At 51.5% G+C, this 130740-nt stretch overlaps 6 protein-coding genes and 1 long non-coding RNA gene across 22 annotated transcripts in view; 3 read left to right on the top strand and 4 right to left on the bottom strand.

The window, feature by feature from the left end:
• Positions 1–3362: 3362 nt before the first annotated feature.
• LOC139185852 (uncharacterized) lies at positions 3363–22489 on the bottom strand. Of its 2 annotated transcripts, none has more exons than XR_011569431.1 (2): positions 21853–22489; positions 3363–4475 (listed from the first exon to the last, which is right to left on the bottom strand). It is a non-coding gene; the product is annotated as an uncharacterized lncRNA (long non-coding RNA). The 2 variants fall into 2 exon arrangements; XR_011569432.1 differs by lacking the exon at positions 21853–22489 and adding an exon at positions 7509–8948.
• Positions 22490–31859: 9370 nt separating this feature from the next.
• Positions 31860–37687, bottom strand: NAIF1 (nuclear apoptosis inducing factor 1). 2 transcript variants are annotated; one of them, XR_002181824.2, is made up of 3 exons: positions 36134–37687; positions 32492–34181; positions 31860–32407 (listed from the first exon to the last, which is right to left on the bottom strand). XR_002181824.2 is itself a non-coding variant. In XM_019970913.2 (2 exons), the coding sequence occupies exons 1-2, from the start codon at positions 36642–36644 to the stop codon at positions 33709–33711; spliced, it is 984 nt and encodes a 327-aa protein (XP_019826472.1). In that variant the 5' UTR covers positions 36645–37687; the 3' UTR covers positions 31860–33708. The 2 variants fall into 2 exon arrangements, 1 of the variants encoding a protein (XP_019826472.1); XM_019970913.2 differs by having other exon boundaries at positions 31860–34181.
• A 42-nt stretch (positions 37688–37729) lies between these two features.
• On the top strand, positions 37730–74223 carry SLC25A25 (solute carrier family 25 member 25). Of its 7 annotated transcripts, none has more exons than XM_019970907.2 (11): positions 37733–38089; positions 66409–66535; positions 66625–66712; positions 67396–67431; positions 67704–67815; positions 69038–69196; positions 70424–70576; positions 70923–71030; positions 71130–71297; positions 71884–72034; positions 72137–74223. In XM_019970907.2, the coding sequence occupies exons 1-11, from the start codon at positions 37835–37837 to the stop codon at positions 72319–72321; spliced, it is 1542 nt and encodes a 513-aa protein (XP_019826466.1). In that variant the 5' UTR covers positions 37733–37834; the 3' UTR covers positions 72322–74223. The 7 variants fall into 7 exon arrangements, with proteins under 7 accessions (XP_070655422.1, XP_019826466.1, XP_019826467.1 ...); XM_070799319.1 differs by lacking the exon at positions 37733–38089 and adding an exon at positions 56718–57234; XM_019970909.2 differs by lacking the exon at positions 37733–38089 and adding an exon at positions 63047–64051.
• A 9604-nt stretch (positions 74224–83827) lies between these two features.
• PTGES2 (prostaglandin E synthase 2) lies at positions 83828–89546 on the bottom strand. Its single transcript, XM_019970914.2, has 7 exons — positions 89085–89546; positions 87589–87786; positions 86849–86907; positions 86333–86482; positions 85867–86067; positions 85460–85577; positions 83828–84466 (listed from the first exon to the last, which is right to left on the bottom strand). Exons 1-7 carry the CDS (start codon positions 89529–89531, stop codon positions 84344–84346), a joined length of 1296 nt encoding a protein of 431 aa, XP_019826473.2. The 5' UTR covers positions 89532–89546; the 3' UTR covers positions 83828–84343.
• Positions 89547–107029: 17483 nt separating this feature from the next.
• Positions 107030–111215, top strand: LCN2 (lipocalin 2). 2 transcript variants are annotated; one of them, XM_019969758.2, is made up of 7 exons: positions 107030–107320; positions 107854–107990; positions 109402–109481; positions 109687–109806; positions 110033–110134; positions 110873–110902; positions 111070–111215. In XM_019969758.2, the coding sequence occupies exons 1-6, from the start codon at positions 107183–107185 to the stop codon at positions 110893–110895; spliced, it is 600 nt and encodes a 199-aa protein (XP_019825317.1). In that variant the 5' UTR covers positions 107030–107182; the 3' UTR covers positions 110896–110902; positions 111070–111215. The 2 variants fall into 2 exon arrangements, with proteins under 2 accessions (XP_019825317.1, XP_019825316.1); XM_019969757.2 differs by having other exon boundaries at positions 107031–107320; positions 111029–111215.
• Positions 111216–115121: 3906 nt separating this feature from the next.
• Positions 115122–118589, top strand: BBLN (bublin coiled coil protein). The gene is made up of 2 exons (XM_019970921.2): positions 115122–115321; positions 118110–118589. The coding sequence occupies exons 1-2, from the start codon at positions 115243–115245 to the stop codon at positions 118280–118282; spliced, it is 252 nt and encodes an 83-aa protein (XP_019826480.1). The 5' UTR covers positions 115122–115242; the 3' UTR covers positions 118283–118589.
• A 968-nt stretch (positions 118590–119557) lies between these two features.
• CIZ1 (CDKN1A interacting zinc finger protein 1) overlaps positions 119558–130740 on the bottom strand; it is an 18078-nt gene continuing 6895 nt past the window's right edge. For 3 of the 7 annotated variants that reach the window (XM_019970916.2, XM_070799322.1, XM_019970915.2), the window contains exons 6-17: positions 129814–129907; positions 129498–129630; positions 128411–129003; positions 128029–128150; positions 126974–127171; positions 126100–126224; positions 123570–123657; positions 122961–123074; positions 122614–122763; positions 120589–120658; positions 120268–120389; positions 119558–119902 (exon numbers count right to left, since the gene is read on the bottom strand). In XM_019970916.2, coding sequence (XP_019826475.2) covers positions 119687–119902; positions 120268–120389; positions 120589–120658; positions 122614–122763; positions 122961–123074; positions 123570–123657; positions 126100–126224; positions 126974–127171; positions 128029–128150; positions 128411–129003; positions 129498–129630; positions 129814–129907 — 2025 coding nt within the window. In that variant the 3' untranslated portion in view covers positions 119558–119686. The remainder of the gene's footprint in view (positions 119903–120267; positions 120390–120588; positions 120659–122613; positions 122764–122960; positions 123075–123569; positions 123658–126099; positions 126225–126973; positions 127172–128028; positions 128151–128410; positions 129004–129497; positions 129631–129813; positions 129908–130740) is intronic. The other 4 variants (XM_070799325.1, XM_070799323.1, XM_070799324.1 and 1 more) reach the window with 4 other exon arrangements.

The following is a 130740-nucleotide window of genomic DNA, read 5'->3' on the forward strand; positions in this document are numbered from 1 at the left end:
CTTTGCACCATAACAAGGAGTAGCTCCCACTCACTGCAACTAGAGAAAGCCCTCACAGAGCAATGAAGACTCATCACAACCAAAAATAAATAAACAGGAGAGACTTCCCCCGTGGTCCAGTGTTAAGACTCCGTATTCCCAATATGGGGGGCACGGGTCTGATCTCTGGCCAGGGAACTAATATCCCATATGCCGCACGGCTTGAACAAAAAATAAAATAATAACATTTTTTTTTTAAGTGGAAGAGAAGGAACAAATCATCTTTACAGAAGAATTCCAACTAATTTACTATACTCTTCCAGGAGATGAAGTTTAATTCCCCAGTCCTTGAGTATAGGCTCCCTTTAGTGACTCACTTCCAAAGAATACAGAGGAGGAAATGGTAGCCTTACAGTGGAGAAATCTATCAGCCTCCACCTTAACCACGAGAATCAAGAGGCGAAGGTTTATCTCCTAGGTGATGTCATGTGGGTATCAGGCACCCACTAATATAACGTAACGGGGAGGGCTCTGCATCCACTTCCGTCGTTTCCTACTCCCAAATCCGAAATCCCAACGTGATCAAAGGGGAAGACACCAAACTCGAATCGAGAGACATTCTACGAAATACTTGGCCAGATCTCCTCAAAACTCCAGGTCATGAAAAGCAAGGAATGACACAATAGGTGGAGCAGGAGAAGTCGAGCAGACGCGCCAAAATGCAAGGCAGCGTTCTGGATGGGCTCCTGGAACAGGACGTCGGTGTGAACTGGAGCGAAATGTGAGTAAAGGCTGGAATTTCCTTCATAGCAACGCGCCAACGTTGTTTCCTCTTGACAAACACTACGTGGTAAATTTAGGATGTTAACATTAGGGGAATCCGGGTGAGGGCTTTACAGAAACTCTCTGTATTATCTTGGCAATTTTTCTGTAAATCGAATATTATTTCAAACAATTATTTATTTATTTATTGAGCTGTGCCAGGTCTTAGGTCTTACGGTTTATGGGCTCTTTAGTTGCCATGTATGGGATCCAGTTCCCTAGGACCACAAGTCAAAGCTGGGCCCCCTGCATTGGGAGCTAGGAGTCTTAGCCACTAGACCACCAGGGAAGTCCCTATTCCAAAAAATTTTAAGGGTATTAACAAAATGGGAATTCTCTGGCAGTTCAGTGATTCGGACGCTGTGCTCTTTCTGCTGAGGGCCTGGGTTCAATCCCTGGTCAGGGAACTAGATCTTACATGCCGCAATTAAGAGTTCGAGTGCCACAACAGAGGCCCAGAGCAGCCAAATAAATGAATAAATATTAGAAAAAAAATACACACACAGAGCCCTGGCACACAGTAGAGGGATGTGTGAATGAATGAATGAACCAAGTGGAGTAAGGATGAGGAACACTGGGTTTGGAGTCGGCAGACCCGCTTGCATTCTCTTCTCAGCCTTACCCTTCAGGAGCTGTGTGACCTTGGGTGAGTGACGTCCCCTCTCTGAGCCTCAGTTTGCCCACCTGGGTCTCTCAGAGAGCTGCTGGGAGTGTCCTGCACACAGGGGCAGGCCTGGTGTGCAGGAGGGCATGGAGAGCAGCCTCCACGTGCTTCTTGACCTTGGCGAGTCTGGTGCTGCCGTTCAGATACACATGGATGCATGCGGCAGTTTGCCGGCAATTCCTGGGGCTCTGTGACCCTGAGTTCATCCTCGAACAGCCCCACCCTAGAAGATGGGCCCTGACCCTGGAAGGATGAGGCGGTGGGGGGAAGCGGCGGGGGCACCAGGTTAGAAGACTGTGTTCCTGATGGACGGACCGGACCACGCCGGACAGGCTGGGCCTCCCTCAGTGGAGAGTTCAAGTTCTAGAATGTGCAGCATCAGCGCTTCCTTCCTCCGGGTGGCCGGTAGCATCCGGGGGCAGCAGGAGGGCTTTGCCCTGATATTGCTGTGGCCGAGGTGCTCGGATGGGACACTGTGAGGAACGTGGACAGTCACCCTGGGGAGCTGAAGGGGTAGATGGTCCTGAGGTCATGCACTCAGAGCCATAGCCAGAGGAGGACTGAGTCCTGGCTAAGAAGAACGTGGGCAGAAGTGACCTAGCATCATTTCCTGACCTGACCCATGAAAAAATCTCGCCCTTCATCCTCTGCCCTCTCTTTCCCCATCTGCCAGCTGGGAGTCTGTGCCCAGGGCCACCTGAGAAGCCACGTGTGAACACGCAGAGCCCCCTCATGCAGCCGGATCCCAGGCTGCTCTGTGAAACAAAGCCCTTCTGACCCACCCCTCCCTGCTGGGGACTGAACTTCACAAGACGAAGAAATTAACTCCCAATCTGTTCAACACTGAGATTTCAAGTGTTGTTGGCTATTGAAACCGGTGTACTTGGTTTTTCTACCAGGCTCATTTTAGGCAAATCTGTTTAAAATTTTTATCTTTTTTTCCCCCACCAGTTTACCAAACTAAGACAGTTATGTCGTAAAATGTTCAAACAGGACAGAAATAATGAGTGATGGTCTTCCGTGCACCCTCCCTGCTTTTGCAATGAAAGAGAAAACCACTATTAATAGTTTGGATAAATTCCCCTAGATTTTTTGGCTAGGCCATGACAGCATATTTTTAGACAAAAAGTATCACACCATACACATTGTTCTGCAAGATTTCTTTTCATTTAGCAGCATACCGTGGATATCTTTCCATGTTTGGACACAGGAATCCATTTCATTTTTTAAACATTGGTCTAGTATTTCATGGTGGCTTCCCTGGTCGCTCAGATGGTAAAGCATCTGCCTGCAGTGCGGGAGACCTGGGTTCAATCCCTGGGTTGGGAAGATCCCCTGGAGAAGGAAATGGCAACCCACTCCAGTACTCTTGCCTGGCGTCCATGTACTCAGTACTCAGTCCATGGCGTCACAAAGAGTCGGACACGACTGAATGACTTCACTTTCTAGTATTCCACAGCGGTGCAGTGATAAAGAATCTGCCTGCAATGCAGGAGATGCAGGAGACTCTGATTCGATCCTTGGGTCGGGAAGATCCCCTGGAGTAAGAAATGGCAACCCTCTCTGGTATTCCTGTCTGGAAAATTCCACGGACAGAGGAACCTGGCAGGCTAAACAGTCCACGGGGTCACAAAGAGTCAGATACTACTGAGAGACTGCGCACACAGCATTCCATAGGCTTCCCTGGTGGCTCAGTAGCAAAGAATCCACCTGGAAATAGGAGACTCAGGTTGGATCCTGGGGTCCAGAAGATCCCCTGGAGAAGGAAATAGCAACCCCCTCCATTATTCTTGCTTGGAGAATCCCATGGACAGAGCAGCCTGGCGGGCTGCAGTCTATGGAGTCGTAAAAGAGTCGGACAGGACTTAATGACCAAACAACCACAGCATTCCATAACAAGTGTACATGAAAACGGATTTAATAGTACCAGTTATTTACTGCTGTATAACAGTAACTGCTGCTGTAAAACAAGCTACCCCAAAACTCAGCAGCTTAGAGAAATAAACATTTAGAGACTTCCTTGGCAGTCCAGGGGTTAAGAATCTGCACTTTGACTGCAGGAGGTGTGAGTTCCATCCCTGGTCAGGGGAACTAGGATCTTACATGCGTTGAGTGCTTTCGTGCAGCCAAAGAAAAGACAAACACCAACTATCTTAGAGGTCCTGGGGGTCAGGAATCTGGGAGTGGCTCAACTGGATTGTTCTGGCTCTGGGTCACTCAGCAGTCAGGCTGCAGCGGCTGGAGAATCGGTTTCCAGGTTCACTTCTGTGATTGCTGCTGGCATCCGTTCCTTGCTGGCTTTGACCGGACATTTCAGTTCCTTGGCCTCCCCACAGGCCGTCTCAGTGTCCCCAGGATGTGACAGTTGCTTGTCCCGGAGACAGCCCCGGGTGGAGGCCACAGTCTTTCACAACCTCACCTCACAAGTGGTTACATGGGGACTTCCCTAGTGGTCTAGTGGTTTAGACTTTGCTTCCCAATGGAAGGGGTGAGAGTCTGATCCCTGGTTAGGGAGCTGAGACCCCACAGGCCTCACGACCAAAAAAAAAAAAACAAAAAAACATGAAACAGAAGAAATATTGTAACAAATTAAATAAATGCTTTAAATGGTACACACACACACACACACACAAAACTTCAAAAAAAATAAAGAAGTGGTTATCATACTGCAAGGGTGGGCCACTCTGTCACTGTCACGCAGAGCGTCTCTCGTACATGTTGGGGGGGGGCTTCCCAAGGAGGAATCCCAGGGATCCAGGCACACTGGGGCTACGTGGGAGACGGGTCGTGGAGATTTGCCCTTCTCTTCATCCCAAATCCTGCTGCCGTGAGCCTCTTTACTTGTTTCTCTCCATCAGAGAAGATCCCCTGGGCAATTTACATGCATCAACTCACGTGGTTCTCCCCACACTGCAGTGAGGCAGACACAGTCCTTGTGCCCACTTCACAGATGAAGGATTCGATGATCCTGGTGGTCCCTCAGTTCAGTCCTGTGAGGATTCCCAGCACCCTAGGGAACAGAGGAGTCTTGGGATAAGGTTCCTAGGTGGGCTTTTCTTTTGTCTGTGCCGGATCTTAGTTGTGGCATTAGGGATGTTTGATCTTTGTTGTGGCATGCAAACTCTTAGTTGCGGCATATAGGATCTAGTTCCCTGACTGGGGATCAAACCCAGGCCCCCTGCATTGTGAGCAAAGAGTCTTAGCCATTGGACTACCAGGGCAGTCCCTAGATGGGCTCTTTTGATGGGAAAAGAGGGTCAAGGGAGCGGAGCAGTGAAGATGACTGAGAACCACAGTAACATCAGTCTCACCCCTCAACCTGCTGTAGGTAAGTGACAGGTGGGGCAAGGCTGCCACCCCTCCCCATCATACAGATGAGGAAACCGATGCTCAGAGAGGCGGAGACTTGCCTCCGGCTGCACAGCTGGTCAGTGACAGGCTCAAGGGTCACACCCGTGTCCCCTGACTCCTCAACCCTCCTCCCAGATCCCCAACCAGGTGGAGTGCACCGCACAGAAGGTGCATTAACTCCTGCAGTCTCCAAAGGAGACCCACGAGGTCAGTTTTACTCTCCCTCCCATTTGGCAGAAGAGGAGAACGTGGCTCTGAGACACAAGGTGTGAAAATGCTGCAAAGGCCACAGGCAGGCCATGGTCACATGCAGACTGGGGGCTGCTGGGAGCTCTGCAGAGGGCCAGAGGAGAGAGGAAGAGGAGGCAGGGCTTCACCTGAGGGATTAGCTCCTGAGTCATTGCTATTGACAATTCATATCTTTGAGGTGGAACCGGAAACAGGATGTAGATTTCCCTTTAGGGGGCAGGTGCCCCAAATGGCCGTGTACCATCAGATACACAGAAACGCCATGTGAGAGCAGTGCTGCTGAGCATTAGAGTGCAGGTTCTAGAGTCAGACGGGCTCCCTGCTGGCTGTGTGACTGCAGATGCCTGGCTTGACCTCTCTGGGCCTTTGTTCAGAGGACCAGTGAGACACTCAGAAAATAGTGCCAAGGGCTCTTTTCAGTGTTGGGAGGTGGGAGCAATTTTTTGCCAAAAGAGGAAGCAAAGCTGAAGGACTGCTTGGCCGTTGTTATCCCCCTCCCCATTGTGCTGACCACCGCCCAGTGCCCCAGGGACCTTGAACAAGCCCTTTCATACATGCTAAGTTGCTTCAGTCACGTCCGACTCTTTGCAACCCATGGACTGTAGAGCACCGGGCTCCTCTGTCCATGGACACTTTTGCCTAAAAACAGTGAGCTCGCTGCACAAGTACAGCTTCCAGACAAGCCCCTGGGCCCCGCCACACTGGTGCCCCCAGGCTCCTCCTGTGGGGTTGCCCAGTCCTGAGGTCGCCCTGCTGCTGACCCAGAACTCCCTGCTGTGTTCCTGTGACAAGTCTGTTGAGCCCCTCCAGGTACCGGGCCTGGCCCTGCCTTCCCAGAGTCCACCTCCTAGGGCCCCACCTGGGCCCCAGAAATGTTGCCTCCACTTGGGAACTGCAATCCAAGCTCTCAGTGGTGTCCTGATTTCCAGGTAACAGTAAGGGAGAGACAAGTTTCTGGAGAAGGACACTGGACTGGCAGCTAAAGGCCCAGGCTAGGCCCAACTTGACCTTTTATCAGGCTGTGTAATTTTGAGCAAATCTCTGTTTCTCTCTGGGCCTTACAACTGAAGGGACCGTAGATGGTCCCTCTCTCTTTCCAACTAATCAAAATAGAGGTAATACTCAGGAGCCAGTCACCCCTAGTTTTTTTTTAATTGACGTATAGTCGATTTACAGCGTTGTGTTAGTTTCAGATGTAAAGTGATTCAGTTTTATAATATACATATATATATACTTTTTCAGATTCTTTTCCATTATAGGTTATTACAAGATATTGAATGTAATTCCCTGTGCTGTACAATAGGTCCTCCTTGTTTGTCTATTTCAGTGTGTATGCATTAATCCCAAACTCGTAATTTATCCCCCCTCTCCCCTCCTTTCCCCTTTGGTAACCATAAGTTTGTTTTCTGTATCTGTGAGTCTCTTTCTGTTTTGGAAATAAGTTCATTTGTATCTCTTTTTTTTTTTTTTTCAGATTCCACATATAAGCGATATCATATTGATCTTTCTGTGTCTGGCTGGCTTACTTCACTCAGCGTGATCGTCTCTAGGCATCGATTCACATTTTAACATCTTTAAAATCAAGATGCGTATTTTTACAGTCAGCAGTGCACCTGGCGGGTATAACTGGCAGTGCTTATTTCCCCACGGTGCATAAGTAATGGTGCGTGTTATAGTTGGTGATGTCTTAGATTCACTGAAGTGTGGCATTATTTTGGCAAAATAACAATTATTTTAAATTAAAAAAGAGCTAATTGGAGCAGCTGCTGTTTATTGCACTCCTACTGTAGATCAAGCACTGGGCTTCCTGCCCACGTGCTGACTTAGTATTACAATTCCGGAATATTACCAAATTTGTTAGATGAAGAATTCAGGGCTCAGAGAGGCTAAGTGACTTCCTTAATGTCACCCAGCCAGGAAGTGATCAATACAAGATATATATATTGTTCAATCACTAAGTCATGTTCGACTCGTTGCAATCCCATGGACAGCAGCACGCTAGATTTCCCTCCCCTTCACTATTTCCTGGAGCTTGCTCAAACTCATGTCCATTAAGTCGGTAATGCCATCCAACCATCTCATCCTCTGTCGTCCCCTTCTCCTCCTGTCCTCAGTCTTTCCCAGCATCATATGAATCACTGTGTTGTACACCCAATGAACACAATATTGAAAACCAGCTATACTTCAGTTTTTAAGCATGTGAATAAATGGGCGTCTTAGAATTGATGCAATACAGTGCAGGTATGGGAAACAAAACCAACTCAACACGAAAAGGAAGATAACAACATGCGTTGGTTTCCTGTCTGTCCCTCCCCGTCTCCCCATGCCACCCCCTCCCCCGGAAGCAACCACTTTTGAGTCTTTGGGTTTATTTTTTTTTCTAGCACTTACGTGTTTCATGCTTCTAAGCAATAAGCACATACTGCTATCTTTTGATACATACCTTCCAGCCATTCTTTCCTCCCTGCTCTGTTTACCTGTCTTCTGTATGCTCTCTACCCACTACCTGTTGTGAGAAGGGAGGATTTTGCTTTCCTGCATCACCCCACCCCCATTTCCTGTACTCCATCTTCTACTGCGGAAGTACCGTCGCGGTTTGGTGTTAAATCACTAGTCACACTTAAGATTTACACACTTTTTTGTGCAACTCACTGAATACTGAAAACTCAATTTAAAAATCACTGTTCAGTGTTTACGTGATTTTTCTTCTGCAAATATTATTCATAGCTAAGCATTGTTTTTTTTCTGTTTTCCTGAAGCTAATACTTACTTTTTATTGAGCTATAATTGATGAACAATAAAATGCACATATTTAAAAGGTACAAGTACCAGACTTCCCTGGCGATCCAATGGCTAAGACTACACGTTTCCAGTGCAGAGGGTGTGGGTTCGATCCCTGGTCAGGGAACTGAGATTCCACATGCCCTGTGGCCACACACACACACACAAAAGGCATAAAAAGTACACGTTTCAGTATGTGACCACCAGTGATTTCATCACCACAATCCAGATAGTGCCCAGATCCGTTACTCCATGAGTCCCTCACGTCCCTTTGTAATCCTGATCTCCCTACCCTCCCTGACATCCACCCCTCTTCTGTCACTGTAGTCTGCATTTTCTGGGACTTAAACAGATTCACGCAGTGTGGACGCTTTTTGTCTGGCTTCTGTCACTCAGCATCATTATTTTGAGATTCATCCATATTGTTGCTGTGAATGTCAGTGAGTCACTCCTTTTTTTTTTTGGCTGAGCAGACTCTTCATTCGTGGGCTCAGTTGCCCCATGGCACATGGGATCTTAGTTCTCTGACCAGGGAGCCAACTTGTGACCCCTGCATTGAAAGGAAGATTCTTAACCCCTGGACCACCAGGGAAGTCCCCGATTCACTCCTTTTTATTGCCAAGTATTGTGGTATGGATGACCACACGGTCACTTGAGCCGTTTTTGCCTATTGTGAGTAAAGCTGCTGTGAACATCCTGCAAAAGACTTTGGTGCTAAGTCACTTCAGTCGTGTCCAACTCTTTGAGACCCCATGGTCTGTAGCCCGCCAGGCTCCTCTGCCCATGAGATTCTCCAGGCAAGAATACTGGAGTGGGTTACCATCTCCTTCTCCAGGGGATCTTCTTAACCCAGGGATCGAACCTGGGTCTCTTAGGTCTCCTGCATCAGCAGGCAGGTTCTTTACCATAGTGTCACCTGGGAAGCCCAAGACTTTAGGAGGACATAAGTGTGATGCTTTTGAACTGTGGTGTGGAGAAGACTCTTGAGGGTCCCTTGGACTGCAAGGAGATCCAACCAGTCCATCCTGAAGGAGATCAGTCCTTCGGGTTCATTGGAAGGACTGATGAAGCTGAAGCTCCAATACTTTGGCCACCTGATGTGAAGAGCTGACTCGTTTGAAAAGACCCTGATGCTGGGAAAGATTGAGGGTAGGAGGAGAAGGGGACGACAGAGGATGAGACGGTTGGATGGCATCACTGACTCAGTGGACATGAGTTTGAGTAAACTCCGGGAATTGGTGTTGGACAGGGAGGCCTGGCGTGCTCCATAGTGTCGCAACGAGTCGGACACGACTGAGTGACTGAAGTTTTCATTCCTTTGGGGTAAATATCTAAGAGTGGATTTGCGGGTGCTGCTGTCTATGGGGTCGCACAGAGTCAGACACGACTGAATCGACTTAGCAGCAGCAGAAGCAGTAAATATAGGTTTAATTTTATGAGAGCTTAAAAATTCTTTTCTAAAGTGGTTTTTCCATTTTACAATTCTACCAGCAGGATAGGAGAGTTCCAGTCATTCCCTCACCAACCCTTGGGATTATTGGCCTTTTTTAAATTTAGCCATTCCAGTGGGCAGGCAGGGGTATCTCATTGTGGTTTTAATTTGTACTTTCCTTACAAATAATGATGCTGAGTATCTTTTTATATGTTTATTGGCTATGCACGTATATTCTTTACTGAAGTAATTTTTCAAATATTTTGCCCACTTTTAAGTTGAGCTGATTGTCTTATTACTGAGCTGTAGACATTGTACATTCTGGATACAAGTCCTTTTCAGGGGTATGTATTGCAAATATTTTTATCGTAATCTGCGGCTTACTTCTTGATTCTCTTAGTGACAATTTTGAAGGGCAAAGATTTAAACATTTGACTCTAATTCATCAAGTTTTTCTCATATAATTTGTGCCTTTCGTATCTTTTCCAAAAAAAACAATGGCTTAAAAAGTCTCTTTACTCTAGTTTTAGGAGGGAGATAAATTGGGGGCTTTTTTTTTTTCTTCTTCTTCTTCACTGTGTGACATGTGGGATCTTAGTTCCCCAACCAGGGGCAGAACACACACCCCTGCACTGGAAGGGCAGAATCTTAACCACCAGACTTCGAGGGAAGTCCCAGACATGTATGACTAATCCATCACTTTACCAAGGATGGATTAGCTCCTTTTCTTCAATGGGAAATTCCCTCCCACCCTGCTCTGCATCCACTTTCGCCACAAGAGGTCAGACAGGCATGGTGGAAGGGGCAAACAGAGTTCCTTTTCACACACACCTGGCTCCAACCGCTCACAGGCCTGCAGCCTTAGGGAAGTCATTCAATTTCCTTGGGCCCCTCTTTCCAAACCTGGGAAGTCAGGGCAACATCTTGACCTCAGGGGCAGGGGGCAAGGTCAGACAAGCTGTCACGGGACTTGCGGCTCTGCAGGTGAGCCTGTGAGTGGCCCCCTGGGCAGCTGGTGGCAGACTTTTGGCCACCTAGGGCCTTTTGTCAGGGGTCAGATGAGGCTCTCACACCCTCACTGCAGTGGGAGGGAGACTGGCGCCAGAAAAGCAAGGGGAGCCAGAATCACACAGCCGGCCCAGGTGGGGTTAGCGCTGCCGACTTTGGTTTCTAAGCTCGGTCCACACCCCGAGCTGCCTCTGGGATAGCCACGCTGGTAGAACTGGCCACGGCTTCTCCCTGGGGTAGTGGAAGAGACTGCTCCCCTCCAGGACAGGACACTCCTGAGGCCTCGCTCCTATCTCACCATCCCCACCCCTCCAGCCTGGGACTCCCAGGGCTACGCCTGACTGTGGGTTTATAGCGCCACCTACAGGACACACAGAGAACGACATGCCACAAGTCACCCAGCCCCGATTCCCGAAACTGGGCTGGGAAGGCGCAGGTGGACAGCGCGCCCCCTTGTGGCCTCCTAGAGCTCTGCGCCCTACGCGGGTCTCCAGCACTATCAAGTAAAACAGGACACACACACACACTTCCTTAACACTTCAGTTCAGTTCAGTCGCTCAGTCGTGTCCGACTCTTTGCGACCCCATGAATCGCAGCACGTCAGGCCTCCCTGTCCATCACCAACTCCCAGAGTTCACCCAGACTCAAGTCCATCGAGTCAGTGATGCCATCCAGCCATCTCATCCTCTGTCGTCCCCTTCTCCTCCTGCCCCCAATCCCTCCCAGCATCAGAGTCTTTTCCAATGAGTCAACTCTTCGCATGAAGTGGCCAAAGTACTGGAGTTTCAGCTTTAGCATCATTCCTTCCAAAGAACACCCAGGGCTGATCTCCTTCAGAATGGACTTGTTGCATCTCCTTGCAGTCCAAGGGACTCTCAAGAGCCTTCTCCAACACCACAGTTCAAAAGCATCAATTCTTCGGCACTCAGCCTTCTTCACAGTCCAACTCTCACATCCATACATGACCGCAGGAAAAACCATAGCCTTGACTAGATGGACCTTTGTTGGCAAAGTAATGTCTCTGCTTTTCAATATGCTATCTAGGTTGGTCATAACTTTCCTTCCAAGGAGTAAGCATCTTTTAATTTCATGGCTGCAGTCACCATCTGCAGTGATTTTGGAGCCCAGAAAAATAAAGTCTGACACTGTTTCCACTGTTTCCCCATCTATTTGCCATGAAGTGATGGGACCGGATGCCATGATCTTCATTTTCTGAATGTTGAGCTTTAAGCCAACCTTTTCACTTTCCACTTTCACTTTCATCAAGAGGCTTTTTAGTTCCTCTTCACTTTCTGCCATAAGGGTGGTGTCATCTGCATAGCTGAGGTTATTGAGATTTCTCCCAGCAATCTTGAATCCAGCTTGTGTTTCTTCCAGTCCAGCGTTTCTCATGATGTACTCTGCATAGAAGTTAAATAAGCAGGGTGACAATATACAGCCTTGACGAACTCCTTTTCCTATTTGGAACCAGTCTGTTGTTCCATGTCCAGTTCTAACTGTTGCTTCCTGACCTGCATACAGATTTCTCAAGAGGCAGATCAGGTGGTCTGCTATTCCCATCTCTTTCAGAATTTTCCACAGTTGATTGTGATCCACACAGTCAAAGGCTTTGGCATAGTCAATAAAGCAGAAATAGATGTTTTTCTGGAACTCCCTTGCTTTTTCCATGATCCAGCGGATGTTGGCAATTTGATCTCTGGTTCCTCTGGCTTTTCTAAAACCAGCTTTGAACATCTGGAAGTTCATGGTTCATGTATTGCTGAAGCCTGGCTTGGAGAATTTTGAGCATTACTTTACTAGCATGTGAGATGAGTGTAATTGTGCGGTAGTTTGAGCATTCTTTGGCATCGCCTTTCTTTGGGATTGGAATGAAAACTGACCTTTTCCAGTCCTGTGGTCACTGCTGAGTTTTCCAAATTTGCTGGCATATTGAGTGCAGCACTTTCACAGCATCATCTTTCAGGACTTGAAACCACTCAACTGGAATTCCATCACCTCCATTAGCTTTGTTCGTAGTGATGCTTTCTAAGGCCCACTGGACTTCACATTCCAGGATGTCTGGCTCTAGGTCAGTGATCACACCATCGTGATTATCTGGGTCGTGAAGATCTTTTTTTGTACAGTTCTTTGTATTCTTGCCACCTCTTCTTAATATCTTCTGCTTCTGTTAGGTCCATACCATTTCTGTCCTTTATTGAGCCCATCTTTGCATGAAATGTTCCCTTGGTATCTCTAATTTTCTTGAAGAGATCTCTAGTCTTTCCCATTCTGTTGTCTTCCTCTATTTCTTTGCATTGATCACTGAGGAAGGCTTTCCTATCTCTTCTTGCCATTCTTTGGAACTCTGCATTCAGATGCTTATATTTTTCCTGGAATGCAAAAGTAGGAAGTCAAGAAACACCTGGAGTAACAGGCAATACGGAATGAATACGTAATGAATACGGAATGGAATACGTAATGGAATACGGAATGAAGCAGGGCAAAGACTAATAGAGTTTTGCCAAGAAAATGCACTGGTCATAGCAAACACCCTCTTTCAACAACACAAGAGAAGACTACACATGGACATCACCAGATGGTCAACACCGAAATCAGATTGATTATGTTCTTTGCAGCCAAAGATGGAGAAGCTCTATACAGTCAGCAAAAACAAGACCAGGAGCTGACTGTGGCTCAGATCATGAACTCCTTATTACCAAATTCAGACTTAAATTAAAGAAAGTAGGGAAAATCACTAGACCATTCAGGTATGACCTAACTCAAATCCCTTATGATTATACAGTGGAAGCGAGAAATAGATTTAAGGGCCTAGATCTGATAGATAGAGTGCCTGTTGAACTATGGAACGAGGTTTGTGACATTGTACAGGCAACAGGGATCAAGACCATCCCCACGGAAAAGAAATGCAAAATGGCTGTCTGGGGAGGCCTTACAAATAGCTGTGAAAAGGAGAAGTGAAAAGCAAAGGAGCAAAGGAAAGATATAAGCATCCTTAACACTTAGAAATTGTATTATTGCTATGCTTATTGAGCGCACTCTTTTAAACAGACATTTTAATCATATACCACTACGTGCACACATAAAAAGGAAACTATGATCACAATAATTTCGTGAAGATATTCCTGAAACGTTTTCACATGCAGAATCTTTTTTTTTTTAACTTCATGTTATTTATTTCTTTTTCTTTGAAGTATGGGCTTCCCAGGTGGCGAGGAGAATCCGCCTGCCGATGCAGGGCACATGAGACACGAGTTCAATCCCTGGGTTGGGAAGAGTCCCTGGAGGAGTATAGTTGATTTAGACTCTGATTCTTGCTTTTTTTTTTTTTTAATATATTTGGCCCTGTTAGGTCTTAGTTGCAGCACGTGGGATCTTTAGTTGCAGTATGTGGGATCTAGTTCCCTGACCAGGGATAGAACCCAGGTGCTCTGCATCAGGAGTGCAAAGTTTTAACCACTGGATCCCTAGGAAAGTCTTGGAATCTGACTTTTCTATGTCGCTTTTTCACTGGGAGTCACTGAGGTCTGTGCTGTCCCAGGTAATATTGTCCTATATCATCAAGAGCTTGGGTAAAGTAGCTTTTCTTCAGAGTATGCCAGTCCTGAGGCTTCTCTGCTGGCTCAGTGGTAATGAATCTGCCTGCCAATGCAGAAGACGTGGGTTCAGTCCCTGGGTCAGGCAGATCTCCTGGAGAAGGAAAGGGCAGCCCACTCCAATATTCTTGCCTGGGAAATCCCATGGACACAGGAGCCTGGCGGGCTGCAGTCCATTAGGTTGCAAAGAGCCGGACACCACATAGTGACTAGGCAACAACGATGCCCCTGCTGTCTTGGGGGTGTCCCTCCAAGCTGGAAGTTTTAATGCAAACCGGCAGGTACTGGGGAATATGTCACAGCTGCTGTCCAGTCACTGCAGTTATAATATATGTCCTGACTTCAGAGATGTTAAAATGTGAGGTGCAAACACATCTTAGAATGGATGGCATAGGGTGTTAACACTACTTGTTCAACAAAGCTGCTGGGGGTGCCTAGTCCCTGCCAAGCCTGTGTAAAGGGCAGGAGACACAGTCCCCAACAAGACTGTCTTGTCCCTGCTCTCAGGGAGAGACACCAAACAAGTGGAGGCAGACATCAAACAAATCATCACAGATAGCATTGTTTAATGACCACGGCTGTGTGACGGGGTCAGTAGCAGGAGTGATTGTGTCTGGGATCAGGGCAGTCTGACCCTGAAAAAATGGCATCTGAGCCCTGATGAATGAGTAGGACTGAGCTGGGGAGACAGGCACAGACTTACAAGGCAAGAGCGTGTGTAAAGGCCCTGGGGTGGGCGGTAGGAGTGTGGGGGCTACAGTGTAACTGCATTGTGATGACGAGGCGGGAGAGGCAGGACCTGGAGAAGAGGGAAGGGGCAGATCATGAGGGCCCTTTTCGAAAGCAAATCGAGGAGCCACTGCAGGGTTCTACTTGGAAACAGAAACTGAGGTATGTGAATGAACAATGCGGCAGCACAGACGGACCTGGAGATGATCATCCCAAGTGAAGGAAGCCAGACCACGGCAAACACCAGATGACAGTGCTTATACGCGGAATCTTGAGAAATGTTCCAAAGGAACTTATTTCCAAGTAGAGGGAGACTCACAGATGCAGAAAATAAACTAATGGAACCAAAGGAGAAGAGGGGAAAGGGATAAATCAGGAGTTTGGAATTAAAATATACTCACTACTATATACAAAACATATAACCAACCAAGACCTACTATACAGCACAGGGAACTCTACTCGATATCTCGTAATGACCTATATGGGAAAGTAATACTATCTGTATATACATGAATCACTTTGCTGTACACCTGAAACACAGCACTGTAGATCAACTATAGGTCAATAAAAATGTTTAAGAAGAAATTGAGGTATAGAGAGGCAAAATAACACGCCAAGTCACAGAAAGTGATGGAGAGAGAGATGGAACTCAAGCTTGGAAGATTCCAATACCCACGCTTTCAGCCCTCTCTGGTGGGGCCAGAATGGGACTGAGTACCTGATCCACGCGTTCACTGCCCAACTCAGGAGACTGGGGCCTCGGTAGGGGAACAGGCTTGGGCCAAGTGACACAGAAGGACAGGGGCTGATCTACCGCCCAGGTCTTCAGGCTGCCAACTCCCTTCTGCCCGGCTCCAGCAGGTCCTGGCTGGCCTTGGCCAAAGCCCCACCTCCCTGTGTCCCGGGGAAGCTACTGGTATTTGGAGCAAAGGGTTGTCCTTTCTTAGGTCCCAGGTAGCTGTGTCAGCCAAATGTCCCTTGTTCCCGGTCTGAACTGGTGGTGGCTTGTTAGAACCTGGCCAGGTCAGGCTCAGGGTGGACCCAGACTCCTGACGCAGTCAGGTGAGACCTGCATAGGACTTTCCTCCAGCCTCCCTGCTGGGGGCCGGTCAAATCAGCCTCACTGACCTCCCGGCCCCTCTGAGCCTTTCACTTGGGGGTCTGAGCACACAGCAGAGTACCAAGATCCCAGCTCAGCCAGCCAGGCATGTCTGCAACTCACTCCTGTCAGCACAACCCCGGGACCAAAGATCCCAGGACAGACAACTTACTGCTATTGCTTATTCCTTTTTCAGGAAAAAAAAAATCCTAGAAGAGAACTCGCTGAGTCAAAGGAATCCGCCTTTAAAGATTTTGATGAACGATCAGCAAAATCGTCCTCCTAGGATTTTGCCCCAATTTCTCCTCCATCTAAGAGTATCTGGAGTGTCCCCCTGACTCCCCATCACCAATGACACCCGAGGACCCTCTTTTTCATTTTTGTCAGTCAGATGGGCCAGCATTGCTTTCTGCTGTTTGAATTTGCACTGTTGGTCATTAAGGAGAGGTTCTCAGACTCCAAGTGTATGCAAGTCATCCAAGGCATTTGTTACAAAAATGAAAAGGCATGCACAGACTTGGAGAAAATAATTACAAAAATACAGCTGAGGGCTTCCCTGATGGCTCAGTGGTAAAGAATCTGCCTGCCAATGCAGGACATACAGGTTTGATCCCTGGTCCAGGAAGATCCCACACGCCTCAGAGCAACTAAACCCATGTACCACAGCAATTGAGCCTGTGCTCCAGGGTCTGGGAACCACAACCACTGAAGCCAGTGCACCCTAGAGAGCTGTGCTCTGCAAGAAGAGAAGCCACGGCCATGAGAAGCCCATGCACCGCAACTAGAGAGCAGCCCGTGCCTGCCACAACCAGAGATAAAACCACACAGCAACAGAGACCCAGCACAGCCAAAAATAAGTGAATAAATTTATGCTTTAAAAATATAGCTGACAAAGGACTTGTACTTAGATATATGTAGAATTTATTGATAAGAAGACAATTTAAGTAGAATAGACACCTCATCAAAGAAAATCTACAGATGACAAATAACCACACCATTAGTCTTAGGGAAATGCAAATTAAAACCACAGTGAGGTCCTACTTCCCACCTATTAGAATGCTTAAAATGAAAACCCCACCAAATATTGACAAGACTGTGGAGCCACCAGAGATCTCATGCACCGTTCGTGGTAATGTAAAATGGTGCAATCACTTTGAAAAACAGTTTGGCAGGTTCTTAAAATGTTGAGCATACACCAGCCATATAATCTAGTCATCCACTCCTAGATATTTATTGAATGCAAGCTTCCCTGGTAGCTCAGCTGGTAAAGAATCCACCTGCAATGCAGGAGACCCTGGTTTGATTCTCGGGTCGGGAAGATCCCCTGGAGAAGGGATAGGCTACCCATTCCAGTATTCTTGGGCTTCCCCTGTAGCTCAGATGGTAAAGAATCCACCCTCAATGAGGGAGACCTGGGTTTGATCCCTGGTTTGGGAAGATCCCCTGGAGCAGGGCATGGCAATCCACTCCAGTATTATTGCCCGGAGAATCCCCATGGACAGAGGTGCCTGGCGGGCTACAGTCCACAAGGTCGCAAAGAATCAGACATGACTGAGTGACAAAGCACAGCACAAACTTTGATAACCACCAAGACTGATACACCAGGACAACACAAGGTTCACAGCAGCTAGATCTGTCAAAGCTAAATATTGAAACAACGGAAGTATCCATCATCGTGTGATTAAATAAACAGGAACTTCCCTGGTGGTCCAGTCGTTAAGATTCTGCACTTCCAGTGCAGGGGGCTTGGACGCGATCCCTGATCAGGGAACTAAGATCCCGCATGCTGCACGGCATGGGCGAAAAAGAACGAACAGATAAACAAATTATAATGTATCCTACTTAGCAATAAAAAGTGAACCACTGATAAACACATCAACATGGGTGCGTCTCAAAATAATTGGGCTGAGTGAAAAAAAAAAAGCCAGACCAAGGAAGCTTACATGCTGTATGATTTCATTCAGATTAAATTCTGGAAAATGCAAACTCATCTATAGTGAGAAAAAAGAGACCTGTGATTGCCTGGGGAGAGGAGGGAGGGATGATTATAAAGAGGCACCAAGAAACTAAGTGAAGATTTTCAAGACAATCTTCCCCATCTTAATTGTGGTGATGGTTTCACAGATATACATGTGTACTCGTCAAATTGTTAAATATATGGAGTTATTATAGTCGACTATACATCAATAAAGCTGTACGCTATACAGACAATTGGGCCCCCCTACACCCACCTAATGATCATAACTTCCCCATGTAGGGTCCAGGAACCTGCATTTTAAACAGATCTCAGACAATTTCAGGGCTTCCTGGGTACCTCAGCTGGTAAAGAATCCGCCTGCAATGCAGGAGACCGCGGTTCGATTTCTGGGTCTGGAAGTTTCCCTGGAGAAAGGATAGGCTACCCACTCCAGTATTCTTGGACTTCCCTGGTGGCTCAGATGGTAAAGAATGCGCCTGCAATGTGGAAGACCTGGGTTTGATCCCTGGGTTTGGAAGGTCCCTTGGAGGAGAGTGTGGCAACCAACTCCAGTATTCTTGCCTGGAGAATCCCCGTGGACAGAGGAGCCTTGCGGGCTACAGTCCATGGGTTTGCAAAGAGTCGGACACGACTGATCAACTAAGCACAACACAGGCAATTTCAATGCACATCAGACTTTGAGAAGCACTGTTGTAGTAAAATCCTTCAGCTCCCTATACCCCATGTCACCAAGACCTCTCCTGATAGAAGGAGTGGTTTAAGCAGGGCCTCCTATCTGAGGAGTTGTGGCATACCGGGGAGGGCATCACGACTCGCTGCACTGGCCATTTTACAGATAAGGAGACTGACACCTTGAGAAACAAATGACATCTTATACCAAGGTCTCCTGGTTACAAGCAGCAGAAATCACCCAAGTTAGTTATGTCAGAAAGTGGAGGGGCTGTGAAACTATGGGGTTCTATAGGTAGTGGGGAAGGGGAACTATGTTGGGTGGTCAGGCTGGGAACCTTATGGAAACGTGGTCATTTCCACTGGACTCTCTCAGCCCTGCCTCCCCTCCCGTGTTCCCTCCTTCCTCTTTTGAGCAATCTTTTTTCATTTGTTTGTTTGTTTTTCCTTTAATTTTTTTGGCTATACCATGCAGCATGCTGGATCTTACTTCCCTGCCCAGGAATTAAGCCCATGGCCCCTGCAACAGAAGCTCGGAGCCCTAACCCCTGGCCAGCCAGGGACGTCTCTGAACAAACTTTCCTACTTCCTGGAATGTGAGGTGGAAGAAGGTTCACACAGCCACAAAGACAGAGCAGGTCCCTGGATCCCAATTCCATATTTTGGGGAAAGAGAACCAGTGACTCAGTTTGGACCACGTTTGCCCTCCTGGCCCATCAGCTGTGGCCAGATGGGCAGACTCATGTGGTTGGAACGTACAGGGAAGAGGGTGGGAAGTGGCGAGGGGCAGAGGCCACCCGTGTTCTCTGCCTTGAGGTTTAGTCAGAATCACATGGGAGCTTGTAGAAAACCCACACCCACAACCCAACATCGCCAGTATCTGTTTCAGTTGCTCTGAGGCGGGGCTCAAAAATGTACATTAACCGCTAAAGCTAAATCTTCTCAGAGTACAGCATGAGAAACAGCTAGTCTAGGCCAGCACGCTGAAGATACTTTGACCTGGAATCTGAACAGTAGACCCTTAGGGTTGGTTGGAAACAGTATTTGGACTCTTCCAGCTGCTAATGGCAAAGTGAAAGTGGAAGTATTAGTTGCTCAGTCGAGTCTGATTCTTTGTGACCCCATGGACTGTAGCCTGCCAGGCTCCTCTGTCCATGGGATTCTCCAGGCAAGAATACTGGAGTGGGTTGGAGTCCCTTCTCCAGGGGACTTTCCCGACCCAGGGATTGAACCTGGGTCTCCCACCTTCCAGGAAGATTCTTTACCAACTGAGCCACCAGGAAAGTCACACTGATGGCAAACACCTGCTTAAAATGACAGACGCAAAACTGCAGATTTGCAGATGTTGCAGCTGGTTCATCCAGAAGGGTGGATCTAGCTTCAGAAATTGCTGGATTTGGACTTCCCTGTTGGTTCAGCAGTTAAGAACCTGCTCTGTAAAGCAGGGGATGCAGTTCATTCGGTCCTTGGTCAGCCCGCCTACCGCAACTAAGACCCGATGCAGCCAAATGAATAAATAAATAATTTTTAAAAAACCATTAAAAAGAAGGAAATTGCTGGATTCAAGTACTCAAAGTGTTAGTCGCTCAGTCGTGTCCAACTCTTTGGGATCCCATGGATTGTAGCCTGCCAGGCTCCTCTGTCCATGGGATTCCCCAGGCAAGAAAACTGGAGTGGGTAGCCATTCGTTTCTCCAGGGGACTTTCCCAAACCACGGATCGAACCCGAGTCTCTTCCACTGCAGGCAGATTCTTTACTGTCTGAGCCACTAGGGAAGCCCAGACCCCAGCTGAAATCTTTCTCCACCCTCTGCTTAGACTTTCCTGCATTGGTTTCATTATTAGGCAGACTGAAGTGACTTAGCAGCAGCAGCAGCAGCAGCAGCAGGTGACCTTCTCAGAGCCTCAGGTAAGTTTTCATCCCGCCAGCTTAGACATATCAATGGCAAGAGCAAAAGTCCCAGGGCAGACTCTCATTGGTCCAGTTGAGTCACATGCTCACCCTTAACCAGTTACTATGGAGAGAGGAATGTTGTACTCCTCAAGGACCAGCCCTGGGCCACATCCTTACCAGTACAGCCAGAATTGGGATCTCTGCCTCAAACTGCAAGGACTGAGAGTGGAGGAATGGTTCCTCAAAGGAAAACCAGAGTGCCACAGCCAGGAGGAGCCCTGGGTGCTGAGCGGAACCTAAAAACAGCCAGAGGTGGGACTTCCCTGGTGATCCAGGGGTTAAGAATCCGCCCTGCAATACAGGGGATGCGAGTTCCATCCCTGGTTGGGGAACTAAGATCCCACATGCCATGGAGCAACTAAGTCTGTGTGTAGGAACTACTGATAGCCCACAACTAGATAGCCCACACGCCACAACTGGAGAGTCCATGCCCCGCAACAAAAGATCCCACGTGCTGCAACTGTGACCCAATGCAGCCAAATAAATAAATAACAAACCATCCAGAGGAGATCATGGAGGTCTTTTGGCTCAACCTCCCACCTGGACAGGACCATGTTGGAGGGTTGCCTGAAGACCATGGTGTTGCCAGCCTCAACCCCAGTGGGTATCCCCTTCTGTGGCCTGTCCCTGCTTGTGCTAGGTTCCTAACAGGCAGGGGGCATGCGAGTACCATTACCACATATGTCCAGACTGACTCACCTTGGAGCCAAATGAAGAGCCCAGCCCAGATCCTCCCAGTGAGTCAGGCCCAGCCTGGGCAAAGGAAGGGTGTCCAGGAGGGGCCCCTTCCTAGGAACCATTCCAGTTAGGCCAGCCAACACCCATCATAGGGATGGCGAGACTGAGGCACAGAGAATGAGGGATCTGGGGCCCAGGCCTCCTACCTACCAACCTCTGCCTTCCTCTGGCTCCTCCTGAGTGGTACAGACTGGCCCCCAGAGGGTGACATACAGCTTGCAAGCTGACTTCCATGACTCTAGGCAATGGGTGCATTTGGTTTGCCTTGTACAGAGTTTACAAATATTTAGTACTCGAAATATTTCAACTAGGAAATTTTTATTAAAAGCCCCAGATTTCTGGCTGCTTTTGTAAAAAAAAAAAAAAAAAAAGGACTATTGGGCAGGTGGGCCCACATTCCTGCCTGTCAGGATTGCCTGAAGCCTACAGTTAGGCCTCTATCTGACCTCCTGCAGATGCAGGCAGGAACTTGTTATCTGACCCAAGGGCTTCTTAACTGAGTGGCTGTAGACCTCAGCATCAGCAGAATCCTTGGAGAATGTGCTGTCAGGGGGCGGGGGTGGGGGCCTCAGGTGGGCCCCCTCCTCTCTTCATACCCCTTACCTTTTACAGGCCAGGTCCTGTGCAGAGCCCCCGTGCCCAGACAGCCCTCCCATCACTCACCTACTCTGTGTATCTTCCATCAGCTCTCAGCAAGAGGGGTGGCATAGCAGAGGAAACCCTGCAGCCCAGTGGGGAGTGTGACCTGCCCCAACATCATAGCACTCAGGTGGGGCAGGGCCACTCCAGGTGGGATTCCTGACTCACCTGTCACAGGTCCAGGGTCCAGGCCACAGGTCCAGAAGGTGACTCATGCTCAGCCTCTCACGGGAGGCTGACTCATAAGGAGGAGACTGTGTAGCCAGACACGCCTGCGATAGACTCCCAGCTCCGCCACTTACAAACGATGTGCCACCAGGAGAGTCCTGGCGTTAATGCTTTTATCTCCTGAGTGGGGGAAACGCAAGACATCTGACAGGAATGACGTTGACGTTCAGGCAACCGAGACCGAAATGAAAAGTGGATTAAAGAGACATCCAGGGATTGTGCTATGCTCTAGACAAGGAAGTATAAGACAGATGGTATTGCTGGAGGACCGTTGTTCTTTTTTATTTTCATTCTTTGGCCACACCCAGTGGCTTGCGGAATCTTAGTTCCCAGAACAGGGAGTGAACTCGGGCCACAGCAGTGAAAGTGTCAAGTCCTGACTGTTGCAGAAAGGGGAACCCCTTAAGGGCCCAAGAGAGGGCTCCTGTCTAACACTCGGAAATGAATTATCTGAGGAGATACACATGCCGACAAAGCAGGAGACTGTTGGGAGAGCACCTGGGCGGACAGCAGCCGGGTAAGGGAACCAGGAGAACTGCTCTGCCACGTGGCTCACAGTCTCGGGTATCATGGTGATGAGATTCGTTTCTGGGTTGTCTTTGGCCCATCATTCTGACGCAGAGTCCTTCCTAGGGGCGCACACATTGCTCAGCCAAGATGGATGCCAGTGAGAAGGATTCTGGGAGGCAGTTGGACACGCGGTGTCTCCTTTTGACCTTTCCTGAATTCTTCTGGTTGGCGGTGGCTTATTAGTTCCATGTTCCTTACTAGGACCTCAAGTCATAAAATAACTCACACCAATGGTTACTATGGTGCGTGGTCAGGTTGGGTGGTTTCAGTCAGTATGCTTCCCTTAACATGATCACTGGACCACCAGGGAATTCCCAGGACAGTGGTCCTTAACCAGAGGTTTTAAGAACACCTCCCACCCCAGGGACACTGGTGATATCTGGATACATTTCTGATTGTCACAACTGGAGGCGGATATGCTGCTGGTATACAGTGTTCAGAGATGAAGATGCTACTAAACATCTTACAGTACATGGGACAGCCCTCCATAACATGGAAAGATCCAGTCTAAAATGACAATTGTGTTGAGGTTGAGAAACCCTTCTATAGCTGGACCCAAACATTTATTTATGTTGTTAATTTTTACTGGGGTACAGTTGCTTTACAATGTCATGTTGATTTCTGCTATTCAGCAAAGTGAATCACATATATATATCTCCCCTTTAGATTTCCTTCCCATGTAGGTCACCACAGAGCACTGAATAGCGGTCCCTGAACTATACAGTAGTTTCTCATTAGTTGTCTATTTTAATTTATTTATTTGGCCACAACGGGTCTTAGTTGTGGCATGTGGGATCTAGTTCCCTGACCAGGAAACTAACCCAGGCCCCCTGCATTGGGAACGCAGAGTCTCAGCTACTGGACCACCAGGGAAGTCCCAGTTGTCTATTTCATACATCAGATTAGATCAGATCAGTCGCTCAGTCGTGTCTGACTCTTTGCGACTCCATGAATCGCAGCACGCCAGGCCTCCCTGTCCATCAAACTCACGTCCATGAGTCAGTGATGCCATCCAGCCATCTCACCCTCTGTCGTCCCCTTCTCCTCCTGCCCCCAGTCCCTCCCAGCATCAGAGTCTTTTCCAATGAGTCAACTCTTCACATGAGGTGGCCAAAGTATTGGAGTTTCAGCTTTAGCATCATTCCTTCCAAAGAAATGCCAGGGCTGATCTCCTTCAGAATGGACTGGTTGGATCTCCTTGTAGTCCAAGGGACTCTCAAGAGTCTTCTCCAACACCACAGTTCAAAACCATCAATTCTTCAGCACTCAGCCTTCTTCACAGTCCAACTCTCACATCCATACATGACCACAGGAAAAACCATAGCCTTGACTAGATGAACCTTTGTTGGCAAAGTAATGTCTCTGCTTTTCAATATGCTATCTAGGTTGGTCATAACTTTCCTTCCAAGGAGTAAGCGTCTTTTAATTTCATGGCTGCAGTCACCATCTGCAGTGATTTTGGATCCCAAAAAAATAAAGTCTGACACTGTTTCCACTGTTTCCCCATCTATTTCCCATGAAGTGATGGGACTGGATGCCATGATCTTCATTTTCTGAATGTTGAGCTTTAAGCCAACTTTTTCACTTTCCACTTTCACTTTCATCAAGAGGCCTTTTAGTTCCTCTTCACTTTCTGCCATAAGGGTGGTGCCATCTGCATATCTGAGGTTATTGATATTTCTCCCGGCAATCTTGATTCCAGCTTGTGTTTCTTCCAGTCCAGCGTTTCTCATGATGTACTCTGCATAGAAGTTAAATAAGCAGGGTGACAATATACAGCCTTGACGTACTCCTTTTCCTATTTGGAACCAGTCTGTTGTTCCATGTCCAGTTCTAACTGTTGCTTCCTGACCTGCATACAAATTTCTCAAGAGGCAGATCAGGTGGTCTGGTATTCCCACCTCTTTCAGAATTTTCCATAGTTGATTGTGATCCACACAGTCAAAGGCTTTGGCATAGTCCATAAAGCAGAAGTAGATGTTTTCTGGAACTCTCTTGCTTTTTCCAGGATCCAGTGGATGTTGGCAATTTGATCTCTGGTTCCTCTGCCTTTTCTATAGTAGAGTGTATATATATGGGCTTCCCAGGTGGCTCAGCAGTAAAGAATTCGCCTGCCAATGCAAGAGATGTGGGCTTGATCCCTGGGCTGGGAAGATTCCCTTGGAGGAGGAAATGGCAGCCCACTCCAGTGTTCTTGCCTGGAAAACTCCGTGGAGAGAGGAGCCTGGAGGGCTGCAGTCCACGGGGTCACAAAGACTGAGCACACAGTGTGGATGTGTCAATCCTGACCTCCTAACTCACCTTACCCTCGTTCCCCACCTCAGGATCCATACGTTTCTTCTTTACATCTGTGTCTCTATTTCTAGCAGGACCCGAACTATGAAAACTGAAATTTTCATATGAAACTTTCAAATGAAAAATTGAAAAAAAATTTTTTTTCAAAAGAGGGGAGGAATGAATTGGGAGATTGGGACTGACATATAGACACTGCTATGTGTACAATAGGTGACTAATAAGAGCCTATTGTACAGCACAGGGAACTCTACTCACTGCTCTGCAATGACCTACATGGGGAAAGAATCTAAGGAAGAGTGGTGGCGGTGGTTTAGTCTCTAAATCGGGTCTGACTCCTGCCACCCAATGGACTGTAGCCTGCCAGGCTCCTCTGTCCATAGGATTTACCAGGCAAGAATACTGAAGTGGGTTGCCATTTCCTTCTCCACGGGATCTTCCCAACCCAGGGATCAAGCCCACATCTCTTGCATTGGCAGGCGAATTCTTTACTGCTGAGCCACCTGGGAAGCCCATATATATATATACACTCTACTATAGAAAAGGCAGAGGAACCAGAGATCAAATTGTCAACATCCACTGGATAACTGAAAAGCAAGAGAGTTCCAGAAAAACATCTACTTCTGCTTTATTGACTATGCCAAAGCCTTTGACTGTGTGGATCACAATAAACTGTGGAAAATTCTGAAAGAGGTGGGAATACCAGACCACCTGATCTGCCTCTTGAGAAATTTGTATGCAGGTCAGGAAGCAACAGTTAGAACTGGACATGGAACAACAGACTGGTTCCAAATAGGAAAAGGAGTACGTCAAGGCTGTATATTGTCACTACAGGAAGATTCTTTATCAACTGAGCTACCAGTAATGATCTACATGGAGAAAGAATCTAAAGACTGATTATATGTATATGTATAGCTGATCCATTTTGTTGTACAGCAGAAACTAACGTAACATTGTAAATCAACTATCAGTTCAGTTCAGTCGCTCAGTCGTGTCCGACTCTTTGTAACCCCATGAATCGCAGCATGCCAGGCCTCCCTGTCCATCACCATGAGTCGGTGATGCCATCCAGCCATCTTATCCTCTGTCGTCCCCTTCTCCTCCTGCTCCCCATCCGTCCCAGCATCAGAGTCTTTTCCAATGAGTCAACTCTTCACATGAGATGGCCAAAGTACTGGAGTTTCAGCTTTAGCACCACTCCTTCCACTATACCACAATAAAAATTCATTTTAAAAATAAAATTTTAAAACAAGTGCAATCATAGCACAGTTTGAGGGAAGAAACACAGGGCGTGACCAAAGAAGGCTCCCTGGAGGAAGTGACACCCAAGCTGAATGTGAAGGATGACTAGGAATTGGGAAAGGGATGAGCAAGAAAGTTGTTCTGAGCAAAAGAACAGCGAAGATAAAGGTTTGGAGGGCTGAAAGAGCCTGGAATTTTTAAGGAAGTTAACTTTCTCTCCCTGACCCCTGGTTTTATTGAGATACAAATGACCAGGAAGTAAACGTTCAGTGTGGCTGGAATGTAGTTCAGGGTAGGAAGCAGCATCAGCTCAGGTCTGTAGGTTACATTCAGAAGCTTAAACTTCACTTTAAGAGTTAAGGAAAGTCATTGAAGGGGTGGAACAGGGAGGAGCCTGGCTAGATTTACTGCAAAATACCATCCCCTGAAGGGTCTGGAGGCAGGGAGGCCAGTGAAGAGGCTGCTTTGGGTAATCCAGGTGAGAGAGAAGGTGGGGTTGGTTGACAGGAGAGAGAGATGTTGCTGTTCAGTTGCACAGTCGTGTCGACTCTGTGACCCCATGGACTGCAGCTCGCCAGGCTTCCCTGTCCATCAACTCCAGGAGCTTGCTCAAACTCATGTCCATCGAGTCAGTGATGCCATCCAACCATCTCACCCTCTGTCATCCCCTTCTCCTCCTGTCTTCAATCTTTCCCAGCATCAGGTCTTTTCTAAGGAGTCAGTTCTTCCATCAGGTGGCCCAAGTATTGGAGTTTCAGCTTCAGCATCAGTCCTTCCAATGAATATTCAGGACTGATCTCCTTTCGAATGGACTGGTTGCATCTCCTTGCAGTCCAAGGGACTCTCAAGAGTCTTCTCCAACACCACAGTTCAAAACCATCAATTCTTTGGTGCTCAGCTTTCTTGATAGTCCAACTCTCACATCCATAAATGACCACTGGAAAAACCATAGCTTTGACTAGATGGACCTTTGTCAGCAAAGTACTGTCTCTGCTTTTTAGTATGCTGTCTAGGTTGGTGATAGTTTTTCTTCCAATGAGCAAGTTACTTTTAATTTCATGGCTACAATCACCATCTGCAGTGATTTTGGAGCCCAAGAAAATAAAGTCTGTCACTGTTTCTATTGTTTCCCCATCTATTTGCCATGAAGTAATGGGACCAGAGTACATCATGAGAAATGCTGGACTGGAAGAAACACAAGCTGGAATCAAGATTGCCGGGAGAAATATCAATCACCTCAGATATGCAGATGACACCACCCTTATGGCAGAAAGTGAAGAGGAACTGAAAAGCCTCTTGATGAGGGTGAAAGTGGAAAGTGAGAAGGTTGGCTTGAAGCTCAACATTCAGAAAACGAAGATCATGGCATCTGGTCCCATCACTTCATGGGAAATAGATGGGGAAACAGTGTCAGACTTTATTTTTGGGGGTGTTCTGGGTGTTCTTTGGAAGGAATGATGCTAAAGCTGAAACTCCAGTACTTTGGCCACCTCATGCGAAGAGTTGACTCACTGGAGAAGACTCTGATGCTGGGAGGGATTGGGGGCAGGAGGAGAAGGGGACGACAGAGGATGAGATGGCTGGATGGCATCACTGACTCAATGGATGTGAGTTTGAGTGAACTCTGGGAGTTGGTGATGGACAGGGAGGCCTGGCATGCTGCGATTCATGGGGTCGCAAAGAGTCGGACACGACTGAGCGACTGAACTGAACTGAACTGAATGGGACCAGATGTCATGATCTTAGTTTTCTGAACATTGACTTTGAAGCCAACTTTTTCACTCTCCTTCACTTTCATCAAGAGACTCTTTAGTTCTCCACTTTCTGCCATAAGGGTGGTATCATCTGTGTACCTGAGGTTACTGATATTTCTCCCGGCATCTTGATTCCAACTTGTGCTTCATCCAGCCTATCATTTTGCATGATGTACTCTGCATATATGTCAAATATGAGCATTAGCTTGTTAACTTTTGATACCAATCTCATTAGAGAAGGATTTTTTTTAATTTGGCTGTACCATGAGGCATGTGGGATCTTTTAATTTGATAGCTTACATTTATTAATTTGATAACATAATTAATACCCCAATATACACATACCTTTATATAATTGCCATTGATAAAAAATTTCATTCCACAGATTCAAATACACAAGAATGAGAACTTTTTTCTAAGTTTTTGGAAACTCAGTTTGTTTTTCTTTTACCTGGGAACTTTTTAATTTTTTTATTGGAATATAATTGCTTTACAGTGTTGTGTTAGTTTCTGCTGTACAACAAAGCTAATCAGCTATATGTATACACATATCCCCTCTCTCTTGAACCTCCCTGCCACCCCCAGTGTGTGGGATCTTAGTTCCCCACCCAGGGATGGAACCCTGAGCCCCTGCATTGGAAGCATGGAGTCCTAACCACTCTATCACCAGGGAAGTCCCAAGGATTTTTAGATGAGGAAGCCAAGGCTTGGAGAAAGTAAATGACCTCATGCCAGGGCTCACAGCCAGTAAGACGCAGGCTGACTCCAAAGACCTGAGACAAACTTAAGAGGAGTCCAGCTCCTGGCCACAAACCAACGTGTGATCTTCCAGGCACAACTGTAGGCCATTTCGAAAGCTTTGTATGGCAGACCTTACATGCTCTTAGGCAAAGTTGCATTCCCAGCCTAGGTGCTTCCATTCAGAGGCCTCCGATGCTTCTGCCAAATGTGGCCTTCTTATCGGGAGGAGTGGGGAGACGTTTTGCTCTGACTCAGCACTTTCGCACTCCTGGCCTTCCTGCTCTCGTTCCCCCAACATACACACAAGTCCGTGAAGCAGGGGCTTCTCTCAACAGTGAAATGATTCCCACCTGCACCTCATCTGCCCCTGCCCGGCCCTGTGCTGTGGCAAAAACGTGACCCTGGAAGAGCTGTCACTTTCCCTTCTTGCTTACGTCATCACGGCCAGTGATCAAAGCCGTGTCTGTTCCTCTCATTTGGGCGGGTTGTCTACTGTGACTCATGGCATTTCAGCTCTTTTTTGTGTGTGCTTTGGGTTTGTTTTTTTTTTTGGCTGCACTGTATGGCTTGTGGGATCTTAGTTCTCCAACCAGGGATTGAACCTGAGTCCTTGGCTGTGAAAGCACAGAGTCCTAAGCACTAGACCGCCAGGGGATTCCCACACCTCCATCAAAGCACTGTGTGCAGCTCTTCCCCACCCTGGCCTTGGTTCCCATCCCCCACTCTCCCCTCAATCCTTCCTACTCTTTGCTCCTTGTACATCTTTTCTGATCTTACTCAAGCCACTTTTTTTACTTTTTTGATGTAGATAATTTTGTTTTTATGTTTACTGAACATGTTACAGTATTGCTTCTATGTTTTGGTGTTTTGGCTGTGAGGCACACGGGATCTTAGCACCCCAACCAGGCTAAACCTCAGTTCAGTCACTACGTCATGTCAGACTCTCTGCAACCCCATGGAGGGCAGCACGCCAGGCTTCCCTGTCCTTCACCATCTCCCAGAGCTTGCTCAAACTCAGGTCCATTGAATCGGTGATGCCATTCAACCATCTCATCCTCTGTCGCCCCCTCTCCTACCTTCAATCTTTCCCAGCATCAGGGTCTGTTGAAGGCGCAGTCTTGACCCCTGGACCGTGTGTGAAGTCCTTGAGTTGTTGAGCTCAGTTACTCAGTCATGTCTGACTCTTTGGGACCCTATGGACTATAGCTCACCAGGCTCCTCTGTCCATGGGATTTTACAGGCAAGAATACTGGAGTGGGTTGCCATGCCCTCCTCCAGGGGATCTTCCTGACCCAGAGATGGAACCCACATCTCCTGCATTGGTAGGTGGACTCTTTACCACTGAGCCACCTGGGAAGGTCCAGAAGTCCATCAAGCCATCAAGCTCCCATTGTGATCTCAAGAAAAGATGCACAAGTTAGCTGGAATATCAGACTTGTGATACTAATAATGGCAGCAGCCAGTATTTACTGGCACACGCTATGTCCATCCCAGGAACACACCAGGGACGTGTACATACATGATGTCATGAAATGAGTTAATACGCACAGGGCTTAGAACAGGGTCTAGATATGGTCAGTGCTCAATAAATGTACAATATCTGGTAACACCCCAGTCAAGTAGGGATTATTATTCATCATAATCATTTTAGAACTGAGAAGACTGAGGCTCAGAAAACTTCAGAGACCCAGTGAATAAGGGGTGGAGGTGATCTCAAGCCCAAACCTGCCGAGTCCCAGGGACTTTCCACATGGAAGCACTGCCTCTCCGGATCTGCTGTGCAATTTCTATTGAACAGGAAACATCGGGGTAAGATATAGCTCACAAAGAGAATCTTTATGAGAGACTTCTATCAGAATGATTTAAAATGTAAAAGGTTTTGGGACTTCCTTGTGCTTCAGTGGTTAAGACTTCCAGCTTGCATGGCAGGGAGTGTGGGTTCAATCCCTGGTTGGGGAACTAAGATCCGGCATGCGGCAGGGTCAAAAAAAAAAAAGTTAAAAGTTTCAATACTTGAAGTAGTAAGCTTCAGTGGCTTGGAAGATGTCACTTTCACAAAACTCCACGTTTCAGGGAACGTTTCCAAATGAATCACCCTCATATATGTGACCGTTCTTCACCAGCACCATCAAGGTGCAGTGGGTTTTTTTTTTATTTCATTTTTAGGCCATGCCATGTAACACGCAGGATCTTAGTTCCCCAGCCAGGGAATAAACCCGGGCCCCCTGCACTGGGAGCGTGGAGTCTTAAACCACTGGACCACCAGGGGAGTCCCAAGGTGCAGTGGGTTTAATTCTGTTAAAACCACCCTTTTTCCTATTACAAGAATAAGTTCAAAGCCTACAAAGAATAGAAGTCACTGTGTTCCCTTTCAAGTGCCAGGAAGAACAACACAAGTTGCCCCCTGGGCCTCTCACCTGACCTAAAAACTCAAGATCAGGCTCAAATCATCTCTAAGTGATTTCACATCTCACCAGCAGCCAGATCAGAGCAGTAAAAGTTAAAGAACAGCAGTTAAGGATTATAGGCTACCCCAGTGTATAAGGCAGCTGTGTGGCTTTAGGCAAATTGTTTAACCTCTCTGATACTCAGTGGCCTCATCTGTAAACTGAAAACAGCATTACTACCTAGTTCATGGGGCTGTTGCAAGAAGTCTATAAAGTAATGCTTACAAGACCTGGGCTCCATAACTTGCCAGGTTTTATTCTCACTAAATACTGGAGAGAGTGGTAACTGTGCTCAGAAAGGCTGGGCTCCCTCCAGAATGAGGGCCACTCTCAAGTGAGAATTACTGCTTAGCAGGACTTCTCAACTGTTCAGCAGAAACTCCTGAGAACCAGTCCTTCCTGGGACATTATCTTGATTCCAGCTGAATTTAGAATTCATAGACTGAATTCTTCCAGTCTATGTATGAGCCACAGTTCTTCAGAAAAGATGAGAATACCCAAAGAACTTGTTTATAATGCGTATTCTTAGAGCTCTCCCTCCAGGAGTCTCGTCTAGGTTTGACGTGGGGCCAGGGATTGGTTATATTTAACAAACACTCCCAAGTAATTCTCATCCAGAGTCTGAGACATTGCTGTAAACCAGGGATAGGCAGGCAGGCTTTTCTGGAAAGAGCCAGAGAGTAAATATCTTTGGCTTGTGGGCCAGATATCTGTCACAACCACTCAACTCTGCTGTTGTAGCAGCAAAACAGCCAGACATTAAGGAAATGAAGGGATGTGGCTGTGTTCCAGTAAAACCTGATTTACAAAGACACGTGGGGGGCCAGATTTGACCCGTGAGCCCCTGCTCTCTGCCAGCCCCTATCTCCTCTACATATAACTAATGAAGACACAGATATGTCTTTTTTTTTAAGTGATATTTCTTTAATTTAAAATTATGACCTGGAAAGACCCAGTCACTCAAAGCGATCCAAACTTCCTCTTTATACCCAATTGGAACAGACACAATATTGGCTCAGATTGCCAACCCCAGAGAAAAACCAAACCACGCTGCAAACCCCTCAGGAATTTCCCGAACTTCCTAAGTTCAGGGGCCATCAGGCTCCACGAATGGAGGACGCCCAAGTGGCCAGAGGCTGCTGCTTTTCAGTCACTGAGAAGAGTTTTCCTTCGCTCTGTAGCTGGCACCTCCCTCGTCCCCCATTGTGAGGATGATGCTAAAAGAGTCACCTCCCAACTGTCCTCGGAGGCATCTTCCCGTAACTGCCACAGTGGAGCTGGGTGATTCTGGACGTACCAGAAGGGCAGCACCTTCTTTGTTTAGCTGAGATCTGGAGCCTTGAGTTGTAACCAGTGGTCAACGTGTGGCCAAGGCCTCCTCGGCAGCAAAATGGCCAACTTGGGAGAGGACCGGGGAAGGTGCAAGGGTCTCAGTAACTGATGGCGATTCTGTAAATGAAACAAGACAGATGCCAGCTGGGTAAAGTCCTTACAAATGGGGAGAAAGCGTCAAGACAGAACAGGGAATACCACCTCCTCCAGCACTCCGAGGTCGGTTGGCTCTCCTTCGAGCACAGACATCCGAGGTCCCACTTCTTGGGTCAGTTTCAGTTCTCCCACCGCAGACGTTCAGGGCCAATTAGGCCTTCGGATTCACCCAACCAGTCAGTGAGGCTCTCGTGAGAACACGTGGCACAGAGAACTGTGAGAAGGCAGTCCAGGGCGTGATGCGATGGAGGCTGTTTTCTGCACCAAGTTTTGGAACTGCTCGATCAATAGAGGGGAAAGGAGGAAGGGCGTGGCCAGAGCTGCCCTCGGAGGCCCCGGAGGCCTTCCCAGAGGGGTTCGTGTACCATAAATACCACTGGCTCGCAGCAAAGCCTTCTTTACAGAAGCCGTGGCCTCAGTGGCCACTGCAAGTGGGGGCAACGAGTAACATTTACAGCACCCAAAGCCTGATGCTTGACCTGAGTCAAAAGCGTCGGGACAAACCACCAAAGGGCTGCCCGGGGAACGCAGTGGAAGACCAGATGGAAGTCAGGCTGGTCCCCACCACACACAGCATTCCTGAGCCAGGCCGGTTGCAGCCTGGGTATACTGCAGGGGCAGTCCAGAGCACTAACACGGTGTGCCCGGGTGCGGTGGGGGTAGAGGGGAGTGCACGGCCCTAACCAGAGTCCCCTGAGAACTGAGACACAGTGAGCAGGAGAAAAGGGTGGGCTTCCTCCTCAAGCCCACTGGGTCACTCTGCCTCCCAAGGGAGGAAGAAGATATTGTGCTACTGCCAGCACCACTGACGTTATTTTACTCCAAAGGATGGCACCTCTGTGGGGGGTGGGTATTTCAGCGCCGGCCCCCAGCTGTGACATGTACCCACCCACCCCCAACCCCCTGCAGTGAGAGCCCTCCTCATGGTGGTCCTAGTCTGAATCTGGGTCATGTCATAAGCCCTGGCTTATGACAACATGGGTCCCCTCACCAGCATCTGACCCCCACCCAATCCAGTCTTCAGGTTCTTAGCAGGACAGCTCAAGGGGTGGGGTGGGTAACAAGAGTTTTGGGTCCCAGGAACCCAACAAATTCTTCTTCCCAGTCTCCTTCACCTCCCAGAAACTGTGGACCCCTAAATGTCTGTCAAACTGGGAGCCGTTCAGGTGGTCGGGCCTAGCCTAAGGCCAACCACACAAGCCGCTTACAAGACCTCCACGGTGTCATCCGTTCACAGCAGAAGGCTGGCCTGACCCCTGTTCTCATTGGATGATGCTGTCTGGCTGCCCGTTCTGGGCCACCTGTCCAGGCTCCGAGGCGGTGGCGGGGTTGGGCATGTTGCTCTGGAGGTAGCGGCGGAAATCTTTGATCATGGGCCGGAGGACCTGGATGAGGACGCTCAGGGCCGCCTGGGTGCCCTCCATGGCCTGAGCCTGGCGCTCCTGGGCACAAGCCTGCACCTCCTGGGAGCGACGGATCATCTGTAGCAGGTCGTTCTGCTGCTCCAGGTGCTGGGCGATCTCCTTCACATGCAGGTTGGTGACCCGCTGCTCCTGGATCAGCTTGGCTGAGTTGAGGGCTATGCGGCTCTTGAGCGCCTGCGGCTTGACCGAGGTATCAGCGTGCTGGGCCATCATCTCCACGGGGGCCTCGGCCGGCAGGGGCGGGGGGGCCTCAGCTGTGCAGTACTCTACCACTCCCTCCTCCAGCGTGTGATAGGTGGTCTCTGTGGGGACTGTGGGGAAGAAAGAGCAAATCAGTGGCAGGTCACTTTCTAGAAAGAGCGAGGCTGGCCGTATGGGGTAGGGGGGAGGCCAGTAAGCCTTGTTCTGGAGAATTCAGCCTCCCCTGGCTTTATAGCCTTTTATTTATAAATCTGGGGCTTCCTGGGTGGCGCTAGTGGTAAAGAACCTGCCCACCAATGCAGGAGGTGTAAGAGACGCGGGCTCGATCCCTGGGTCAGGAAGATCCCCTGGAGAAGGGCATAGCAACCCACTGCAGTATTCTTGCCTGGAGAATCCCATGGACAGAGAAGCCTGGTGGGCTACAGTCTATGGGTTGCACAGAGTCAGCCATGACTGAAGCGACTTAGCACACATGTATAAATCTAGACTCTAAAGGATTTAGAATCTTAATCTACTTAATAACCAAAGGGTCAGCCCCAGATCAGGCAAAAGCAAAGATGCTAACAGTTAAGACCAGCACCTACTATGTGCTAGGCACGGATGGTGCTAACCCTTTGCCCTCCTTAGCTCCATGAACCCTCATAATGACACCAAGAGGCAGATATTGTCACCTTCATTTTCAGAGATGATAAGACAGACGCAGACACCATGGTATGACTTGCCTGAGGTCACACAGCTTATTCAGCAGGTATAGGAAGCCAGGTGTCCCCCAGTACTAGTGCCCAAGGTGTTCACAGTCACCCCACTGGGCTGCTTCTGGCAAATAAAAGCAGGGCTACATGCTCCTGGAAGTACCAGCACACAGAAGGCATCCTGGGTGAGGGTTTGCAACTCCACTGGTCCTGTCTCCTTCAGTGCTTTCTTGATTTCCATGTCTTTTATGGCCAAGCAGAAAAGGAGGCAGGAGTGGGAGGGCAGCAGTTAAAGTGCCCAATAAGTGCCTCCCTGTCTCCTTGATCACCTTAATCAATGGAATGCCTAAAGGTCCTTCCTCTTACAGAACAGCAGCTGATTTAGACCAGTGTTTCCCATCTCCATATCCTTGAGAAATATGACACTGCTGGGGTATGGCACGCACACACACACACACACGCACACACACACACACCCAATTCTCCGAAGTCCGGTTGAGAAACCACTGATTGATTCTGTTCCCAGCCCATCACAAAGACCACTTAACAGTCATTGGTGCAAACCTTATCTGAACTAAAAAGTCCAACCAACTAGTTTCATTGTCATTCCTAGCTTGAGAACGTTTGAAGGCACTCTGGCTGGGCTGTTTGGGCCTCCAAGCATGTCGGAAAGATCAGTTCTTCCCCACCCTTTAATGCCCAAATCAACTGTGTCCCACCCCCGCCAGGAAGTCCCCTTTCTCTTCTGAGTCCTTAGGTGATCCCGACTGACAGTGGAGTTATTCATATATGTGTCCCTCTATCTGTCCTTGGAGAATATAACCGGCCTATCTCTTAAGACACCTTGGGAGTCCCAGCGCTGAGCCCAGGGTTTGGCCCAGAATTGCACTAATGGTTGATGAGTGAATGGAGGGGTAGGTTAACACCAGGAACTGGGAGGTTCCTCAGCAGTGCCTGATGAATGTTCACACTGAAAACCACAATGTCTTTGTCCAGAGTCAATGTCCACCTGCCTATTCATTCAGTAAATACCTCCTGACTGCCTACTAGGCGCCAGGCTCTGGGATAAGTCCTGTGGGGATATAAACATGGTCTCTGTCTTCAAGGACCAAACAGTTCAGTCACGGATGCAAATGGTGGCAAAACAGTGGAGGGCAAGCCAGCCCCTCCGAAGTCCAGACTGCGTGCTGAGGAAGTCTCAGAGAGAAAACAAGATCACTTCTGTCTGGGGAGCCCTTGGAAGGCCTCCTGGTTGTCCAAGACTCCCATCTGACCTTTGACCCTTGGCAGCCAACCTTCCCTGGGCTGCCCTAGCTCTTGCTGGCCCTTCCCATTTAGGAACGCCGGACTGGGTGGGAGAGGTCACTCACTCTGTGTCAGGGTGACTGTGGCGGCGGCTGCAGTGGCTGTGGGTCCAAGGGCCACGGGGTGGATCTCTGCGGTACTGGGCAAGCTGATAATGGTGGCCTCACCCAGCAGGTTGCAGATGCGTTGTTGCATGGGGGTGAGCAGTACAGGGGCCACAGCGGGGCCACCGGCGCCACTGCCACCGCCTGTCCCGGGCCCACCTGCTCCATCTTCCTCAGTGGGCCCTGGGGCCTCGCCACCCTCTACGGCCGCCCGGACCTGGGCAACCTTGCGACGGACCTCGGTCTTGAGGTCGGACCACTTCTTCTTGACCTCGGGCAGCTCCCGGCGGCAGGTGGCCACGGCATTGACCCTTCTCAGAATGCCGTGCCACGCCGCACTCTTGGCAGCCAGAGGGACGCCGGCGTTGAAGTGGTTCACCAGCAGGTGCTTCTTCAGTTCCAGCTCCTCCACGATGATCTCCACCTCACGCTCAGAGAAGTTCATCTTCCTTTTCTTGGCGGGAACGGCCATGGCCTCTCCCCACCCGGCTTTTTAAAGAAACTATAATCCCCTAAACTGCCCCAATTCGCCTTCTGTCTTCCTTAGCCTCGCTACTCACCCACTCCCCCTACAGGGGATAGGCTGGGCTGGTCCAAGGCCAAGTACCAGGCCTTTGGTAACCCCCCTCGCTACGCAAAGTGCGTAGGGCCCAGCCCCGACCTGCCCAGCCGCTGCCAGCCAGCTGCGTAATGGCTTCCTGAATCTGCCTCTTCCGCCGGGGTGTGCGGAGATCCGCCCACTTCCCCTCTTCCCGCCTTCCAGAGCTTCTCTAGGGAGACCTGCCCTCCCGGTTGGTCGCGGTTCAGACATCACATCGATCACTGGTTCTTTCTACCTGTCGCTCAGCTAAAGGGCACGCCTACTTACTGGAATTCGCCTGATCATTGGTCTAAAGGTGTGTCTGTCGCTACAGAGCGCCCCACCCAATCTAGCCTTTACTCACCCCTATTGGAAAGTCGTCCTGTCGTTCAATCACATGATTACGACTTTTACGCCGTTAAATTCAGCTATTTTATTGGTGAGTTAGGGAGTTAGATGACCAAAACCCGGTTTCCTTGAGGATCCTTTGTGCTTTCGGCCTTAAGCCGTTGACCAGTTAACTTTTTATTCTACCCAGGGCGCAAACTTTGCCTTGGCAACCGCAGATCACAATCGCTCCTCAAGCAAATCCTATTTCCCATTGGAGATGATGATCTCTCCGTACACGACGGCTCCTCGCGTCTTTAAGATTCCGCGGATAAACAGCGTTGCTCAATGGAAGTAGGACACGGGGCTTTCCGCCTGCCAATCACAGGACTCCTGCCTATCGCAGCGTGATTTCTTCTCGCCGGCCCGACTCAGCCAATCCCCGCCTCCCGCCATTTGAATCGGCCTCAGGTTGAGCCGGGATTGCCCCGCCCTCTCCATTGATCCGGGTAGCCTAGGGCTGCGTGGGCAGTCCTCGGGGTGGCTCCGCCCCCCCGGTGGCCCTTCTGGCCTGTGATTGGCAGGCGTCGTGCCCGGGGGCGTGGCCATCCAGGCGGCGCGCAGCGGGGCGTAGCTCCCGGAAGCTGCCCATCCCGCCTGCTTGCCGGCAACGCAGAGCCCGCGCTAGACGACCGAGAACCCCGGCGTGTCGTCCGCGCTCTCCCCGCCGGCCCGCCGCCCCAGCCTCACGCCCGATGGTGAGCAGTGTGTTGTGCCGCTGCGTGGCCTCCCCGCCGCCAGACCCCGCCGCCTCCGCCTCGTCGTCCGCCTCATCGCCGGCGTCTGTGGACCCGTGCGGCGGCGCCGTCTGCGGGGGCCCGGACCACCGGCTGCGCCTCTGGAGCCTCTTCCAGACTCTTGACGTCAACCGCGACGGCGGGCTGTGTGTCAACGACTTGGCCGTGGGACTTCGGCGCCTGGGACTACACCGCACCGAGGGCGAGCTTCGGGTAGGCAACGCGCAGCCCTCCGCGCGGGCGGGGTAGGGACCCCTCTTCGCGCCCCAGCACCTCCGGGAGGTCCAGGTGACAGAAGCCAGGTGCGACCGGCTTCTCTGGCAGCCCTTTGGAGCTTGGCAGGCTTGGTGGAGGCCTCTCGGGCTGGCTGAGACCCCCTGGATGACAGACTTGGACACCCCCATTTATGCCCTAGTGGGAGTAGAGCTCCTTCTTGGCCTCCGTAGGCGCTTGGGCTGGGGACAGGGGTGCGGGGATAGGCCAGGTGGGTACCCTTTGGATATTCTGATGGCCGAAAATCCCCTTTCTGCCGGGGCTTTCCCCAAAGTAGAAGGCCAGGTCTCCAGAGTCTGCTGTATGTCACCTTCTGACCTCAAGACTTAAGCTTTGATGTTCCCTTCTACCCATCATTAATGGTTTTATCCATCCTCTTCCAGTGGCCCCACGTTTCCATGCCAGCGGTGGACCCTGATCGGGTTCCTCTCAGAAACATGTGGGAGTTGGAAAAAATGGGAACTGGGGTTTCAGGCAGATCCTGCCATGTGGGTGGTAAGAACTGACAGTTCTGGGTGAGGCTCAATCCCAGTTGACATGCTTATCCAGAAAATGGGACCAAGATCTCTTACAAGCTTGCAGATTAGAGTGAAAGAATCCAGGAGAAATTTTTTTCCTAAAAGTGAAAGCCTGGCCCACCTAGGAGGAGACTTTGTTACTCTTGTTCTGGAGTGGCCGCCTGGCCAAGGGGGAAGGAGGGACAGAGATGTGCTGTCCTTTCTGTATGAAACCCTCAAGCAGAGGCTGTTTCTTCCTCTTCTGTCTCTCATGGTATGTTTTCCTATCTGACTTTGTAGCTGTAGCTGCCCTTTTCCAAGTGTTTTGTTTATTGTGGCTTAGCCTGATTTATAACCTGGAGGAAGACCACTTTACCTAGCAACCTGTTTCTCTTGTAAGTTAGTTCCTTTGGTCCATTTGTACATACCGCAATTAGAGAATCTCATAGCTAAGTGTGAAAAAAGTTTTTGGTAAAACGCCAGTGAATTTAAGCAATTTGTTTTTCAGATAGGTGTACATAAAGTTTTAAACTCATGTCCAGAGTATCTTGGCTCAACATCCAAGCTGTTTCACCTACTTAGGATCAGCCTAGGGAGACCAAGGGTAATACTGTGCAAGATAGAATCATTGGGTTAAGTCCAACAGGCTTAGAAGCAAGAATTTTTTTAAAGTCTTTTCAAGTGGAGTGTTACACAGAACTGAGCTGAATATTTTCTAATCCATAACTGATGAATAAATCACTTGGAAAGATGAGATGGCTGAACTCAGAGGGTCTATGACTTATGGGCTCAGGGAGGTGTGGGCCTAGGTAAGCCTTTCTGCTTCTGTGAACCTAGCCACCAGGTTACATGGAGGGCCTTGGGCTGCAGGAGTGTATTCAATGTTTACACCTCAACTGGAGTCAGTGTTTTTATGATTCGTGGCACATCTGACATGGATCCAAATCTATTTTTTTTTTGGGGGGGGGGTAGTAAATGTAAATTTTAAGGGCAAACAAGGAGAAAGTGATCATTTTCTTTCCAGTGTTGAAACTTTTTTGATTAACCAAAAGGAGCCTAACCCATTGGAGTCACACTGGCTCTACAATCTCTAACTTAGGGAGTAAGTTTCCTTTCAGTGTATGGCTTTTCGTATGGACTGACTACTTCTACCAACTCTTTCAGCTGATGAATGTGAAATTATACAGCTTTGCGAGATTGGGAATGATTCATTTTACTCGTTTATTACCTGTGGAAGAGCACGGGCTAGTCCTGCAAGCGAATGGTTTTAAGTAGGAGAGAGAGAACCTGCCTTCTTGTGAATAGCTGGGCCACAGGAAGACACCCTGCCTCACGAATCCCCTTACCACTTCCTGCTGCAATAGTTATCAGTATTAGCTACAGAGAGAAAAAGTGGTGCTGCAGTTTTGCAGAAGTAGCAAAGGCAGGAGAGAATTGGTGGTGGCAGGGGGGATACCCTTCAGTTCAAAATGGGTTGCCTGCCGCGGGAATAGGCACTGACAAACACAACATCCAACTCTGGCAGCTGCCCCATATAACCCACAGGACCAGTCTGAGGTGGCGTGGGTTTGCACAGGACTCAGCCGTGAGGGTTTATCAGTGGGCGGCCAGTGAACCCAGGCCTTGTGACTACACAGAGCCTCCCACTAGCTTACCACCACTGGATTGAGCTTTCTTTAGAAATGAGCCAGCAGTTTTTGGCATCTCCCTTGGTTTCAGAAGAAATTGGAACAGTCGAGGAAAATTTACTTAAATGGCAGTGGGCCAGAGACACCAGTGACAGCCATCTAGAGAAATTTTCTTTGTAAAGGGCATGTGAGCAGGAAGCCTGTCCCGGGACAAAAGAAGGGAAGAGTTTATTAAAGACAGAAAGAAGATGACAACCACAGTAGCAGCTTTGGGAGATGAGGCTCTGGCGAGAGCTAATTATAGCATTGCCTATTTAAGGCATTTTCATGTGACCAAACAAAATCTCTGTCTGAAAACAAATTTAAAACATAGGCTGGAACTCAGGCAGCCAATTAGGGAAAGAACCCAAGCTGGGTGACGTGTCAGCTGTTGTTCCTCTAGCTGAGGCTTGAGAGACTCTCCTCAGCAGCTGGTGTTTGATACAAGTGAGGATTCTGGATGATGGTATGGTCAAGTTTGCTGACTCAAGAGACTTGGTGTGCTCCATCTAGTTTGAACCTCACAAGCTGGACTTGGGGGAGAACTTGAAGAATGATCCTTTTATTTGGCTTACAGGATCTTTATTTGGCACCTGGGATCTTAGTTCCCCGACCAGAAATCGAACCCTTATCCCCTGCATTGCAAGGCAGATTCTGAACCACTGGATCACCAGGGGAGTCCCCATCTTTTTAGAACCACATCTTTTATCCCCAAAATAGGTTTCAGGATTATTCAGAGATTATCCTATCAAACATGAGAGCTTACCCTGTCCTAATTCTCTCCTTGACCTGAGCAGTGTATAGGAAGCAATCTCTGTTGACCTGGAATAATGTCAAGTTGGCATGCTTGATCATATGCTACTGTTGGACTCTATGCCTTTTCAGTGTCTGGCCATTTGTGGGACAGGTATTTGCCTAAATAGTCACACTTAGGTAAGAAACTCTACAGAACAAAGACCCTTTTCCCTGGAAAGGGCGGAGACATAACTTGGTATAATAGAATGACACATTAGAAAAATGCCATTCGCAGACTAGATTGACTTTACATATTTAACTGATTATGTTATATTGTAAAATTGGTTCCTGGGTTGGAGGAATTATCATCAACTCAGCTAGAAGATTTTTGTTTTTAATTAGTTGATATCTGGAAAGGTGGAGCCCAGTACCCTGATCCTTAGACCAAGTATTAAATAAGAACATACCAGAGTGGGCCTGACCTGGAGCTTCAGTGGGTGAATTCCTTTGATGTTCAAAGAGCCATCAATTGTTGAAGCCTCACAGAAACCACAGGGGAATGAGGGAAACAAATATTTTGCTAGTATTCGTTTCTAGTCCAGCTGAGTACATAGCCGCAGGATGAATTCAGTGAATAAAACTGCACTCCCAGGGGACTAGTCTCATTAAATCTGAGCTGACTTTTCATTTTTAACCATTTCTTCTTTCACTAATGTGAATTTGGCAGAGCCAAAGAATTTAGTCTTCGACGGTCACTGGCCATCGTAGGCCAGCCTCCCACCCAGCATTTCCTCCTGTGACATCCTCCTTTGCAGAGGACCATCCAGCCCTTTCCTTTGTGGACTGAGTTGGGGTCCGTCTGAGTTCATTCTCAGATCAGACTGAAGTCTGTCTCCTTGAGTCTATTACCCATTTGCCCCAGGTGTACCTTCAGGAACAACCTAGAAACAGGATCTAAGGGTCCTTGGAAACAGCTGTCTTACCGGAAGGCAGCTGTCTAACCGGAAGGCAGCTGTCTTCCTGTAATCTCTGCTGCTGCTCGGTAGTTTTGCCCTTCTCACGTGTCCACACTTCCCTGCACCCTTCTCTGAGGCAGTGTGCCCTGGAATTAAGACTACAGATTTTCCTTGGAAGTCCAAAACAGGGAAAGCAGTGGAGACGGAAAATAGACTAGTGGTTGCCTGGGCCGGGGAGTGGAGGGCAATGGAGAGCTAGGACGGTGATAACTAATAATAAGTCTGGCATTTCTTTTGAGGGGTGGGGTGGCTAGGGTTCTTTGTGAGGTGATGAAAGTGGCCTAAAACTGATGATGATTGCAAATATCCCTGAATATACTAAAAGCCACTGAACTATACACTCAAATGGGTGATTTCCTTGGTATGCAAATAATATCTCAATCAAACTTTTGAATAACCCAGCACAGGTTTTACAGTGTAAACCTGGGTTCAGGTATTGTCCTAGCTGCTTTCGAGCTCTGTGACCTTGAGCAAGTTACTCGACCTCTCCAGGCTGAGTAGGAGGTTCAGTCTCCTTATCCTGGTGGGAGGAATACCTAGTTCAGTGGGCTTGTTGTGGGATTGAATTAAAAGAAGTTCATAAAGAACCTGCGACAGTGTTCAACCCAAAATGACCTTTTCCCAGGGAGTCTTTGAAAATAAGATGCCCAGAGTTGGGGGTAATCATCTACATTTTTTTCTTAGGTAACTGAGGTGAAAAGTGAACTCGAAAGAAGGAGAAAGCCTAGGGGATGTGGTTGTAAAGGGTGTCGGTAATAAAGGGTGTGCAGCACAGTCTCCTGCCAGCTGATGGGGCTGCAGAAAACCTGGGCCCTACAGCCTTTGCTAAATCCCTTCAGTCGTGTCTGACTCTGTGCGACCCCATAGACGGCAGCCCACCAGGCTCCCCCGTCCATGGGATTCTCCAGGCAAGAACACTGGAGTGGGTTGCCATTTCCTTCTCCAGTGCATGAAAGTGAAAAGTGAAAGTGAAGTCACTCAGTCGGGTCCGACTCTTAGCGACCCCATGGACTTCAGCCCACCAGGTTCCTCGGTCCATGGGATTTTCCAGGCAAGAGTACTGGAGTGGGGTGCCATTGCCTTCTCCAAAGATTGAAACAGAAAAAAGAGAAAGAGAAAGAAACCCTGTTAGCAGGAGATTTCCAAAAAGCGGTCGTGTTACTCTACACACAATGATGTCTTCGGCCCAGATGTTTCCCAGGGTGGACGTGGGCCCCCGTGAGCACCGCTCTTGTCAGCCTCTTGTGCTTTCACGAGTAGAGCTTAACACCTTTGGAGGTGGTCTCACTAACCTCATTAGTTTGTAGAAGTGGGACTGAGGTTCCGAGGTCGGGCTGGTTGAAGGCAGAGTCAGTGGCAGAACCCAGGATATTTGTTCTCAGCCCAATTTAGCTCAGCTTATACGGCCTCTGTCCTTCCATGGCTGGCGGTACTTAAGTAGCCCTTAACACTTTGCAGCCTTTATTTTTGCAGTTTGTGACAGGCGCGTATCTGTGCCCTGACACCAGCTGAGTGTCTTAAGACCTCCCCCCAGGGTGTTCAGGAAGCAATAGGTCCGTTCTGGACTCTAAAAGACTCAACAGAGCATCTAAAAAAAGAAGCCATTCACTTAAGATGCACCTTCCTTTAAAGTAAATGAATAACAAAGGTAGGACGGAAGGTGCTTATCCGCTTTAAACTCCAGGCCCGGAAGCCTGAAAAGGAGGTGACTAACGGCTCACGGGCTTACGTTCTCAGAGTCCGAGTTGGGGGCGGGGGTGTTGCCCGGTGGCTCTCCCTGTTCCTGCTGCTGGTCCCACGCTCCAGCCACGCCTGGCCTCCTGCCTCCTTTCTCGCAGCCCTCCCTCCTCCTGGGCTGGAGTCTTCTTGCCAAATACAAGGAAAAACCACCTCCATTGTGTGAGAAAACTTGCAAAAGAAAAAAGAATTTGGAAATGCCAGTGGTAAATAAAGAGCAGGGGATGGTTTGGATTACCCAGAAGGGGCACAGTGTCGCCTCCTTGTCTTTAGTCCCATGCAGCTGAAGAGTCCTGCTGTTAACCCAGCCCACTACCGTGCCCGCCTTCACCATCCTCACCTGGCCTTTTTACCATCCCTCCTGTTGCTTCTAGTTCATGGCCTTGGATTGAGTTTGAACCCCTGGGATGTTAGAAATGGAAAGGCTTTGAGGTTTGTCCAGGTCAGAGACGTTAAATAACTTGTCCAGGGTCTTACTGAAACACCTTATGCGGTCATGTAGGGCCTCTTCTATGGGAGAGATTACATCCCCATAGAAGCCTTTAGTGATACATTTATGGACATGGTTAACTTTTTTCCTTTCTTCCTTTACATCTTGGGTGTTTTTTTTTTTTGGCTAGAGGCTTTTCTTTAAGCCTATATAAGCAATATAAAATAGGATCTGGTAAATGGTTCTGTAGCTAAAAACTTCCTTTTCTGAATTGTTTCTAAAGTGCTGACTTGATATAAACCAGTCATTCTTACATGGAGGTCTCCCATCTGCCCTTCACACCCTGAGCAGCTCTGATGTGTATTTGCTGAAGAAAGCAGCCGTCCATCCGGTGGGTTTCACACCCTTTGTGTGAGCTCCTCTCTCTGAGGTCCTCCCCCAGGACTGAGGAAGAGACTGGTGACAGCTACATTCACACTCAGGACTTCCAGGTAGCGCTAGTGGTGAAGAACCCACCTACCAAGGCAGGAGACATAAGAGATGCAGGCTCAGTCCCTGTGTCGGGAAGACTGCCTGGAGGAGGGCATGGCAACCTACTCCAGTATTCTTGCCTGGAGAATCCCATGGACAGAGGAGCCTGGTGGGTTCCAAAGAGTCCAAAGGGTCGCAAAGAGTTGGACACAACTGAAGCGATTTAGCACAAACGCACGTGCATTCACACTCATTCAGATGATATCAGTTTTAGAGGGCGATTCTGGAATCAGCTTTAAGAAACTGCAAACATCTACTGTTGCTTTAATAATCTGCTGGCTTGCCATTTCACGTGGGAGCGAAGAAGGACTAGGAAAGTGTGGCTTCCACGAGTAAGCTGAACATGTGCCCGTGGTTTGGCTCCTGCTGGTCAATTTGGAGAAATTTCTGATCACTTTAGGTGACTTAGGGTGTTTATATGGCCAGCCTTAATACCATATTCTCCCCACCACCACCACCCCATCCCACCCCCCTTTATACTTGACATCTATGGAATCTGAAAGGAGAATCAGGCTCCTATCAGAGCAGAAAAAGACAAAAAATTATGCTGTGTTTCTATTCTGTCTCTTGTTTCTCCAGCTCTTTAATTTACATTCTATGTCGCAAAACCCTACACTTAAAATCAGGTTCATGTTGCACACCCCTGACTTTCTTTTAGAGAAAAGAAAAAGACATCTTTGTTCCCAGGCATTGACCTTGAACTTAGGACCTCAGCGGAGACTGGCTTTTCACCAGGAGTAAATAAGCGTCCAAAAAACTATTTCCTCTGTGGGGCACTTGTCTTTCCCACAGTCACAGGAGTCCGCTTCAGGGAGTTTTGGCCAAAGCTAGATTTTCTGGTTTTACCTCCTAAGATGGAAACAGACGAGGGGGTTTCACCTTCTTCATTACTGTAGTTTTGTCACCTTCAGCGCCAAAGGAGGCCAGTGCCTGGCTCCTCTTCGTCATCTGATTGGGGGCTGAGTCGAGGGCAGGAAGCTGTTTAACAGTCCTGCCTGACGTCCTAAGACCCTTTCTGCCATGGGACAGCATGGGACAACACCCGCGATCTAAGCATTTAAATTCTCCAGTTAACTCATGTCAGAGAAGGATAAGTCACCTGCCACAGTGGTGCCTTTGAAACAGCAAATCGTTACTACCAGTGTATAAAGAGAGCCTTCACAGTCTTTTGCTCCTGCACCATTCAAAAGGATATATAAAAAAAGATGTACCTCATTGCATATTAAGTTGGCATCTAAAAATTTTTGTCCTAAGTTTGGTAGCTGCAGAGGATATAATTTCTGTATATCTGGTTTAAGTGTTTTAGTTTGTGGGTTTCAGTTTTGGTCAAAACCTTAGAGTTTTTTTACAGATTTGACCCATTCATGTCTTCAGTTCAGTTTAGTCAGTCGCTCGGTCGTGTCTGACTCTTTGCAACCCCATGAATCACAGCACGCCAGGCCTCCCTGTCCATCACCAACTCCCAGAGTTCACTCAAACTCACGTCCATCGAGTTGGTGATGCCATCCAGCCATCCCATCCTCTGTGGTCCCCTTCTCCTCCTGCCCCCAATCCCTCCCAGCATCAGAGTCTTTTCCAGTGAGTCAACTCTTCGCATGAGGTGGCCAAAGTACTGGAGTTTCAGCTTTAGCATCATTCCTTCCAATGAACACCCAGGACTGATCTCCTTTAGGATGGACTGGTGGGATCTCCTTGCAGTCCAATGGACTCTCAAGAGTCTTCTCCAACACCACAGTTCAAAAGCATCAATTCTTCAGCGCTCAGCTTTCTTCACAGTCCAACTCTCACATCCATACATGACCACTGGAAAAACCATAGCCTTGACTAGATGGACCTTTGTTGGCAAAGTAATGTCTCTGCTTTTCAATATGCTATCTAGGTTGGTCATAACTTTTCTTCCAAGGAGTAAGCATCTTTTAATTTCATGGCTGCAGTCACCATCTGCAGTGATTTTGGAGCCCCCAAAAATAAAGTCTGACACTGTTTCCACTGTTTCCCCATCCATTTCCCATGAAGTGATGGGACCAGATGCCATGATCTTTGTTTTCTGAATGTTGAGCTTTAAGCCAACTTTTTCACTCTCGTCTTTCACTTTCATCAAGAGGCTTTTTAGTTCCTCTTCACTTTCTGCCATAAGGGTGGTGTCATCTGCATGTCTGAGGTTATTGATATTTCTCCCGGCAATCTTGATTCCAGCTTGTGCTTCTTCCAGTCCAGCGTTTCTCATGATGTACCCTGCATATAAGTTAAATAAGCAGGATGACAATATACGGCCTTGACGTACTCCTTTTCCTATTTGGAACCAGTCTGTTGTTCCATGTCCAGTTCTAACTGTTGCTTCCTGACCTGCATACAGGTTTCTCAAGAGGCAGGTCAGGTGGTCTGGTATTCCCATCTCTTTCAGAATTTTCCACAGTTTATTGTGATCCACACAGTCAAAGGCTTTGGCATAGTCAATAAAGCAGAAATAGATGTTTTTCTGGAACTCTCTTGCTTTTTTGATGATCCAGCAGATGTTGGCAATTTGGTCTCTGGTTCCTCTGCCTTTTCTAAAACCAGCTTGAACATCTGGAAGTTCATGGTTCACATATTGCTGAAGTCTGGCTTGGAGAATTTTGAGCGTTACTTTACTAGCGTGTGAGATGAGTGCAATTGTGCAGTAGTTTGAGCATTCATGTGTTACCCTCCATATAACCCATTGGCCAAGGCTGTCCTCATTTTCAAATCAAATCATTTTCGCTTTCATTCAAATAAAATCTGGCTTCATTTTTTTTTTTTGGTTAAAAGTGTTAGTAGTCGTCGATTTGACTACATCTCTTCCTAATGCTAATTATAATTCTAAGATAGATGGTTTGTAGGTAGTGAAACTGGTAACCAGCAGACGAGGGGAATTACCCTGGAGTCAGTCATCAGAGAGCTCTCCGCCCTGTTATAAGACTCCCTCAGGAGCCTCCAATTGTCCTTCTGTGTGATGTCCCAGGGGCTTCTATACCCAGGGCAATTCATCAGGATACTTTAGAATGGGTTCCCATTGGGAATCCATTCCATTAGAATTTGTTGTTTTCTCTGAAAAGTATAGGAGATCCTGAGACACACTTTTATCCCTAAGTCTGTTTTCTAGATTCTTGGAAGAATGGGTTCCTTCTGCAGGTGATTACCCTCAGCTTAACCAGGCTCTGTTGATGTTTATAAATCTACAGTTGCAGGAGGGTTATACTCTCCAGTTCTTTCTCTGGATATCAGGGGTTCCCCCAAGAAAGTTAAGTGAGGTGGAGTTGTGTTATAGTGACTCTGAAAGAAACTAATGATCGACCAGATACTGGTGATGCTCTCATATAAGAAAGAGAGGTACTGCATTAACCCACAAGGAAATCAGAGGTACTAGAAAGGTTGCTTTAAAGTCAAAATATTGGCAAAGTATGCAAATTGAATATGTTTTCATTGATTGCTGCCTCAAGTGCTGGTCAAAGGAGATTTTAGGATAAATAGGCCTGTCTCCTCCTTGCCTAGTTATTATTTCTTTTCTTCTGCTGACTTTGGGTGTAATTTGTTCTTTTCTGGTAAGTAGAAACACCTCATGGATTTAAGACCATAGGATGTAGGCTTTGCCTTCTGAGTCCTACTCTGGCTACATCCCACAAGTTTTGCTGTGTTGTGGTTTCATACCATTCAAAATACCTTTTCATTTCTCCTTTGGTTTCTTCTTTGACACATAGATTATTTACAGTTACATTTCATTTCTGTTTCCCTGGTGGCTCTGTGGTAAAGAATCCACCTGCCAATGCAGGAAACACAGGCTCAATCCCTGAGTCAGGAAGATCCCCTGGAGAAGGAAAGGGCAACCCACTCCAGTATTCTTGCCTGGGAAATCCCATGGACAGAGGAGCCTGGTGGGCTACAGTCCATGGGGTCACAAAAGAGTCAGACATGGCGACTAAACAACAACACATTTCATTTCTAAACATGTAAATATTTCCCAGGTACCTTTCTATCATTGATTTCTAACTTAATTCCACTGTGGTCAAAAAAACATTTTGTACAGATTGAATCCACTTATATTTAATTTAATGAGTCTTGTTTTATGAGCCAGAATGTGTTCTGTGTGTACTTGAGAAGAATGTGCACGCTAGTCTCGTCCAGCAGAGTGTTTTATAGGCGTTAGGTCAGGTCAGTAGGTAAGCTGTAGTGTTGCTCAAGTCTTCTGTGTGCTCGCTGATTTTCTGTCTACTTGCTGTACCATTTACTGAGACGAGGGTGTTAAGACCTGACTATAATAGTGGATTTGACTCTCTTTTCCTTGCAGTTCTGTTGGGTTTTTACTTTCTGTCTTTTGAAGCTCTGTATTGTGGTCCTCGGAGAAGGCAATGGCACTCCACTCCAGTACTCTTGCCTGGAAAATCCCATGGATGGAGGAGCCTGGTAGACTGCAGTCCATGGGGTCACTAAGAGTCGGACCCGACTGAGCAACTTCACTTTCACTTTTCACTTTCATGCATTGGAGAAGGAAATGGCAACCCACTCCAGTGTTCTTGCTTGGAGAATCCCATGGACGGGGGAGCCTGGTGGGCTGACGTCTATGGAGTCACACAGAGTTGGACACGACTGAAGCGACTTAGCAGCAGCAGTAGCAATGTGGTACTAAAACATTTAGGATTGTTATGTCTATTCTTTTACTTTTAACCTACGTGTATCTTTATATTTAAAGTGTGTTTCTTATAGGCAACATCTAGCTAGATCTTGCTTTTTTGACCAGCCTGACGATCTCTACCTTTGCACTGAGATGTTTAAACCATTTATATCTACTGTTGTTGCTGATAACGGTTGAGTATAAATCTGCCATCTCACTGTTTGTTTTCTATTTGTACCACCCATTCTATGTTCCTTTCTCTTTCTGCCTTCTTTTTTGGGTCAGAGAGTATTTATAATTTCACTTTATCTCTTTTGTTAGCTTACTAGTTATAACTTTCTGTCTCTCTTTCCCCGCCACCTCTCTCTCTTCAATGGTAGCTTTTGGAATTATAGTATACATCTTTAACTTATCACAACCTATCTCAACTGATATTATACCCCTTCATAAGCAGTTTAAGATTCTGCTTTACATTTTATTTATTTGTTTATTTGTTTGTTTGGCTGTCTTGGATCTTTGTTACTGGGCGCGGGCTTTCTCTGGTTGAGGTCAGCTGGGGGCTGCCCTGTGGTTGCGCACGGGCCTCTCGCCACTGCAGTTTCTCTCGTTGCGGAGCACAGGCTCTGGGAGCTCCGGCTTCAGTAGTTTCGGTGTGTGGGCTCAGTCGTTGCGGCTCTCAGGCTCTAGAGCACAGGCTTCGTAGTTGCAGCAGCACACAGGCTTAGTTGCTCCTCTGCATGTGGGGCTTCCCACCTAGCTTGGTCGGTAAAGAATCTGCCTGCGATGCTGGAGACCTGGGTTCGGTTCCTGAGTCAGGAAGATCCCCTGGAGAAGGAAATGGCAACCCACTCCAGTATTCTTGCTTGGAAGTTCCCATGGACAGAGGAGCCTGGCAGGCTACAGTCCATAGGTCACAAGAGTCGGACACAACTTAGCGCTGTCTTTGTTTCTTTGAGCATGTGGAATCTTCCCAGACCGGGGATCAAACCTGTGTCCCCTGCGTTGGCAGGAGGATTCTTATCCACTGTACCACCACCAGGGAAGTCCTAGTTTAAGACTATTAAACATTATGCTTTCATTTCTTTCTCCCCAGCCTTTGTGCAATGGTTCTCACACATTTTTACTTCTACATATGTTATAAACCACGCAGGCTGCCTCTATGGCTTGTCTTTTTATGGGCTTCCCAGGTGATGCTAGTGGTAAAGAACCTGCCTACCGATGCAGGAGACACAGGGACATGGATTTGATCCCTGGGTCTGAAAGGTCCCCTGAAGGAGGGCATGGCAACCCGCTCCAGTATTCATGCCTGGAGAATCCCATGGACAGAGGAGCCTGGCAGGCTACAGTCCAAAGAGTCGCAAATAGTTGGACACGACTAAAGCGAAGGATGCATGTTGTAAACCCACAATACGTTGTTTTATTTTTGCTTTAAATTGTCACTTATATTTGAAAGAGATTTAAACAATAAGAAGAATTTCTTTCTACCCACACAATTACCATTTCTAGTGCTTTTCATTCTTTTCATTCCATTCTTCATCTGGTATCGTTTTCCTTCTGTCTGAAGGGCTTCTTTAACATTTCTTGTAATACACTTCTGCTGTCAGTAAATTCTTTTAAGTTTTTGTGCGTCTGGAAAGTGTTTTGCCCTCCTTCTGGATGGTATTTTTCTAGGTATAAAATTCTGGGTTAGCAGTTTCTGATGGAAATCCCCTGTCATTCTTGTTTTTGTTCTGAATGTAATGGGTGTTTTTCTCAAGGTGCTTTTTAGATTTTCCTCTTTATCACTGGTTTTCAGAAATAATTGTGATGTGCCTGAGCGTAATTTTGTTTTGTTTTGTTTTGACGTTCCTTATGCTTGAGGTTTGTTGAGGTCTTGGATCTGTAGGTTTTAATAAATTTGGATAAAACCTGGCCATTATTTATTTAAATATCTTTTATGTTCCCACCTCCATGAGTTTCAGATGGGTGGATATTAGTATATTAGCAGTTCTCCCACAGGTCACTAATGCATTTCTCTCTCTCTCTTTTTTATGGCTTTATTTTTTCTACGTGTGTTTCCTTTTGGAAAGTTTCTATTGCTGTGTCTTCAAGTTCCTTAATCTTTTCTTCTGCGTTGCCTCATCTGCTGTTAAAACCATCCAGGTGTGATTTTCATCTCAGACATTGTAATTTTCATCTAGAGTATCTGTAGTGTCTCTAACGTGCTGTTTCTTTCTTGAGCATGTGGAATACAGTTATGACTTGTAATATCCTTCTGTCCTTATTCCATCATACATATCCTTTCTGGGTCAGTTTCAATGGATTGATTTCTCATTGTGGGTCATCTTCTCTTGCTTCTTTGCATTGCTGTTAATTTTTTTATGGGATTTTTATCTTGGATATTTTTGTATTCCTATTAATATTCTTGAGCTTTATTCCAGGGTGCAGTTATTTGGAAACAGTTCGACTCCCTTGGGCCAGCTTTCTATATTGTTAGATCAACAAGAACAGCCTTTAGTCTAGGGCCAGTTTTGCCCCCGCTATGGAGGCAAACCCTTCTGAGTACCCTTCCTGAACTTACCTATGTTATGAGGTTTTCCACTCCAGCTGGTGGGAACAGGAACTGCTCTTAGCCCTGTGATGCCCTTGGCCAGTTCTTTCCCCATCCACAGGCAGTTTCCTCATACTCACATGCTCTGACTCCCAGAGGCCCTCAGCAGAGCTCCAGACCTCACTCTGCAGCTCTGTCTTCTCTGCCCTGCAAACTCCAGCTGTCCTGGCCTCCCAGCTCCTGCTCTTCAGTGTGGGGAGACTGCTGGGCTCTGCTGCGTGTCCACTCTGCACGATAGCCTGGAAACTCGGCAGGAAGCCTGGGCGATTGCAGGTCTCACTTGTTTGGAAACCTAAGGCCTCCTGTGCTTTGTTGCCCAGTGTCTTGGAAACCATTGTCTCACATTTTGTCTGTACATTAGTTGTTATAGTCGGGAGTGTGAATTGGTTCCTGTTACTCCGTCTTGGCTGGAACCTGCCCTGAGTTCATAGCTCAGTTCTGTGGTACAGAGGAGTCTATTAAAGGAAAAACCAGTTACTTACTCAATACGGGATTTATCTTTTATTTGTAGATGAGGGCCCAAAAGATCACCAGCTGCCCCAATTCACCAGATTTTCAGTGCCTTAAAAAAAAAAAAGGATTAATTTTTAGTAGTGGATCTTTATTTAGGGATTTTTACCGTAGACTGGCCCTTCTTTTGTAGTTAAACTATTTAGTTCTATGAACTCACAGTCATTTTCTAGATTAAAATAGCTAATTATGTACTAAGAGCTTTCATGTATTATTTAATGTAGCCTTCAACCAACTCCATGAAGTACAGCCCTGTTACTGTCCCCATTTTGCTCATGAGGCTGTTAAAACACAGAGAGGTAAAGTAACTTGACCCAGATCACACAGCCCGTAAGTGATAGCCAGGATTGAACCTGGGGTCTGGCTTCAAAGACTAGACATGAAATCAACACACAAAACTCCTTCTAGGTAAAGTTGTTCTGTGTATCTAGCGAGAGGGCAACTGACATGGGCTCCTGAGCTCTCAAACAAGCGTGGCAGTCTTGCTTTCACTTCTCGTGTTTTATTTTTAAATAACGGCTGTATGTATGCACACATGCTTGCCTGGTCATACATGCTCATGATCTGGTTTCACAAGATATAAGAGTGTACTCGGTGAAAATAAATCTCCCGTCTACCTTTCTCCCCTCAACCTCCCAAGTCCCCTCCATCCCCAGCCCAGACCATCTCTTCAGTTTTAGTATGTCCTTCCAGGGAGATTCTTCATGTATACAAACATAGAAGTAAGCAGCGGCATACTATCCCCTTCTTTCTGCACATTGTTCTTTTCATCTAACAAGATATTTTCAAGTCGTTCCATAATCATAGATGTAGTGCTGCCGTACTCTTTTTTTTTGGGGGGGGGGGGTGGTTTGATGTAGACCATTTTTAAAGTCTTTATTGAATCTGTTACAATATTGCTTCTGTTTTATGTTTTGGCTTTTTGGCCGTGAGGCATGTGGGATCCTAGCCCAGGGATCGAACCCACACCCCCTGCACGGGAAGGTGAAGTCTTAACCACTGGACCACCAGGGAAGTCCCTGCCTTCCTCTTTTTGAAGCTGCCTAGGGCTCCATTGTGTGGGTGTGCATTAATTTAGACCTGCTCCCCTTTTAAAGAACTTTAAAATGTTTCCATTTGTGTTCAGTCATTCAGTTGTGTGGGACTCTTTGGGACCCCATGGACCATAGGCCGCCAGGCTCCTCTGTTCATGAGGTTATCCAGGCAAGAATACTGGAGTGGGTTGCCATTTCCTTCTCCAGGGGATCTTCCTGACCCAGGGATTGAACCTGCATTCTCTTGTGTCTAACCTGTGCTATTGTAAATCAAGCTGTAAAAAATATCCTTATATTTTATCACATGTATGCATCCCATATATGTTAACATATGTATATGTGATTTCCTACATGTGTAAACATATCTGCAGGTTAATTCACTGAAAGTGGAGTTGCTGTCAGAGGGTTTGTGCTTTTGGTATGCTGGTGAAGTGAAGTGAAGTGAAGTCGCTCAGTCATGTCCGACTCTTTGTGACCCCATGGACTGTAGCCTACCAGGCTCCTCTGTCCATGGGATTTTCCAGGCAATAGTATTGGAGTAGATTGCCATTTCCTTCTCCAGGGGATCTTCCTGACCCAGGGATCGAACCCAGGTCTCCCGCAGTGTAGACAGATGCTTAACCGTCTGAACCACCAGGGAATTTTGATATGCTGGTTCAGTTCAGTTCAGTTCAGTCGCTCAGTCATGTCCAACTCTTTGCGACCCCATGAATCGCAGCACGTCAAGCCTCCCTGTCCATCACCAACTCCTGGAGTTCACTCAGACTCACTTCCATTGAGTCAGTGATGCCATCCAGCCATCTCATCCTCTGTCGTCCCCTTCTCCTCCTGCCCCCAATCCCTCCCAGCATCAGAGTCTTTTCCAATGAGTCAACTCTTCGCATGAAGTGGCCAAAGTACTGGAGTTTCAGCTTTAGCATCATTCCTTCCAAAGAACACCCAGGGCTGATCTCCTTCAGAATGGAATGGTTGCATCTCCTTGCAGTCCAAGGGACTCGCAAGAGTCTTCTCCAACACCACAGTTCAAAACCATCAATTCTTTGGCACTCAGCATTCTTCACAGTCCAACTCTCGCATCCATACATGACCACTGGAAAAACCATAGTTTGACTAGACGGACCTTTGTTGGCAAAGTAATGACTCTGTTTTTCAATATGCTATCTAGGTTGGTCATAACTTTTCTTCCAAGGAGTAAGCATCTTTTAATTTCATGGCTGCAGTCACCATCTGCAGTGATTTTGGAGCCCCAAAAAATAAAGTCTGACACTGTTTCCACTGTTTCCCCATCTATTTGCCATGAAGTGATGGGACCAGATGCCATGATCTTCATTTTCTGAATGTTGAGCTTTAAGCCAACTTTTTCACTCTACTCTTTCACTTTCATCAAGAGGCTTTTTAGTTCCTCTTCACTTTCTGCCATAAGCGTGGTGTCATCTGCATAGCTGAGGTTATTGAGATTTCTCCTGGCAATCTTGATTGCAGCTTGTGCTTCTTCCAGCCCAGGGTTTCTCATGATGTACTCTGCATAGAAGTTAAATAAGCAGGGTGACTATACAGCCTTGACATACTCCTTTTCCTATTTGGAACCAGTCTGTTGTTCCATGTCCAGTTCTAACTGTTGCTTCCTGACCTGCATATAGGTTTCTCAAGAGGCAGGTCAGGTGGTCTGGTATTCCCATCTGTTTCAGAATTTTCCACAGTTTATTGTGATCCACACATTCAAAGACTTTGGCATAGTCAATAAAGCAGAAATAGATGTTTTTCTGGAACTCTCTTGCTTTTTCCATGATCCAGTGGATGTTGGCAATTTGATCTCTGGTTCCTCTGGCTTTTCTAAAACCAGCTTTGAACATCTGGAAGTTCATGGTTCATGTATTGCTGAAGCCTGGCTTGGAGAATTTTGAGCATTACTTTACTAGCGTGTGAGATGAGTGTAATTGTGCAGTAGTTTGAGCATTCTTTGGCATTGCCTTTCTTTGGGATTGAAATGAAAACTGACCTTTTCCAGTCCTGTGGCCACTGCTGAGTTTTCCAAATTTGCTGGCATATTGAGTGCAGCACTTTCACAGCATCAGCTTTCAGGATTTGAAACCACTCAACTGGAATTCCATCACCTCCACTAGCTTTGTTCATAGTGATGATGCTTTCTAAAGCCCACTTGACTTTACATTCCAGGATGTCCGGCTCTAGGTGAGTGATTACACCATCGTGATTATCTGGGTCGTGAAGATCTTTTTTGTACAGTTCTTCTCTGTATTCTTGCCACCTCTTCTTAATATCTTCTACTTCTGTTAGGATATGCTGGTAGCAGTGACTAAATTGTCCTCCAGCGAGATTGCACTGGTTCACACTCTTATAACAGCACATCAGGATATATGTTTCTCCAACACAGTCTATTAAACTTTTTCCATGCTATGTTTATTTTTAAAATAATGGTTATGAACACCCTATCAGAGTTGCCTTTTCAAGAGATGGCGTGACACTGCAGTTTGTCTTAGTAAATGAAGAAACAAATGACCAAAGATTAATTCCCTTTTATTCATGATCGTTTACTCAGTTGAGTCCACAGCCTTCACCTATGCCTAGTCCTGGGTACGAGGGCTAGAAAGATCTGTGACTTGATCCCTGTCCCCAGGCAGCTCACCGTGTAGAGGGAGCCGCAGAGGAGAAACGACCGTGGTAGGGGGCGCGCCGTTTGTGTTCCGCACAATTGCAGAGAATGGGATAACTGAACACAGGAAGGGTTGCTGGATGTCTTAGGAAGCGTTGCCAGGATCTCTTGATCGTGTTAAACTTGAGGGGGAGTGTCATCCCGGAAGCAGCCAGTTGGAGAAGAGGAAGCCGGGCTCCTCCATGTGGATTCCGGGCCACTGGAAGCCTCTCTGGAGGTTGCCGCGGGCACCTCCCTGCAGAACTGTCGGCTGCATGCGGGAAATCGGCGGGCTGTGATTGGAGGGACGTTGCTGGTGGGGATAATGAACCCGGTAGTGTCGGCAGAGGTGATTGGCCGCGCCCTGCTGCAGTGAGAATGCAGGCTTGGATGCTGGTGCTCGCCGGTGTGATGCTGCTCCTTAGTTCAGAGAGGACAAGCTGAATGATCGGGAGCTAGAAGTTGGCTTCTGCCTCTGGAGAGGTCTGTCAGGCCGTCCGCCTTCTCTGTCTTTTCTTTCCTTTTTTTTTTTTTTTTTTTTGGCCAAAAAGCCAAACCTTTGATCACAGTCCACCTGCAAAAGTGAATTTTGATTGGAAGAAGCTCCAGCGGCTCTCTCGTGGCCAGCAACCCCCTGACGGGGCTGTCAGAGTGAGCTGCTTCGCAGGCCAGGCACGACAGCAGTGAGAAGGCAGGAAGCAGCCACGGCAGGCAGAGCTGCCAGCCCTCCCAACTTCTCAGGCTAGTCATCCAAGCAGCTGTGTAGCCAGAGACCTTCGGTGTTGTGATCACAGCCCTCAAAAGTGAGCGGTCACTGGCGGCAACGTGGGGAGTAAGCCGGAATGTTTCAGATGCTGTGGCATTTTCTGTCTAGCTTTTTCCCCAGGGCCGGGTGCCAAGGCTCCAGAGAGGGCAGCGGGAATGAAGTCAGAGGCACCCCGGCCCCGGCTCGGAGAGACCAGATGCCAAGCTTTTTGGGGAAGCAGGACGGAAGGGCTGAGGCCACGGAAAAGAGACCCACCATCTTGCTGGTGGTCGGACCTGCAGAGCAATTTCCTAAGGTAATGGCAATGTCGAGAGGACCTCCTAGGTGAGGGGCTGACCTGGAGAAAGCTGGAGAGTGGGGGAGGAAGAGAAAACTTATGAATGAATTCATGTGGTACCAGGGGCCTGGGAGAAGTGTTAGACAGTAAAGAAGCCCAACTTTAGTCCAGTTTTCCTGTGGCTGCTGCACCAGCTTGATTACCTTATGTGACCACTTCAGTGGCCATTTGAGGAAGGAAGGTGGAATGCAATGGGAGATAAACCCTAGGATGTATCACTGTGGCCCCAGAAAGCCATTTGAAAGGAAGGGACAGTTACAGGGTGTCTTAGGTATTAGCATTTTAAACAGCTCAGGGAGGACGGACTTCAAGCGGGCCACAGAGCGAACCTTCGAAGGTGAACCCAGGTGCTGGGAACTAGGGAGGACCAGCCTGTCCTGCATCCCAAAGGTCAGACCCTCTGCCTTGGTGGGCAAAGGACCCGTCTTACCGTTCCACTGGGGAGGAGGGGAGCAGGGGGGCAGAATTGAGGCTGGAGGCTCAGGGCGCAGAGGCCGGTAGTCCTCTGGAGTCCTAAGGTCTGCTGAGTGCGAGGGTCTTCCATCCATCTCACGCCGTGAGTATGGGTTATGTCATCTGATCCCCTCAAGAGCCAGGGTAAGTGGTTAGCATCCCCATTTCACAGATGAGGAAACTGAGGTGGAGAAAGGTATTTTCCCAGGATTTCAGAGAAAGTAATTTTCCCAGGATTAAACAATAAAGGAAGGGCAGGGGTGAGATTTCACTCTAGTCTACCTGGAACTTTGCCCTCTACTGCCTCGCCTTCCCTTAAGAAAGCCACGGGGACTACTCCGGTTCTGTTCAGGATTAGAACCGAAAGGCTGCTTGGCTGGATTTCTCCTTCCCGAGGTAGCAATACCGTGTTCACCTCCCAAGCCTTGGTTACTCTGAATTTTTTCTCCTTTCTCAAGGTAAAAATCAACTGGAAAAAGGGAGGAGAGTCTGCCCTATGTGCTGCACACTGCAGAGTCCAGAAAAGGCTCTGCTGGGTTGAACTGCTGCGTTTATGAAACAGATGTTCACGTCTTCTTTGCTCAGTGGGAGGGACCTTTTTTAAAAAAAAATTTATTTCTTTGCCTGCCCTGGGGCTTAGTTGCGGCATGCAGTATCTTCAGTTGAGGTATGTGGGATCTAGTTCCCTGACCAGGGATCAAACCCAGGCCTCCTACATTGGGAATATGAAGTCTTAGCCCCTGGACCATCAGGAAAGTCCCGGGAGGGACTTTTGATGACACAACTTTTGCCGTGGTTGCAGGTTAAGCAATGAGAAAAATCTTTAGTCTGTGTTCAACCACTGGCAGCGGGGGTGTGAGCGTCTGTACTGTGCCTGAGGCATGACAGGTGTCGCTGTCTACCTTTCAGTCATTTTAGAGGCACCTGGAAATGGCTGCAGGGTTATCTGTTGGAAGGAACTTTTATCTCCAGACCTGCTTGCCTACAGTCAAGGGATTATGGGATTGGCTGGCTCCTTTTTAAATTCACCTACTTTTTACTTTAATAATTAACTGCTCCATTTCCCAGACTCATAACTGGCACCCCTTGCCAATCCTCCCCCCTCTGCCTGGGCTGGCTGGCATTAGAACTCTGTTCTGAACAGCTTCTTTACTGACCTACAGAATTGGGAGCAAGGCGGGCTGGAATGTAAGACCCACACCTCTCACTGGCACTTCTCCCCAAAAGGGACATGAATCAGCTGGCTGGGGCTCGGAGGAGCCCCAAGAGGGAGGTGGATCAGCCGGTTTGATTTGAAGCAAGCAGGAAAGCACAGCTGGGCAGTGTGGACCCTTTAAAGGCAGATAACTAAGAACTGGAATAGCGGTTCAGCAGTGTGTCCTCTTCCAGCGCAGCTGCTCTTGAAGGTAGAGGGTTAGGGGTTGTGATCATTGGCCGGTGGGGCCTGGCTCGCTGTTTCTCTGCCATTTCTCTCAGGCAGAGGCTGCCGCAACTGCATGGAAACCTGGTGGAGACATTCACTTTGGTTCTCAGGCTTCTCAGTTTCCCAGCATTGCTTCTCTGTTTAATTCTCACTTCCCTCTTTTAAATATGTCTGCTAGTGAGTCAGGTTCCTGCAAGTTTTTATTCTAGGAACTGTTCCAGTTTCCACCCTTTATCTTTGTCTTCCAGTTGATCTGCAGTTGAAGAAGAAAGCCTTTAGTCTGGAGTGGGAGGTACCCCAAGCTGCATTCAAGCTTTCAAATCCTGAGGGGCCATCTCCTCAGAAGCTCAAGAGAATTTTTGCTCATTGTGTGTCTAATTGCCAAGTGCAGCTCCAGTGGAAACCGGCTCCACTGGGCTGTCATGGCAACCTGATCATCAAATGACACTGCGACCGCAGCAGCAAATGAGGCTCTGAGAGCCTTATGGGTGGGCGGGGCTAGAGTAGCCGGATGCTGGCAAGGCTCCTTCGCATATTAATATTTTGGGCTTGGTCTGAGTCATCGGAGTGGGGCGGCGGAAATGCTTTATGAACTAATGCCACACTCCCATAGATACTCTACTTGCCCTGTTCTTACTCACGGTATTCCAGCTCTTGTGGGAAGCACCTGTTTCTCTGGAATGAAACAGTAGTAGAACAAGGAAAGCCTGTGGGGTCTGCACGTTGGCAGGTCTGAAGGTGAGAAAATGCTCGGTGAGAGGAACTGCGGATTAAGGGAAATGGAATACCACTGAATTCTCAGGAATCAGGAGTGACTGTCGTCATTTCCCAGGACTAGTTGTTAGAGGAGTGGACTTTGGAAGAAAGGAGACAAAAGTGGATCTGGGTCACAAAATTAGAACAGGTAAAGAGAGCGGAGAAGACATATAGATGGCAGGAGAGGGAAGAGTGCATTATACTCAAGGATCCAGAAACACCTGGGGCTGGTGTCAAACATCAGGAACTGAACTGGTGTCAAACATCCTACTTTATGAACCTTTTTTTTTTTGGCCATGCCACGTGACATGTGGGTTTCTGTGGAGGCTCAGATGGTAAAGAATCTGCCTGAAATGCAGGAGACCCGTGTTCAGTCCCTGGGCTGGGAAGATCCCCTGGAGAACTGAATGGCAACCCACTCCAGGGTTCTTGCCTGGAGAATCCCATGGACAAAGGACAAAACCGCAGGCTGCAGTCCATGGGGTTACAAAGAATCGGACACAACGGAGCAACTACGCTTTCACTCTCGTGTGACATGTGGGATGTTAGTGCCCCAACCAGGGATTGAACCCGTGCCCCCCGCAGTGGAAGCAGAGTCCTAACCACCAAGCCGCCAGGTGCGTCCTGAGCCCTGCTTTATTCTTCCTTATTTGTATTTCCCACGTATGTGTTCAGCACTGTAACAGGTAGAGTTTCTTGTGGCTTTTTTTTTTTGTCTGTTTAAGCTAAGTCTAAAATTGCTCCCCGACACCTGCCACCTCCCATGTGAGGTCCTGCTCATTGTAATGCTCAGGGTCAGGCTGAGGAAGTGTTCTTTTGAAACCGAATTCTAAAATCTCTTTATGGCAGTGTCAGGCTTGGGTGCTGATTTACATGGCTGTTGTAACAAGAGCCAGGCCCCGGGTGAGCCTCAGCCCCGCCGCCAGCTGGCTCTGGGGCCTGAGCAAACCAGGTGGCCTCTCCTGGTCTGAGTCTTCTTGTCAGAGATTAAGAGGTCACCTCAGGGCCCCTCTGGGGCCCAGTGTCTGTCATTCCAGGAAAAGAACATTTGCCTTGGACCTCCAGGTGCCTGGAGGTCTCAACTAGGAAGTTGCCATTTCTGTGTGACAGAAGAACTCTGCATGACCTGTGCAACTCAGGGAGGGTGGATGGTTTAAATAAACAACCAAATGCCAGTGTACGTTTGTCCAGTGAAGACATTCTGTTGGATGTGAACACGGTTGCAAAACAGAAATACGTTGGAGCTCTTTTTTAAGAATAACATTGGAATAGAATTAATATAAGCGTTGTTAAGATCACATCTTGACAAGCACATGTAGAACTTTTCAGAGAACATTTCTGACCCTGGTGGTACCATTGGTCTGTAGGATGATGAGTTCTGTTATGATCAGGAAGATTCCATTCTGTTTATTGTAGAAGATAGTTGCCCTTGTTTGATGAAAATATGATAACACATTTACAGGAGATTTGGAAAATATACAACAAGGTTACATATAGATCATTCCTTATATGTTAAATATTGATTTCACTTTCATATGACTTTGTTTTCAAATCTCTTTTCAGGCTTGTAAATATGTCATAAAACTCAGTGGTACCAAAACAAAACAAAAAAAGCCCTCAGTGGTACAGTTATGTTTACCACCATTATTTGAAAAACAGTTTAGTAGAAAATGAACATCTCTAATTTAACAACTTATTCGTTCAGTCAAAATATTTGCCATTTTGTATTGGAAGGATTACAGTCATCATTGAAATGAGACACTTCAACAGATCTGTGTAATTTGTTTTCATTTCAGAAGCACACATGAATAATTTTGAAAAGGAAGATCAGCAGTTAAAGTTCAGCTTTTTTACTTATAAATGTGAACTTCCTTTAAACTAAAAGTAATAATACAGTACCTTGTTGAGGTAGGCAAAATGCCCTGAGGACTCTTTATCTGCAGACACTTGGGAAACCAAACCTAAGGTCTTCATTGAGAACAGTCATGTTTGTTACTTGGGGTCTTAGAGCCCTGCCAAGGATGATTCATTCAATCAGAAACTGCTTCTATCAGGCACCTTCCGTGATCAAGGCAAGGGCTCATTCCAGACAAGGAGGTACAATGGCCCTGCCTTCGGGGACCCCAACAGTAGAGATAAGATGTGTGTTAAAATACCCCTAAAGTAGAACATTCTGGATTGGGTGGCTTAACAGACAACTGAGTGACTTGGATTTAGGTGGAGGCTGAGGAGGCATTTGCCCAAATAATCCTGAGCTGCCTCTGAGTACACCATTGGATCCACCCAAGTGAATGGATAAAACAGCCCAAGGCCTGTTTTTACAGACTTACCCTGAGATCTCTTTAGAAGCGCGGAAACATGGGGTTAGCCAAGAAGTTCTTTCGGGTTTTGCTGTAGCCTCTCACAGGAAAGCCAAACGAACTTTTTGGCCAACCCCATAATATAAGTTCCTAAAATCTGTTTTATACTGATGTACATAAGCATCAGCATCTTGTTTTCAGAACCTTTTTCAAGTTCTTAACAAAAAGCTTTTAGTGAATTTAAGAAGTTCCTTTCACTTTTGTGGATCAACAAATGCTAAAAATCCGTTTTTAACCCATCCCAGTAGTGAGGTTTTGTCTATATTAGGAAGTGGCGCACTGTGGATGGAACAGGAGAGACGGGTTCCTTTTTCATCTCTGTGACGTGGGCTCTTCCTCTGCAGCATGAATCTGACAACTTCAGTGCGAAGGGATGAGGTGGAGGTGGCGGGGTGGCCCTTAAATAAAGATCAGATCTTGACTCTCCAGGACCTGAGATTTTTTTTTTTCTCATCCTCACCTAAAAGGGATGTTCTAGGGCAGTGTTGTTCAGTGGAACTTTCTGTGGTGATGGAAACGCTCGGTGAATACTTGTGACTGTCAAGCTATGCAACCCATGCAGAAGGAAGTGAATTTTTAATTTCATTTCATTTTGATTTATTTAAAATTGAGGACTTCCTTGGTGGTCCAGTGGTTAAGACCCCCTGCATTGGAGACAAGGGTTCCATCCCTGATTGGGTAACTTAAGATCCCCACATGTCGCAATGCAATAAATTAATGAAAATAAAAATGAAAATTTTCTGTATTGAGCAGCACGGTTCTAATCTGAAAAGCTCCAATCCACTGAACTTTGGAGTGTTCTGAGTGAACGTGGACTCTGAAAACTACTTCTGTGGGTCCTGAGTGAGGCTCAGGCTGACCCTAGATTGGTGCTGCTAAGGCGTCCCCCCAGCACAGTGACCTTAGCCTAGGATGTCCTCTTCCTGCCCACTCCCACCACCACCACGTCAGCCTCTCCACACTTGGTGGGGTCTCCAGGCCAAACCTGCAGAAGGGGTGCTCATGTGCAAGGTGGCCTGGGAAAGAAAGGTCCCTGGAGCCAGCCAGCTCAGGAGCAGCTCCAGGACAGATGAATGAGCCCCCCTACAATCCCATGGGACCCCTCCTAGCATCTCCCTACCACCCCTGACTTTCTGCCCTCACAGCTAAACTGAACCCATTCAGTGAGCCCTGATTTGATCTCTGCCTCCACTAATTTTTCTGCTGGAAATGATTTACTAAGGGGAGAAACTACGGTATTGTGTGACGCGTTTGGGGACCTTGTGGAAAAAAACAGGCCAGAGCCAGTTTGTTTGTTTGGAGGGGTTGGCAGCTGGTGGGTGAAGGTTTGTTTGGGGGGCAGGGCCAAATGCGCTGCCTGTCTCGGAAGGGTTAACCAGGGAGCGGGTGACGTCAGTCCTGATCTTCATCCCCTGGCACTGGGGCAGTGCCCGCCTCCTCGCAGGGCTGTGTGCTCATTGGCTGTTGGCTGGAAGTACAGTGAGCAGATTTTTTTTTTTCAATTAAGCCAAAGGGCAGGGCTGAGGCAGCCAATGACAGCTGTGCCCCAGCATATCTTGTGCAAGTGTGCCGGGGCCAGGCAGCATTCCCGGCGTCCACGCCGCCTGAAGCAGCTCCCGCCAGCATGCTCTGCCTGTGCCTCTATGTGCCCCTCATCGGGGAGGCCCAGACCGAATTCCAGTACTTCGAGTCCAAGGGGCTTCCTGCCGAGCTGAAGTCCATCTTCAAACTCAGCGTCTTTATCCCCTCCCAGGAGTTCTCCACCTACCGCCAGTGGAAGCAGGTCTGTACTGGGATGCAGAAGGCAGGCAGGCAGGCATTTCATCAGCGTTGACTCAGCGAAGGCCCGAGCTGGTAGAGGGTCCCATGCCTCCGACTCGCTTGATTTCCAGCCGTGCCAGTTTTTCCCCAGCAGGCGCGTGGCTGTAGCCGGCTACAGGGCTGCGTCACGGGAGAGACTGGCTCTCATGTGACTTCCAAGGGAGGCTGGAATTATAGGGGAGGCACTTGTGGAAGAGGGAAAGGAATTTTCTTGCGGAGAGTGGGTGCAGGGCAGTGCAGGGCCAGAAAGTGGGGGCACGGTCTAGCTGCTGCGGGGGTCTTTCTCTGAGCTGGGGGGCAGAGAGGGGGAGGGCAGAGGCCCCTCATTGGAGGCACAGGAGTTGGAACTGTGGCTGCAGAGGCTGGAGGTGACAGGACTGTGCTCTGGGTGAAACAGAACAACAGGCAGGGGTGAGGGGACCTTCCTAGGGGGTCTCTTTGGAGCCAGAGGCAGCAGAGATTATTACCATTTTAAATATGGGGAAACAGCTACAGCGTCTGAGAGGGTCGCCTCCTCCTACAGGGACACCCCAGCTTCGCCGGTCATCAGACCCGTCGCTGTCCCCCGGTTCTCGTGGTGGCAGTGGAGGTCAGAGAGTGTGCAGGGGGTGATGACATGCTTATCGTAGGAAGGAGACCAGACAAAGGTAGAAGCGAGGGTTTAGACTGTTTGAAACCAGCCGCATGAACATGTCCTTGGGTTGTCTGTACCCCGGCACCCACCCAACAAGGCACATGGATCACATTGGTGCCAGAGCAACGCAGATTCCAGCGAGCTTCGTTCCTCACATTCGCCTCCTCCCTAAATGACATGCAGGTTCTACTTCCACTCCTCTCATAAGCTAGGATGATTACCGTACGTAATCTGTGTCATTCTTGGTGGAGAGCAGAAATGCCTGCAGGAAGTTAACCCGAGTCCAGAGAGTTGATAGAACATGTACCAGCGTCTGTCTCACATTCCAGTCACACCCCCGAGCTGGTCTTTGGATCATGTTAAGTGACACAGTATCTGGAGAGGACCAGCTAGCCAATGATCCATCAGTTTCCAAATCCACTAGCTCAGAAGACTTGGAAACCCACAGTGGTTTGTGGATAGAGGATGTTATTTCTTACTGAGAGAACTGGGCAACACGAGGAGACTATAGCCATTTTCCTTAGGAGATTTTTCGGTCCTAGTTTTGGGGTGTTGCTGGGTTGGAGTGATTCATGTATGTTCCCCACCTTCTTGAGATTAACCTTTACAATGGCAGCAGGCTCTCCCAATGGGGAGGTGACTGGAATCCAGCAGGCCTGGCTTGAATGCCGCCTACTACTTCCCTAGCTGCATGACCTTGGATAAATTACTTAGCCCTCAGAACTTCTGTTCTGACTCTGACTCTGAAAAGTGAGGGGAATGCTAGACCCCCACCTCTTAGAGCTATTTGCAAGGATTCACCGGGTTACTCAAGGTAAAGCATTTAGCAGGACCTGGGGCACAAGCCAAGTGCTTGTGCTTTTATGGAGAACTTCCAGTTGCTGAGCATCCAGAACGGGCTGCAGTGCTTGAACCAAGCTCATCTCTAAGCGCAGGTGCAGATTTCTGGACCCTCACTGCCAAGGAAGGGGTCTCTTAAAGGCCCCTTGGGTTACCGAACTATTCCTGAGTCAAGCTGCCCTGCTTTCCAGGGCCTGGTTAATAAGGAAGCTGAGGTTGGTTACAGCATCTGGCTCCCCCGAGATCTGAGACAGTCAGCACCTTCGAGCTCAGGCCCAAAAATAGTTCCTGTGGGTCGTAGCACTTCCCCAGCCTCCACAGTTCTCTCTGACGGCGTCTCCACCAAGCAGGCATTGGCAGGGGCCAGCTCTGCCCTGTACCTTTACCCGGGTCGCCCCCAACTGTTCTTGGGCCAGTGCCACTTTTAAGGATAAAAGCGCCAGCTGCAGAGTTTCTGCTGAAATCTGGAGCTCCGGGGCCACCCTGCATGTGGGCAGAGGGCATGTGGGGCTGAGCCCTGACCCCAGGGACAGTGCCGCAGGGAGCCGAGCAGCTAACCTGGTGAAACCAGAAAGGCTCAAGCCCACCACTGTCGGCCTCTGTCTGAAGGGCTTCTCTCAGGGACTGATTTTTTTCCCTTGTCGATCGCGAGGGAAGCATGGCCGGCCCTCGGGCATCCAGGCGGTGACCCTGGGAGTAGAGGAGGGGAAGTGTCTCGGGTCACTGGGCCACCTCATGGATGAGCTGTTGTTTGCCCAAGGACGGGGCACCACAGGCGGGAGAAGCTGGTGTTTGAGCCCAGGGATGAAACCTTTCTTTTTCTTTTCTTTTCTTTTCTTTTCTAGAAAATCGTACAAGCTGGCGACAAAGACCTGGATGGGCAGCTAGACTTCGAAGAGTTCGTCCACTATCTCCAAGATCACGAGAAGAAACTGAGGCTGGTGTTCAAGAGTTTGGACAAAAAGAATGATGGTGAGCATTGTCCCGGGGCCAGCAGCTGCCCGGCAGTCCTGGGTCTCTGCACCAGGCTGGCCCCAGGTTCATGGCCTTTGTTGTTCCAGGGCGGATCGACGCCCAGGAGATCATGCAGTCCCTGCGGGACCTGGGGGTCAAGATATCTGAGCAGCAGGCAGAAAAAATCCTCAAGAGGTGAGTGCGTGCGTAACCAGTCCCTTGGTTTGCTTTAACAAAAGTGTGACGAAAGGAAGATTCTTGGACTTGCTCCACAGTGCCATTCATTGTATTAACCCTGTTTCCATGAACTTTGGCTCCTGGTGGTTGGAAGGGATGAATAAGTAACCCCTCCCAGAGACTAGCCACTCCCCAGGGTCCAGGTCAGCTCCCAGTGGAAGAATCACAAATCCCCGGGCAGGGTGCCCAACGCCAGCCACTCTCGAAGAGAAAAGACTAGTGGGGAGATTTCAGTAGGTGAAAGGCGAGCAAGGAATACTCTTCTCTGCCTGGTCGTGCAGGGAGGGGCAGGGCTCACAGGGCCGCCCTCCAGTGAGGGGAACTTCCTCTTAACTTCAAGCTCAGATGCACTGCCCCGAAAGTCAGCCCCAGGCAAATGGTGATCCTCGGGGCTGGGAACTCCCACCAGAGCAGCCCCGCAGTCGCTTCCTGTCCTCCCCACCCTCCTTAAGTCCTGGGGGGCCCAAAGCCAGCTGGCAGGCAGGTAGGGATGGCGGCCCCTGGCCCTCGCTCCCCTCACCTGCGGAGCGCCTCCTCACGCCATGCTGTGCTGTGTGCTTGCCTCACTAACCTCCGCTCAGAGCACTTATTGGTGTTGTTTTTCCTCTCTCCTCTGCATCCTCCTTTTGTCTGTCTGTCAGAATACGAATGGGCCACTTCTGGGGCCCTGTCACCTAGTAAGTATCCGTGTCACCCTGGGGACCTCTTCCTGCCTCCTTAACTTCTGTGCCTGATCAGATCGGGGTGCTCGTGGGCCATTACATCCCCATGTCTGTGCCAAGTGGGGTGTGGAGCCACCTGGCCCCTTCTCCTCCAGGGCAGGGGCACCTTCCGTGGTCTCCTGGTGGCCACGCGCCTGCCCTCGGCTCCCCTGGAGGTCGGTGGGGGTGGGTTGTGGCTGACAGATGGGGCCTGCGTCCACGTGGGTGACCGGGCATGTGTCTTACAGCATGGACAAAAATGGCACGATGACCATCGACTGGAACGAGTGGCGAGACTATCACCTCCTGCACCCCGTGGAGAACATCCCTGAGATCATCCTCTACTGGAAGCACTCCACGGTGAGTCCGTCCGCCCAGCATCAGCCCCCATCCTGCTGGGGGTTCCCGGCCTGCCGCCTCTTCCGCAGCAGGGCTGTTCACTCCTCTGCCAGCCCTCCAGGTGCTCCCTCCGTCTCCCACGTGCCAGCCAACCTAAACGGCCCCGCCCATTCCCCAAACACGGATTCCCTCTGCCAGAAAGGGTACCCTCCTGTCACCCCCGTTGCTGCCCAGTCTTCAGGGTCCACCCCTCTCGCTGAGCCCTCTGGTTTTCGCAGAGCCTCCTGGGAGGCAGTGGGAGCTGCCCAATAAAGATCAAATAGCCGAGCTGTTAAGTCTCCCCCCTCCCCCACCCCAGTTTTTATGTCATTTCCCTCTGTGGCAAAACAATGCCTCCCCACTGCCACACACATACAGCTCTTTCACCTCTGATCAGAAGCACACAGCACCCTCCGTGGTGGTGGCCCCGTTGACCCCCTGCCCGCGTGCCCCCTCCATGCACAAGCATCCCTTTCTGCTGCTCCTTGCTGAGTGCCCTCTGGTTGCAGTCCTAGCACCATCCCAGGCCACCAGCTCTAAGAGGGGAGGCCACAGGCGCCCCTCCTCCTCCATCTCCCTCAGTGCCCTCAGGGGACGCCTGGCATCTTTGTGGGGTGAAATTAAGCAGACACCCCATGGGTAGGAGCCGGCTGCCCCCCAGGCTGGGCCTGTGCCCCCCGGGCTTGGAGCAGAGCTGGCTCTGCCAGCTACCCCAGGGGAGAGGGCGCCTCTCATGCAGCACAGCCCTCTCGTGTTTGCAGAAGCCTTGCATAACTCTCTGCCGGCGCGATCCGGTTACTCTTCGGGTTTCAGAAGAATTTTTACCCCGGTTACACATCGTGTTTCAGAAGAATTTTTACCCCTGACTTGATCCTTTGAGCACAGCCAGCCTGGCAATCCTCAGCTGAAATGCCTTTGTAAGCTGTTCTTGCAGGAGCCCCTGGTGGCATCTGGACAGGCTGTCCTCCTGGTTTTGTACCCGCATTTTTCCAGCTCTGCTTTCAGACCCTAACCTCGGCCTCTCTCTTCGAGGCCACAGACGGCGCAGAGCTTTGCCACTCCGCAGAGTGGGGGTGGGGTGGGGTGTGCAGACGGCGGTGGTTGCATTTTAGACAGTGGAGGCAGTAGACCTAGCTGGCGGCCGGTAGTTCAGCCAGAAGCTTGGGGAGCCTGCTTGATTTATCGGTGTTGGCGTTCCTCACAGATCTTTGATGTGGGTGAGAATCTGACAGTCCCCGATGAGTTCACGGTGGAGGAGAGGCAGACGGGGATGTGGTGGAGGCACCTGGTGGCCGGCGGTGGGGCGGGGGCCGTATCGAGAACCTGCACGGCCCCCCTGGACAGACTCAAGGTGCTCATGCAGGTATGTGCGCAGGAAGACGGGCCCTGAGCCGCCTGTTTTCTCCTTGGGTTCTTTGGTCGGTGGCTTCCCTGCCCTTGTCTGGGGCCCTACTCTGGGCCCATACCTTTCTTAAGTCAGATTGGAGTTACTGCTCAGACCAGGGTGACATTAGATCCTGGCCCAGGTGACCTTTTGCGCATTGCTGATCTAATTTTATCTGAGGCTCTTAAGCCAGGAGTCACATTACAGGGCTGTAATGTGGGCAGCTGACCCCGGTGAGAACTGGGGTGTGGCAGGAACCTGTCGCCTTACGTACATCTTATGTAGACCACTGCATGGAGAGCTGTGCAAGCTGCTCCTTGCACCTGGCCCAGACACTAGTCCCCTGGCCGAGTGCCTGATTCCAAGTCCACAGGGCAGAGATAAGCCGAACGCACGTCAGGGGCAGGGTTGTGAAATCGACCTGCCTGAGGACACACCATTGGACTTCAGTGTCATCTGAACAGTGGCCAGTCACCCCCTTGTTCCCTGACTGGTGTTCTGGCATTTTTTAATGCCAGGAACCCTGCTCAGAAAAGGTGTCAGCCTTTCCCTGCCCTCCTTTCCCTGCCTTGGTTCAAGGCCTATGGACAGAAGAAGGTGCCAAATCAGAGAGATGGAGTGGTTTGGGCACAGGAGCTCTGGGCCTGGGACCCGATCCGGGGTCCCACCCTCCCATCTGAGTGACCATGAGCATTTCTCTTCACTCCCAGGACTTCTATTCCTCTGGAAACTAAGAGGCTCGAACCAGTTGCATTGTCAGTTTGTTTTTCTTCCCCAAATCCCCAGGAATGCTGTAGAGATGAAAGGCTGTCCTTGGATGAAATGACTAAGGCTGGGAATGCATTCAATTAATGGGAGTAGGAGAGGGGTCATGGGTAGGGGGCACGTAGATTGGCTGGTCTGATGATGGTTGAACCTTATTATGGGTTCCTGGAAGCTCCTCTGTACTTTTATGTATGCTTGAAAGTTTTTCCGTAATAAAAAGTTCAATTTTTTTTTTTAAGTAGTCCTCATGGAGGTGTAAGAGGTGTTTAGCATGGTGTTGGCATATAAACGTTGGGTGCACAGCCACATTTGACCCTCAGGGTGCTGAGTCGGTCTCAGGCACTGGAGGGCAGAGCCGTGCCTGCCGACCTCCCACCTTGGTAAAGGTCAGACGACGGCGGCTCGCTGTGGCTGCTCCCGACCTCTTGTCCTTCCCCCCAGGTCCACGCCTCCCGCAGCAACAACATGTGCATCGTGGGTGGGTTCACGCAGATGATTCGAGAAGGAGGGGCCCGATCACTCTGGCGGGGCAATGGCATCAACGTCCTCAAAATCGCCCCCGAGTCGGCCATCAAATTCATGGCCTACGAGCAGGTGAGGACCTGGCTCTCCAGGAAGAGTCGCACCTCGGCAGCTGCATCCTGAGCACCCCCTGGGACAAGGTCCCTGCCCTGCTGATCCCCTGGAACCCGGAGCCAGGCCTTGAACCTGAGGGACAGCCAGGCCAGGTGGGGGGTGGAGAGGCCTGGGTCTGACCCCTGCACTGCCCCACTAGCCTGTTCCACTGGGGGCCAGTGCCTGCCTTCTCTGGGCAGCATCGAAAGTCCCAGGGACACCAGGTCTCGGTTAAACCTGATCGGCTCCGGGAGGACGGGCGGGGCGGCAACAGGTGTGCTGGTCTCCAGCAGAGGGGTTTCAGTTTGTTGGCTCCTTATTCCAGATCAAACGTCTCATTGGGAGTGACCAGGAGACTCTGAGGATTCACGAGAGGCTCGTGGCAGGGTCCTTGGCAGGGGCCATCGCCCAGAGTAGTATCTACCCGATGGAGGTGAGGGCCATGTCAGTGCCGGGGCGGGCAGCCCGTGTTGGGGTGGGCCGGCGGACTGGGCCCTGCTCACGCTTCCATCACCCGCCCTGGGCTCTGCAGGTCCTGAAGACCCGGATGGCCCTGCGCAAGACAGGCCAGTACTCGGGCATGTTGGACTGTGCCAGGAAGATCCTGGCCCGAGAGGGCATGGCCGCCTTCTACAAAGGCTACGTCCCCAACATGCTGGGCATCATCCCCTACGCTGGCATAGACTTGGCCGTCTACGAGGTGAGGCCCTCTGGAGGACTCAGGCCCCTTGAGCGGCAGGAGAGATTCAGAAACCCCCTGCTGGCCATGTGTCATCCCTCCCCAGCCACCTCCCCCCATTGTCTCCTTCCAAATTCCTTTGTCCCTTGCAAGGGGTCTCCTGTCACACTGCCTGCCCATGGCAGCCCCCAGCTTCTGTACCCTAGGGGCTTGGCCGACAGATCTGGAGAGCGCGATGCCCTGGGGGCTCCCTGGGCCCCTGCAGGCTCCAGAGCTCAGGGGTCCAGCCCTCCGAGGAAAAGAAGGGGTTGCTGCCCCTGCTTCCCGCCACCCCTCACCCCCCGACCCCATCCTATCTGGGAATCCCCAGTGACAGCAGAAACAAAGGGCAGGCCGTTCAGGAGCGCAGCCAGCCCCCAGGGCCAGCCCAGGCCAAGTGAGTTGGGTTACTGTGGCCTTGCGGATCCCATCCATGTGACCAGGCAGCGCCTCCTATGTGGATCCGATATCTGCCCCCAACCCCGCCGGCTCTCACTGTCTCTCAGGCTTTCCCTTCCTGGGGCCTGCAGGCACTTCAGCTCATCCCCGCCCCCCTGTACCCTTGCAGACACTCAAGAATGCCTGGCTGCAGCGCTATGCAGTGAACAGTGCAGACCCTGGTGTGTTTGTGCTCCTGGCCTGTGGCACCATGTCCAGCACCTGTGGCCAGCTGGCCAGCTACCCACTGGCCCTGGTCAGGACCCGGATGCAGGCCCAAGGTAAGGCCAGTCGGCCCCCAGGGCCCCATCTCCCCTGGGGCAGGTTGGGATGTAGGGAGGAGCCGGCGAAAGGCCCCTGACAGGTGGCGTCTCTCACTGCAGCCTCCATGGAGGGTGCTCCCGAGGTCACCATGAGCAGCCTCTTCAAACAGATTCTGCGGACCGAGGGGGCCTTCGGCCTGTACCGGGGGCTGGCCCCCAACTTCATGAAGGTGATCCCGGCCGTGAGCATCAGCTACGTGGTGTACGAGAACCTGAAGATCACCCTGGGCGTGCAGTCGCGGTGACAGGCGGGGGGCCAGCCGCCCGTGCAGACTCCCTGATCCCGGGCTTCCAGCCCTGGGATGTGTAGCCATCTCATTCTGTGAATGTACCAACACTACGCTGACTGAAGCCAAGCTGTGAAAACCCTGGGGTGCGACCGCAAGTTGGGGGGACAGAGCTGGCAGGCCACCGGGTGCGTCCTGCTGACCCCGGCCGACCCGCGTGTCCATTCCAGGGAGGACCTGTGAGTGTTCCTCAGGGCCCAGGGCTCAGCAGGGCCCAGGGCTCAGCAGGACATGGGCCCGAGCGCTTGGGGGCTGAACGCTGCCCAGGGGCACCTGCGGAAGAGCAGGGCTGGGAGGCCGGCTTCATCCTCCCATCGCATCCTCGCAGCTGGACCATTGGCGTGGGCCGTCTTCTGGCCTGCTGCGCGTCTTCCCCGGGGGGCCCACCTCGCTTCCTTCCTCGCTGCTGTTTTCAATGGTAGGAGGAGGGCCCCCGGCCCTCTCCCCACACTGCTTCTCTCCCCTCAGTCAGTGGGGAAGGGTAGTTGTACCTGAAACCTGAGCCCAGATTCCCAACTGGCCGCTCTGCCGCTGGCTGGCTGGTGCAGGGAAGAGGGCTTCCAAGCTGCCCAGCAGGTGGGCACCTGGATGCACGTGTGCATGATGGGGGCCAGGCTGCCTGGCGCATGGCTTCACAGGTCCTGGACCCCAGAGAGCCTCTGCTCCCTGCCGCTGAGGGGGGGCTCGTGAGGCTCTGAGCTGGGCCCGGACTCTGTCAGGACTGGCACCAGCTCAGAACCAAGTCCCTCTGCCCCGCTGGCATGAGGGCAGTGGGGATCGTGTTGAAGCAGGAAGGGCCATGTCTGCCCTGCGTCTGCATGCCCTGGCGAGAGAAGGAAAAGGTGTTCAAGGCCTTAATAATTACGTATCATTGGAAGAAGGGTTTTGTTCAGAAAGAGAAGCTGAACAAACGTGCAGGTTCTGGTCTTCCAGAAGGAAGACAGAGAGCCGACGGCTTGGCTGACCTCATTTAAGTCTGTTTCTGATGCCCCTGGGGACTCGCGTCCAATCCCCACGGGGCCAGGTGGGACCACTTCACATTCCGCTGATGCAATGTGTCACACTGCTTGGAGCCTATTTATTTTGTATTTATTTGAACAGAGTTACGTCCTAACTATTTTTATAGATTTGTTTGATTAATAGCCTGTCATTTTCAAGTTCATTTTTTATTCATATTTATGTTCCTGGTGGATTGTACCTTCCCGGCCCCCGTGAGGTGGGGTGGGGGGAGGGACCAGGGGGCCGTGGGCGTGACCCTCGTGCCTGTCCAAAGAAATTCCTCTCTGAACTGGTGACAGAAAAAAGGCAAAGAAGGCAGAAAGGCCCTGACCGCAGAGAGACGGGCCCTTGGCAGGTCGGGGGGTGAGGGGGCCAGCACCCAGGAAGCCTTAGGAGTTGAGGGTTTGATCAGGGGGCGGGAAGAGGGAGGGAAACTCCCACTCCATTGAAGATGGAAGTCCAAATCGTTTCTTGGACTGGGGAGGGATTTCTTTATTTTCCCCCCTTTTTGAAGGATAGGGCAGTGAGGTACCTATCACTGTGAGTTTGGGTGAGGGCCGGAGGAGAAGGCCACCAGCTCCCCCCGCCATCCCCTGTGAAGCGGGCTCCCTCTGTCCTGGCCACCACCCCCCAACCCGCTCCTCCTGCTCAATAATGCTGGTCTCTGTGCAAGTGCACGGCCATATTTCCATTCACCAGAATGGCCCGATAAGGACAATTCAAATAGGATGCAAAGATCAATGCAAAAATTACTGTTATATATAAATAGAGTTATAACTGGAATTGGTGACAAAGCAAATTAAGAAAGAATTGGGAGTTGTCATTTAAAACAGCCTTCTAATAAAGTTGTTTAAGAGCTGATGAGAGAGTCATGCTTTTGCTGACCTGGGCTTGGGTGGCACGGGGCTGTCGCCACGTTAGAATATTGTGTCACTCAAGTCCCTTAGGTCGTGTCCGACTCTCTGTGACCCCAGGCTCTCTGTAGCCCGCCAGGCTCCTTTGTCCATGGGATTCTCCAGGCAGGAATACTGGAATGGGTTGGCATTTCCTTCAGGGGATCTTCCTGGACCAGGGATCAAACCCACGTCTCCTGCCCTGGCAGGTGGATTCTTTACCACTGAGCCACCAGGGAAGCCTACATGTTAGAGTGCAAATCCATTTGTCTCATCAGAGGACATGAGAAACCTTCCCCCTCCCCCTCACACAGAGCAGCTCCCCGTTCCAGGCTTCTCAAGGCACCCCCTCTTTAGAATGGATGTTTGTTCGCTTTGGGGTGCTCCGACAGGTCGCCAGTGCCCCGGAAGTTGCTGTATCCGGAGGTCCTTCCTCGGCCCTCACCTGATTCAGCCTATCCAGGGCAGAGCTGATCCCTCAATGCTGCTGGAAGCCCCTCCTAACTCCTCTTCCTCTCTCAAACTTGCTGGCTGCCCCTCTCCAGCCGCAGAGTTGGTTCCTCCCCGTCCCTCTGGGGGGCCCCCAACACTCTTTTTTGCTTTGTGGAAACGGAATGTTTGCAGCCGTACTTCCAGCACCTAAGACCGTGCCCAGTGCAAAGAAGTGTTCATTAAACAACAACACACCCCAGTCCCCCAGCAAGCCCTGGGTGCCACTGGTAGGGGTGGGGTGGAGCGGTGTACTATGAAGCAGCTTAGGGAACGTGCCAGGGGGCTCTGGCTTTCAGAGGCCGTAAGGGGGCACAAGAGTGTGCCCCGTGTGTGAAATGCATATGCCACTTGTGCTGGGCTCAACAGGGGCCACTCCACACCCCCCAAATTTATGTCCTTTGGGAACTTCAGATGTCGCTTAATTTGGAGACAGGGTTTTTACAGAAGTGTTCAAGTCAAGATGGGGTCGTCCTGGGCGAGGGTGGGCCCTAAGTCCAAAGACTGAAGAAGAAGGAAATCTGGATGTGGAGGAGCGCAGTGTGAATGAATGGCGTGATGAGTCCACATGTCAGACACCAAGGGTGTCTGAGGCGAGGGGAGAGGTAGCCACACTTTCTGCCTCAGACCCTCCAGAAGGAGCCAAACCGCCGACACCGGGGTTTCTGGCTTCTGGCCTCCTGCACTGAGAGAATTCCATTCCATTGTTTTCCGCCATCCAAGTTCAGGGTGGTTTGTTACAGCTAGGAAAGTAACACGCCATTTGCGTCACCTTGTTACCAGGGCAACGGGCATAAACCGTTTCCCAACCACTGGGTACCCCCAGCCGCCCCATCCGGGCTTCTCCTTGGGACGGTGGCCGGGTCCCACGTTCCCAGGTGCTCGGTCCCACTCACTGGGAGAGCGGCTCCTCCAGCACAGAAGTTCGCTTTGGGAGGCGGGTGACAATATTGGTCACCAAGCCAACCTTTCTGTGGTTACCGCCTTTGTTCCTAATCCCCTCCTTCCAATCTTATTAATTATTTAGTTGGCTGCCCCTGGTCTTAGTTGCAGCACGCAGGATCTTTTAGTTGCAGCATGGGAGAGCTAGTTCCCTGACCTGGAATCGAACCCAGTGCCCTTGCTTTGAGAGCACAGTCTCAGCCCCTGGACCAGGGGAGTCTCCTCCATCCAGTCTTTAATCACATGTCACCTTCTTACGGAGGCTTTCCCTGGCCATCTTACAGGGGCAGCCCTGTTCCCTCCACAGCCCAGTTCATTCACCACCCCGTTTGTTTCTCTCCCTTGTACTTCTCACGACCAACTAGAGGATCGACTTTCTCAAATGCTGTTCCCAGTACATGCCCTGCACCCACTACAGGCCTAACGAGTAGTTCGTCATTGGATAAAATCCATGCACGCATCCTGTCGTGTGGGAAGCAGAATTACATCCCCTCCCAAAGACATGCACGTCCTAATCCCCAGAACCAGTGCATTAGGTGGCAAGGCAAACAAAGGCTAATTAAGGTAACAGATGGAATTAAGTTTGCCAATCAGCTGACCTTCAAACAGGGAGAGAGAGTAGCCTGGATTATCCAGGTGGACCCAGGATCACAAGATGCTTCCTTGTGGGAGAGGAAGGTAGGGAGAGAGCCAGGGAGACTGGACAAAGGACTCAGCCGGAGCCGCTTGCTTTGAAGATGGAGGAAGGAGCCCCGAGTTAAAGATTCCTGTGGCCTCTAGAAACTGGAAAAGGCAAGGTCGAGTCTCCCAGAAAACCTCCAGAAGGAACGCTGCCTTGAGGACGACCTTGACTTCAGCCCAGTGAGACACACTCCAGACTTCCGACCTCCAGACGCGCCTTGGGAGAGCTGTTGGGAAGTTGAAACGAGACAGGAAACGGAAATGGCCGGTCCTTAAACACTTGCAGTACCCTGGCCCCATCCTGGATTCCAAACACAGAGTAATTTCCCCTAAATGCTTTTTCATTCCACTCCTCCCCTGCCTCCCCGCCCCCACCCCCTGCCCCCACTGAGGAGGCCTGGTATCTCTGGCTTTAGGGGGTGGGGTGGGAGGGTGGGGAGACCTGGCCCATGTGCTGTGCGCTTCCTTCCTGGAGCGAGACGCTTTCATCTCAGTCCCGGGAGTGCCATCGCTGAGCTGCAGCTCTGTGCACACAGGGGACCAGGGCAGCTGCCGCCATGTCCCCATTTTACAGAGGTGGAAACTAAGACCCCGGAAGGGGCCGCCATGTCCCCATTTTACAGAGGTGGAAACTAAGACCCCGGAAGGGGCAGGGGCTTGCCCAGGGCCTCCCTGGGAACAGGTGACAAGACCTTGAAGCAGATCAGAGTGACCCACTCTGGCTGTGTGCTTGGGGGTGAAGATACGGCTGGCCCCTGCCCCCACACCTGGCCTGGCAGCCTTGGACCCACACCACGACCCACCTGCGGAGAACTTCACTGAGGGGCAGGGGCTCCTTGCCTGACCTCAGGCAGGTGACAAACTGGTCCCTGGCTGCTCTCCCAGCCAGGAGGCCCCAGAGAGCTGGAGGAAAGTGAGGCAGGGCTGTGCTTGAATCCTGGCACCTGGCAGTGTGATCTTAGGCAAGTCTCATGCCTCTCTGAGCCTCAGTTTCCTCATGAGGAAGATGGGCACGGTATTTGCCTTACAGCTCAGGGCCAGGAGGAACGCCAGATTCATCCAAAGGGCAAATGTTAGGAATCCCCTGGTGGCCCAGGGGTTAGGGCTCTGCACTCTCAATTTGGAGGGCCCAGGGTTCAGTCCCTGGTCGGGAAACAAAGATCCTGCAAACCACGACTCAGCTAAAACACATATATTCTTTTTCTTTTTAAAGGGCATAGGCTGAACCAAGATTCAAAGCAGCTTTGCTGACTCGGAAGCCCCAAGCCCGGTTCTCACCTTGGTTCGCGGCCAGGCTGCCCACAGGCCCCCTCTCAGCAGTCCCAGCGGACTGGAATGTAGGGGAAGGGTGAGAGGAGCAGCAGCCTGCACGCCGGGCCCCACTGCCCAAGCATGGACCTTGGTCTCTGCTGCCCAGGGCCAGCGAGCAAGCAGGAGCGGACCAGCGAGGCCCCGTCAGAGGGGCTGGAGAGGCTGCCAGTGCTGGGTGGGAAGAAGGCCAGTGGGAGGGCAGTGATGCAGGAGGTCAGGGAGGAACCAGGAGTGAGGAGACTGAGGCCAGAGGTGGGCCAGAGGGCTGCCCCAGGCCCCCAGGCCTCTCCAAATCTCAGTTTCCATAACACAGAGGTTGGCGCCGGAGAAGGGGGATGGGGAGTACAAAGGAATGGTCTCTCTGGGCCTTTTGCCATCACCACTCCGCACGGTCCCTGTGGCCCAGGAGGAACGACTCTCTCTCCACAGCAGCTGTGAAGGCCCTGAGCTGGCTCCACCCACACCCACCAGTTTGCTGGGGGCCCCTGACTGCATCAAAGAGCCCAACCCCTGCCCTGCATTTTTTTTTTTTTTTACGTGTGTCCATTTATTGATTGCTGGGAATACAGCTTATTGAGAATACACTGACACAGAGGCAGGACTTGCCTCTGGTGCTTGGCTCCCTGTGACTGGTTCTCTTCCCTGACTATACTGTAGTTCCCTGACTGTACTGCTTATATTAGTGTCCTAATGACAGATTTTATTTTCCTAGGTTCCAAAATCACTGCAGACAGTGAGTGCAGCCAGGAAATTAATAAGACACTTCCTCCTTGGAAGAAAAGCTATGACAAATCTAGACAGCATATTCAAAAGCAGAAACATCATTTTGCTAACAAAGGTCCATATAGTCGATACTATGGTTTTTCCAGTAGTCATGCACAGATGTGAGAGTTAGACCTTAAAGAAAGCTGAGTGTCAAAAAATTAATGCTTTCCAATTGTGGTGCTGGAGAAGACTCTTGAGAGTCCCCTGGACTGCAAGGAGATCAAACCACTCAATCCTAGAGGGAATCAACTCTGAACATTCACTGGAAGGACTGATGCTGAAGCTCCAATATTTGGGCCACCTGATGCAAAGAGCCGACTCACTGGAAAAGACCCTGATGCTGGGAAAGATTGAAGGCAAAAGGAGAAGGGGGAGGCAGAGGATGAGATGGTTAGATGGCATCACCAACTCGATGGACATGAGTTTAAGCAAACTCTGGAAGATTCTAAAGGACAGAGGAGCTTGGTGTGCTGCAGGCTGTGGGGTGCAGAGTGTTGGACACAGCGACTGAGCAACAACAAAGACGGCTGTTACAAAGCGGTATCTTAAAACGGCACGTATTTATTCCCAATAGACCTAGAAGCCGGAAGTCCAAAATCTATCTCAATGGACTGAAATCTAGGTGTCCCACAGGGCTGCTTCCTTCCGGAGGCTCTCAGGGAGAATTCATCTCTTGCCTCTTCCGGCCTCTGGAGACCGGCTGCTCTCCTTGGCTTGTGACCTCCTCCTGGCGTCATTCCAGCCTCTCACTTCTGTTCTCACATCTCTTCAGTCAAAGCTCCCTCTGCCTCCATCTGATAAGCAGACTGTGATTACATTTAGGGCCCAGCTGGATAATCCAGGAAAAATCTCTCCATCTCAAAATCATTAATTTAATCACATCAACAGTCTTTTTGCCACATAAGGTAATGCTCCCAGCTTCCAGGGATTAGGTCCTGGATATATTTGGGGGTCATTATTTAGCCCACCACCCCATCCCCCCCTCCAGTATCAGCCCTGTTCTCTGTTAGACACTTCTGCCCGTCCAAATCCTTCCCATCCAACTGGTTAAATAAATTCGGCAGCAGTGGCATACAGCGGAGCAGTCACTAACTAGAAACAGTGAGGGAGAGTGCTTGCTGATCTGGAATACATTGTGATCTGAATTTTTATTTAAAAAAATATTTCTAGAGAGAGGAATATCATAATATTCTGATTAAGGTCACTGTTTCTGGGTCCTGGAAATCTAGGTTCAAATCCTTCCTGTGCTATTTACTGTGTGACACCAAGCAATTCACGTAATCTGATGCCTCAGTTTCTTCATCTGTAAAATGGGAATACTTGTACTTACCTCAGAGGGATATTGAAAGGCTGTGTAAAGTGCTTAAAACAGTGCTTGCCACAAAATAGGCCCCATTTAACTGTTGGAGGGTTTTCCCTTGTAGCTCAGTAAAGAAATCCTGCAAGGCAGGAGACCCAGGTTTGATTCCTGGGTTGGGAAGATCCCCTGGAGAAGGACATGGCAGCCCACTCCAGTATTATTGCCTGGAGAATCCCATGGACAGAGGAGCCTGGCGGGCTATAGTCTATGGGGTCACAAGAGTCAGACAAGACTGAGCAACTAAACCGCCACCAACTGTGGGATACATTTGTTGTTGTTGCTCAGTCGCTCAGTCGTGTCCAACTCTGAGACCCTATTGACTGCAACACGCCAGGCTTTCCTGTCCTTCACCATCTCCCGGAGCTTATGCAAACTCAGGTCCACTGAGTCAATGATGGCATCCAACCATCTCATCTCTGTCGTCCCCTTCTCTTCCTGACTTCAGTCCTTCCCAGCATCAGGGTCTTTTCTAATGAGTTGACCCTTCACATCATGTGGTCGAAGTATTGGAGTTTCAGCGTCAGCATCAGTCCTTCCAATGAATATTCAGGCTTGATTTCCTTTAGGAGTGACTGGTTTGATCTCCTTGCAGTCAAAGGGATTCTCACGAATCTTCTCCAACATTTATATGTTGGATACATATAAATACTTATATGTAAAATACAAATTATATGTAAAAATGTAAGATATTTTATATGTCTCTCTCTATATATATACACACACTAAATGCAGCCTACAAAAAGATAACTAGAAGGCTATTCTCCAAAAAACATGTTTTTAAGTTTTTCTTATTGTATTTGTTTTTTAAATATGTATTTATTTGGCTTTGCTGTGTTTTAGTTACAGCACACAGGATCCTCACTGTGGCACGCAGGATCTTTGAACTCTTGGTTGCAGCATGTGGGATCTAGCTCCCTGACCAGGGACTGACCTTGGGCCTCCTTAATTGGGAGTGAGGAGTCTTAGCCACTGGACCACCAAGGAAGCACCCTGAATTTTTAAATTGTTTTTAAAAATTTTAAATCTCAGTGATGGGTCTATAAATAATTGGTATCATCTTTTTGCTTCTCTGCAAGATCTGTTTATGCCCAATACACAATTATTTGTATAACAAAAATGAAATTTTAAAATTTAACCATCTAACAAAAAAAGCAACCCAGAATCCTAATCCTTAAAGCCTCTGCTGTGGCTCACTCTCCCCTGGGAGCCCTCCTGATCTGCACAGTCTCAGGACTCTCCCCTTCTTACTTCCTGGAGCTCTTGTCTGGAAACAGTAGCTCTCGGCTGTGAACTGCAGGAGCCCAGATGGAAACAGAGCTGGAGTGTGTTCTGAGAAGAAACAGTACCTCACCGGCTGCAGAAAAACACCCCTCACCCATCAACAGTGCACATCAACTTTGTGCAACCTTCCCATCCCTGATTACAACAACCTCATGAAGGGTAATTGACCTCCAAGGGCTTGCCCAAGGTCATAGAGTTCCCACCTCAAACCCACTGCTGCCACCACCGCCACAGGGCACTCGCCACGACCTGAGCTTGATCAAAATGGGGCAAGGGTCCCTGGCTTGCAGTTCTTTCCCCTGAGACGCGTGACTCTCCCTACCCACTCATCTTCAGACCCTTGCATGTTAACCCCATTTTTGTTGTGTTGTGTTAGTCGCTCAATCCTGTCTGACCCTTTGTGACCCCGTGGACTGCAGCCCATCAGGCTCCTCTGTCCATGGAATTCTCCCAGCAAGAATACTGGAGTGAGTTGCCACGCCCTTCTTCAGGGAATCTTCCCGACCCAGGGGTCAAACCCAGGTATCCTGCATTGCAGGCAGATTCTTTACCATTTGAGCTACCCAGGAAGCCCATTTTCCAGATGGGCAAGTAAGAGTCCTTGGAGAAGGAAGATGGCCCAAAGATGCGATCCCAAGATTGGCCGCAAGGTGGCAGCACCAGGCCTTGTGACCTGCTCCTCTGGGCTTTGCATCCTCTTACCGCCCTCTGGCGATTATGGGAAAAGGTGAGTGAGGCAAGGTTGTCACCTCTGGGGAGAATACTCTGACAGAAGCAGGACTCGGGGCCCCTTGCATTGGTGGCCTTGCGCTGACTGGCCATTATCCAGCCCCTGTCACAGGGAAGTCCCTGTCACAGGGAACTTCTAACTAGTGGTTCTAAAAGTCCAAGGAACTTGGACTTTTCATCAAGGTGACCATTTAGTGGAGGTGGGTGAGGTTAGGAGGTATGGACAGGCTCCTCTCTGCCTGCAGCAAGCTCACTCCTCATTGGGGTCAGGCCCCTATCCCCAGGATGGCTGCTCTGTCGTTAACCGTATCTTCCTCTGAGAAACACAAAGTCAGAAGAAAACATCTCTGCGAACAGGAGGAGAGGTGTGGCGATGAGCAGCTGGGGTCTGGCCTGCACCACGGGGTCTCCTTAACTAGGCCAGGCCTCCCGAGGAAGCCAAGGCTGGGACACCCAATCACCGGATTCAGCAGGAGGAGCAGAAAAGGTACGGAGCACAGGGTGGGGTTGTGAGACGTGAGACCCTCCCCGGGCCACAGTATCATGGATTCAAGGTGGCCGCCTTATCCCAAGCAGGTCACATCCAATGCTCCCTTTGGGGATTCTGGGATTGAGACAGAGAAAGGCCAGCCAGCCTCCTTGAACAGCTGGAAAAGTACCAAGTAACTCCGGGCGGGTGATGTGGAAAAGGCCGTCTGTGAAGAGAAGGAAAGCAGGGAGGGGAAGGCCTCCCCCAGCACATCATGCAGCTCCTGGCCTAGTTCCTGCCCTGCTGCGGGAGGCTCTATGGCCATCACAGGCCCCTTGGGGACTTAAAAGCTTATCAGTGAAGGGGGAGCAGCATCCCGGCAGCAGTGACTGGAGACCCGAACACCTGTTGGCCCCTCAGAGGCGGCTTCCACGGCTCCTCATCCCTCAGACGTGTGGTATGACGTCAGGCCTCAGCTTCCCTCCTCCCTCCCACAGGAGCACTCTGCAGACACGAAGACCCAGCCAATGTGACAGGGTGACGAGGGCAGATGCTCACAATGGGAACCAAACCAAGCAGGTGGCGGACAGCCCTGCAGAAGCTGAGGCTGCTGCCTCCCCACATGGCACTGTCTGCCTCCGGAGGGCTTAAGGTTGGTGCTGCCTTATCTGTTCAGTTCAGTCACTCAGTCTTGTCTGACTCTTTGCGACCCCATGGACTGCAGCATGCTAGGCCTCCCTGTCCATCACCAACCTTATTTGAACACGTGCTAATACAAAGACCATGAATTATTTCTATGTTTTAAAAAAAATTAAAGAAAAAGGTTAAACTCTCCTGGGTGGATCTGAGGGAGTTGGCCCGTCACTCCCCAACAGGGAGGGCACAGCACATAGTGATCAGCTCACTGGCTGTCTGTCCAGCCTCTGGAGGGCAACCTCGGCGGACCAGAGTGCCCATCATCTGCTGAAACCAGGAAAGCAGGGACCCCACAGCCCCTCCTTGTTCCCAGAGCTGCTTCTCTCTATAGACTCCTGTCCTACTGTCCATCTCGTGAAGTCCCAAGCCTGGGACTGAAGCCCTGGGTGGCCATCCATGGCCGGAAGGCCTCGGAGGGCCCCGTGTCCTCTGATCCCTGGTCTCCTGGTCTGTAGATCAGGACTGGAACAACTCCAGCCCCCGCTAAGCCGGGCATCCTTCTACACACAGACCTGTATCTTGCGGTTGAGCCGTTACAACTGTCCCTGGAGGTGGGGCCATCCTTGAGCCCCCTTGACAGAGGGGGAGGCTCGGGCTCAGAGAGGGGTGCTGCTGCCCTGCCCAGAGTCCCACAGTCAGTGGGGAGCAAAACTGGACCCATGCCCCAGGCCATCTCTGCACCTCCCTGCTGAGCATTCCGTGGCCACGAACCCAGGGATTCCAGGACACAAAGCCCACTGAGCCTCTCACCCAGGCCTGACCCTCGCTAAGCCCTGAACAAACAGTATTAACAGCCAGGGCGGCCTTCCCTAACCTGCACTGACCTCCACTACAGTGCCACCACGCGGGAAGCCGCAAACCTTTTCTTTATTGCAAATATGATATACAGTCCCAGTGTGGGGGTGGGGTACCTGGGAACAGCAGGACCCAGAGGAAGCCAAGGACAGGGTCTCCCAAAACCAAAGGGTCCCTGCTTCCCTTGCTCAGGGCAGGAGCCCGACCTGACTCCCACCACGCAGCACAGACAGGGCAGCCTCGAGAGCCCCAGAGAAGGCTGAGAGTAGGGAGGCCCAGGCGGGAGTCGGGGAGGGTCATCCCCTGGGGCTAGTGTGGAGGGAGGTAGCCTTCCATGCCCTGTGGATAGAAACCAAGTCTGGGCTTTGTCCCCCAGGGCCGCAGCAGACGTCCAGTGTTAGCGGCGAGGGGTCTGCCAGGGTGGGGTGCACAAGAGGCCGAATGATCCTGTCCCCCACTGCACAGTGTCTCAGCGTCGCCAAGTGCTGCCCCAGCGGCCCTGGTCCTTCACAGCCGGCATCTTCTGCTGTTTCTGCCCCCCGCCCCCTGGCAGGGATCACGAGGCTCAGCTCACTGGGGGGCCTCGGCGATGGCCTTCTCCACCCGCAGGTACCAGGGCTGGATGTGAGTGTGACGCATGAGGTCGTCGAAGGCCTCTAGACCCTCCATCACACGCAGCACGCCGTAGACTGCCTGGGGGTGGGTACAGAGGGGTGTCAACACCAGCCCATCACCTCCCCTCTCTGAGAGCCCCATGACTTACTCTAGGGAAACAGCAAATTAGCCAAGATGGGTGGTCAGGCTCTCTCGCCCCACGCCCTCTCGCCTTTGCCCCATGTTTTGTGAATAATCAAGATGTAATGGCCGAGATCACTTACAGCACTGCGCGTGAGCCTCACGAGGTACTCGCTGGGCCACGGGCTACTTTTGTTCTATAAGCATATGTAAGCTCCACCTGGAACGCCCCAGAGGTTGTGTTGTGTTATGTGAGCTTATGTTATGTCTGCGGCTATGGCTGCTGTGCCAGCCAGGAGAGAATAAACGTGTCTGTAGTCCCTACGGCTCCCTGAGCTTTCTTCCAGCCTCTCAGCTCGTGCCTTGTCTCCCCTGGGTTCAGCAAACAGTGCAGTGTGAACAGCAAGACAACTGGCGTCACGAACAGGATCAGCGATACAATTGGCGTAGTCAGCAGGATTAGCGAAACACCCACTAATGGGCCAGCTTTGCACGTGGGGCTTTGAATGAAGTGTGTGGGCTGGTTGCAGGTTTTGCCTGTCCTGCACCTACATCCCCTTTTCTGGGCAACAAACCACGCCCCCCCGCCCCGATTCAGAGTTTCCTTTGAGAAAATGCCCTTCCCCCACCCTCAGTTCCTGAGATTTTAGAAGAGGGGACCCCATCACCTACTCCAAGACCTGAACCTTGCAAGCCGCATATTCTACCCTGGCAGAACTGCTTCAAGGATTGGCACTGAGGTCAGGCTAACAAGACCCTGTCGCAGTACTTTTTGCTAGGTAGAAGCCTGGGGCACTCGTTTTCCTTAGGCCCTTGACAATCAGTAGAGCCAGGTGCCCCTGGGATGGAGGAGCTGTGAATGCAGGTATTGCCCACACCTGGGTTTTCCCAGCCTGGGCCCCCAAGGAGAGACCCTCCAATATGTGCACCCCCTGCCACCACCACACTCACCAGATCTGCCAGGTTCGGCTTCTGGCCCCCCATGAAGGGCCGGTCTTTGCCCACAGCTGCCACCCACTTGTTGGCAGCCTCGTAGAGATCCTCCCGCACGTCATCCCGGAGGTGGTGCCTGGGCAGGGATGGAGAAGAAGTCCATCAGGGGGATTCCGAACCCTGGCATGGGTGGGGAGCACGGGAAGGCCTGGGGACCAGCGCAGCTCTTGGGGCGGGCGAGGGGGACAGAGGAAGGTACAAGACAGGGACCCAGAACTGGACTCCAAGGCCAGCCCTGCTTCTCCTGGGGTGGGGGAGGCAATCAGGAGTTTTGGGGTTTGAGTCTCGGATGGGCTAATGCTGGGAGATGGGAAGCCCCAGGTGCACACACACGTACCCACCCACACTCACGCATGCACCATCACCTGCGTTTGAGCCGCTTGCTGATGAAGTACATGGCAGCTGCACCCATGTACTTGGCCATGGCGCCCTCCACGGTCCCGAAATTGCCCTCCTTGACAATGTAGTCAAAGGAGGCCAAGGCCTCGGCCGGCGTGCGGTACACGTTGGGGGAGATGAGGTGTACCAACCAGTCGTCCGCCCACTGCCGCCACTTCATCTCCTCCCTGCGGGCGAGGGGGACAGAGGGCAGGCCAGGTGGGCTTCCTGAGCCAGCATCTCCTCTCCTCCCTGCAGGCAAGGGGGGCAGAGGGCGGGCTTGGTGGGCTTCCTGTATGAGCGCCCAGGGTGGGGGGAGGGACAAGGGGACTCAGTCCTACCTGTGGCCCAGCCCCAGCCCTCATGGCTTACAGCATCTTGCTCAGCCTGGTCCCCTCGGAGGGGAGACCACCCCCTCCCCACATCCCCAGGGCCAGCCCCGGCCCCACTCACGTCCTGGCCTCCTTCCCCCCATACATCCGCTGGGCTTCCTTCTCATCCAGCATGAGCCAGTACTTGTTGCAGAATTCGGTCACCTCCTTGCCCTGGTCATTCACCGCCTTCATGGGTGGATAGTAGGTGATGATGTCTGCCAGGGGTTGCCTTTGGGAGACATCTAGAGTTTTACCCCGACTCCCTCTTCCTCACGGAGCCTAAGCCCTCACCTCCTCTGGATGAATAATACCTCCCTGACCTGAGTCAACCCGCAGAAGCTTCCCACTCTCTTGTGGGTGACACAGGAGATCCTGCAGCAAGAGGGATTTGGGGCAGACTCCGGAAGCACCTCCCGGACAGAGGGAGATGTGCGTAGGAGAGGAAGGGGGGATCTCAGAGTGACACCCACAACCCATTCTGGAAATCTAAGCTGCAGCCCCACCCCCACTCCCATGGAGGAGCCCAGGGGAGGCCTCCCTGAGACAGGAGAGGCCATGAGACACGGTGCCAGCCTTGGCCGCAGGGGCTCCTTACCCTGACACCAGATAGGTCTTGAGAGCGCTGATGATGACAGAGGAGTCGTTCAGTTGTTGCTGGAGAAGAGAATGGTTTAGATCAGGGCTGGGAGGGGCGGTGGGGACTGGCTGACTGGCCACTGGCCAGATCACCAGGGGCTCTTCTACAATCCTGATACCCAGACATTCTGCAGGAACTGGTCAGGGGGATCCTGGGTGTTGTGTCCCTGTCCCTGGGGGTTTTCCCTGAAAACTGATGCTCACTGAGTTCTACCTCCCCCCAGGTCGCAGTCCCCACTGTCAGGGAACCCTGTCCTGTGTAAGGGAGACCCAAGTGTGGCTAATGGACAGGAGGAGGTGGGAAGGACCCAGGGTCTGAGCCCTGCCCTCACCCACGTGACCCCCTGGGCTCTGAGGTGCTGGGTAGACTCAGAAGCTACAGACTAGGAGCTAAGTCCTACACCCCGGAGGGTACGGTTCTCTGTTGATCAATGAAGCCAAGTCAGAGAGGCTAAGTGACTGGTCCTAAGTCACACAGCCAGGGAGTGGCAGAGCCCCTCCTTGAATCCAGTCCACCCAGACTTCAGAACCCACTGAAGCTCTGTGGCACTCTGCCTCCCTTAGACTCACTGGTTTATAATCCTCAGCGGAAATTCAAAGAGCCCACATTCCTCCCGGGGCTGCAGAGCAGGGCCCGACTCAGGGGTGTTCCAGGACAACCCAGGACACTGGGGCAGGGGGCAGCTCCCCAAGGCTCACCAAACTCTCTCCTTCCTGGGCCATAACGATGGGCACCTTCCTGTAGGAGGAGAACTTGATCTCGGCCCGGCGCACAGGGTTCACCTCCACCACCTGGTAGGGCAGGGCGTGGAAGTCGAGGAAGGCGCGGACCTTGCTGCAGAACGGACACGTTTTGTACTGGTACAGCGTCAGCTGCAGGCGGCTGGACAGGGAGAGCTGGACAAGGAGCAGAGAAGGAACTTCTGAAGCCGGGTGCCCAGGCCCCACCTCCAAGCAAACCTTTCCCAGGGGAGTTTTCCAGGGTCTCTGAGAACTTCGGGAGGAATGGGGGATGGGTGGCAGGGAGGTGGGGAAGGGTCTTGCAGCAGACAGTTCAGGCTCAAGCCCATCCAGGGGGGTCTCCCGGCAGAAAGTCTGTTCTGTGTAGGAGGGATCGTCTCATCTTTGTCCAATGCTAGACAGACATCGCTCTGCTCCTTCCGGTCCCAGGGGAATGTCAGACACGGCAGGTGTGTGCCCCCAGATGCAACTGTTTCAACTCGGAAGTGCCCATCCCTACTCCCTCGACCCAAGGCATATCTGGATGAGGGGGTTAGAGCCCAGCGTTTCCGAGTGGTGGTGGTGGTCGTTCAGTCGCTCAGTCGTGTCAGACTCTTCGCGACCCCATGGATTGCAGCATGCTGGGCTTCCCAGTCCTTCACTATCTCCCAGAGTTTGCACAAACTCATGTACAAAGTCCCAACAGGAGAGGGTGGTATCTGGGCCGCTGGCCTTCATAGAGCAGGAGAGCCCCAGGTGAGCTTGCCGCATACTCACGTTTGAAAGTCACAGCTGTGGTCCCCCTGCCGCATTGTTCAGAGATGGGAGACTGAGGCTGGGCCATGGAGGTGGGTGGGCAGGGAGACACAGAGAACTCCACTCCCCATCTACCCAATCCTGTTCCCAGGGGTTCAGGAAAGAGGCGCCTGTGGATGTGTGGTGGGGGCGGGGGCTGGCACTGTGCACAAAGCATAGTAAAGGGCAGCTGGATCAGCCCCTTGCCTGGGGGGACATACCCTTGTTCCTAGTCTCAGGGCCTGGAATCTACCAGCATCAGTTTCGTAAAAATAGAACACTAATAATACTAATAAATACACAATCTCAGGATTTGGAGACAGGGGTAGGGAGGCGGAAAATGTTTGGAAAGTGATAAACCGTGCAAGAGACTTTCCCTTTTCAGTGATTTCCAAATCTTCCCATTAAAAAGTCTTAAAACACGTTTGTAAAACGACTTTAAAACAGAGGCAGTTCCAGTTAGCGGCATCATTAAGCCTCCATTTCACAGATGAGGACATTGAGGGCTGGAGGGCTTAAAACCAGGTCACTCGCTCAAGGTCAAGAGGCGACAGAGGAGGTGATTTCTGACGCCGCCGGTTCCCAGAAGTCCCGAGGTTCCGCGCTCACCCCAGGGCCCCTACCCGAGGCTCGGTCCTTACCTGTGCGACTTGCTACCCAAGCCCTTACCTCGGGCTTACCTGTGTGGCCGAGCGCTCTGCGCGGAGGTCCTGGGCGCGCAGGTGCCACCGCGCCGTGTGGTATAGTCCCAGGGCGCCACCCAGGGCCAGCGCCGCCGCCCCCAGGAGCCGTGGACCCCCCTTGCGGGCCGTAGCGGCGGGGCCCGAGCCTCCCGCTGCCCCGGTGAAGCCGGCCCGGCTCTGCGCGTGGAGTCCCAGCGCCGGCCGATCGCCCAGCCTCCAGGCCAGAGCGCGCCCGTGGGGCCACAGAGCCCGTACAGCGTGGGCCATGTTTGCTCCGCCGGCGCCGCGGAAGGGCGCGAGAAACAAAGACTGCCTTGGCTCTGGCTCCCCTTGAAGGGGCGGGGCCAGCCGGTTGCCAGGGGTGACGGTGACGCCGAGCGGGGCGGGGGCAGCCCTCGTGGGACTGAGCTTGAGTCCCCGGCGCCCAACTTTTAAAACACCCATCAAAGCCGAAGAAACACCTGAGGATGTCTGCTAACTGCCTCCGGCTTCTAGAGTGTAGACGTAACTGGTCTCGGTGGTGACCCGGAGCCGAATGCAGGAACTCAGGCATGCAGCTCGCCATGTAGCCCTCAGTTCAGTTCAGTCGCGTCCGACTCTGCAACCCCATGGACTGCGGCACGCCAGGCTTCCCTGTCCATCGCCAACTCCCGGAGTTTACTCAAACTCATCTCCATTGAGTCGGTGATGCCATCCAACCGTCTCATCCTCTGTCGTCCCCTTCTCCTCCCACCTTCAATCTTTCCCAGCATCAGGGTCTTTTCAAATTAGTCAGCTCTTCGCATCAGGGGACCAAAGTATTGGAGCTTCAGCTTCAGCATCAGTCCTTCCAATGAATATTCAGGACTGATTTCCTTTAGGATGGACTGGTTGGATCTCCTTGCAGTTCAAGGGACTCTCAAGAGTCTTCTCCAACACCATAGTTCAAAAGCATCAATTCTTCGGCGGTTAGCTTCCTTTATAGTCCAACTGTCACATCCATACGTGACTACTGGGAAAACCATAGCTTTGACTAGACGGACTTTTGTTAGCAAAGTAATGTCTCTGCTTTTTAATATGTGGCCCTTAGTGTCACCCATAACAGGCACCCAATCGAAAGAGACTGAACCTTTCACAGTATCAGGGAAAGCGTCATGGCATCCGGTCTCTGAGAGCCGCAGAAACTGCCCAGCCCGACAAGTAGTAGGTGAACTCCCTTGACTCGGGATTTCCGCACCACCCCCTCCCCCGCCTCTAGGATTTTTTTTCTGCCCTCCCGCGCCGATGCACTGTTTCTTCTGTGACCCGAACCATAAAAATTTCCATACACATGTGGGGCCTTAGAAACCCAGTGTCTCGGATTTCGCCCAGCCAGAGGTGCTGAGTCGCCGATTTGCCCAGGTCCCCAGGGGTAAGATGGGGCGGAATGGGGGGTTCCAAGCTGTCCCGCCCCTCTGTCGGGCTCTTTCACCCAAGCTGAGGGCTGGAGCCTCCACCGGCTAGGCTTCTCAGCAGGCAGCCCAGGGCTGGCCCCTCCCGGGGACCGGGAAAGGGGCGGGACTCGATGAGTGGGCGGGGCTTGAACTGCTTGTGGGCGGGGAAAGGCGGAGTTGAAGGCCGGGCTTGCACAGAGAGCTCTGCTCACTGGGTAAAGCGCTGGAGGGTCAGGGACGCGGCTCTGAGTGAGGTGGAGACCCGGGGCAGAGTCTGCCAGCGTGTGGGGGTGGGGCCGGGGGCCCCTCTACGGCGTCCCGCCCCTCCGGTCCAGCGTTCGGTCCACAGCCCCCACCTTCTGCCCCGTGTCGGCCTTTCTGTGCGACAGTCGCCGTGCTTGCTTACAAAGCATCCTGTTGCCTGCACAGCACTGCAGGGGAAAGGAAGGAGGGAGGGTCAGGAGAGAGAACTATCAGCTCCCTTCTCACCTTCTGGAGTCTCAGTTCCCCCATCTGTAAAATAAGGATAATGGTTAGTGTCTCCTGCATTGAGATGGGGAAATGAATGGGGAAATGAATGGGGAAATGAATGGGAAGAGTCTGGAAGCTTGAGAGGCCAGTGTTTTAGAGACCCCTGGCAATGACAACCCACTCCAGTACTCTTGCCTGGAAAATCCCACGGACGGAGGAGCCTGGAAGGCTGCAGTCCATGGGGTCGCTAAGAGTCAGACACGACTGAGCGACTTCCCTTTCACTTTTCACTTTCATGCATTGGAGAAGGAAATGGCAACCCACTCCATTGTTCTTGCCTGGAGAATCCCAGGGACAGGGGAGCCTGGTGGGCTGCCACAGAGTCGGACACGACTGAAGTGACTTAGCAGTAGCAGCAGCAGCATTTTTTGCCCACCTGGCAGTTTGTTCCACCTTTGCCAAATATAAGAAGGAAACCCAATAACCCAGTCCTCCACCAAAATACTTGGCAAATTCTCCCTTTGTTCTCCTGGCCAAGATTGGGCAGGACGTAAGGGCAGACCCACATCTCATGGCCCGTCTTCCAGTGCTGTCTGCCCTGGGTCCCTACACTGCCTCTTCCTTACCTCATTCCAGCCAAAAGCTTCCTCTCTGTCACTTACTTGGATGGATCCCTAAGCCCAAGTCTGAGCAAGTCCCAGGGATGGCCATACTCTTCCTTGTTGCTGTGGAACATCTGGGGACAGGTAGCCAAGACCCAGGCCTCTCATGCAGAGAAGACAGAGCCTCTGTTCAGGCAGAGCCCAGATCCTGCCAGTCCAGGAGCCCCATTCCAGGATCCAGCCTTCATGACCTCCCATTGGTGCCAGGGTCCTGCCCCAGCAGGAATCAGGGGTACCCTCAGGATGATGGCTTAGGCGATAAGGATAGCAAAGCGGAGAGATTAGAGGCTTGATCTTCCTTGATTAACACAGAAAGCCAATAAAGCTACTGTGTTCCAAGGAGTTATCCTGAAAGAAGAACAGAGAGAGAAAAAGAGAGAAAAGGAAAAAAAGAACAACACGGGGAGACCAAGCTTCGGTGAGTGAGGCCCATAACTTTATTTTCAAAAGGAACTTTTATACCTTGACTTGTACATAGAGGGAAATGAAAGATGCAAAGTCATACAGAGTCAGCCCAAACATTACATCTGTTTTGTCTTTATCGAAACCAGGATTTTTTCTACATACCTTTCCCATAAACAATGTTGTGTACATTATCTTCTGGCCTTGGAGGCCTGTGAACATTTTATGACCCTTTTTTGATAAAGGCTGCTCAGCCAGAAAACTTATTTTCCTTTGAAGTGTTTTTTCTTTATTTCTCCCAGCCTCAGAAAGTACTAAACAGAGTTACATTCTCACGGAGCAAAGGTGCAGTGGATCACAACAAAGAAAGAACCAATTAGCTCAAAGGTCTGATGTGGTTAATTCCAAGGCTGCTGCTTGTTTTTCTTACATTCCAATTATGTTAACCAATGCACTCCCAGATGCACAGTGGATAAGGGATATGGGAACTTGGCAGCAAGCACTGGCCCAATAATGAAGCCCTTTACCAGTACTATCTGTTCTCATAATTTTTCATCCCTTAAAGGACTCTATGCTCATTAGGACTTTTAGAATGTTTTGGCTTCCCATGCCAATATTAACAACAATCTTGTGTGTTAATTGCAAGAGTATGGATAAACCTGTCAGGCAAGCTAGAAAGCCAACAGAGGGGTTAAGATAGAAATATTCCTTTCATGTCCAGGAGACTTATTAACTAAACCCCTAAGTTGACTTTTTCCAGAGAAAGGTGGTCAGGGATTGCCCCCTGTTAATGTCAGAAGAGTTGGTGAAAGGCACAAAATAGTAAGACAGACAGATTTTGGTTTTGGGGTAGATGCTCGAGCAGATTCAGGGGGTCCCTTGAGTTCTGATCAGCCTTGTTCATCAGATCTCTTCCACATGACCTTGTCATGGGTGGGATCTCCCGTGGTGGCTCCCGGCACATTGGTATCTGGCCCTAGTGACCAGTCTTCTGGACGGACACATGTCCCTCTGTGGGTCTGAGACCCCACCCCTTTTTGTTTTTCTTCACCCTCTCTTCTGCAGCACCCTCCCCCAAGAGTTTGGTTCTTCAGGGTTCTGTGCTGGCTTCTCTAGGTCCCAGGCATATGGACTCGGCCACTTCTTTGCTCCCCTGGTTTCTGTTACCATCTGTGTCGTGAATGCCCAGCCTGGAGTTTCAGGGCAGTCCTATCCTGTCCCTGCTTCTGGGACAGCCAGGATGTCCCCCAGGAACCCCACCTTCATCCTGGCACAAGCACCCAACTGGCTATCTCTCCCACCTAACCATTTTCTCCTCTTCTGTTCCTGCCTCTATCATCTATCAAGGGAAAATGCAAGAGTCCTGCCAACCTCTTCACCCCCCACGACTGCCAAGCCCCTGCTCTGCCACCTCCTCTGACCCTGCCAGTTACCCTTCTCTGCCACCCCAGTGGGTTCTACCCATGTGTCCCACTGCCCCTTCATCTCCCCCAAAACCTAGGAAAGAGATGAATTTCAAAATAATTATGCTGAATGAAAGAGGCCAGGCAATAGGGTATATGTGCTGTTTGATTCCACTTTTATATACAACTAGAAAATGCCAGCTAATCTCTGGTGACAGAAAACATATTGAGGGCTGCCTGGGGGTGGTGTATGGAGTGTGTGATGAAAGGCAGGAGGGAAAGAGCATGAGGAATCTTTGGGGGGTGACGAATATGTTCACTGTCGGTGGTGGTGGTTCCATGCATGCTCAGTCGCTTCAGTCGTGTCTGATTCTTTGTGACCCATGGACTGTAGCCCACCAGGCTCCTCTGTCCATGGGATTCTCTAGGCAAGAATACTGGAGAGGGTTGCCATGCCCTCCGCAGTGGTTCCATGGGGTATTTATATATATATATCATAACTTAACAAACTGCTCAAAAACCACAATGAACGGGGTATGGCAGGAGGACTTCAGAGCTCCCAATGGCCAAAGTTGGAACAATTTGATCAACAAAATTAAGTAGTATTGGATTATAACCCAAAATATTAAATAAATATCCATGAATCCATTCTGATATAAATAAATGATTGAATTAATAAATAGAGGAGAAGAGAAAAATCCCTTGTGCAGAATTCCAAATAATTTGTGTAGACATCCTGCCCTCAAGAAGGTGGAGAAAAACTCCGCCCTCCTTAGGCGCGGGCTGTGTGGGTTGACTCCTTCCCATTAGGACGGTGTGGGAAGGGGCATGAAGGGCAGCTGCAGAAGAGAAGCCTGACACTCACCCCCAGCCAGGTGACCAAGGTCAGCATCAAAGGTGATCATGTTGATAGTATGTACACTTGATAGAATGTGATGCAAAAATGGCACTTGACCTCTCTGCTCTTCCTCCCCTAAACTCGATCTAACCATGAGGATAACACATGAGAAATCCCAGTGGAGGGACATTCAACACTACCTGAGCAGTGCTCCTCCAACCTGTCAAGGTCATCAAGACCAAGGGAAATCTGAGAGAGTGTCAGAGCAGAAAGAAACCTAAGGAGTCATAACAACTAAATGTACTATGGGATCCTGAAATAGGAAAAAGGGCATTATGAACAAACCAAGGGAAGTCTGAATAAAGCATGAACTTCAGTTAATAATGTATAATTGGTGGTTTGTTAACTGTAACAAATGTATCATATCAATATAAGAGTTTAATAATACGGAAAACTAGGTGCAGGATATATGAGAACTCTTTACAATTTTTCTGTAAACCAAACTATTTTAAAACTTTATTTTTAAAAACTTGTCAAATTGTGCACTTTGAATATACATAGTTTATATTGCTTGTCTGATATTTGTGGGAAGATCTGTTAATGATTGATTTGATTTCTGTGATGGCTATAGGGCAACTCAGATTTTCTTCTTCTTGAATCCATTTTGGTAAGTTACAATTTAGTGGGAAATTTCCCATTTCATTATCTGTAGCATTTGCCTGTTCTTTTATAATTTGTATAGAATCTATAGTTATATCCTTCTTTTATTTCTGTTTATCTGTGCCTTATATCTTTCTGTCTTGAGAAATTTTTCTAAATTTCTATGTTATTAGTCTTTTTCCTGTTTTTTGGCCATGCCGTGAGGCATGTGGAATCTTACCTCCCCAGCCAGGGATCAAACCCACACCTCCTGCAGTAGAAGTGCAGTCTTAACCAGGGAAGTCCGTTATTAGTCTTTTCCAAGAATCAAATTTTTAGCTTTGATATTCCTATTGTATCTTTATATTTTATTAACTTCTTCCCTTAACTTTACTTTCTCCTTCCTTCTGTTTTCTTTGGACTTATTACGTGGTTTCTTTCATACATTTTTATTCTGGACAATTTGCTCATGATGTTGGGGCCTTTCTAATTATTATAAAACACATCCTTAAGGCCATGAATGTTCCTTGTTTTTTGTGAGCCCAGCAGGGCATTAAGAGTCTATTTCACGCTAGATCTGGTTGTCTGGCAGTGAGGGCCCTTCACCGTGTCCAGATTGCTGTTCACCAGGTTTGCTTTTCAAATGGACCCTCCCCCAAGGTGCACACCCCAACATCCACTCGGGCCACAGGAGAACCAGGCACCCCTCCCTGCCTGCCCTTCGGAGCAGTAGCCTCATCTCAATAGCCTCCCCTTCTCTGCTCTCCAGCAGAGTCTGATCCTGTCCATCCTTGCCTTTTGACTTTTCGTGGCAGTTGTCCAACTCCAATCCACAAGCTCCAAGATCAGAAATCGGCCCTGCACCTTCTCCAGTGATTCTCCAAAATAGCCCTCACTGGGCAGGAGCTGGTGGAAACAGCCCCTTCCCCTCCCTGCCCCTGGGAGGGATAGTTCATAGATAAAAATGGGAGGGGTCTGATCGGGAAAGGGGGGACTTTAAGGTCATCTGCAGAGGAGCCTATCCTACCTCCCCTAATACAGCACACACTGGGAGGAAACACTTGGTGTGCCCCAGGGGCCTGTGAGAACTCTCAGCCATGCAGGAAAGGGAACATCGGGAGGCAGAAGGAGGCGCAGAGAGTGGCAGAAGGGCAGGGCTTCCAAGCTGCAGCCACAGGTCCACAGCACCTGCCGGTGCATCCAGGAACCCTGCCTGGACAGAGCTGAGTCCTGGAGCTCCTCAGCAGTCCAGCTGCAGCTACACAGACTAGGCTGCCAGGGCCTGAGATGAACCCAAGTCTCTTTGTGAGCAAGTCTGGGGTGTGGATGGCTCAGGACAGAGGACTGGGTTGTGGGGAAAAGAGATCTATATGGATCATGGGACTCTGATAGGCTTAAAACTACCCACCCAACCCCCCCGCCCCAGCAAAGATATTTATGTCTAAATTCCTGCAAATGTAAATGTAACTTTATTTGGAAAAAAGGCTTTGCAGATGTGACTAAGTTAAATATATATTTTTTTTATTACTACTTAAAAATTTTTATCTAGTAGGAGAAGGCAATGGCAACCCACTCCAGTATTCTTGCCTGGAAAATCCCATGGACAGAGGAGCCTGGTAGGCTGCAGTCCATGGGGTCGCTAACAGTTGGACACGACTGAGCGACTTCACTTTCACTTTTTACTTTCATGCATTGGAGAAGGAAATGGCACCCCAGTCCAATGTTCTTGCCTAGAGAATCCCAGGGACGGGGGAGCCTGGTGGGCTGCCTCTATGGGGATGCACAGAGTCGGACACGACTGAAGCGAATTAGCAGTAGCAGCAATGTCTGATTGTTACAGTTTATAAATAAAATGTGTTACTCTCTTCAAAAACAAACAAAACAAGCTATTTTTTGCTTGGTATGGCCCAGTTTTATTTGTTTGTTTTTTTGCTTTCATGCAGATTGACAATATCCTAATTCCTGATTCATAATATGATCAATTGCATTCTGTTTTCAGATTTCTAAAAGAATAAAATTATTTTCACAATTCACCAATATTTGAATAGTAGAAGACAGGTGTCCTAACCTGGTGATCAGCCTCTTCCTTCTTTCCATCTTTCCTTACTTCTTTGCTTTCTAAATAAATTGGGGTTTTCCCAGACCACCTCAATAAAGTGAATGTTGCAATTCAAAATTTTTAATTAAATGGGATTTGATATGAAAGTTTTTCAAATTATCCAGGGGGCCCTAAATGTCATCATGGTGGTGGTGGTGGTGGTGGTTTAGTTGGTAAGTCGTGTCCAACTCTTGTGACCCCATGGACTGTAGCCTGCCAGGCTGCTCTGTCCATGGGATTTCCCAGGCAAGAACACTGGAGTGGGTTGCCATTTCCTTCTCCAGGGGATCTTCCTGACCCAGGAATCAAACCCAGCTCTCCTGCACTGCAGGGAGATTCTTTACCAACTGAGCTATGAGGGAAGCCCAAATGTCATCATGAGTGGTCTCATAAGATGAGCAGAGGCCATGAGAATGAGTCGCATTCTCGCTGATTTCTCTTGGCCGTCTCCTCCTCTTTCCCTGCCTCCATTTCTGCTGCTGCTAAGTTGCTTCAGTCGTGTCCGACTCTGTGCGACCCCATAGACGGCAGCCCACCAGGTTCCTCCATCCGTGGGATTTTCCAGGCAAGAACACTGGAGTGGGTTGCCATTTCCTTCTCCAACACATGAACGTGAAAAGTGAAAGTGAAGGCGTTCAGTTGTGCCCGACTCTTCTCGACCCCATGGACTACAGCCCACCAGGCTCCTCCGTCCGTGGGATTTTCCAGGCAGGAGCACTGGAGTGGGCTGCCATCGCCTTCCCCGAGGATAATAACTTGTAGAAAGGCCATGAGAAGCCAATCTAGAACTTTTCGGACTAGACAGTCACCAGTATAGCATTGCCACGTTTAGCAAATAAAAACACAAGACACCCACTTAATAACTGCATGGGTTGTACTTATACTAAGAAATTACTTGTTGTTTATCCGGAATCAAAATTTAATTAGGCATTCAGTGCATCTCATATTTTATTTGGCAACTGTGTGAGCAGTCCCGTCTTCCACTCAACAGATGCATTCTGATTTGATCCCTTTAGTGAATGAGGACAGTGTTTTGTTTTGTTTTTTTTGGCTGTGCCACGTGGCATGTGGATCTTAGTTCCCAGACTGTGAATTGACCCTGTGCCCCCTGCAGTGGAAACACAGAGTCCTGAGCAGTGGACCACCAGGGAAGTCCCATAACTGTTTTTAAGGTAAGTACAGGATGGTTATGTTACAGGATGTCATGCCCAGGTAGCACAGGACTAGCATCTCCCAAAGGTCCTCCTATAGACAGGACACGAGCTTGGGCAAACTCCGGGAGATGGTGAGGGACATGGAAGCCTGGACTGCTTCGGTCCATGGGGTCTTGAAGAGTCGGACATGACTTGGTGACTGAACAAACAAACAACAGACGGTGACTGCAATATCTGTTGCAGGTTCAAGGGTTTTAAAATACAGAATATGACTCGGAGGCAGTACCATGTTGAGGGCTGCAGCATCCAGAGGGTCCTAGGTATACACATCTCCATTCATTCAACGGCCATTTAAAAAATGTATTTATTGGACTTCCTGGGTGGTTAAGAATTCACCTGTCAATGCAGGGGACACTGGTTCCATCCCTGGTCTGGGAAGATTCCACATGCCTCAGGGCAGCTACGCACGGGCACCACAACCAGAGATTGGGCCCTTCATGCAGCAGTGAAGACCCAGTGCAACCTAAAAATAAATAAAATTATTTATTTGGCTGCACCAGGCCTTTAGTTATGGTACGTGAGATCTTCGACCTTCATTACAGCATGAGGGATCTCTTATTAACAGTTCTGGCATTTGAACTCTTAGTTGCGGCGTGTGGGATCTAGTTCCCTGACCAGGGATAGAACCCGGCCCCGCTACACTGGGAACACAGTCTTAGCCACTGGACCGCCAAGGACAACAGCCATTTTTGAGTGCCAACATTACGTGTAGGCACTGTTAACAGGGCTCTGGATAGAGCCGTGAAAAACCAAATAGCCAAAAATCCCCGCCCTCCTGGGGTTTACCTTCTTCTGGACAGAGATAGATGATAAACAATAAAATGGCCACAAAGAAAGAGGGGATAGAGTGCTTGCTGGGTGGGGAACAAGTGTGGTTGCAATTTAAATAGGTTGCTGGAGGGAAGGCCTCGCTTAAAAAGTAATAACAGGCATAGTGCATTTACCTTTATTTTTTTACAAAGGCTTCTGGCAACCCTACATCAAGCGAGCCTGTAGGCGTTTTTCCAACAGCATTTGCTTACGTCATGTCTCCGTCAGGTTTTGGTAATTTTTGAAATATTTCAAATCTTTCAACAGCAAAAACATTATGACTCACTGAAGACTTAGATAATAGTATTCTTTTTTTTTTTTTTTTTTAGCAATAAAGTGTTTTGTTAAAAAAAAAAAAAACAGAGGGAGATTATGCACAAAGGAGAAGGCGATGAGAAGACAAGCAGATACTGGAGTAGTGAGGCCACCCATGCATGAGCGCTGGAGAGGCAAGGACCAGTCCCCTGGAGACTCCCGAGGGCGTGTGGCTGCCCACACCTTAGAGTCAGCACAGTGAACCTCTGATTTGGGGCTTCTGGCCTTCGGAATGTGTTGTTTTAAGCCAATAAATGATTGTTTGTTGTAGTAACGCAATGATTTGAGAAATTCTCAGCCTATCTAGGGGCTTCTCTGGTGGCTGAGACTGTAAATCCTCCTGCCAATGCAGGAGACCGGAGTTTGATCCCTGGGTCAGGAAGATCCCCTGGAGAAGGAAATGGCAACCACTCCAGTACTCTTGACCTGCCTCTTGAGAAATCTGTAAGCAGGTCAGGAAGCAACAGTTAGAACTGGACATGGAACAACAGACTGGTTCCAAATCAGGAAAGGAGTACGTCAAGGCTATATATTGTCACCCTGCTTATTTAACTTATATGCAGAATACATCATCAGAAATGCTGGGCTGGATGAAGCACAAGCTGGAATCAAGATTGCCAGGAGAAATATCAATAATCTCAGATACGCAGATGACACCACCCTTATGGCAGAAAGTGAAGAAGAACTAAAGAGCCTCTTGGTGCAAGTGAAAGAGGAGAGTGAAAAAGTTGGCTTAAAGCTCAACATTCAGAAAACGAAGATCATGGATCTGGTCCCATCACTTCATGGCAAATAGACGGGGAAACAGTGGAAACAGTGTCAGACTTTATTTTCGGGGGCTCCAAAATCACTGCAGATGGTAACTGCAGCCATGAAATGAAAAGATGCTTGCTTCTTGGAAGAAAAGCTATGACCAACCTAGATAGCATATTCAAAAGCAGAGACATTACTTTGCCAAAAAAGGTCCATCTAGTCAAGGCTATGGTTTTCCTGGTACTCATGTATGGATGTGACAGTTGGACTATAAAGAAAGCTGAGCGCCAAAGAATTGATGCTTTTGAACTGTGGTATTGGAGAAGACTCTTGAGAGTCCCTTGAACTTCAAGGAGATCCAACCAGTCCAACCTAAAGGAGATCAGTCCTGAGTGTTCACTGGAAGGACTGATGTTGAAGCTGAAATTCCAATACTTTGGCCACCTGATGTGAAGAGCTGACTCATTGGAAAAGACCCCGATGCTGGGAAAGCTTGAAGGCAGGAGGAGAAGGGGATGACAGAGGATGAGATGGTTGGGTGGCATCACCAACTCAATGGAGATGAGTTTGGGTAAACTCCGGGAGTTGGTGATAGACAGGGAGACCTGGTGTGCTGCAGTCCATGGGGTCGCAAAGAGCCAGACATGACTGAGTGACTGAATTGAACCAGTACTCTTCCCTGGGAGATCCCATGGACAGAGGAACCTGGCAGGCTACCGTCCATTGGGTCACACAGAGAGTCAGACATGACTGAGTGATTAATCACACATGTATGCAGCCTATCCAGATTGCAGAAGATGCTGAAAGTATGAAATTCACTATCAGGAAGCCTTGCTCTGGAGAGAATGCCCAGGGTGTGTCTGGGCAGGAGACGCCTGATGTAGGGGAAAGGGGGCCCAGGACAGGGAGACCCAGCGGTGTGGACAGGAGGCTGAATCAGCCTGTAACAGAATACCATAGACTACGTGCCTTCAAAATAATAGAAATTTAATTCTTATGGTTCTGGAGTCTGGGAAGTCCAAGATCATGGGAGTAGCAGATTTGGTATCTGATGAGGGCCCATTTGGTATCTGATGAGGGCCCGTTTCCACCCATTTCCTGGTTTGCAGATGGCCATCTTCACCCTGGGTCTGCACACGGTGGAAGGGGCAATGGAGTTCTCTGGGGTCTCTTATAAGGGCACTAATCCCTTTCATGAGGGCTCCACCCTCATGATCTAATCACTTCCCAATGGTGTCCCCTCCTAATACCATCGTACTGGGCATTAGGATTTCAACATGAATTTCAGGGGGGACATGAACATTCAGTTCATAACAGTGTCTCAGGACAGGGGTTCCCAGGGGTGTGGATAGAGATCAAGGAGTCATAGTTCACTCAATCCTGACAGACCCAGGCTGGCTCCTAGGAGGGCAGTTAGGCTGCACTGACCCTGGGGAGGCTAGTATCCATCTGAGGCTTGAGGGACTCTGTGCCCAGAGGGAGTACCCACACCTGTGCCCTGCATCCTCTGCCTGCCCAGCATGCCTCTATGGAGGGTTCCCACTCCTGAGATGATTCTGAGACTCATGAGAAGGGGGAAGGGTGGGGTCCTCCCTCCAGCTGAGGTCCCCAGAAATTCACACCTCTCCCAGATCCCTACCTGGTCTCCCTGAGAATCAGACTACAGAGGAGCAGTGGCCAGGCCAAGGCCTTAGTGGGTGTTCTCAGGGTTTTATTCTCCTCCGCTCCCTGTACCATCCTCCCTGGCCCCTCACCCCACTGTCCACTGGCCCCTGGTCCTTATAAGAGTGGACATGCCGCCCCTTTGGAGCCTGACCTTGTCCTCACTCAGTCTTGCTCATGGCTGGAGGGGTCCTGAGCTGGGGACAGCAGATCTTGTCCGCTGTCAGGATCAAGCCAGGCCTATGAATAGAGGTGCCCCTGCCCAGCTCCATGGGAGCCCAGAATCCACCCACCACCTGTGGGATGCTTGCTGCTTCCTGCAGATCCTGCTCGGAGCAGTGGCTTAGTCCACCAGTCCCCTGCGAGTGTCTGTGTGTGCTCAGTCACTCAGTCGTGTCTGACTCTTTGCTACCCCATGGACTGCAGCCCACCAGGCTCCTCTGTCCATGGAGATTCCCCAAGCAAGAATACTGGAGTGGGTTGCCATGCCCTCCTCCAGGGTATCTTCCCGACCCAGGCATCGAACCCATATCTCCTGCATTGCAGGCGGATTCTTTACCACTGAGCCACCAGGGAAGCTCAGAGCGGTGGCCTCTAGTCCACTGGCCCCCTAGTGGTCATCGTAGTCCCTCTTGCCCGAATGAGAGTCCAGGCCCTGCACTGAAGAGCAAGACCACCCATCTAAGGCGCATGCGTGGGCCAGGCGCCTGAGGACCAGAAGCAGAAGGCCTGGGCCCAGACCTCACTGCTGCTCAGTAGACCCCACGGCCTTCCCCAGAGGGAGGAATCTGGGGGCGTATGGTGGGGGGTGTCAGTATGGGCTGCCTTTCTGAGCTTTGCCACAGGTAGGATCTCTGGCAGGTGGAGAGGGCAGGAACCAGGAGATCCTCCAGTGAGCCCTGGCTGAGAGATGAGCAATGGGGGTTGGAAAGCTGCTTCTGGAATCTCGAGACTCCAGTCAAGTCCCAGGAGGAGCAGGCCCCTCACGTTGAACAGCCCTTTCTCCGTCTTGGACCCGCAGTGGCCAAGGAGGGTATTGATGGACCCCAAGAGTTCCTGCCCCCCACGACTGGCCTCCTGGGGGCATCATGCCTGCAAGCTGCTCCCAGGTGTGGCCCTGCTCTCGGGAGCCTCGTGGCCCCTGCCCGGGGTCCTACCGCTCAGCCCTTCAAGTCGGGGAGAGAGGGCTGTTTTTGCCCCAAACATCCCAGATTGGATTGAACACGGGCTCCCAAGCTTCCAGAAACGAGTCCAAGGGGTTAGACTGGATTCCTGAGATGCAAAACCTGTCAGAGAGCATTTGACTGACTTCCTGATTGGATTAGACTGGGTTGCTCCTTGGAAGGTCAGGCCACCAGCAGCCCCCGGGAGCTTCTCCCTGGGGCATGTAGAGGGGAGAGCTGCTTGCCAGAACAAATTCAGAGCAGCCACGGTTCTCCTGGCCTCTTGCCACAGAGAGCCAGGTGTGGGTGGTTTTTAAGTTCCTGCCTTTGCTGAAGAGATCCAGCCCTGGTCCAGGTCCAGAGAGCAGGTCCAGCCCTAGCTTCTCCCAAGAGGGGCTTGGCCCCGAGACTCCTGTGTGCTGGTCATGGCCTCACTCAGGACGTCTGCAGCTCCTAGAGAGACGGTGGTGAAAGCCAGCAAGGGTGGCCCTGTAGGACCAGCCCGGGAGCCACGGGGGAAATCAAGACAGGGGCCAAGGGAAGTCAAGCAAGCACCTGGGGTGCCCACACTGGGCCAGGCATGCAGTGCAGAACTTTCTGAAGCCCTGGAGTTCAAGAACTGCTCCCGGCTCTGGGCAATGTGGACATGCGAGTGCCCTCCTTGGCCAGCCCCAGGTTCAGAGGGAGGGGGCTGCGTGAGGAACGAGGCCTCCAGGGTCCAAGTCTAAACAGCAGGTTTACACCACGATCCTCACCCAACCCTCCTAGCACCTGGGTCTGCAGCTCATGTGAGGCAGTGTGCATGTTGAGCTGACCTGTCCCCAAAGCCCAGCTGGACTCCGAATAGGGTGGGCAGGACCTTTATCCCCAGCCCAGCCCGCAGGACCCTTCCCTTCCTGAGTCAAACTGCAGCAAGCATCCTGGCTGATCCCCTGTGCCCCCTCAGCTCCACACAGCCCCAAACCCACCTCCTGTTGGCTCGGATTGGCCTGACCTCTGCTCTGCCCAAGGCCACGACCATCCTTAGGCCCCCCACGAGGTACGGCTGGCACTGTGGCACACTGCTGAGACTCTGGACAAGCCTCACCCACTTCACCTTTCCCCTGGCTCCTGGACCAGGCCAACCTCCAGGGCTGGGCCAGGGGAGAAGGCAGAGGCAGCCAGGTGATGAGGGGTAATGAGATGGCCATCACCAGGTATCAGCAAAGGCCGAGACCACACAGAAATAAGGACAGGGAGACAGAGAAGGCCAGCAGGTCTGGAAAAGGCCTGTAGCCAGCACAGAGAGATGCGCCCCACGAGGGTTTGGTCAGAAACTCAGAGGTGACCCCGTATATGTGCACCGGCCACGTGACTTCGCAGGATCTGCTGTGAAGCTCTCTTTCCAGAGAGGGAAACTGATGGTGTCAGGGTAAGTGGACAGAGATTTGCAAGTGCCTGGAGGAGTCAGGATTCAAACAGGGGCCCCTGAGCTGGGCAACTGGCCTGTCCCCACTCCTGCAGCTGGTCCTGGTTTTCACTTGCGGCAGACCCGGCCCAAACCCCCTCCCCAACTTATACCCAGGGAGCACTGGCCACCTTCACTTTTATTTATTTTTCATTTTTCTCCATGCTGCCAGGCTTGCAGGATCTTAGTTCCCAGACCAGGGATTGAACCCAGACCTGCAGCACCCAGAAAGTACCCAGTCTTAACCACTGGACCAGCAGGGAATTCCCTCACTCTGACTTTTTTTTTTTTTTTGAGATTACTCAATCAGATCAGGTCTTCTCATTTATTGGTTATCAACATCAATGGGAAATCTTAAAACAATGAAGAGAACAGGTCACCCCTCCTTCTGTCTCATTCGGTTAGTTTTTTCTTAGGACCCACTCCTTTTTTTTTAAGAGTAACCTGAGTTTTTAGAATCTAGAATATTCCTTGCAGTGGCTCCTTGGTAATCCAAGGCACTGCCCCTCTCCTACTCAAATTCTTTGGTGCTCCATCCATCAGCCTCCCCAGCATCTAGCAGTCACCACAACTCAATGGACATGAATTTAAGGACACTCCACGAGACAGGGAGGCCGGAGGAACCTGACGTGCTGCAGTCCCTGGGATTGCAAAGAGTTGGACAAGACTTAGCAACTGACCAACCACAGACTCGAGGATTCCTTTTAAGGTCAAAGAGAGCAGCAGCGGTGGAGGCCCTGGGGCTTCGAGCAGGGATGAAAAGGGTGGGATGGCCTCTGGTGCCTCCGGAGGGTGCGGGCGGGCTTGGTGGTAACATCCTGAAGAAGCTTTGCTCATCTCTGCTTCCTGTGCTTTCACCACCGGACAGGGCAGGGCCTGAGGGGCAGGGGTCCTGTGGGGGCCTCTCTGCCTCAGGAAGATACAAGCCACCCACCAGCTCAGGACCCCTCCAAAACCTCTTCGCTCGGGGCCTGGCACCCCAGAGCTGAGGTCGGGGGCGCTGGTGCCCAAGCAGCAGGTGGGAAGAGTCAATGAGGCCCCTGTCAGTCTCATTTGGGGCCAGTGGACCCTCAGTTTCAGCCACAGATCAGGCCTCCAGACAGCCTTGGCCCTCACGGTGAGCAATTTGGGTGACTGCCCAGGGGCTGGGACTCGCCACTGCCTCCCAAGGACGGCCAGGCCCCCAGGAAGGAAACTGCCTCCCTCTAAGGACAAAGCTGGGATCAGCCATGGCAGGGATATTTCTGGGGTCCCAGGCCAGAGACTGCACATGGCTTCAATGACCTCTCAAAGAGAAGGCTGAGGGGACTTCCCTGGTGGTCCAATGGTTAAGACTTCACCTTCCAGGACTCCTCGGTGGTCCCATGGTTAAGAATCTGCCTGCCAAGGCAGGGGACAACACAGGTCCCATCCCTGGTCCGGGAAGATCCCACATGCCACAGGGCAACCAAACCAAGCTGAAGCGCCACAACTACTGAGCCTGCTCTCTGAAGCCTGTGAGCCCACACTCTGCAACAAGGAAAGCCACTGTGACAGAAAGAGCTAAAGAGAAGCCCCCGCTAACTACAACTAGAGAAAGTCCCTGAGCAGCAAGAAGACCCAGTGTGGCCAAAATGAAAAAAAAAAAATCTTCACCTTCTAAGGCAGAGGGTGGGGGTTCGATCCCTGGTTGGAGAGCTAGAATCCCACGTGCCGCATGCCTCTCTCAGCCAAAAAGTCAAAACATAAACCAGAAGCAGTATTGTAACAAGTGACTGTTTGTTACAGTACAGACTTTAAAGACTAAAAATGGTCCACCTTAAAAAAAAAAATCTTAAAAAAAATAAAAAGACAAGACCAAGTCCTTGCACTCCCTGTGACTCAAAGCACTTGGTGTCCGGAGCAGCCCAGTGGATAGCCTGCCCTCAGGCCCTAGCCCCCTGCCCCCATACTCAGTGCAGAAACTCGCCCTGTGCTGTCCCCACCCCCAGCAGCATGGTGCCTGGACTGTACCATCCACGCTCTGCTTTGCTGAGCATCCACACGTGGGGCTCTGGTGTCCAGCTTGGGGGTCTCATCTACTGGACCCACAGCAGGGGCCAAGTCCTTTAGGGGCTGGAGGAGAGGAAGGGCCGACTCGAGGAAGATGCGTGTCCTTCAGCCTCTGGCCTGGTGTGGGGCTCCCTGGGTGGGGGGTCAGGGGGCAGGATCTGGGCTCCAAGAGCTCAGGGCTCACACTGCACACTCTGTCCTTCCTGGTCAGAATTCTCTCAGCTGCCCCACTCTTCCTTGTCCCTTCTGAGAACCAGGAATAATTGACTACATGGGCTACGAGGGTGAGTAATTCTCTATTTTCACTGGGGGGTTGGAAGCAGGAGTCTCATCACACATACCCCAACTTGGGCTAGGGCTGAGCTGGGCCTTCTGGAAGCCAGAGATGACAGCTCATCTGGATCAGGGACCACCAACCATGGACAGAGCCAAGCAGAGTGAAGGGAAGGGGCACAGAGCGGGTGTGGAGGGAGCCCTTGTCCCTGCCAGAAGTTGCGGAGCTCCGGGGAAGGTCCCCTCCCCACCCCCTGGCCTTCTGCCCCTGGTCTTGCCCAATCCTGACCAGCGGGGAAAGGGGCAGAAATCTTGCCAGGTGTTTCAGCAGGAGTGCTGGCAGTTGCCTCACCCTTCCGGGATTTGGCAAAATTTGAATCACTCCACCCTGGGGTGGGCCACGGGTCAGGTGGGCCATAAATAGGGTCCCCCCAGGGAGCCTGCTCACTCGCTTCCTCCTTTAGCTGCTGCCTGGACCGCCAGCCTCCTCTGCCCTGAAACCATGTCTGTGGGTCTCCTGTGGCTGGGTTTCACCCTGCTGGGGGCCCTGCACACCCAGGCCCGGAGTTCCTCCTCCAGACTGCTGCGGGCCCCACCTCTGTCCAGGATCCCGCTGCAGCCCAATTTCCAGGCTGACCAGGTAAGGGCCCCGGAGGGACAGCAGCAGGGGGCGGGCAGGGAGGCGTGTGAGCAGAGGGGATGGGAGGTGAAGGGTCTTAGCAAACCTGCAAGGGCAGGATGCCCAGGCTTCATTCAGCTCAGCCTGCCCTCTGGCCCTCTGATGGAAGCCAGGCTCCATGGCCCCACATTGACCCTGACCTTGCTGGCAAGAAGATCACCTGGACAGACCTTCTCTAGGTCCACACTCTCTCCCATCATCTCTGTAGTGAGTGGATGACGGGAACGCCTTCAGTCCTCTGCATGAGGAGGAAACTGAGGCCCAGGGAGGACACCCCATCCCTACCATCCTCAGGGCTCCCTCCTGGCCTGGCCTCCCCTAGCTCCCACTGGCTTCACCAATCCAGGAACTGAATGCCCAGTCCCAGGCCTGCTGCTCAGTGAGAGGGGCTCCTGGCTCGGGGGCAAGCTGCCAGGGGTGCCTGCAGGGACAGTGCTGTAGAGGGGCCCTAGGGTGGTTTGTGGGTTCTGCCTATTACAGCCCCCCTATTACAGTTCCAGGGGAAGTGGTACACCGTAGGCGTGGCGGGGAATGCGATTAAGAAGGAAGAGCAAGACCCGCTTAAGATGTACAGCTCCAACTACGAGCTGAAGGAAGACGGCAGCTACAACGTCACCTCCATCCTGTTAAAGTGAGAGCTGCCACGTCCTTGGGGAAAGTGGGGGAGACTCGAGGGGCTGCTTGAGCGTCTAGAGGCAGATTCATGTCACAGTCAAGGGCTGACCAGAGGAGAGGCAGTCACTCATCCTTCTGCGCAGCAGTGGATTCAGATATTAATATTTGTTCATTTCTTCCTGCATTATTGTTATTTAGTCGCTACGTAGTGCCTGGCTCTTTGCGACCCCTTGAACTGTAGCCCTCCAGGCTCCTCTGTCCATGAGATTATCCAGGCAAGAATACTGGAGTGGGTTGCCACGTCCTTCTTCAGGGGATCTTCCCAGTCCAGGGATCAAACCCGCATCTCCTGCTTTGGCAGGTGGATTCTTTACCGCTGAGCCACCAGGGAAGCCCTCTTCCTTCATCCGATCAACATTTATTGGTCATTTCAGTGCAAATAGACATGGACACAGGCATCAGGAAACAAGACACAGAGAGAAGGGGTCTCCTGGATGGAGAAGAGGGTCCCTGAATCCAGCCTGGAGACCTACCCAAGTCTTCATCGAGGGTTTACAGGGAGGTAGCCTCCAGAACTGGGCCTTGAAGGAGCCACTCTACCTTGGAAGGAGGCACAGAGCATCCATAGCAGGGGCTGGTGGACTCTGAGTCAGAGGGAAGCACTCTTTCAGGAAGCAGCAAGTCATCATCCAGCTACCCAGCAGGAGCTGATGAGTGGCTTGGCAGCAGGGGCAGCCCACACACTGCCAGGTCCTCAGACACCAGCGCAGAAGTGATCTGGGGAGGAGTGGGTCTGAGCAGGGTCCCTCTGGGTGTGGTGGAGAGAGAAAAGGTGGCTGCCAAGGAACACCCAGCCCCTCTGGCACCCACGGAGACTAAGGCTGGAGCATGTGTGCAGCAAGAAGCAGAGGGAGAATGGGTTTGGGGAGATACGCTCTGGAATACCAGGGGAGAGGGTGGAACTCAGGTCAGGGTTGATCCAGGAGCTAGAGGAGTCCTTGGCATGGAACAGACTGGAATCTTGGAGGGTGAGTCCCCCAGGAGAGGTTACAGACAGGGAAGCAGCAGAGGGAAGATAGGAGTAGGGGATAAATGCCTGAGGGATGGGGTGGGGGTAGGGAAGACCACCAAGGGGAGACAGCCCTGAAGAGGAAAGGGCAGTGGGTGCTAAAGGGAGGACCTGAGCAGGGTCAGGTGGCCCAGGGCAGACCAGGCAGGGACACACATGGGTAGGCTCAGAGGCCCATCTGAGCTGGTGGGGAGGGGACCTCCTGCTGTGGTGGGGGATGGCCTGTCTTGGGCTGGGCCAGACCAGGGGTGTCAGAATCCCAGCTCCTTGAGCTGCAGCCCTGGCCCCCACCATGTCCAACCCCAGGAGTGCAAGCCCCTGTCCCCTCTGCCCTCACTTACCCATCTCTCGCCCACAGGGATGACCTCTGTGACTACTGGATCAGAACTTTTGTCCCAAGCTCCCAGCCTGGCCAGTTCACCCTGGGCAATATTAAGAGTGAGTCCTGAGGGAGGTGGGCCCTGGGGTTGGGCTTCCAGGAGGTGGGGGGGGCAGGGTCCTCCTAGAAGGGGCACAGACCTCCCCGCCCCTCCACACAGATGCTGTTCGATGTGGAGAGCCCCTGTACACAGGTAGGGAACAAAGCAGCTCCCTCCTCCCAGGGCGGGCTGACCCCTCCCTGTCCTTCCCATCTTCCCCGCAGGCTACCGGGGGATAAGGAGCTACACCGTGCGGGTGGTGAACACCGACTACAACCAGTTTGCCATAGTGTACTTCAAGAAGGTTCAAAGGAAAAAGACGTACTTCAAGATCACCCTTTACGGTGGGTCCTTCCCTTGTGACCCCGGGGACCCACCCCCACCCAGCCCCCCAGGTCCTCTCTGGTTCAGGAGAGGTCCTTTACAGTTCAGCTCCAAGCCTCTGTGGGGGTCCAGGGAGGGAGGCCCTTCTGTAGACCCTCCATGAGGAAGGGGTCAGAGGCCTTGTTCATATGTTCAGCAATGATTATAGAGTGTTTGCTGGCCACTCGCTGGCCACCTTGACCACAGGGAGGACCAAGGAGCTGACCCCTGAAGTGAGGGAAAACTTCATCAACTTCGCCAAGTCCCTGGGCCTCACCGATGACCACATCGTCTTCACTGTCCCGATTGGTAATGGCCAGTGCAGACTGTCCAGGCCTGCTGCTGTCCCCCCACCTGCCGGGGAAAGGGGCGCGGAGGAGGGGCCTGGCCCTCTGCTCAGTCACTGAAGCCCCTCCCTGGGAGCCACTCCGGGTCAGGAAGACCCTACCCCAACCCAGGCATCTGTGGGGCACCCAGGGATCTGGGCCCCAAGCGTTCCTCCTTGACAGATGAGGATTTCAGGCCCAGGTCCAAATTTTCCCAGTCTCTCAGCCCCAGGGCCCCTTCCCCCTACAACCCAGGCCCTCACCATCTGGCCACTTCCTTCTCCCTCCCTCTTGTCTGGGGCCCCTTTCCTCCTCCCTTGAGGCCTGCTCACCACTGACTTGAAAGGCGGCCTTGTCTTCAGGTGGCCTGGCCTGGGCAGGGGGCTCCAGCCGGCCACCCAGGGAGCCAGCAGCCCCCCAGAGCTGGGAGACTGCCGGGGCTCAGCAGGTAAACAGGTGGCGGCCTGGTGCCCGAGCGGATGTGTGGCAGGGCCTCACTGGCCTGCTCTGGAGAAGGGGGTCCCCCCGAGCTGCTCATCCTCAGGCCTTCCTCCCAAACCCCTGCTCCCATCCCTGAAGGGAACCCCCAGATCTGCAGTTGCTGGGCCAGGCTGGGGCCTGGGGTGCCCAGGGGCAGGGCAGGCATCCCAGTGGGCAGAAGTCACACACACACACATACACACACACCCCTGCACATTCTGACAGACTCTCTCCCCCACAGACCGGTGCATCGATGACCAGTGAGCCTGCAGTGAGTATGGCTGGGGAGGGGGTGCGGATGGGAGCCAGGGGGGTGCAGTGGGTCCGGGGTCTCAAACTACCTCTGCGCCCCCCACCCAGGACAGTTGCTGTCTCTACTTTCCCGTCTTCCTCTCAGGTGCCTCCTGTCTCTCTTTTCTCCCACCCACCTCACGCCAGCCTTTGCCCGGCACAGCACCCAGTTAACCCCCGCACCAGCCTGGACACCAGTGACAGGAGAGAGCCCAGAGACCCTTCTCGGGGTCCTGCAGCCCCGAAGATGCAGCCCTGCCTTGCCTGCTAAATAAATACATGCCCTGCCCCCAGTCTGTCCTGCTTGACTCTGTGTTCCTGGATTCCTGGGCCATTGGGAGGAGGACAGGCAAAGGGTGGGCTCACATTGGCATGGCTCCCAGAGCCCCTGGGGTCCTCACAAGAGACGGCGGCCCCAGGGCCCATGGCCAGCTTTGGCTGGACCATTCCTCGTCCCCCACCCCAGGCCAGCAGCAGGCCTCACATGACCCTGACTTCAAGGAGTGACTGGCCCAGCAGAAACACTGCAGGGGCCACAGCTCATTTCCACATTTGGCCACCTGCAATAGGCATCACCGCAGAGGCTCAGCCAGGGCTGGGGAGCTGGAGGGGGGCTGCAAGGGCTGAGGTGCTGTCACCCCCAACTTCCTCAGGACCCCTGTGGATGCTGGAAGATGGCAGCTAGGCCAGGAGGGGTGCACAGTCGGTGGGGCAGAGGCACGTCCAGCCTGAGGCTGTGCCAGGGGAAGGAAGGTCTCCAGGCATGGTCCCCTGCCCCTCTGATAGCCAAACCTCCCTGCCCCTGGTTGGCCCAGGGATCACTCTCTGGCTCCTACTGGTGGGTGGCTGTGACCATGCTGAGCCCATTCAGCGTCCTGTCCTCACCCACACCTCCCTTCCACAATGACCTCCAGACCACCAGGGGCAGGGCTGGGGATGACAGGGAGGCGAATACGCCACCAGGAATCCAGATTCTAAAGACTCAAGGGCTCCAGGCCTGCACCCACCACTTGGCTGGGCCTGACAAGCCCTTGTTCACCCACAAGCCGGAGCTGGAACTCCTCCTTATTGGCATCAGGAATCCCCTCCCTGCCTCTTCTTCCAGTTGCAAGATCAGAGGCTGGAGAGGTGGGGTTCTGAAGAAACCCAGGCTTCTCCACCCTCAGACTTGCACACCCACCCAGTCACCTTTTCAAACTGTGATAATCCTGGATAAGCTCTTTCTCAAATTCTTAAGGTCATCACCTCTGCAAAGGCCCCTTCATCAGGGTGTTTTCTAATGAGTTGGCACTTTGTATCAGGTGGCCAAAGCACTGGAGCTTCAGTTTCAGCATCAGTCCTTCCAATGAATATTCAGGGTTGATTTCCTTTAGGATTGACTGATTTGATCTCCGTGCTGTTTAAGGGACTCTAGAGGTCCAAGGACTGGGACCCAGTTGTCTTTGGGGACTGTTATTCAGCCTGCCACACTGGCCTGGGGACAGAATGATGACAGACTTTGTGAGATGGGGAGTGAGAGATGAACGAGGACCCTAGAGACAGGTCCCCACTTCTGATCGGGGCTGGCTGGGGTAGCGGCTGCATTGTCCTGTGGTCTGGTTTGCGGACCTTGACCACAGGAGTGGCGTGGGCAGGGTCCGGGTTCGCTTTGGCTTCTGGGAGTAGAGAAGGGGCCTGCCAGGTACTGGGCTTCATCACCTGCACTACCCAGCTCCCCATCCTCCCACCCTCACTCAGTTGCCTGGGGGTGAGGCTTTGGCTGGGCTCTCCTCTCCTTTCCTCCCACCTGCCTCCCTCTTCCCAGATCTCTAGCCCCAGGCCCCAGGCATACACTCAGGTCCAAAAGAAAGGCCACTCCTTGAATACTATGGTGGGGGCCATGCCCAGTTCTCCATGGAGTCCAGCTTCTAAGAGGACAAGCCAAGGGCCTCCCCTGCCTGGTTCCCCTGACGGATGGGAGTCATGGGGTTGGGGAGAGTATTCTCTGGGGCTGGGTTGTCTCCCTGGAAAGAGGGGGTTGAATGCCTGGCAGAGGCGTGAGCAAGGCTGAGAAAGGAGGGCTGGGCACCTGCCTTTGGTTGACTGGTGAGACACCCCCCCAGCGACCATGGTATTTCACTAAGACAGAAGAGCCCTGTGTCCTCTGACGGGTACAGAAACACCTGCATCTGTGTGTGGCACACAAGTGTGCAGAGACATGGCAGAAACACAGATCACATATGTGGACATGCTGATGCAATCCAAACACATGTATCCTTACAAGCACAGGACACCCAAAGGAAAACGCAGGCACATGTTTTCTCCCAGATGTGAAATCATACCTGGGATCACAAGGGCCCACTCTGTGTGTGAGTCCACAGACAAGGGGTGAAACACAAGGATACCCAGGCACAATGAGCAGCAGACCTTCAGAGAGACATACAGGTTCCCAGAAACATGCCAACGCATGTAGGGATACACACCATACAGACATGGCAGGTGGATGGGAACGCTCATGCATGGAGCTTGTTTGGGGACACCTGATGGCACATGTCCACCCATCTGAGTGCCCAGTTCCCCAGGCACACTCCCAGCACCCTTCCAAAGCCAAGACTCTTCCCTCTCCAGTGGAAGAGGTGCCCAGGTGCTACCTGCCACCTGCTCCATCCATGGGCACAGTACCTTAAGAGAGGGCTGGGGAGTGTGGCCAGCCACAGGTGGTGGGGAGTAAGTGGAGGCCTGGCAGGCAGGGGAATAAGAGGAGGGATACCCACCCCTTATAGTCAAGGAGGGTGAGCTGACCCGGGTGAGGGATTGTTCACTACAATTCTTCCCACCTGGTTCAGCATGGGCCTCGCCTCCACTCCACCTGGTTCAGGGAGAAGGTGGGGCTGCCATCGTGCAAGTCAGTGGTGGTGCTGACTGCAGGACATGACTGCATCTTCCACGTTCCTCAGGAGAAACAGCAAGGCAGCTTCCAGGACAGAGAGGATCCCTCCTCGTTGTCATCATCAGGGAACACACACCTGGGCCTGACCCCCACCTGAAGGATGGCCTTCTGGCAGGAACTACCAGTGTGAGACCAGAACCAGGCCTCAGAGCAGCTACAGTGACAGGAGTCCCAGTAAGTAAGCCCCTCTCCCCTGGATATGAGCCTGACTCAGCTGTGTCCTTGGCCAGGATCACACCGGTGGGGCCAGCTCAGGAGAGAGAATTTCTGGCTGGATGGTTTGGGGCAGGGCTCCCTTTCCAAGCTGGTAAAAGAGTAAGGTATCATGGCAGCTGGGCAGAGCTTACCTCGATGGCTTCCTTGACTGACAGCCACAAGCTGCACTCCGCTGACCATGACTCTCAAGGAGGCTGTGAATGGATATCGTCCCTATACATTGTTGTTGTTGTCCAGGCGCTCAGTCGTGTCCAACTCTTTGCAACCCCATGGACTGCAGCGTGCCAGGCTTCCCTGTCCTTCACCATTTCCTGGAGCTTGCTCAAACTCATATTGATCAAGTCGGTGACACTGTCCAACCATCTCGTCTTCTGTCTTCCCCTTCTCCTCCTGCTTTCAATCTTTCCCAGCATTAGAGTATTTTCCAGTGAGCCGGCTCTTTGCATCAGGTGGCCCAAGTATTGGAATTTCGGCTTCAGCATCAGTCCTTCCAATGAATATTCAAGGTTGATTTCCTTTAGGAGTGACTGGTTTGATCTCCTTGCTGTCCAAGGGACTCTCAAGTCTTCTCCAACACCACAGTTCGAAAGCATCAATTCTTCGGCGCTCAGCCTTCTTTATGGTTCAACTCTCACATCCATACATGACTACTGCAAAAATTATAGGCTCTATACATTGGGGCCTTAGAAACGCGTCTCCGATTTCGCCCACGGGGTGGCGCCGGCTAGCTAGGGAAGAATAGGGGTCCCAGCTGCCCTGCCCTCGTGCCAGGTCGCTCGCCCGAGGTGAAGGCCGAGCTTCCACCGCCTGTTTCTCTGGGGGTCACCCAGGATGGTCCAACTTGGCCGCCAGGACACGGGCGGGCCTTGGGAAACCGGCCAAAGTGGGCGGAGCTCGACTGTGAGGCAGAGTGTGGGCGGGGCTCTGTGGGGGCGGAGCCTTGCGCTCGGCCGGGGGCGGGGTTCTGGGGGCAGGGCACCGTGGAGGCGGAGCTCCAGCCTCCGGGCTCCGCCTTGGGGGCGGCTCCCGGCCGCCCCGGCGCGTTCTGCGGCGGCGTTCCACCCTTCCGGCTCGGAGTTCCATTCACCGCCTCCGCCTTCCGCCCCGCGCCGGCTGTCAGCGAGACCGTCGCCGCGTTCCATCTTCGCGCGGCCCTTGCGGCGCCCGAGCCCGCAATGTCGGGCCCCAACGGGGACCTGGGCACGCCGGTGGAGGCGGGCGCGGAAGGCGAGGAAGACGGCTTCGGGGAAGCAGGTGACTCGGGGTAGGGTAGGGTGGCGTGGGGGGAGCTGCTGAAGCTACGTTTGCTTTCTCGAGGGTGTCCTTCTGGGAGGGGGAATCGGGGCCGGGAAGAAACTGCAGAGCCCTCCCATCCCCCGCCCCAGGGAGGGTCCGGAGCTGCAGGCGCTTTCCTGAAATTCGGGGCGAGCACCTGCGAGCTGGCCCCTGGAAACCGCAGCCCTGGAGAACTGTGGTCAGCCGAGCCTGTTTTACAGATGAGGAAACTGAGGCTGCTTCAGGGATCACTCGCTTTGGGGGGAGGGGGTGGATTAGGACCTGCTTCAGCCACCTCTTTCAGCCCCTGTGGAGATGGGGACTCCTAAGGGCGCCGAGCTGGGTGTGGACCCTCCTGGGTTAGCACGGGAGGCTATCAGGGTGGGCGTGCCGCCCTGCTGAGTCAGCATCCCCAGCCACCTTTTAGCTGGTAGTGGTCTGGAGCCCTGGCGAATGTGACTTGCTTCCCCAGCATCCTGTTGCCTGCACAGCACTGCGCGGGGGAAGGAGTGGGGGTGGAGGTAGGAGGCTGGGGAGAGAGAAAGATCGGCTCCCTTCTCACCTTCTGGAGACTCAGTTTCCCCATCTGTAAAATAAGAATGGTTTAGTGTCCCCCCACATTGAGATGTATCAGGGTTAAATGAGAAAACGAATGAATAGTAGGCTCCAAGCATGCAAGTGTTCTGTAAATGGTTAGTCCCTTTAGTGTAATAAAGATGAGCGTATTAACTTAGAGGTCAGGACTTAGTAAATGCGGGGTAAGTATAGACTCTGCTTTTGGCTTTGTTTTGGGTAACAGCTTTATTGAGCGGTAATTCACACACTATACAATTAACTCATTTAAATTGTACAATTCAGTGGGTTTTAGGATATTCACAGAGTTGTGCACCCATCCATCAAGACCACAATAGTTTTAGAATACTTCCTCACTCAAGATCTACATTTTTATTAATAAAGAGGTAGAGTGAATGGGGTAAGCTGTGGGCTGCCAGGTTCCCCCCGGCCACTGCTGGTGAAGAGCAGCCAGGTGAGGTGCTGGGAGCTGTGATGGGGCATCCGGAAGGACCTCCCGGGAGTCATGTTGAGTGGAAGTTGGCAGATTGACAGGATTTAGGACATAGAGGAGGAGGGTGTCCTCAATGGAAGGAAGGCAAAGACTTGGAACTGAGAGGTACCCTTGACACTTGACTCAGACAAAGCCCAGCCCCAGGAGTGGAGACACCCTCCTCCCCAGCCTCCTCTCCACTTGGGTCTCTTAACCAGAATATGAAATGTTGCTAATAGTGACCATCTACTAAGTGCTTGCTGTGGCCAGACCCTGAGTTCTTGATATATGTATTTGATGTCTCATAATAACCCACTTTGTCCCCTTTTCCCAGAAAAGTGCAGTAACTTGCCGGGATGGAGAGGAACTGGGACTGAAACCCAAGGGCCCCTGCTCCGCTAGCACCACCAACCAGCTGCAGGACCCTAGGCAGGTCTCTTCCTTCTTGGACCTCAGTTTCCCCATTTGTACCACAAGGGAGCTGGACTCTAAGATCCAACAGAGGCTTTCCAGGACTCTGTCCTCTGTGAGTTAGGACAACTGAGCAATGGGTGCCCTTCCCCCAGAAGGCAGACACCTTTGCACCCTTATCCCAGACACTTTTCTGACACTGGCCATTCCCACACACCGCCAGCCACTTCCCCTTTGTCCCAAGCTGGCATCTGGGTGTATCTGAGTCATGGGCTGGCTCAGAACTGGGTCCTGCAGTGGGCACAGGCCCAGACCTTGGCTCCTAAGAGACAATGTGTTGCTGAGAGAGGCAGATCAGACGGGTCAGTGGAGGAGAGAGTGATGGTTTCTGATGGAGACCAGGGAAGGCTTCTTGGAAGAAGAGGCATTTGGAGCTGGTCCTTGAATGGCTGTTGTGGTTGAAGCATTCAGGGTGGCAGGGTCAGTTGAGAAAAGGCAGAAGGCTGGAAAGTCAGGCTCCACTCATTCATCCATTCATTCAACAAATGCTCACCGTGTGACAGTGAGGGCACTGGGGGACGGCAGTGGACACAAGCCCCCTCTCACGGAGCTCTCACTACAGGCTGGAGGAGACAGACCGGCACCTGATCACAGCAGTCGAGCTGGAGGTGAAGGCCATGGAGCTGTGAGAGCAAGGGGTCAGGAATAGAGGCCTGACCCAGGCTGGGGTCACATCCACGCTGACACTTGAAGGATGGGTGGGGCTCCTCCAGGAGAAGAGGAGGGAAGACAGACAGAGGAGGACACAGCACACTCCAGGCAGAGGCCACAGCAGGTTCAAGGGGCCTGAGGTGGGCAAAGGCAGGTGTGAGAGAAGGGAGCAGGGCCTGGGAGTCTGCCAGGAGCCCTGTTCTGAGGGCAGGGGAGCCAAGCAGGGCTAGAGAGTAGGGTCTGCCTGGGGACAGAGGCCTGGATTGCCCGACTCAGGCGCATGGGCTCTGGCCTCTAGGCAGTTGATGCAGGAAGTAGAGAGACTTGGCATCTGGCAGGACTGCCCAGGCTGCACTGTCTGCCTGACCTCCCTATGACCACCCTAACCCTAGAAAAAGATGGCACACTAAGCTATTTCTCCAATGCCTTTCTTATTTTGATATACACCCATTTTCCAGATGGTGACAGTGAGGCTCAAGGAGGAGTAGGGACTTGCTCGAAGCCCTTTTAGAGACAGGCTGGCACATAGTGGTGGTGGGGAGGGTGCCTGGGAGCCCTGAGGAAACATGGGACCTTGACTGTCTTTCCCCTTTCTTCCAGAATACGCTGCCATCAACTCCATGTTGGACCAGATCAACTCCTGTCTGGACCACCTGGAAGAGAAAAATGACCACCTCCATGCCCGCCTCCAGGAACTGCTTGAATCCAACCGGCAGACACGCCTTGAGTTCCAGCAGCAGCTTGGGGAGACCCCCAGCGATGCCAGCCCCTAGGCTCTGGGAGCCCCCCGCCAGGCCCCAACCCTGCCTTGCTGGTTCAGGCTCTGGCCTGAACACTCACCACCTGGCTTAGATACTTTCTCAAGGGCTGGCTGACAGATCTCCTGGGGGTTCTGCCTGCCTAGGCCACCTTTCTGGTACTTCCTTTGGTGTGCCTAGGCCAGCCCCCACCTCCCAGCATCCCCTCCTGGAGCCAGGTGTGGGCCAGTGGCTCACCCACCATGCCTGCCTGTCCAACTCCTGGACACTCCCCATTCTGCCCAGGCCATGAGTGTCCACATTAAACGGGTCTCCAACACAACTGCGCCTCCTCTCTCTTCTGTATCCTGGGATGAGCACCCCAGTGGCTGCCAGAGGTGAACAGGGCAGTGGAGGCATTGATCACATGGGGCTGGGGTTCTTGGCCTTCTTGTATTTCTGGGCACAGAGGTGCAGGTGAGGTCAGGGCTTCCTCCCAACTGGATATGCTCCTGGCCAGAGGTTGCTTCCCCAGGCCAGCTGAGATAGCATTGGCCATGCTGTGCGACCCTGGGTGATGTGCTCAGCTTCTCTGGGCTCTAGGGCCTTTCACCAAGACATGCTGTGCAGCCTTGGGTTCTGCCCTCTGGCTGTTGATCCTCAGTCTTGGTCCTCAGTCTCCCCATCTGGCCAGTCACAGGGCTGGTCTGGTTGTCTGTCTCTAAGGGTCCTTCCAGATGGGGAAGTAGAACTAAAGAGCTTGCTCAGCCAGGGCCCCACTCACTGATGATTCATCATAAGGTCTCCTGACAAGAAGGGTGGGGCCTCCACTAATGAACATGAACTTGGAGCCAGAGGGCCTGAGCAGTGAGGACCCCCCCACTCCCACACCAACTTTGGTAAGGTCCAGCTGGAGAGAGGCCAGGATGGGGGTCCAGAGCTCAGGCTTGGGATCAAATCCTGGCCTGTCACCAGATGTATGACCTTTTCTGCAGGCACTGGACCTTGCTAGGCCTCAGTTTCTTCATCTGTAAATTGGGTATAACAACAAGACTTCCCTCCTGGGGACACTGAAGATTAAATGAGATCTTACTTGAAGGTAGTACTTTCCAAGGTTGGGTACATGCTTAAGAGGGAAACTGAGGCTCAGGAGGTGAAATACCTCATACTCCCAGAGTCCCTGGTGAGGGACCCTGTCTTCAGATTTCCAGTTGTTCCTCCTCACTACCTGCAGAGGCTGGGCGCCAGCTGGGAGCCGGCTGAGGGCCCCCCTACCCCTATCCATGCAGACAGAAATGCTGGTGGAGACTATACAGGCCAAACTCCTTCCTTTATTGGATTTTCAGTAAAAATACCGACCATATCAAAGTCTCCACACAGACTCCTAAAAAGCTTAGCCGATTGGGACTGAGATGGGGCGGGCATGGGGTGCTTCCTCCATCAGGTTCTGAGGCGTCTGGAGCGCCGGGGCAGTCGGGGCCGAGGGGGTGTGGGCATCACCTTGCTGGGGGTTTTGGCTGTGTCCTGGGTGCTGGGCTGGCTGGGTGCACGGCCGCCAGCGGTGAACAGAGCGGTCAGGGCGTTCCGGGCGTTGATGGCACACCGGCGGCTCAAGGGCCTGGTGGTAGGGCTGGGTTTCTTGGCCTTCTTGTATTTCTAGACACAGAAAGTGCAGGTGAGGTCCGGGCTTCCTCCCCACCTGGCGTGCTCCTGGCCACAGGCTGCTTCCCTGGCCCCGCTGAGACAACGTTGGACATGCGGTGTGATCCTGTGTGACGTGCTCAGCCTCTCTGGGCGGACCTCTAGTGCTAATCCCTCAGCACCACCCGCTCCAGAACAATTGCAAAAAGACCTTGGCCCCAACCTGGTTTGGATTCCCTTTGTGGGTAGAGCCTCTCGTTGGGGGCTGTGCCCAGGGGCTGAGGCCAAGCCTAGAAGGGAGGTGGCCACCGGCTCTTCCCATCAGCTCGGACAGTCTGACCCCCCGGGCAGGGCGGAGCGGGGCGGGAAGCTGGACTCACCTGCAGGTTCTCAAAGTGGGCCAAGGACTTGCAGTGGGAGAGCTGCGCCCCCGAGTTGCTGTGGTAGAACTTGTGGCAGACGCGGCAGACATAGCCCATCACGGGCACCAGGAAGTCCACCCCTGAAGGACAGCAGGGTCTAAGCGCTCACATCCCCACGCCAGACTGGTGCCTCCCCCCAACCTAGGGGCCTAGCCTCCCCTAATACCCTCCAGGTGGGCAAAGAGACCAGGACGAGGGGCCAGGCTACCTGGCCAGGACGCTGTGACTGGGACCCGAGGCCCGCCGCTCCTGCAGGTGGCATCAGGGCCGGGGTCTTACCGTATGCGGTGTTGGGGCTGTAGGTCTCTGAGCCTTTCCACTCCTCTATGGATATGTCTCTGGATCTCATCTGGAAACACAGCAGTGTGGGCCCCGGTTGGTTCTGGCTTCCCTTAGTTTCCTCCTAAACACAGGCGGGGCCTGGACCCACCCATGCTCTTCAGTGCCAGCCCCTTGATTTCCAGGAGGAGGCTGTGGGTGGCATCCTCTAGGCCTTTGCCCGTGCTGGGCCTGTCCCACAGAGTGCCCTTCCCAATCTATATTTTCCAGGTGCAGCTCAATCTGTCCCCTTCTCCGGGAAGCCCTCCTGTTCCCACAGTGGCCATAATCCATGCCCAACACATCACACGTGGCATTTCATCGAATCCTCGTAACAACTTTCTATGGTTCACCCACTTCACATATGAGGAAACTAAGGCCCAGGCTCATTAACTCACTTGCCCAGGGTCACCCAGCTGGTTGATGGAGGAGTAGGGTGGTGAACCCTGGTGAGCCCCAAGCCGTGGTTAGCCTTTACCATGAACCCCTGCCAGCTCCTAGAGGCTGCAGAGACCACAGTCTTGGGCGGGGTGGTCACCTGCTCGACATGAGCCCCTTCCAGACAAGGCCATGCCTAGCAGTGCCCTCCACCACTTACCAGGCAAACAAATACAGCCTCTAAAAATGATGACCACCCCCAAGGCTGTGGCCCTTCCTTACAGTCTGAGCTGGGACTATTACTTCTAAGCAGAGAAAACGGAGGCTTAGAGAAACCAACGGGTTCGCCCAAGGTCATGCCACTACTGATTTCTGAGCAGCAAAGCTGGCATCACCCCCAATTTGTTTAGGCCTGGAGGCCACGCCTGCAACCCTCCATCCACAGCCCCTCTGTGCATGCCCTCTTTGGCTGCCCCCTCACCGCCCTGGACTGTGACTGGAAAGCTCTATGAGGACAGGGGCCAGGCCTTGGTCCTGGGTATTCCTGGTATCCAGGACCAGGGCCTGGCCCAGAACAGGTGCTCCAGAAACACCTGTTAAACTGAAAAGCTCCTCCAGCTCCTCACTCATGGGAGAGAGCAGAGCTGATGTATTCTAAGCACAGGCTGTGGAGTCTCGCTTCCTCGCATCCAAATGGGTGAGACTCTGCCAAGAAAGTGCCTGGTTACACGCCTAGCATATAGTAAGTGCTCAACAAATGTTGACTGCGGGAGTTCCCTGGTACCCTAGCAGTTGGAATTCCAGGCATTCACTCCCATGGCTCAGGTTCAATCCCTGGTCAGGGAACTGAGATCCCACAAGCCATGTGGCATGGCAAAAAAAAAAAAAAAAAGTGTTGAGAGCTTCCCTAGTAGCTCAGTGATAAAAAATCCCCAGTCCAGGAAGATCCCACATGCCGAGGAGCAACTAAGCCCGCGTGCCACAACTACTGAAGGCCTAGCGCTCTAGAGCCTGTGCTCGGCAACTAGAGAAGCCACTCCGGTGAGATGCCTGTGCACCCAGCTAGAGAGGAACCGCCACTCGCCACAACTAGAGAAAGCCCATGCGGCAATGCAGACCCAGAACAGGCAAACATTAACAAATAAATAAAATTATTTAAAAAATTGGGCAATCTGGCAAGCTTTCTCTGTAAAGAACTTGATAATAAGTACTTTAAAAAAAAATAAAGTTGACTGCTCTCACCACCATCATCATCACCATCATCACCTTTCACGGACTTTCCCATATGTACCACGTAGCTCCCCTCTCCATGTCTCTGCGATGCTATTCTCTTGGCCTAGGACACCTTTCTCTTCCGCAACACAAGAAAAAATTTCAAGCAGGCTTTCAAGACCTTGCGTATTTCACCTGCCACCCTACCGTCGTCATGATGCATATTTACACACTGTCATGTTGAAAACGGTTCCTAATAATACTAGATTGAGGCATGTCTTTGTGCTTGCAAATGCCAGCACAGCGTCTCCTGGCCCCTGGGAGGTAGGGGGAGGTCTCTCCTGGTCTGGGAGTCCAGCCTCCAGCCTCCTTTCCATGCCCTCTTTCCCCAAGCACCTGCTTGCAGAATTCCTCCTCAGCCTCGATCTCTTCTTCCTCCTCGTCATCCTCCTCCTCTTCTTCATCGCCCTCAAAGCAGCCCACAGCATCCACCGTGATGAAGTGGTCCTCGTCTTGGCCGGCTATATCCTTCTCCAGTGTCTTCAGCTTCCCGGGGAGGGTAAGGGCTCAGGTCAGCTCTGGGCAGCCACAATGTGACACCCCAAGCACCTCACACCCCAGAGAGCTCCAGTCCCTCCAGCCCTGCTATGTATTTGGACTGGAATACCCCTCAACTGCTGTGTGGCCCTGCCCAAGGCTCTATGCCGCTCTGGGCCCCTGTCCTCTGAGGGAGCTGGGGTTACCTCATTGGCTTTGTCCTTATGGCCCTGGGACTTCACGTGCTCCACAAACTTGCGGGGGGTCTTGAAGTAGCGGTTGCAAATGGTGCAGAAAGGTCGCAGGGATTGTTTGGCGAACTGAGGAATGGAAGGCAGGCCCAGTGGGCAGTGGGGGCGGCCAGTGTTCCCAGGTGCAGCGGGCAGGGCCCAGCAAGACGCCACCCCCCACCTGAAGGCCTCAGGTGTGCTACCTCCAGTCTCAGGGTTAGGGTTAGAGTCAGGCCACTCTGCAATCAGCAGACTGTGCTCCACAGAACACGGGCAAACACAAGACGGGATGGCGGATGGCAACAGAGAGACAGGACAGTCAGAAGACAGACAGGGCAGGCGCCAGAGGACCCCATGAGCCCCGAGGCTGAATGCGGGGTGAGATGGTGCCTCGCCCACACTGGACAGATGGGAAACTGAAGCCCAGAGAGGAAACATGACTGACTCATCACGAGCTACAGCCATGCAGGGACAAAGACTGACGTTTACTTTCTGCTTCCAACCTGGGCTCCCTCCTCCCCAGCCCTGGGCCTGGAGACCACACACGCGGTGCCTTTACCGCCAGCGGCGGGGGCGCCCTGGTACCTTGTGGTCCTGCGTCCTGCGGTGCTGGATCAGGTCCCCCATGTAGTAGAGCTGGCAGGTGTTGCACCAGCGCCTGGGTGGAGGCTCTCTGATGACAATCAAAACAAGTATGTGTGACACCGCATTCTTGTTGGAAAGACAGCCGCTCTTCCGGATGCTCCATAAATGGAATACAAGTCCAACAGAATCGGGTTTTTTTGGAACCTTAACAAATGGATTCTAGGGTTCGTCTAGAAGAATGCTTAAGAATAAGAGAGAAGACTCGGTGGGAGGGATGAGATTTAGAAGCACTGGGGACACCAGGAGGCCACCAGGACAGGTGACAGAGCTGAAAATATCTGGCCTTGAGAACTCTTTATCCTTCAGTTTGGATGCCCTGTCTTTCCCAGAGCTTGTCTGAGCCCTTCCCCAATTCCAGGACCTGTCTCCATGCCTGTTAAGTCAGGCCCCGCTCTGGGACCCCCAAAGTCCCACTGCCATAGCACTGTGCACAGTGGATTGAGAGGACCTGATTCCCTCTCTGCCCTCACAGCACCCCGGCATCCCTGGGGTCTGGCAGGGGATCAGTTCAGAGCTTCTGACTGTGAGGGAAGGACAGACAGCCCAAAGGAAGGACTGCCGCATTCTGGGTGGGGCCGAGTCAGGATCCAGCAGTGTCAGGACGCAGTGTAGCGAATCTTCTCCACCTGAAGCTTGTTTACAGCTTGGGCTACAGCTCTGCATTCTGTCGCAAGATCTATTTTTATATAGTCAAACTCATTCTGCAAATGCAATTTTGGATCCTGTTTGGTCCTGACATTGCATCAGGCATATGTTTCCACATTGTCAGCAATTCCCTGCCGTTGTCCTATATATTATTAGTTCTCCTACCAAGTGGAAGAACTGATCTAAGTCCATAGTTTGGGATATTTTAGATCATTTCCAAGTAAATGTTTTCACCACTGCATGAACTCTGCAAGGAACATCTCTGTGTCACCTTTCTCCTGGCTTTATGCTAATTTGGCCCAAGTGTAACTCCTAGGTCAGCAAGCCAGGGGAGGCTTAAGGGTGGAGAACATCCCACAAAGCCACAGGGAAGTTCCGCTCGAACTGAGACCAGCTAACAGAGACGCAGCCTTTAGAGAGAGCTCCCCGTCACTCAGGGAATGCAAGCAGAGGCCACCCAAGGGCCCTTCCTGTCCCCTCACCCCACCCAGGGAGCTGCAAGCTGTGACTCTCTGTAAATCCTCATGGCGGAGCCCCTGACCACTGACTCAGGGCCTATCCGACCAGGGAAAGGATCTGATTTGGCCTCCACAGGACTCGTTTCTTATTTTTTTAAGATTTTTTTTTGGGGGGGTGTGAATCATTTTTCTAAAGTCTTTATTAAATTTGTTACAATACTTCTGTTTTATGTTTTGGTTTTTTGGCCACAAGGCACATTGGATCTTAGTTCCCCAACCGGGGATTGAACCCACACCCTCTGCATTGGGAGGTGAAATCTTATCCACTGGACCACCAGGGAAGTCTGCTGTTCTGGTTTTAACTCTGAACTAGCTATTAACATCATGAAATTGGGAGATTCACATACAAATCGGTTTCTAGATGCTTCTGAGAAACCAGGAAATCTGGAGCTGAGTGGCAGCTGTTTGGTGAGACAGAGCCCACGTCCCCTAGGATGGACTGAGCCAATGCCATCCTGTTTCTCTCACTGCTGAGGCCTCCCAGCTCCTGCAGGCCTCAGTGGTTGCCCACTGAGCATCCCAAGAGCCAGTCCCAGACTCTGGAGGGCTGACATTTCTAATGGAGCAAGCCCCCATGACTAAGAAAGGAGAAAACCCAGGGACGTTCTAATCTCAGCCCATGAGATGAGCAGGTCCCACCTGACCATCAGGCCCTGTGGTCGGAGGCAGCACATATGCCAGGGGAGTGGGGGGTCTGTGCCACAACCCAATTCCCTCCCACATAGGGGGTCAAACTGTTCCTGCCTGGATAGAGCCTTAAGAGACTGTCTAGGGGCTGCCCTGCTGGCCCAGGGGTTAAGAATCCACCTGTCAATGCAGGGGACACAGGTTCAACCTCTGATCCAGGAACTAAGATCCCACGGGCCATGGGACAACCAAGCCCGCGAGCCACAACTACTGAAGCTGGCATGCTCTAGGGAATCTGTGCCCTGCTGTTTAAGAAGCCACTGCAACGAGAAGCCCGTACTCCACAACCAGAGAGTAGCCCCACTTGCTGCAATTAGAGGAAGCCTGCATGCAGCAACAAAGACCTAGCACAGCCAGAAATAAATAAATACAAGTTTTCTTTAAAAACATAGAGGCTGTCTAGTTCATGAGTTCCTGCCTTACACCCCTCGCCAGGCCATTTTACAGATAAGGAAAACTGAGGGCCCAGGCCACACAGTTAGTGAAGAAGTATTTGGGAGAGGGCGATCTTAATGCCTTAAGACCTTGTGGATGGTAGATCAGGGGTCCCCTATGCCTGGGCTGGCTTGTGAGACCACCTCCCCTGCACCATCCCGAGCCTCTGAGACCCCCCCACTCACTCGTCCTCTCTCTCCAGGACGTCCCGGGGCACAGGCAGCAGGGACAGCAGGAAGGCTTGGCTCATGTGCTGGATCTCACCGAGCCGCTGCTGGTGCTGGGCTCCCGACATGTGTTCCTGGAACTCCTGCAGCAGGCGGGAGCGAGAAAGGGGCGTGAGGAGTGAGCCCCTGAACACTGGGGCTAGAGGAGGCCTCCAACCTGGGCTTCCTGGCCACCCCACTGCTGCCGGGAGGACTTCTCTCTCATGACCCTGTATGGGCCAGAGAAGGATGGTAAACTGGGGCCCAGAGTGAGCACATGCCAGCCAGAGCCTCTGCGCCCGCTGGAGACCATGAGCACCTCCGAGGTGAGGAGCAGTGTGATCAAATTCCAGGTCCCCGTGGCTCTGCTCAGGCCAGGCACAGAGGGGCAGTGCTAACAATAGTGACAGTAATCGCACCAGTGTGATGCTGTTACTAAGGCTGCACTCGCTCTGCGCTAGCCCAGCGACTCATGACTTCAATGTCAAGTTGCTGAATCCCCAGAACCCCTCTGGGAGGCAGTTTTTCTTTTTCTAGAGGTGGGTTCTAAATGTTTCTTCTGATGCATGCAGAAACCGAGGCACCAATGCCTCAGTTTGGAAGGTGGAATTCACTTTCCAAAACCCACATAGTCAATCAGGGCTGATTTGCACCAGGTCCACCCAACTCTGAAACCCTGCCCCCTGGGCTGGTCCGGAGATGTTTTGTGATCTAAGGTACAGCTGCCGGAGGTGGGGCTTGGGGGCCCAAGTGGACACAGAGGCAGCCCTGGGAAAGGCAGGCTGGGCATCACATACAGCCCCCAAACCCTCCACCCGCCCACGAGATCTCCCACCCCCCCACCGGAGGGTACCTGCTGGCTACTGCAGCCGGCCTTGCAGATGTAGCAGAAGAACTGAAGGGCCTGCTTAGAGGGTGTGCTGGCCGCCGCAGGGGTGGCAGAGGTAGAGTCGCTGGCCCGGGGACCGGGTGTGAGGGGTACGGTGCTAAAGGCCCGGCTGTCGCTGCTCTGCAGGATGGTGACCTTCAGGGATCCCCCAGCCCCCCACACCTGCACGGGGAGCAGGAGCAGAGCTACCACCAGCTGGGCGCTTATGGTGAGTCAGCCCTGTGCTAAACTTCTAGGAGCCCTCCTGATAGCCCATTTTACAGGTGGGAGAACTGAGGCTCTGAGCCGTTAGGTGATCACCCAGGCTCGCTCAGCCAGGCAGCACTGCAGTCAGTATTCAAAAACCCATGTCCCCCTCAGTTCTCCCTGCCTCCTGTGACAGATGGAGAAACGAAGACGCAAGGCAAGGAAGGGGCTTGGCCACAGTTATTCGGTAAGGCTCCCCAGGTGGCGCCAGTGGTAAAGAACCCGCTTGCCAATGCAGGAGACACGAGAGATGCAGGTTCAGTCCCTGCGTCAAGATCCCCTGGAGGAGGGCACGGCCACCCACTCCAGCATTCTTGTCTGGGGAATCCTATGGACAGAGGAGCCTGGTGGGCTATGGCCCATACGGTCGCAAAGAGTTGGACAGGACTGAAGCGACTTAGCACACAGCACAAAGTGGAAGGCAGGACTGGGCCCCAGGCCCCAGACGGAGGCTTCCACACCACGCTCTCTCCGATGGAGCAATGTAACTCATGTGGGGGCTCTAGTTTTGGGGTGAGCAAGCTGGAAGGGACCCTTATCACCAAAAGTGCCTCCAGACTGTCAGAGCAAAGGCACATAAAGGCCCATATGAGAGCTGAGGAACACTGTCAAACCCAATCTGGTCTGCCCGCAAACCCAGGAGGAGGGCTGCTGTCACATTTCACAGGAGGGGAAACACCAGGGGTCCCGGGAAGGGGGGGCATGGCTGGGGCAGAAGGAGGCCATCCCACCACTGGGCACACAGTGCAGCCCTCATCAGAATCTCTACCCACCCCCAGCATCTCTCTCGCTCTTTTTTCACATTCTGCCACATCCAGGCCACCGGTCAGCTCCTCCTGGCTCTCCCCCACGCTGGCCTGGGCGCCCCCTGGCTCTGGTGGGGCCTCCTCTGGGCCTGAAATGACAGAGGCGTGCTCCATTTCCCACAGTCCATCTCCCACCGGGGCCCTGAGGGATGTGGGCCTGAGAGCCACTTTCTCTGCCCACGGCCAGGACCTTGAAGCCTCCACTGCACATGGACCAGAACCCTGGATCCAAGCCCAACCCTCAGTACCAGGCGGCACCCAGTCAGGGCTGGACAGTGCTGGGGGAGGAGCGGGGTCCCAGCAGAGCAAGTCCCATCACCGGGCCGGCTGGGAGTCACTGCTCACTTACCTGCTCTAGCTTCTACTGTATCAGGCAATCTTTCCAGCGCTGCAGAGCGAACCAGAACTGGGGCTTTCTCTGACGCTGGCACTGACACCTGTGGCTGAGTCTGAGGCCGTCCCTGGGCTGGTTCCAGTGGCTGCACCGGTAACTGAACCAGAGGTTGCTTGGGTGGCTGCTCCGGCGGCTGGAGCCTCGGCTGTGCTTCCGCCTGGACCTGTGGGCACGTCTGCGTCTGTGCCTGCTTCTGTAGCAGCGGCTGCACGTGCCTGGGGGGCTGCGGCTGCGCCTGTCGCCGTGGCTCTGCCTCCTCCTGCGGCTGCCGCTGCACCTGCTGCAGTGCTGAGTGCTCTGGAGAGGTCTGCGTCTGTGCCCGCTTCTGTAGCTTTGGCTGCACCTGGGCATTTACGGGGAGCGTCTGTGGCTGCACCTGGGCTGTGATCTGCAGGACCCGGGGCTGAAATCGTGGCTGCACGTGGGCTTCCAGGGGCTCAGGCAGCAGCTCGGGTGTCTGTGTCTGCTTGGGTGCCATCATCCGGGTCTGCAGCCGGACCTCTGCCTGCAGCTGCCCTGGGGGCCCCTTCTCTGTGGGCTCCTCTGAGCTGGGAAGGGTCAGAAGATCATATTCATGTCTGCCAACTGGCCCCAGGGGCTCCCAAGAAAGGCCCTGACCTAGGCTCCAGTCCTGGCTCTGCCATGTACAAGCAAGCCCCTTAGACTCTCCAGGTCCCAGCTTCCTCTAAGCAAACTGATCACTTGCTCCCACCTCCCACAGCTTGCTAGTATGTATTCAAGGCCCTGGAAGCCTGCCTACCCTCTGGCCATGCTCTGAGGTTCCAAGTACACATTTTCACCCCTCCACAATGGCCCCCTCACCTCACCGTGGCCCAGTCACAGTGAAGAAGCCAGAGTCCATTTGGCCAAGGGCCTTCCCAGGCAAGATGCAAAATTAGGTTTGACCTCCCCCGACGCCAGAAACCAAGGTCCTTGCCTTGTTCCCTTGAAGGATCTCACCCCACCTACCCCTACCCTTTGCCTTTGCAGGAATGAGGGTAGAGAACACCTGGGTACCAGGCAGGTTTTCAGCCTCAGTTACCTCTTTGACTTTTTAGCTGGCGGCTCAGAGGCTTCACAAGATTCAGGCTCAAGTGCTGGAGTGCATTTCTCCTTAGCGATGTCATCTGGGCACTGGGGAGGTTCTTGGTCTGGGATGGAGGGCAGGTGAGAGACTGCCATGCCAGGTGGAGCACGTATGAGCTCCCAGTTCCAGGAGGTGGGGCCTGGTCTCACAATTCCCCCCACCCCCTATAAGAGCCCTGCCTCCCAGATCTGCCTCCATGGCTGCTCCCCGCACCCACCTCCCCCCAACCCACATCCCTCCAAAGGACCAGCAGCTTCCCTCTCTCCCTCACCTTCGGGTGTTTCTGTTCGGGGCTCTGCGGCTTCTTCAGACCCCTCTGGGGGGTCCGATTTGTCCTCCACAGGCGTCGTCTGAGAAGAAGAATCCTACTTCCTTTCAGAAACCATTTCTGATATCTGCCACCCACCCCAGTAAATACCCCCTTGCTCAAGAGCAGCTCCAACATGTAGGCTCCAGGGGATGAAGGAGCCTGGCCCCAGAGCTGCCAAGGGAAGACCCTCAACACCCCGGGAATCACGTCCAGGAGTTCCATCTAGCTGCCAGCCTGTTAAGTAAATGCAGGTTTGGGCGACGCAATACTTCCTCCAGGTCCATGATGCTGCCCCGATTCCTTACCTTCTTCACGAAGCAGCCAGAAGGACCCTTCTCAAATGCAGACCTGATCGTGCCTCTTGTCTCTTTCAGGCTGAGATCCTGCCATGACTTCCCATAGCCCTGGACTATTCCTTCCTTACCCCAAGCCTGAAACTAACTCCCCTCCCCAGGCCCCTGCACAGTCTGGCCCCTACCTCAGGCCTGTTCCTCCAGCCTCAGCTCTCATGCCCCCTCTCCTCTCTGTGTCCACGGTGGCCTCTCTGGCTCCCCAAAGCCCTGGATCTTCTCCCAGGGCCTCAAAGGCGCTTCTTGCAGGAAGCCCTCCTAACCCATAGTACAGGCTCCCCGGGGCCTTGGACTTCCTTTTTGTGGAATTTCCCACGGCCATCATTCATCAGCTGGAGAATTATGTATATTGAGGTCCTGTCATCACTACCAACCTCCTCCCAGCCCAGGATCTCCAGGAGAGCCGGGCCAGATGCCTTCTTGCCCCAGAGAGTCCTCTGCCAGGCCTTAACAGACATCTGCTAAGTGAACACGGTTCCGGATGGCTCCAGGGTACCCCAGGGAGCCCCAGGGGTCCACCTGCCGCTTCCCTCTCTCC

This window comes from Bos indicus, chromosome 11 (genome assembly GCF_029378745.1).
Source record: "Bos indicus isolate NIAB-ARS_2022 breed Sahiwal x Tharparkar chromosome 11, NIAB-ARS_B.indTharparkar_mat_pri_1.0, whole genome shotgun sequence".
NCBI lineage: Eukaryota > Metazoa > Chordata > Mammalia > Artiodactyla > Bovidae > Bos > Bos indicus.

Coding starts and splice junctions, on each gene's coding strand:
- NAIF1 (XM_019970913.2), bottom strand. CDS start 36,644: ATGGCCGTTCCCGCCAAGAAAAGGAAGATGAACTTCTCTGAGCGTGAG. Junction 34,182..36,133: donor CACAGTCACCCTGACACAGA/GTGAGTGACCTC, acceptor TCTTCCCCACAG/TCCCCACAGAGACCACCTAT.
- SLC25A25 (XM_019970907.2), top strand. CDS start 37,835: ATGGTGAGCAGTGTGTTGTGCCGCTGCGTGGCCTCCCCGCCGCCAGAC. Junction 71,298..71,883: donor TAGACTTGGCCGTCTACGAG/GTGAGGCCCTCT, acceptor GTACCCTTGCAG/ACACTCAAGAATGCCTGGCT. Junction 72,035..72,136: donor GACCCGGATGCAGGCCCAAG/GTAAGGCCAGTC, acceptor CTCTCACTGCAG/CCTCCATGGAGGGTGCTCCC.
- PTGES2 (XM_019970914.2), bottom strand. CDS start 89,531: ATGGGTGTTTTAAAAGTTGGGCGCCGGGGACTCAAGCTCAGTCCCACG. Junction 87,787..89,084: donor CAGAGCGCTCGGCCACACAG/GTAAGCCCGAGG, acceptor CTCCTTGTCCAG/CTCTCCCTGTCCAGCCGCCT. Junction 86,068..86,332: donor GGGGGGAAGGAGGCCAGGAC/GTGAGTGGGGCC, acceptor CCTCGCCCGCAG/GGAGGAGATGAAGTGGCGGC.
- LCN2 (XM_019969758.2), top strand. CDS start 107,183: ATGTCTGTGGGTCTCCTGTGGCTGGGTTTCACCCTGCTGGGGGCCCTG. Junction 107,991..109,401: donor GTCACCTCCATCCTGTTAAA/GTGAGAGCTGCC, acceptor TCTCGCCCACAG/GGATGACCTCTGTGACTACT. Junction 109,807..110,032: donor CTTCAAGATCACCCTTTACG/GTGGGTCCTTCC, acceptor CCTTGACCACAG/GGAGGACCAAGGAGCTGACC.
- BBLN (XM_019970921.2), top strand. CDS start 115,243: ATGTCGGGCCCCAACGGGGACCTGGGCACGCCGGTGGAGGCGGGCGCG. Junction 115,322..118,109: donor AGACGGCTTCGGGGAAGCAG/GTGACTCGGGGT, acceptor CCTTTCTTCCAG/AATACGCTGCCATCAACTCC.